The sequence below is a fragment of the Crinia signifera genome, chromosome 7 (assembly GCF_055691185.1).
Source record: "Crinia signifera chromosome 7, ASM5569118v1, whole genome shotgun sequence".
NCBI lineage: Eukaryota > Metazoa > Chordata > Amphibia > Anura > Myobatrachidae > Crinia > Crinia signifera.
The window spans coordinates 177,284,244-177,428,422 of NC_139223.1; the positions used below are offsets into that span (position 1 = coordinate 177,284,244).

At 46.0% G+C, this 144,179-nt stretch overlaps 1 protein-coding gene across 8 annotated transcripts; it reads right to left on the reverse strand.

The window, feature by feature from the left end:
* Nucleotides 1-44,691: 44,691 nt before the first annotated feature.
* IKZF2 (IKAROS family zinc finger 2) lies at nt 44,692-110,375 on the reverse strand. Of its 8 annotated transcripts, none has more exons than XM_083154484.1 (10): nt 109,885-110,374; nt 103,514-103,550; nt 101,511-101,708; nt 101,365-101,413; nt 94,925-95,029; nt 65,535-65,804; nt 56,431-56,598; nt 50,978-51,115; nt 49,419-49,562; nt 44,692-45,537 (listed from the first exon to the last, which is right to left on the reverse strand). In XM_083154484.1, exons 3-10 carry the CDS (start codon nt 101,679-101,681, stop codon nt 44,813-44,815), a joined length of 1,770 nt encoding a protein of 589 aa, XP_083010610.1. In that variant the 5' UTR covers nt 101,682-101,708; nt 103,514-103,550; nt 109,885-110,374; the 3' UTR covers nt 44,692-44,812. The 8 variants fall into 8 exon arrangements, with proteins under 8 accessions (XP_083010610.1, XP_083010607.1, XP_083010609.1 ...); XM_083154481.1 differs by lacking the exon at nt 103,514-103,550 and adding an exon at nt 104,621-104,745; XM_083154483.1 differs by lacking the exon at nt 103,514-103,550 and adding an exon at nt 104,621-104,775.
* Between the last annotated feature and the right edge of the window lie 33,804 nt (nt 110,376-144,179).

Sequence of the window (144,179 nt, forward strand, 5' to 3'; positions counted from 1 at the left end):
CTTTCTACACTTCTCTACATGTAAAGGTTGTTTTAATTTTAGGTAAGATTTATTCTAAGACCTGCTTATATATGTCAAGTTAGTTATTTTATAACCATCTACACCCATTCAGTAAGTGTTTTTGTATACTTTAAAAAGCAGGACACTCAATTCACAGAAGTCGACATGTGTCAACTTTTTCACTGTAACACCAACATAACTTTATTTAAAAGTAAAACCAATGTGGGGACACATAGATAGTGATTAAAATGCAACATAAGAACATAATAAATATACATGTAATGAGGGTTAAAACGTTGTTTTATTAGGGTGGTTATTAAGGTAGACAATTGAGTTAATAGAAAACAATTATTGAATAACAGTTAAAATAATTAATTAATTGTCTTAATTATAGTTGAAAGGGAAGATTTTCGGTGACATATATGTGAAGGGTATGCCACCGTGCACGGACTTACGCTCACTCTCACGATCGGTGACGCACGCTGAGTTTTCCATTGAAAAAAGGCGAGACCCATCCATGCACTGTGGCGTACGCTCAGATATACGGAAGATGTCGGTGTGAAAACGGACGAGACCCGTCCGTATACGGTGGCGTACGCTGTGTTGTATGCCAGCTATCGGTGGCTAAGAGGAGATCCGTCGGTATACAGTGGCGTACGCTCAAGTGTACGCCACTCCCCATTGTCGGTGTTTGTGACCGTCCGTATGCGGCTGTTCTGTGGGCGGACTTACGCTCACCGTCCGCGTACGGGAAACGTACGGTGAAACGGACCATACGTACGTTGCACCGACCTAACCAGAATAAGGCCCTATGTCTTCAACCCATATTGGTGGACTGCAAGTAATAACCCGGTATTTCCTCTGCCTCCGCCATGGCAGCCAACATGAATGGGTCATGCCCAAGCAGTACTGTATTTCATAGGGAGGGTATACTCACGTATAACTTAGGAACCGGCCGCCGGCCATATAATGCTTAACTCAAATAGAACGTTTCTTCACGTTTTAATTTACCGCCGCACTCAGGATCTTCCTCCCAAACTTAGCATCTGCGGAAGACCAGACGTCTATTCTGTAATGCTTCGTAAACGTGTGCGGTGAAGACCATCCTGCGGCCTTGCAAATTTCTGTCAGTGATGCAGATCCTTTCTCTGCCCACGACGACGCCATTGATCGCGTTGAGTGTGCTTTAAACCCTTCTGGTGGCTCCTGTTGTCTTATGACATATGCTTGTCGGACACAACTCTTAATCCACCTTGATAAAGTCTGTTTAGAGGCTCTTTGCCCTTTTCTTTCTCCCTCTGACAATATAAATAAATTGTCGGCTTTACGAAACTCGGCCGTCCTTTGCTTGTAAATGGACAGGGCTCTGACCAAGTCAAGACAGTGCAACCTGCTTTCTTTGCTATTCGTCGGATTTGTGCAGAACGTAGGCAATATAATCTCCTGATTGATATGGAACTCTGACGTCACCTTCGGTACAAACATTGGGTTAGTCCTTAAGACTACTTTATCCGTATAAATTTTGAAGTATGGCTCTTTTATCCACAGTGCTTGGAGTTCTGATACCCTACGCGCTGAGGTCATGGCCACTAGAAATAATACTTTCCATGACATAAACTTCAAGGCCACCTCTTGTAGTGGCTCAAACGGAGATTCTGTAAGTACCCCTAGCACCAGATTCAAGTCCCACGAAGGTATTGGACTTCTTACCCTCGGTTTGATTCGTTTTACTGCTTGCATGAATCTTTGTACATACCTGTTCTTGGCTATGTCCCAATCCAGGATGCATGATATTGCTGAGACCTGCACCTTCAGAGTACTCGGGGAGAGGTTCATTTGCAGCCCTTCCTGTAGGAAGGAAAGTATGGTAACTATACTACGAGGATTCTTCCTATTCTCCTTCGACCAAGACGCATACTTCTTCCAAACTCTATAGTACACCTTCATGGTCACCGGCTTTCTTGCCTTCAGCAAGGTCTCCACTACACCTTCACTGAACCCCTTAGCTTTTAGACTCCCGACTTCAGCAACCAAGCCGTCAGTTTCCACGATTCCGGCTGCTCCTTGTATACTTCTCCTTGTACAAGCAGATCCTTGGTTGAAGGTAGTGTCCACGGATCGTCTATTGCCAACTTCTGATCCGTATTGAACCATGCCCTGCGAGGCCAATATGGCAGGATCACTATTACTTCGATCCTCTCCCTCTGCAGTTTCTTCAGTAGCTTCTGGATCATCGGTATTGGGGGAAAAACATAAGCCCTCTCTATGTCCCATGGCACCGACAGGGCATCTACTTGTTCTGCCATCGGCTCCCAGAACCTGGCAAAAAATCTGGGTACTTTTTTGACTCTTGCCGTTGCCATAAGGTCTACCTGTGGACGTCCCCATCTTTGCACCAGCTTCTCGAATACCTTTTGGTTGAGGCCCCATTCTCCTGGCAGGCATTCTACCCTGCTTAATTGGTCTGCCACCACATTTTCTTTCCCTGCTAGGTAAACTGCCGTGATGCTCAGAACCCAGGCTTCCGCCCACTCGAACAGTTTGGTGGCCACATCCATCAATGCTCTGCTTCGTGTGCCCCCCTGTCGATTCACATAGGCCACTACCACCTGGTTGTCGGTCCTCACGATCAGTTCTGTCCCTTGTAATTGGTTCTGAAACCACCTGCAGGCTCTGACCACCGCCTCCATTTCCCGCAGATTGGAGTGAGCTTCCTTCCAGTCTTGTTGCCATTTTCCTTGGGCCACCTGATAATTGCAGGTTGCTCCCCAGCCTGTTTCGCTGGCGTCCGTGGTCAGCATAACCTGAGGTTTTGTGCCAAAATATCTTCCTGCTGTCAGCCTGTTTTCTACTGCCCACCAGTCTAAGTCTTGTTTGGCCCTTGTGGACAGGATTATTTTTTGGGACAGGTCCTTTGAATTTTTGTTCCACTGTAGGAGGAAACAGCCCTGCAGCTTCCTTGTATGAAATCTTGCCCAAGGAACTACCTCTATCGCCGATGCCATCAGGCCTAGTACCTCCATGCAACCTCGTGAGGATGCAACACGTCTTCCTCTCAGGTTTTTTACTTGGTGGATTAACTTTTTCCTTCTGACTTCTGTTAAGGAAATTTTTTTTGCTCCTTTGTATTGACTACTACCCCTAGGTACGTTATCTCCTGAGCCGGAACAAGCTGGCTCTTTTTGTAGTTCACCAGCCAGCCGTGTTCCAAGAGGCACTGCACCACCCTGTCTGTGTGCTCTTGGGCCTTCTCCTCGGAGTCTGCGACTATTAGAATGTCGTCGAGGTAAGGAAAAAGTCTTATCCCGCTCTGTCTTAATGCGGCTACCAACACGACCAGCACTTTGGAGAATGTTCTCGGGGATGTCGCCAACCCAAATGGTAGGGCGTTGAACTGATAACTTTTGCCCATCAGTCTGAACCTTAGATATCTTCGATGGCTTATGCAAATTGGGACGTGCAAGTAGGCGTCTTTGAGATCTATTGACGCCATGAAGTCCTTTTGACTTAAGTCCAGTATCACTGATTTGATGCTGTCCATCTTGAAGGATTTTACCTCTATGAACTGATTGAGTCGTCTCAGATCTAGGCCCTTATTCTGATTGACGCGGACTTTACCGCATACTTTCGGATCGCGTGTTTACGGCGTCTGCGCATGCGTGGAGAACGCAACGCGCATGTGCCACGCCTTGACTCGGTACCAGTTCGGCCAGATCCCGTCCAGAACTGTTCACCGCTATCATTCGGGAAATAGGGGCGTATTATGGGCGTCATGCGGAATGACACATGGGCGTAGTTTCAAAGTGGGCAAAACGGGGCGGAAACATGGGCGGACACGGGGGAGTACACTTATGTTGGGGGGCGTACATTCGGAAACCACTCCGAATGCACGCGATCAAAAAGGCCAGAAATGTGCGGTGTCCACAAGTGTACTATTGCTTTGCGGACACCACTCGTTCATGCGCTAGGCGAACGTACGCCTAATGACTACAACCATTAACACCTGAACCCAATAGAATCTACTCCTTTACTCATTACTCACTAATAGGACGCTTGTCAGTGCTTTAATTGAAACCATTGCACTTCAATTGCTGTAAGGGTTAATGTGTGCAATGCATGTGTTAGGCATGCTTGTAAGGATATATTGGCATCTAATTGATTCCAATTCAAAATAAGAAGTTTTTTATGAGGATAGGTAATTGAATAAGTGGGTCATGTGATGTATAGCAGAAGATACTTCATAGTGGGTTGTTTGGCGTAAATACTCCGCTTACGTGCGGTAGCACCGCTTGGCTCCCGTTCGGATGCGGTATTCCCGAGCATACTCTGTAATACTCTGTAATACCGTGCCGAATCGGAGTGTTTCTCCCGCACACGCATGCTTTGTATGTCGTCCGTAAACACGCCCTGTTCTTAAAGAGTGAGTCCGTCCGAATGCGGAGGACACGTGGGCGTTTCTACGGACGATGGCCGCACGCGGCAAAACACCGTGGCGTGCGGACCGCACCGTAAGAATGCGGGAATATCCGCACCGATCAGAATAAGGGCCCTAGTATGGTACGATATCCTCCTGTTGCTTTTTTTACTAAAAAGAAACGGGAAAAACATCCCCGAAATTCCTGAGCTTCTGGCACAACGCTGATTACCTCCTGTTCCAGCATTTCTTGCAAACTTGCTACCAAGGCATTTCTCTCCTCCCTGTTTTTGGGGATTGGAGACTGAACAAAAAACTCTCCGGGGACTTTGTTGAACTCCACCTTGTACCCGGAGGATACCACCTCCTGGACCCACTTGTCTCCAGTGGTCCTGGACCAGACGCTTGCAAATTTCAGCAGCCTGGCCCCTACCGTTTGTGACCTGACGTCACTGTGCCTCCTTTTTGGAGGAGAATTTATCTCTGTTTCTTTGGGCCCGAAAATTGCCCCTTGATACCCAGGACCCCCTCCTATAGGGTCTCCCTGGTCTATAAGCCCGTGACTCTCTGTAGTCCTGGGGCTGAAATCTCCCGAACTTGGCTGGAGGTACTCGTCTGCCTCCCTTATCTTGAGGAAGCCAGACCGACTTCCCCCCAGATATCTTGGCTACAAGCTCGTCTAATTGTTTGCCAAACAAATAGTCCCCTTGGAATGGCATGGACAAGAGTTTATTTTTGGACTGAACGTCCGCCGCCCATGGCTTTAACCATAGCGCCCTTCTTGTTGCGGCTGCCGCTGCCCCTGCCCTGGCCGACAGCCTCACCGCATCCATAGAGGCCTCACAAATAAATTCTACTGCCAGCTGCACATCCTGTACAACTTTTAACAGTTCCGAACTTGCAAGGTCGTCCAGAATATCACCCTCTAGCTGCTGACACCAGCCTCTTACTATTCTGGAAGTCACAGCCATTGCTGACGATGCTTTCAGGGAAGCACCCGAAATTAGATGCTGTTTCCTTAGGCCCAGCTCGATCTTACGGTCCATTGGATCTTTAAAGGCATTGGCCTCTTCTAGTGGCAGAGTCGTTTTCTTCGACAGCCTCGCCACCGCCGCATCTACTTTCGGTGCTTCCTCCCAAGAGAGTACCTGTGCCTTATCAAAGGGGTACATCTTGTTAACCTTCCCCGGAATAGCCACTCTTTTATCTGGCTGTTTCCATTCCTCCGTTATTATGTCCCTTAGGGTTTGAGACAGGGGAAACGTTTTGGTTTTCTGTTTCTTATCTTTAAAAAGCATCTCCTGCAAGCTCACATCCTCCTGCTTGTCCTCAATATTTAATGATTTATAAATCCGGACCAAAAGATTGTCGACCATGTCGGCATTAAAGTCCGAGTCCGACCTATCCTGACCTGGATCTTCCTCGTCATAATCTTCTAGGTCGCCTCCCAGCCCACTAGGACCGGCCAACTGACACGCTGTGTCCTCTGTATCCTCATTCAGCACATAGCTTTTCCGTTTGACGGGCGTTTTGCCTGTATCCTCCTTAGGTGCAAACGTATCAGCCAAGGCTGTTTTCAACATTTGTACTAGGCTCGCCATTTGAGCCGGGGGAAACAACTGAGACCCCTTACAGCCTTCACATGTATTCCCTATATGCTTGTCCGGCAGCGTTTTGTCACATGTTGAGCATTTGCTGTGCACCACTTTCTTCTGCTTGCTCTTCCCTTTATCTTTGCTAGACTCCGACCTAAAATAATATCACCAGTCACTACAACTACTCACAACACCAACACTATGTGGACACCCTACACCACACATTGCTCACCCCGTTCTTGTACTAGACTGTCTGTCTTCCTCCATCATGAGTAGTGCGCCTCTCTAGAACAACACATCACGTCTATTAACCACCGTTAAACCTAGCCCGACTTCATTACAAACATAGCCAGCCATAACTCACCTCCGCGTCCCACGCCTGATCCGCTACCAGAAACCAGAGCTCAGCTCCCGTTATAGACAGGACACTGCCCGCTATGCTTCCAGACCTCAGATCAGCGTGACTCTGACAAACCGCAGCTATGTTCTGACGCGTACCGGAAGTCGCGTCCTAATGACGCGCTCCCTCTGAGTACACGCTGGGCGCACTACCCGGCGCCCGCCCTTAGCACAGAGCTAGGGCAGGGGAGCGTGTGCCGGCAACCTGCGTGCTCTGGCTCAGTACCTGTCTCCCCTGGACGCCGCCGTACAGCTACCCCATGGGGCCCGCATTCGGCATCAAGAGCTAATGCTCTCCCTCTCCACTGCATGAAGCCAAGGCAGCTGCAGGGAGCGACAGTCTCCATTAAGGTGAGCAGGTGTCCACATGCATGCACTACCCGGAAAGGAAAAAAAGACACTGGTGTTCGGAGGAGGAGCCTTCTTATAGGATCCAGAGGTCTTTTTTTCCTTTCCAAAAGCACTACCCAGCAGGGAGAAACCCATTCATGTTGGCTGCCATGGCGGAGGCAGAGGAAATGACTATTCCTGCAGTTTTATACAGCGGAGACACATGTGTAACTTGTGCAATTAGACTTAAAGGGATAACCTTTCCGGGATCACAAAGTCTGCACGGCTAATTTGCCGACACTGTATTTAGGTGCATCATATTTACTAAGCCACCAATAAGCTACATACTGTCATTGTTTATGGTGCTGAACAGATACATGCTTTTTGCTGATTGGCTGCTGTGATTCTGGAAGAATCTAAAGACTGCAACCTGTATTGGGCCTGATTCAGAGATGGGGGCAAAAGCCTTCATGGCTGCGCGGCCGCCGGGATTTGTGTTGAGGTGCCCACTGGAGGCGTCAGATCTGTCGCTGGTGAGACTGACAGACCGAGCTGAGATTAGATCATCCCTAGATGGGTTCTATTGACTGTAGATTCAATGCGGCCTGGCCATTGACATGGAATCTGCAGAAGAGGCCCTACAAAAATTGCCGCCACCTTGGAGGAGACAGGTGCTAGAGGTCCTTCTATGTACATTGCTACAAAGAAGAGCTGGATTCCTGGAGAGCTGGCTTGCTGTAAACATCTACCCCCTAGCAACGAGCATGTAACCAGGGGTGTAACTTCCAGAGGCAATGGAGGCTCCATCCTCCAGGCTCCAAGCTCTGGAGGGACACCAGGATGTCAAGCAGCCATGTGGGGCACACCTGTAGTTAATTGGCTCTATACCAGGAGCCCTGCTAACATCTGCAGTAGGGGACAGAGTGGCTACGGTCTGGTAACACCCAGCCTGCGCTGCAGCAAGCAATGCTGCTGGACTCTGAGGTGAATGTTGACATACAACATATTTGAGGTGTTGGTCACCAAACTCCAACTTGCCTTCAGGTGACTGAGATGAACTTACGCATCTGCATGTAACCCCCTTGCAACAAGCAAGAAACTACTGGCAATGAGCATGTAACCCCACTGACAACAAGCATGTAACCCCTAGCAGTGAGCATGAAACTCCTGGCAATGAGCATGTAATCCCTGGCAACGAGCAAGAAACCCCTGGCAATAAGCATGTAACCTGTGGCAACAACCCGGAAACTCCTGGCAATGAGCACTAAACCCATGGCAACGAGCATGTAACCCCTGGCAATGAGCAATAAACCCCTGGCAATGAGCATGTACCCATGGCAATGATCAAGAAACCCTTGGTAATTAGCATGTAACCCATGGAATCGAGCAAGAAACCCTTGACAACGAGTAAGAAACCCCTGGCAATGAGCATGTAACCCATCGCAATGAGCAAGAAACCCCTGGAAATGAGCAAGAAGCCCCAGGCAACGAGCATAAAAATGCTGCCAGCTCTGAATTAGACTCATTGCCCCCAGTTTTGTGGGCACACAGCATCGCCTAATATGCTGGGATACTACAGCACCAATCTGCCTATATCCACAGCACCACACTCTAGGACTTGCATGCTTGAATAATATGGACATAAATAAATATGGAATACATAATAAAATGCCGGTATTGTCATTTAAGGAGGATTTTATTGTCAAATACAACTTTGACACCTGAATTTCTCACCCTGGATTTACTGTGTCCATCAGCACCCCTGAAACCTGGAATGGAAGGAGGGGAAATCCTCTCCGCATTCACTCCCACAAAAGAAAACAGAAACCGGTTCATATTTGTTTAAGAAGGAACTATTAAGACAACAAGGCCGGAGCTGTGTCAGTGCGAGCGAGGAGGAAATAAGGGAGGATTAGGCTGGTTTGTATGGAGTAAGAGGAGGGGTAGGTTTGGGAGTTACCATGGAAAGCTGGAATCCTGTATAACAGGTGTACTGCAGGAATCTGCACACGGTGACCAGCTCACTTATAAACACACTGACGCTTACACTGAACCAGGGGAAAAGTCAGCTGTAGGGAGATTCAGACGAGGGAGGAACAATTAATCCAGTGCGGAATCGGTGGGCAGCAAACTTATAAAGAGCCATAACAGAGGTGGGCAGCAAACCTACAGTATAAAGAACCATAACCAGTGGGCAGCAAAGGTATAAAGAACCATAACGGGTGGGCAGCAAATCTATAAAGAACCATAACGGGTGGGCAGCAAACCTATAAAGAGCCATACCGGGTGGGCAGCAAACCTATAAAGAGCCATAACAGGGGGTCAACAAACCCATAAAGAGCCATAACAGGGGGGCAGCAAATCTATAAAGAACCATACCGGGTGGGCAGCAAACCTATAAAGAGCCATAACAGGGGGTCAGCAAACCCATAAAGAGCCATAACGGGTGGGCAGCAAACCTATAAAGAGCCATAACGGGTGGGCAACAAACCTATAAAGAGCCATAACGAGTGGGCAGCAAACCTATAAATAGCCATAACGAGTGGGCAGCAAACCTATAAAGAGCCATAACTGGTTGGCAGCAAACCCATAAAGAGCCATAACGGGTGGGCAGCAAACCTATAAAGAGCCATAACGAGTGGGCAGCAAACCTATAAAGAGCCATAACGAGTGGGCAGCAAACCTATAGAGAACCATAATCAATGGGCACCAAACCTATAAAGAGCCATAACAAGTGGGCAGCAAACCTATAAAGAGCCATAACAAGTGGGCAGCAAACCTATAAAGAGCCATAGTGGGTGGGCAGCAAACATATAAAGAACCACAACGGTTGGGCAGCAAACATTTAAAAAAAAACATAACGGGTGGGCAGCAAACCTATAAAGAGCCATAACTGGTTGTCAGCAAACCTATAAAAAAACATAACTGGTTGGCAGCAAACCTATAAAGAGCCATAACGGGTGGGCAGCAAACCTATAAAGAGCCATAACTGGTTGGCAGCAAACCTATAAAGAGCCATAACGAGTGGGCAGCAAACCTATAGAGAACCATAATCAATGGGCACCAAACCTATAAAGAGCCATAACAAGTGGGCAGCAAACCTATAAAGAGCCATAACAAGTGGGCAGCAAACCTATAAAGAGCCATAGCGGGTGGGCAGCAAACATATAAAGAACCACAACGGTTGGGCAGCAAACATTTAAAAAAAACATAACGGGTGGGCAGCAAACCTATAAAGAGCCATAACTGGTTGGCAGCAAACCTATAAAGAACCATAACTGGTTGGCAGCAAACCTATAAAGAGCCATAACTGGTGGGCAGCAAACCTATAAAGAGCCATAACTGGTTGGCAGCAAACCTATAAAGAGCCATAAAGAGTGGGCAGCAAACCTATAAAGAACCACAACGGTTGGGCAGCAAACATTTAAAAAAAAAAATAACGAGTGGGCAGCAAACCTATAAAGAACCATAACCAGTGGGCAGCAATGTATAAAGCATCATAACAGATGGGCAGCAAACCTATAAAGAGCCATAGCGGGTGGGCAGCAAACCTATAAAGAGCCATAACAAGTGGGCAGCAAACCTATAAAGAGCCATAGCGGGTGGGCAGCAAACATATAAAGAACCACAATGGTTGGGCAGCAAACATTTAAAAAAAAAACATAATGGGTGGGCAGCAAACCTATAAAGAGCCATAACTGGTTGGCAGCAAACCTATAAAGAACCATAACTGGTTGGCAGCAAACCTATAAAGAGCCATAACGGGTGGGCAGCAAACCTATAAAGAGCCATAACTGGTTGGCAGCAAACCTATAAAGAGCCATAACGAGTGGGCAGCAAACCTATAGAGAACCATAATCAATGGGCACCAAACCTATAAAGAGCCATAACAAGTGGGCAGCAAACCTATAAAGAGCCATAACAAGTGGGCAGCAAACCTATAAAGAGCCATAGCGGGTGGGCAGCAAACATATAAAGAACCACAACGGTTGGGCAGCAAACATTTAAAAAAAACATAACGGGTGGGCAGCAAACCTATAAAGAGCCATAACTGGTTGGCAGCAAACCTATAAAAAACCATAACTGGTTGGCAGCAAACCTATAAAGAGCCATAACTGGTGGGCAGCAAACCTATAAAGAGCCATAACTGGTTGGCAGCAAACCTATAAAGAGCCATAAAGAGTGGGCAGCAAACCTATAAAGAACCACAACGGTTGGGCAGCAAACATTTAAAAAAAACATAACGAGTGGGCAGCAAACCTATAACGAACCATAACCAGTGGGCAGCAATGTATAAAGCATCATAACAGATGGGCAGCAAACCTATAAAGAGCCATAGCAGGTGGGCAGCAAACCTATAAAGGGCCATAACTGTTGGGCAGCAAAACTATGAAGAGCTATATCGGGTGGGCAGCAAATCTATAAAAGAGCCAGAAGGGGTGGTTAAAAAAACCTATTCAGAATCTGAAGACTCTGGGAGATTTGAAGTGAATGCAGGGCAGCAGGAGAATTATGACTGAAAAGGGAGCCTACTGTTGGATGCAGGAGCGTAGGCAAATATGCTCTTATCTGGAGTATCTAAATCTGCTGTAAACACATTTACTCATAAGGAGCCATAGATCCCTGGGCAGAAATGTAATGTATGCGCAGTACAGTATATAAAATTATATTTGCGAGGATTCACAAAACTACAAATTGCGGCAGTAAGCACAGGACATAGCTGCCCCGCTACACTGAAAAATGCTCCCTGGCTACGCAGCTAGTCACAAGGCAGCCATTTTTTGGGTTGCAGCAGCTGTGTGCGACATCACACAGCCACCGTGCCCCCCTCCCCCCAAAAACAGTTGCCTTAGATCACAGTTTAAGGAGCACTAAGTCCATGTGCGCAAATAACAATTTTTGCATATATGCGGAGCTAGTTGATTTAACCCCACTGTGTGTAATGGGTGTGGTTTTTTTGGGTCGAAAATGTCTTGGTTGACCCCAAAAGTTCGACACGGAAAAGGTCGGCAAGCGTTTTCACTTTTTTTGGTGTCAGTGTTGACATATGAGCATGTGAACCCCAATTAGTGTACTGCGCCGTTCACAATAGGAGCGAATGGTCGAATATTTAAAAGTTTTTTTTTAAAAATCCAAAAAGAAAATCACAAAAAATTTCATGTTGACCTTTTCATTCATCGATAATAGCCGTGCCGACATTTCGCTTGTGTTGACCTTTTTATCATGCCTGCCAAACATATGTTGATCATATGTTGTTGACCTATTGACTGTCAACCTAATTGTCTATCAGCCATCTTGATACCACGTTTAACATGTATGAAAAATGGGTACTTGTTTCCTAGCACGGCGCCCACGATTTTAATCTTATGGCATCGTATTGATCGCATCGCATGCAACCCGATCGCATACGATGCGATCCGATGCAATCTGATCGCATGCGATGCGATCCGATTTTTAATTGTACAGCCACCCTGATGGGTGATTACTATGTTAAATGCCCTCCATTGTTAACGCCACCCCCACTATCAACGCCAACCCGAATTGTGGCGAGCGCAATGAGCCCGCGTGGGGCGGCGGTACACATCCTCCGACCTTTTCAGAACCCTACTATCCACGTCGGCGTGGAGTTGATTTTAGATAGTGTGGCAAGCGCAGCGAGCCCTGCGACGGGCCGTGGATTACTTCACATGTATTCCGCGTCCCCTCGCGGGGCTCGCTGCGCTCGCCACGCTTTGCTCACCACGCTTTGGGTTGGCGTTGATAGTGGGGGTGGCGTTAACAATGGGGGTGCATTTAACATAGTAATCACCCATCAGGGTGCTTGTACAGTGCGGGTGTTTAGACCCGAAAATCGGGTCTCATCACATCCCATTGCATACCTTAATTAGTGGTATGCGATGGGATACGATGGGCGCCGTGCTAGGAAACAAGTACCGAAAAATGTTACAACAAGGTTTATGCATAATGTACTTTAACAATTAAACGAGATGGTCAATATAAAGGGGCTAATTCAGATTTAATCGCAGGGCTGCAAATTCCCAGCCTGGTGGTTATCAGAGGACCGCGCACCAGCAATCAGGTATGAATTAGCCCCTAAGTGTGCTGGGTGCAACCAGAAGAGTGGTAATGATGGAATAACGCCATTTATATTGCATATGTAATCCTACATAAGCTGAAAGTGATGCGGCGGTGGGACGTGTCGACTCGGCCGGTGGCTACTGTGATCACATGGTCCTGAGATGGTTAAGCGTCTCTCTCGCTGCAGACACATTTCTGTAGGACAAAGGGATTTTTCTCTCCTTCTGTGTGCTGTGACCGCAGGCACCGAGGAGGTGCACATTTTCGGCTCCTGTTTTAATTATAGTAAACAAGGAGAAGGGTCACTGCTGACACTCACATCCATTGTGCTGGCGTGTTCTGACTAGCACGAAGGCCTGCAGATCCATTTGCCGGCGGTGATACTGTCCAGTCATGGAGTATGATTGCATTTCAGCAGTCCCAAGGTCAACTAAACAGCTCCTCGGAGATATCTTGCATCTGTTATCGCGTCCAAGGTCAGCTGTAGGTTCAAATGCAGTCAATGCAAAACAAGCCTGATTTGGCAGTTATTTTAATTGTCCTTTTAAATTCAGCGATCAAAGTCCCCATATTCAGTGGCTTTCAAAACCAGCGGGAAACTGTGATAAAGGCTTTTTTTGAAGTTGTCCGGAATTTGTATAGAGATTGCCCTATATTTAAAGCGGCAATCATTTACAACCAACCTACTTTTGCCCTGTAAATGATTGCCGCTTTAAAAATACGGGCAATCTCGGACCGAAATCCAGGACCTCTGCAAACTTGGACCCTAGTACATTTCGGGTGTGGTACCGGGGTCTGACAGTCAGGATCCCGACAGTCATTAGACCGACGTCGGGATCCCGACTGGCCGGACCCAGACAACATGGTGAGCGCAACTAAGCCCCTTGCGGGCTCTCTGCGCTCGCCACGCTACGTGAGCCACCTATTCTATTCTCCCTCTGTGGGGGTCATGACTCCAAACCAAGTCGTAGTTCTGTTCTTCCCATGGTTCGGAATTCAAATTTTTAAATCAGAATTTCGGTTTTCAGATTCATTATGGCGGATTGTAAAGATTAAAGGATTTTTGTTATTTTTAACTATTTTTTTTTTTTTTAATCCAGATCCTAAACCAAAACACACAGGGGGGCTCCAACCAAAATGTGGGGATGAAAACAGATCAAAAAAACAAAACACGCACATCCCTAACCTGGGCTAGATGTATCAAGCTTCAAAAAGTGATAAATTGGAGAGTGATTAAAAAAAAACAGCCAATCAGCTCCTAACTGCCATGAAACAGGCTGGGTTTGAAAAAAAAAGGCAGCAAGGAGCTGATTGGCTGGTTGTTTATCACTCTCTACTTTTTCACTTTTTGAAGCTTGATAAATCTGGCCTTAAATGAATCAGTTACAGTACCACAAATGTGTTATATAAATAATATACACACAGGACTACATGTCGACTTTCATTCCCACTCCTCTGGGAGAGGGCAGCAAGGCCAGTGTTAGGGGGTGTGGCTGGCAGGAAAATGGTTTGGTTGGGTGGTATGGTCACATGGCCGCATCATGTGGGTCTGCGTCCCACTACAAAAGCAGGCACTTGATAGTGAGGAAATAGTTAACACTCAGAAGTGTTCAGAGGGTTAATCCTCCAGCACTAGTGATACATATGCCAGCCTGGGACAGACGCATCAGGAAAAGGCTTCATTGCACTTGACTGTAAGTGCAGCAAGAGACAAACAAGGAAACATTCTATTGAACAAGAAGCCGTGCGAGGGTGGGACAGGTGCATTGAAGCTATCAAGTCAAGGTGTGCCTGGTGGGGATTAGCTAAAAGTAGCTGTGCAGGTTTATCTGTTGCTCTGAATCTCACCATGGTAATTTCAGATAAGCCGATCCCCACTCTTTTCCTTCACCTTGATTCCTCCCAGAAGTAGTCATTATCGCGGCCACTCGTTGTGCTTGGCTCCTACTGAGAACCATTGTAATTCCAGTGTCCCATTCATTTGTCACTGTACCCTGTAATTATCCAAATGTCATGTAACGCTGATAATTATAAGGAAGCCTATTCACCCAAACACCGTGTGGATGTACAGACAGCGCTAGGAGCGAGGGTTACTATATGTTCTTGTAGGTTAGTAGCTAGCTGCTACTCAGCTGGTGTTAAGGAACAGGCAAGTGCGGGACTGTTTAAGCAAGGGTTTCAGATGACCCAGGTTTGGGAAAGCTGACCAAGATAGTCACATTTATAGTTGTAAACAGTGGTGGTTTTTCCTACCTAGCAGCCCCATGACAGTTTGGGAGGTGTTCCCTCCTTCCGGGACTGCTAGCCTGGGCTGCGATAGGCAGGGAGCTGGCTTCCTGTAGGAAGCGGCTCCCTGCCTTGCTGTGCAGCTCTAGCCTGCATTTATGGACTGCAGCCGACGCAGCCCATAGAAGCCAGGCTTTTGCACATGCACAGTACTGCGGCTGCCGCTTGTGTGCAGCCCCCATCCTACTCACAGGTAGGAGCCACTGTTGGTTCTAAATATACAGAACCAACGGGTACATACACTGGGTACAATATTACCCAGTGTATTGTAGCACAGGACACTAATAAAAGCTATACTTTCTCAGTTGGGCCAAATAGGCTGTGATTGTGATCATTTATTTATATGGCTCTACAAAGTGCTTCTGTGTGATTGTATTGCCAAGTTCCCTCCCTGAAACCCCCAATGTCACAGAAGGATAGATCAGGCTTAGAATCTGTCCCAATATCCTCTCGCCTCTGCTGGACTGTAAGATCAGACTCACCAGTGAACGCTAATTGTGCATGCTGCAGACAGCTGAATCTTGCGAGTCTGACCCCGAGCACAACAGGAAAATTACTTTTTGAAAAAACGCATGTTATGCGGTGGGGGCCTCCTGGAATATGAAGACCCATCTGCACCACAAACACAGCACCCAATATAGTTACGCCAGTGGTGCAGATACATAATTAGGCAATTTTGTTTGTTTTTTAAAAGTGATTAAATGGAGAGTGATAAACAGCCAGCCAATCAGCTCCTGTCTGACGTTTTTCAAACACAGTCTGTGACATGGCAGGTAGGAGCTGATTGGCTGGCTGTTTTTCACTCTCCATTTTATCACTTTTGAAGCTCAGAGAATCTGTCCCATTAACTGTAGTGAGGGCACTGCAGAGCTCCATTTGTAGAGCAGTGGTCACACTTGGATACTACTGTGATGCTGTACATGCAGGAACAACTTCAGGGCTTGCACCCCAGAGGCAGGGGGATGTGGTCATTTGGTCTACAGCATTATGGTCGACATGGGAAAAGGTCGACATGTGTCTAGATCGACATGATAAAAGGTTGACATGGTTCAAGGTCGAAAGGTCATTAGTTCCACAGGTCATTAGTTCGACACTGTCTAGGTCAACAGTCAAAAGGTCGACATGGAATTTTTCACTGTTTTTTGAGCCAACATGTGCCAACAGGCGGTATTTCATGCCCTGTGGTCGGAGAAAAATAGTGCCCGACGCATAGCGAGCGATGCGTGGGGATGCGGTGCACTTTAAACTGTGTCCGTGACGACTGTGTTGACATTCAGGTAAAAAAACAGTGAAAAACCCCATGTCGACCTTTTGATTGTCGACCTAGACAATGTCAAACTAATGGCCTGTCGAACTAATGACCTTTCAACCTAGAACGATGTCGACCTTTTTCCATGTCGACATATACTCATGTCGACCTTTTCCCATGTCGACCTAATGACTATCGTCCATAATGCTGTAGACCAAATGATCCCAACCCGAGGCAGGCATCTCCAGTGCCCTTGGAAATTACGCCCCTACCTTACACACACACACAGCGATTCCGATGTCAGTCCACTGGTTTTGCAAGTGTTCACTGCAAGAATGGCAGGGCAGGAACACAATGGGTGCTAATAGCTTTTGGCATAGCAGACTTTAAAATGATATTCAGTCCAGTGACTGGGTAACTCTGTAAGTCTAATTCATGATAATGAGGGTCTCTCTGAATAACCAGAAATGTGATCGATTCCTATTAAACGCTACCAGTCCCATCTAGTTTTCACACACAGAGGCTGCGAACACGAACTGAAGAAGGAGCATTGATGTCTCCCTTATTATTAGACCACAGCGTTCGTCTGAGAATTCAGGAATTCTGATGATGATAAATAATGACTAAGCTCCCCCTTGCTACACACGTGAGCTGACAGCCGGTTACTATAAGTAGCAGTTACCGGGATATAACAGTATCTCAGATGTTGACGGCTTATCACCTATACAGAATACAGTTGTGTAATTATACTGGTGTAATGTATTCCACAATTCTATATAAATCGATCCTTGTGCGGTGAGCAACTGTCGAAGAATGTTGTGACGATTAGTTTCACCTTACCCATCGCTAGTAAAGGTCATCCATTCACTAAGGTCAACTGTGATATCTCCAGGAGAAACGGCGGGTTTGCAAACTTCTTTCAAACTTAGCCAGTAAGTCATTTAATTTCACTTTAACATGCTCTTAAAATCTATAATTGAATATCAATTAAAATCATTACACAAATAGTTATCTAATATTAATGGAGATATCAGTATAGTCTACATTTTATTGTATCGTTGACAACTGATTGTCACTTATACCTTAATAAACAATCCGTGAATTACATCCATTGACGTCACAATGGGTAAGGCTTTGGAGGGATCCGCAAGGCCGCTGGAAATGAAAGAGTCGGCCTATTATAGCACTTCTCTGTTAGCTAAATCCACCAACAGTAGATTATGACGTTACAAAACAGGATTTTCAAGAATATTTATTTATAATATACATACAAAATATATATATATAGAGAGAGAGAGAGACAGACAGACAGCATACCAAATATAGAGGAAGGGATGCAGTTTAAATCCCGGCGGTCGGGATCCCGGCGTTCAAAATCCCGACGCCGGAATCCAGAACGCCAAAATCCCGACACTTTCTCCCCCCGTGGGTGTCCACGACACCCTCGGAGGCAGAATAAATTAGTGTGCCGAGCGTAGCGAGGCACGCGGGCCCACAGCGAGCCCGCAAGGGGGGGGCGATCCACGTCCCCCCCCTTGTCGGGATTTCGGCGTTCGGGATTCCGGCGTCGGGATTTTGAACGCCGGGATCCCGACCGCCGGCTTTTCATGCCGAATCCATAGAGGACATTCAGCGGCCCTCAGTAGCAGAAAGAAACACAAGGAACGCCAATAGACGCCAACGTTTCAATGTTTATCACATTTTCGTCAGGGCAGAGCCCATCCCCAATTCAGCAGATAGCGGGCATCTGAAAAAGTATAGACTTACTTTTCAGAGCGAAGACGGGAGAAACCAATCGATGGTGAGCGACCATCAAAGGACTATTTCCTCCGTGCTGCCACATGTGAGAGGATGTGTAAGGGTACACGTCCGTTCGCATGCTAGTGCGGGGATTCGGGTAGCGGGGGCCTTGGTTACCTGCTGGCTACGCAGCGAATATACCCTAGCAAACAGGTCTGAACCGGGCCCTTAGTCGAAAAAAATAGTTTTGACATTTTGTGACAATAAAAAAAAAACAATGCGTTATTTCTGTGCATTAAGGTTTTTTTTTTTTTGCAATTTTGGTGCAAATTTGTGTCAATTTGCTAAAATTATTCTTATATGAAATTTACTTTGATATCAATGGTAATGCAATGGTTTTTACGACACTGGGGATTTGCCACAATTTGGAGTACAATGTCACATTTGACATGCGACTTCCATGTGAATTGATTCCATTTAAAAAAAAAACAGCAAATCGGCCAATGTCAACCTTTAGTAAATTTCCGTCCAGCAGTTAGTGAAGGCATCGTTTAGCAGGCCCCATCCATTTTACTGGAAGTGGCAAGGCAGAGATACGGGTATTTAACTAAATGTAAGACATTTTTGGTAACCAAGTCATCAGTATCAGTGCAGTACCCCTAGGGGTGTTGTGGAGTGTCAGTGTGGGCCTTACCTTCTCTTCAGGATCTCCACACCACAGCAGAGAGACAGGAAACTCCTCTTGTTCCCAAATACAATGATACAACAAATGGGTGAAGTGATGTCTTATTGATTGTGACTACTCCGTCGCTGTTTCAAGTAAAGTCAGAACAACTTAGTCTTAGAACATGTAACGGGGTGCGATTATGGCGGCCATGCCAGAGGCCGGACGAACTCGTAGATTTTTTTAAAGGGGCAATAGTTTACAAGTCATGGGTTTACATCTTTTCCACTGCTAAAAAAACCTGGGTAATTTCTAGAGATGTGCACCGGCCACTTTTTCGGGTTTTGGGTTTTGGGTTCTGATTACCTTGAGGTTTTGGGTTCTAATGGGTTTTGGCAAAACACCTCCTAAGTGTTTGGATTTTTTGGGGTTTTGGGTTCTGATTTTTTTGTTAAAAATGCATAAAAACAGCTAAAATCGCAGAATTTGGTGGTTTTTTTTGCTCCTACGCTATATTGACCTCAATAACATTCATTTACAATCATTTCCAGGGTATTCTGAACACCTGACACCTCACAATATTGTTTTTATTGCCAAAGTTTGCACTGAGGTAGCTGGATAACTATGCTAAGCCACACAAGTGTGCGGCACAAACACGTGGCTCATGTAAGAGTGGCACTGCAGCGGCAGACATGATGGCAGTTTAAAAAAATAGGCCCATAAAAGATACCTATCTGGCTTGATCATGCACTGTTTACCATGTGCAGCCAAGGAGCGGTGGGCATTTTGTGCAGCACAGAGTTTGTCTGCAAGTGTGTAACTGTTTTGATCACTTTAACATCCAACAAGACCCCTATCTGGCTTGATTGTGTGATAATGTAATCTGATTGTTTAATTTTGTGATTATTATTCATTTATTATTACCAGTCGTCTCTTAAATCATTGCCTAATGGGTGTAGGGGAGTGGGCTAATCAATTTTAAGGTGGCAGATGGAAGATGTAATGTAATGTAAACCATCACTAGCATTGGTTGCAGCAGTGGCAGTAACTGATGGACCCGGCTGTGCAGATAAGGAGGATGCTGACAGCGATGATGTCAAAGGGAGAGCCAGCGAACTGTTGCTCCATGCAGCGCTGGAAAACTTCGCTGCCCGTGGTGATGCCATAGGGCATGCGTAACCATCACTAGCATTGGTTGCAGCAGTGGCAGTAACTGATGGTCCCGGCTGTGCAGATAAGGAGGATGCTGACAGCGATGATGTCAAAGGGAGAGCCAGCGAACTGTTGCTCCATGCAGCGCTGGAAAACTTCGCTGCCCGTGGTGATGCCATAGGGCATGCGTAACCATCATTAGCATTGGTTGAAGCAGTGGCAGTAACTGATGGACCCGGCTGTGCAGATAAGGAGGATGCTGACAGCGATGATGTCAAAGGGAGAGCCAGCGAACTGTTGCTCCATGCAGCGCTGGAAAACTTTGCTGCCCGTGGTGATGCCATAGGGCATGCGTAGGAAGACGTCGCAACCAATAGAGGTCATGAAGGCAGTAAGCATGGAAGAGGCTCTGTCCAGAGGGATCTGCCAAAACCCACACTTGGCATTCAGGGTGCTAAAGACCGTTGCACCTGGCATGTCAGTGATCACCTGCTCGATGGTGCAGAGTGTGTATCTGTTTTGGTCAGTTTAATATTTCATAAGACCCCTATCTGTCTTGATTGTGATTATGATTATTTATAATTAATTTCATCTGATTTTTAATTTGGTGATTAGTAATATTATTCATTTATTATTTATTATTACCATTCGTCTCGTCAATCATTGGCTAATGGGTGGAGGGGAGGGGGATAATCAATGACTAGGTGGCAGCTGGAAGAGTTCTATCTGGCTGCGACTTCTGTAACTCTATTGATCGCTAGGGTGGATTCAGGTGATCTGGCTCGCTAGGCGGGTGTTCCCTTTGCTCACTGCTTCACATGCGTCCTTCGTGAAGCTGCGCGCTCTGTCGAGGAGGATGTCCTTTGCCGGTAGAGAAGTACTGATCTTCTCTCAAGGTGTTACGACTCGTAGCTGCACTCCCCTGCTACAACCTCAAAACAAGCACCAAGACCCCTATCTGGCTTGATTGTGCACTGTTTACACAGTGCAGCCGAGGAGCAGTGGGCGATTGGTGCAGCAATCAGTGGAATGCAAAGTGTTATATGCATTTCAAAGACAAGTCCCTCATACAAATGACTCTCAGCAGTGGGCACCAGACCAGACAGGTAAAAAAAAATTTAGCCGCCCAAAAAGAAGTGTAATTGCAGCCGTCCCCAAAGAAGTTTAATTGCAGCCGCCCTCAAAAAAGTTTAGCCGCCCCCAAAGAAGTTTAATTGCAGCCGCCCCCAAAGAAGTTTAATTGCAGCCGCCCAAAAAGAAGTGTAATTGCAGCCGTCCCAAAATAAGTTTAATTGCAGCCGCCCTCAAAAAAGTTTAGCCGCCCCCAAAGAAGTTTAATTGCAGCCGCACAAAAAGAATTTTCATTGCAGCCTCCCTCAAAAAAGTTTAGCCGCCCCCAAAGAAGTTTAATTGCAGCCGCCCCCAAAGAAGTTTAATTGCAGCCGCCCAAAAAGAAGTGTAATTGCAGCTGTCCCCAAAGAAGTTTAATTGCAGTCGCCCTCAAAAAAGTTTAGCCGCCCCCAAAGAAGTTTAATTGCAGCCGCACAAAAAGAAGTTTAATTGCAGCCGCCCTCAAAAAAGTTTAGCCGCCCAAAAAGAAGTGTAATTGCAGCCTTCCTGCACCAGCCCTGACTCCCCCAGGTCAGGGAGATCACATTCTCACCCATGAAGATGGTGATGGTGAAACAAATCCAAAAGAGGACAGAGAACAATCTCTTGCACACGAGACCACTGTGCTGGATACAAGACAGACCAGAGTCCACGTAAAGGTGTCGGCTAGTACAGCATCCCTAAAAGTTTCAAGGCTCCAAAGAAAAAGACTGCAGTGGCAGACTCCCAAATTAATGCAGGGTGAGAGCTGCAACCAGCAGTGGGCGATTGGTGCAGCAATCAAGTGGAATGCAAACAGTTGTATGCATTTAAAAGACAAGTCCCTCATACGAATGACTCCCAGCAGTGGGCATCAGACCAGACAGGTAGATGAGGCAGTACTAGTTGTGTGTGTATCTGTTTTGGTCAGTTTAATATTTAACAAGACCCCTATCTGGCTTGATTCTGGTTATGATTGATTATTAATTAATTTTATGATGTGATTGATTCATGGTCGAAACCCCGTTTAACAACCTGGCTGATCCTGACCCTGATGTGCAGTTGGTCTCTGTGATAAAAGATCCCAATCTCAAATGGCAGGCTGAACAATCTGTGGATAGCCATATTTAAAAAAATGTGTGGCAGCCCACTACAGGATACCCCCTGTGCCCCTGGAGTGCCCCTGTGCCCCCAAAGAAGTGTAATTGCAGCCGCCCCCAAAGAAGTGTAATCGCAGCCGCCCAAAAAGAAGTGTAATTGCAGCTGCCCCCAAAGAAGTGTAATTGCAGTCACCCAAAAAGAAGTGTAATTGCAGCCGCCCTCAAAAAAGTTTAGCCACCCCCAAAGAAGTGTAATTGCAGCCGCCCAAAAAGAAGTGTAATTGCAGCCGCCCTCAAAAAAGTTTAGCCGCCCCCAAAGAAGTGTAATTGCAGCCGCCCCCAAAGAAGTGTAATTGCAGCCGCCCAAAAAGAAGTGTAATTGCAGCCGCCCAAAAAGAAGTGTAATTGCAGCCGCCCCCAAAGAAGTGTAATTGCAGCCGCCCCCAAAGAAGTGTAATTGCAGCCGCCCGCAAAGAAGTGTAATTGCAGCCGCCCACAAAAAAGTTTAGCCGCCCAAAAAAAGAAGTGTAATTGAGCCTTCCTGCCCCAGCCCTGACTCCCCCAGGTCAGGGAGATCACATTCTCACCCATGAAGGTGCAGCAATCAGTGGAATGCAAAGAGTTGTATGCATTTCAAGACAAGTCCCTCATTAAAATGACACTCAGCAGTGGGCACCAGACCAGACAGGTATATGAGGCAGTACTAGTTGTGTGTGTATCTGTTTTGGTCAGTTTAATATTTAACAAGACCCCTATCTGGCTTGATTCTGGTTATGATTGATTGATTGATTATTAATTAATTTTATGATGTGATTGATTCATGGTCGAAACCCCGTTTAACAACCTGGCTGATCCTGACCCTGATGTGCAGTTGGTCTCTGTGATAAAAGATCCCAATCTCAAATGGCAGGCTGAACAATCTGTGGATAGCCATATTTAAAAAAATGTGTGGCAGCCCAATACAGGATACCCCCTGTGCCCCTGGAGTGCCCCTGTGCCCCCAAAGAAGTGTAATTGCAGCCACCCCCAAAGAAGTGTAATTGCAGCCGCCCAAAAAGAAGTGTAATTGCAGCCGCCCAAAAAGAAGTGTAATTGCAGCCGCCCGCAAAGAAGTGTAATTGCAGCCGCCCTCAAAAAAGTTTAGCCACCCCCAAAGAAGTGTAATTGCAGCCGCCCAAAAAGAAGTGTAATTGCAGCCGCCCAAAAAGAAGTGTAATTGCAGCCGCCCAAAAAGAAGTGCAATTGCAGCCGCCCCCAAAGAAGTGTAATTGCAGTCGCCCAAAAAGAAGTGTAATTGTAGCCGCCCAAAAAGAAGTGTAATTGCAGCCGCCCTCAAAAAAGTTTAGCCGCCCCCAAAGAAGTGTAATTGCAGCCGCCCCCAAAGAAGTGTAATTGCAGCCGCCCAAAAAGAAGTGTAATTGCAGCCGCCCCCAAAGAAGTGTAATTGCAGCAGCCCCCAAAGAAGTGTAATTGCAGCCGCCCGCAAAGAAGTGTAATTGCAGCCGCCCACAAAAAAGTTTAGCCGCCCAAAAAAAGAAGTGTAATTGAGCCTTCCTGCCCCAGCCCTGACTCCCCCAGGTCAGGGAGATCACATTCTCACCCATGAAGGTGCAGCAATCAGTGGAATGCAAAGAGTTGTATGCATTTCAAGACAAGTCCCTCATTAAAATGACTCTCAGCAGTGGGCACCAGACCAGACAGGTAGATGAGGCAGTACTAGTTGTGTGTGTATCTGTTTTGGTCAGTTTAATATTTAACAAGACCCCTATCTGGCTTGATTCTGGTTATGATTGATTGATTGATTATTAATTAATTTTATGATGTGAGTGATTCATGGTCGAAACCCCGTTTAACAACCTGGCTGATCCTGACCCTGATGTGCAGTTGGTCTCTGTGATAAAAGATCCCAATCTCAAATGGCAGGCTGAACAATCTGTGGATAGCCATATTTAAAAAAATGTGTGGCAGCCCAATACAGGATACCCCCTGTGCCCCTGGAGTGCCCCTGTGCCCCCAAAGAAGTGTAATTGCAGCCGCCCCCAAAGAAGTGTAATTGCAGCCGCCCAAAAAGAAGTGTAATTGCAGCCGCCCAAAAAGAAGTGTAATTGCAGCCGCCCGCAAAGAAGTGTAATTGCAGCCGCCCTCAAAAAAGTTTAGCCACCCCCAAAGAAGTGTAATTGCAGCCGCCCAAAAAGAAGTGTAATTGCAGCCGCCCAAAAAGAAGTGTAATTGCAGCCGCCCAAAAAGAAGTGTAATTGCAGCCGCCCACAAAAAAGTTTAGCAGCCCAAAAAAAGAAGTGTAATTGAGCCTTCCGGCCCCAGCCCTGACTCCCCCAGGTCAGGGAGATCACATTCTCACCCATGAAGGTGCAGCAATCAGTGGAATGCAAAGAGTTATATGCATTTCAAGACAAGTCCCTCATTAAAAAATGAGTCTCAGCAGTGGGCACCAGACCAGACAGGTAAAAAAAAGTTTAGCCGCCCAAAAAAAGAAGTGTAATTGAGCCTTCCTGCCCCAGCCCTGACTCCCCCAGGTCAGGGAGATCACATTCTCACCCATGAAGGTGCAGCAATCAAGTGGAATGCAAACAGTTGTATGCATTAAAAAGACAAGTCCCACATATGAATGACTCTCAGCAGTAGGAATAATGAATAGTGATGCAAGATGGAATTGTCCTTGGGCCCTCCCACCCACCCTTATGTTGCGAAAATAGGACATGCACATTTTAACAAACCAAACATTTCAGCGACAGGGCCTAAAAAACTGTGGCTGAAATGATTGGTTTGTTTGGGCCCCCACAAAAAATAAACCAATTCATAATATCTCCCTGTATAAACTGGCTCTACAGCAACAAGATGTCATAGTCACTCATCATCATCCTCCTCCTCCTCCTCCTCTGATTCCTCCCCCCCCCTTCAGTGTGTACTTCCTCATTCTCAGAGATTATCAATTCGTCCCTGCTGGACTCCACAATCACAGGTCCAGTTATAATCTCTGGAGGCAATTCCTGGTCTTCATTGAATAAGTGATAATTCATTTTTATAAACATCATTTTCTCAACATTTTTCGGGAGCAACCTCCTTCGCCGCTCACTGACCAGGTTCCCCGCTGCACTGAATACTCTTTCGGAGTACACACTGGAGGGGGGACAACTCAGGTAAAATAGAGCAAGTTTGTACAGGGGTTTCCAAACTGCCTTTTTTTCCTGCCAGTACAGGTAAGGACTGTCTGACATGTCTACTTGGATGCTGTCACCAAAGTAATCATCCACCATTTTTTCAATGTTGACAGCATCCAATGCACCGACAGTAGACATGTCAGCAATCGTTGGCAGGTCCTTGAGTCCGGACCAGATGTCCAAACTCCCTCCTGCCTGCCCTGCATCCCCGCCAGCGGGTTGTGTGGGAAATCGCAGCTGTTTCCTCACAGGCACAGGTGTGGGAGAAAATGAAGGAGGAGCTGGGGCCGTGTCACGGTCCCCTTCAGATGACAATCGCCTGACCAGCAGGTCTTTGCACCTTTGTAGACTTGTGTCTGCCGGAAACAGAGACACAACATACGCTTTAAACCGAGGATCGAGCACTGTGGCCAAAATTTATTCCTCTGACTTTAACAGACTGACCACCCTCGTATCCTGGCAAAGCGTATGGAGGGCTTCATCCACAATAGCGACATGCTTTACGGAATCGCTCCGCTTTAGCTCCTCCTTCACTTTCTCCAGCTGCTTTTGTAACAGCCTGATCAGGGGAATCACCTGACTAATGCAGGCAGTGTCGGAACTGACTTCACGTGTGGCTACTTCAAACGGCTGGAGAACCTTGCACAACACGGAAATCAGCCTCCACTGCGCTTGAGTCAGGTGCAGCCCCGCTCCTCTGCCTATGTCATAGGTGGCTGTGTAGGCTTGAATGGCCTTTTGCTGCTCCTCCATCCTCTGCAGCATGTAGAGGGTGGAGTTTCAGCGCGTCACCACCTCTTGTTTCAGCTGATGGCAGAGCAGGTTGCAGAGTTTTTGCTCCCGCTCAAGCCTTCGGCAGGCTGTGGCAGAATGCCGAAAGTTTCCGCAAATTTTGCGTGCCACCGCAAGCATCTCCTGCACACTCCTGTCATTTTTTATGAAATGCTGCACCACCAAATTTATTGTGTGGGCAAAACATGGCACGTGCTGGAAATTGCCCATGTTTAATGCCCGCACAATGTTACTGGCATTGTCCGACACCACAAATCCCCAGGAGAGTCTAAGGGGGGTAAGCCACAGGGAGATGATTTCCCTCAGTTTCTCTAAGAGGTTGTCGGCGTTGTGCCTCTTCTTGAAACCGGTGATACACAGCGTAGCCTGCCTAAGAAGGAGCTGGCATGCAGGAGATGCTGCTGCTGCGGAAGGCGATGCATCTACCCAGTGGGCTGTCACAGTCATATAGTCCTTAGTTTGCCCTGATCCACTTGTCCACATGTCTGTAGTTAAGTGTACAGTGGGTACAGCCGCATTTTTCAGGGCACTGAGGACACTTTTTCTGACCTCCCTGTACATCGCGGGTATCGCCTGCCTAGTGAAGTGGAATCTAGACGGGATTTGGTACCGGGGACACAATACCTGCATCAACCGTTTAAATCCCACTCCATTGATGGCGGACACCGGACGCACGTCTAACACCAACATAGCTGTCAAGGCCGCAGTTATCCGCTTTGCCATAGGATGACTGCTGTCGTATTTCATCCTCATGGAAAATGACTGTTGGACGGTCAATTGCTTAGTGAATGACGTAGTGGTCTTACGACTTCCCCTCTGGGATGAGACTGACTTCCCCTCTGGGATGATGACTGACTTCCAGGAGCAGCAGCAGCAGCAGCGGCAGTAGTAGTAGTAGGCGTAGTGCTGCAGGATCCTTCGGAGGAATCTATGGAGTCATTCATGCAGGTGAGATGGACTGCTGGACTCCCCCCTATCCGGATCGAGGAGGAATTTGTCGAGGAGGGAGTTGGTGGTGTGCTTTTCAGGCATTTAGCTCCAAAAGGAGGACCAAGTGATTTAGGTGTCGCTGGACTGCTAGCCACACTTTCTGGACTAAACACTGAACCATGACGCGTCTTTAGGTGACGTTGAAGGGAGGTTGTCCCTAGGTGGGCAAGATCCTTACCCCTGCTTATTGGAGTTTTACATAAGCTACAAATGGCAATACTTTTGTTGTCCGGATGCGGATAAAAAAAAATCCAGACCGCAGAGGTGGATTTATTGGTCCTTTGTCCAGGCATGACGATGGGCTTTTCCGGCATCACAACCACCGCCACCCTCGGACTCTCCGTGGGGATTTGGGATATGTATTTAGAAGGATGAGTTTTTTCCAGATTTATTTTCTGAATTTTTTTCTGTTTTTTTTTCTGAAATTTTTTCAGACTTTTCTGAGTCGGTGTCAGCCTAACTCTCTTTAATTTCCTATTGGGCGGGGAGAGAGGAGGAGGAGGACTTTCCTCGTCATCTGAAGCTGCACCACTAGTCATGAAGTTAGGCCATGGACTTAGCCGTTCCTTGCCACTCCGTGTCGTAAATGGCATATTGCCAAGTTTAAGTTTCTCTTCCAACGATTTACATTTCATATTTTTATTCCTTTTACGGAAGTTTGGTTTCAATTGTACATGCCCTCTGCTTTCACACTGGGCATCGGCCGTGGCAGACGACGTTGTTGGCATTTCATCGTCTATGTCATGACTAGTGGCAGCAGCTTCAGAACTATGAGGAAGTGCATCTTCATCTTTCCTTTGTTTGTTAACCTCCATATTTTGGATCTCCATTATTATTGTGGAGTTATGTCACAGAACAGCGCCACTGGAGTGCAATTATATATGTCAGTGAGTATGCACCAGCAGGCAGTTATACAGATACAGCAGTATTAGGCAGTGAGCCACACACCAGACAGGTACGGCAGTATTAGGCAGAGAGCCCCAGACCAGACAGGTAGATAATGATATACGGCAGTATTTAGGCAGTGAGCCCCAGACCAGAGGGTAGTTACGGCAGTATTGGGCAGTAAGCCACAGACCAGACAGGTACGGCAGTATTAGGCAGAGAGCCCCAGACCAGACAGGTACGGCAGTATTAGGCAGTGAGCCCCAGACCACAAAGGTAGAGATTTACGGCAGTATTTATTTATTAGGCAGTGAGCCCCAGACCAGACGGTACATACGGCAGTATAGCCAGTGAGCCCCAGACCACAAAGGTAGAGATATACGGCAGTATTTAATTATTTATTAGCCAGTGAGCCCCAGACCACAAAGGTAGAGATATACGGCAGTATTTAATTATTTATTAGCCAGTGAGCCCCAGACCAGACGGTACATACGGCAGTATAGCCAGTGAGCCCCAGACCACAAAGGTAGAGATATACGGCAGTATTTAATTATTTATTAGGCAGGCAGTATTTAATTATTTATTAGCCAGTGAGCCCCAGACCAGACGGTACATACGGCAGTATAGCCAGTGAGCCCCAGGCCACAAAGGTAGAGATATACGGCAGTATTTAATTATTTATTAGCCAGTGAGCCCCAGACCAGACGGTACATACGGCAGTATAGCCAGTGAGCCCCAGACCCCAAAGGTAGAGATATACGGCAGTATTTAATTATTTATTAGCCAGTGAGCCCCAGACCAGATGGTACATACGGCAGTATAGCCAGTGAGCCCCAGACCACAAAGGTAGAGATATACGGCAGTATTTAATTATTTATTAGGCAGGCAGAATTTAATATATTTATTAGCCAGTGAGCCCCAGACCAGACGGTACATACGGCAGTATAGCCAGTGAGCCCCAGACCACAAAGGTAGAGATATACGGCAGTATTTAATTATTTATTAGGCAGGCAGTATTTAATTATTTATTAGCCAGTGAGCCCCAGACCAGACGGTACATACGGCAGTATAGCCAGTGAGCCCCAGACCACAAAGGTAGAGATATACGGCAGTATTTAATTATTTATTAGCCAGTGAGCCCCAGACCAGACGGTACATACGGCAGTATAGCCAGTGAGCCCCAGACCACAAAGGTAGAGATATACGGCAGTATTTAATTATTTATTAGGCAGTGAGCCCCAGACCACAAAGGTAGAGATATACGGCAGTATTTAATTATTTATTAGCCAGTGAGCCCCAGACCAGACGGTACATACGGCAGTATAGCCAGTGAGCCCCAGACCACAAAGGTAGAGATATACGGCAGTATTTAATTATTTATTAGCCAGTGAGCCCCAGACCAGATGGTACATACGGCAGTATAGCCAGTGAGCCCCAGACCACAAAGGTAGAGATATACGGCAGTATTTAATTATTTATTAGGCAGGCAGTATTTAATTATTTATTAGCCAGTGAGCCCCAGACCAGACGGTACATACGGCAGTATAGCCAGTGAGCCCCAGACCACAAAGGTAGAGATATACGGCAGTATTTAATTATTTATTAGGCAGACAGTATTTATTTATTAGCCAGTGAGCCCCAGACCACAAAGGTAGAGATATACGGCAGTATTTAATTATTTATTAGGCAGGCAGTATTTAATTATTTATTAGCCAGTGAGCCCCAGACCACACAGGTAACTAGATAAGATATACGGCATTAATATTTATTAGGCTGTGAGCCCCAGACCACAGACCGCCAGACTGGCAGATTCAGTGCAGGCAGCAGTGCAGCACCAGTGGACTATATATATTTATTTAATATAATTAATTAATTATTAATATATATAATAAATGGCACAGCACAGCACCAGAGGTATGCCCCAGCACAGAGGAGACAGTAGTACTACAGGCAGGTACACAGTTAGATTGTTCTCCTAAGCAGAGGAGAACAGAGTACACAGCAGCACTGAGGGAGACAGCCCCAGCAAATAAAATAATCAATTACAGGCAGCACAGCACACCAGAGGTAGACCGCACAGAGGAGACAGTAGTACTACAAGTACACAGTTAGACTACTACACAGCAGCACTGAGAGACAGCACCAGCGATTGCAAAAGCTCAAGGTCAAGCTCAAGTTTAAGCCCCAGCAGCAGCACCAACACACCCTCTCCCAACCCACTACTTGACTGGAGTGAAGATGGCGGGCGCGGCAGCCGCTTATAAAGCCTCGCGAAATCCGACGCCGGGAGATGACGTTCTAATCACGCGGACGGACCGAGTCAGGCGGGAATCTCCGAGCGCTGCTCGGAATCGGGCTCGGAATGATGACGTCCGTGGGGGCTCGGATCTCTGAAATCCGAGCCCGCACATCTCTAGTAATTTCCAGGTATAGCAGGGAATCGGCTAAGTGAAAACGGCTACAATAGTATATCCTATATAGGCTGCAATAGTTAGTCCATAGGTGGGGGAGCAGAGTATTAGCCCACACACCCCTTAGGAAGCCCCAAACTAAATATCCACTGACTGTAGCGTTATTGGCAGACACTGTTCATCTGGAGCGCAGACACATAGGCAATGATGTTGCCAATTAAACCAATCCCCTGTCATGAGCCAGCCCCTAGGGAGCGGTCAGTTGTCCTTATTGGAAGGCGATTCTAATTAGCGCATAGCTATGCCATGCAAATATCTTTAAAAGCAATGTTAACCAATGGGGCCAAACTCCTAAAAGCAAAGCTTTTCATAGTTTGGGGTACCGGGCCGGACCACCGTCTTCATTGATATTACACAATTCTAGATGCAGGTTGGGGGAGAGTTATCAAAACTAGGAGATACAGTTCCAACCAATCAGCTCATTTTACAGGCTGTGTTTCAGTGGTACGGTGGGCTGGATGTAATGCAATGAGAGTCAAGGATGTCTAGGCAACCCTGTCTAAGATGCAATAAAGAAATGATAGAATCTGGTTGGTTGCTACGGGCAACGTCACCTCTATGTCATTTTTAGAATGACCCCATAAATGAGCGCAGGGATGATTTCGCTCAGTGTTGGTGTCCATGTGCTAGCTGGGAGCAGACGTACAGACCCAGAGGGAAGTAAAAGGGTTAATTCAGGCGTACGCTGATAGACATCTCATCTCTAGCACTTTGCTGATCCTTCCAAAGCAGTGATAACAAACTGCAATGTCTTCCCTCAGATAAGTGCTCGCCCCAATTCTGCCTAAAATGTCACACAAACCACAGACACAACCGTTCCATCAGTCAACTGAAAGAGGAACAGGCTCCTGATGTTATCTGTGAGTGAGGTTACCCTATCAGCCCATGTCCTCGTCACCTCGCAGGCTACTGTCCCAATCGCTGCACATCCCCACCTCCGGCTATACGCACACAGCCCGATTCTGCGTCTGAGGATGAGGTTCCCGGCTTATCAGGGGTGTGCATCTTTCAGTTCGGCCATATCTGGCACATCTTAGATATCATGGAGACACATAAGTCTGTTGTGACCTGGGAGACATTTAGTTATTGTGACGTTATATAGGAATAGGGGTATTAAATCAGACACAAGAATTATTTTATACCATGATTTTAAGGGCTGATATCAAATGTCGACAGTGGTCATGTCGACAGGAGAATGTCGATGGGGTCATGAATGCAGGACTGAGAACTCGCACAGCGGCCGATGATTAGTACACTGCGCATGCAGTCCTGCAACTTTTTCTATACGAACGCAGTTGCCAAGGTCATTGACAGGTAGTAGGTTTATGGGGGTGGGAAGCGGTCGGTTAGTGGCTGCGCTGAGAAAAACGCAGGCGTGCCTAGGAAAACTCTGGGAGTGTCCCGGAAAACGCAGGCGTGTGTAGGAAAATGCAGGCGTGTCTAGGAAAACGCTGGGAGTGTCCAGGAAAACGCAGGCATGTCTAGGAAAATGCAGGCGTGTCTAGGAAAAAGCTGGGAGTGTCCAGGAAAATGCAGGCGTGCCTAGGAAAATGCTGGGTGTGTCCAGGAAAACGCAGGTGCGCCTAGGAAAACGCTGGGTGTGTCCAGGAAAATGCAGGTTAGCCTAGGAAAACGCTGGGTGTGTCCAGGAAAACGCAGACGTGCCTAGGAAAATGCAGGTGTGTATAGGAAAACGCTGGGAGTGTTCAGGAAACAAATAACATAACTGTTGACATTATGAATGTCGAGATTGTTATTGCTGAACGTTTGACTAATTCCCGAATTGAACACCCCACCAGCTCTACTAATTTATACTGACTGGGGCCTTGTATCATCATATACGGGCATTACTTGTTTTTCAACAATTTACCAAATGCTGAATTCATGAGTTATCAAATATAGGGCCTTATTCTGGTTCACTCTTTCTGACAAAATCCTTCTTAGATGGACAAAACCATGTGCGCTGCAGGTGGGGCAGATGTAACATGTGCAGAGAGAGTTAGATTTGGGTGGGGTTTTACTTCAAAGTGAGATCTATATTGCAGTGTAAAAATAAAGCAGCCAGTATTTACCCTGCACAGAAACAAAATAACTCACCCAAATCTAATTCTCTCTGCACATGTTACATCTGTCCCCCTGCAGTGCACATGGTTTTGTCCATCTAAGAAGGATTTTGTTAGAAAGAGTGAACTAGAATAAGGCCCACAGTTCCGGCTTTCAGCTAAACAACACACAGGATCCCACAATCCCCATTTCTTCTCCAGTTGATCAAGTTTGGAAAAACAAGCATTTTGAAACTTGATACAATGAAACAGAAGCACCTCTCTTTGTCATCGTCCCATACCCTCCTTGGAGTGCCCTCCCATACCCACTATACTGCACCTTGGGGGCGGTAACTGATCTCAATGTCATCAAGCCCCACCCTCAGTACAGTAAATACTGCGATTCCTGGGTCTGCAAGGAGGGGCAGGGCTAAAATGTCACAACTGGCGTCTTTTTAGCCCCTCCCTGAAGAGCCACGAATCGCTGTATATGAGTAGCCAGTGGGGGAGATAGGGTGAGTCTGGGGCATGCGGGAAGCTTGCCCACTTTTCTGGGAGGGGTGCCCGTTTTTTTGGGAAACCCTGGCCATTCCTGGAGGGTAGGCTGCAGCTACTGCCAGCAGCAAAATCTATCCAGTTATGACAAAGGTCCAGTGTAAAGGCCTGTGTGCTGGCCAGGGTCCGGTTAAGGGAGAGGTGACAGGGGCAACCATCCTGGGCACCCCACACATTAGGGGCCCCCAAACACTGCAGTTTGAACTGGCATAGTCCACCCCTGGCAGATCAGCGAAGTCCCAGGCAGGGGTAGAGACTAGATCCCCTTCAGTTTTGATTACAGGATGTGATGTTCAGTGAGGGCGGAATTTGTTAGATGCCCTCACAACGTTTTTTATTTTATCTGTAATTCACGTAGGTGTCGGTTATTTTGTTTTATTTTAGCTGCATTGTACCTTCGCGGGCTCGCTACGCTCGCATGCTTCTGGCACAGGATTTATATTCCCCCTCCAGGTATACATGGACCCAGGGCATGATGGGAAAATTGTCAAAACTGAAGGGGATCTAGACACTACCATCCTTTTTGGGACCAGGAGCTGCTGCTGCTCTGTGACATCCAGATAATATATGTATGTATGTATGTATGTATGTATGTATGTATGTATGTATGTACTGTATGTGTATTTGTGCGTGTTTTAATGGTTGTGCACACAAGGAGGGGGCGGGAGCTCTTGAGTGATTGGCTGCAATTTTATTAGTGGGGACCCCCCTCAACTTTGTTGCCCTTAACAGCCTTAAGCCAGCCCTGGTGCTGGTGCCATTGCTATAAAGTTGGCACCGCCGGTGGAAGAGAGGGGCCCAAATTGATGGCAGATTAACACACACCTGGATATTAGTGTATAAATATTTTGAAGACTCTTAGAAGACCATGCAAAGGAAATGTCCTGATATGGGACACTTATGTAGACAAAGATCACATGAAGTCGCAGTTCAAACGGAAAAATGAGAAGTGTGTAAACCCTGGGAGAGAAGAGAATGTCTCAGATAAGAGGCCGGCAGTTCAAATATGAGTTATCTTAAAGAGAAAGACAGTTGTTGTGCTTGAAATCAGATTGGACAGCTCTGGGCAATCAGGAAGTTGGAGAGAACGTACAGGGCAACAAATAATTGTTACACAGATTGAATTTCCCTTTCTGATAATTATACAGGTTCTTACATAATTATCTAAAGTCACTGATGCAGTACGTTAGTATTGGCTTGGAAATCATTCATGGTCTTTGATCAATGGTAACAACTTTCACCATTGATAGTGCCAAGTTCTCCGAATGCCTCACGCCCATCTCAGCCTGGATGACTCAATGCATCCTGAAACTAAACATGGCTAAAACTGAACTTCTAATCTTCCATCCCCCGAACATCCCCTCTTCTCCCCACTATCTCCATCAGCATTGGTGAAACCGAGATCACCTCCACCGACGAAACGCGCTGCCTCGGTGTCATCATTGACTCCTCCCTCTCTTTCACCCCCCAAATTCGTGCTCTCTCACAGTCTTGCCGCTTTCACCTCCGCAACATCTCGCGCATCAGACCATTCCTCTCCACTGACGCAGCCAAAATTCTCATTCAGTCTCTTGTCATCTCCCGCCTTGACTACTGCAACATCCTTCTCTCCGGGCTTCCTCTCACCCCTCTCCAATCCATTCTTAATGCCGTTGCTAGGCTCATCTTCCTCTCCCGCCGCTCTACCTCCACCTCCCCCTCTGTCTATCTCTTCACTGGCTCCCCATTCCTTTCAGAGTTCTCTTTAAACTCATCACCTCCACCTACAAGGCTCTCTCCTCCTCCACCGCTCCTTACCTCTCTTCACTGATCTCTATCCACACTCCCTCCCGTCCTCTTCGCTCCGCCGCCAATCGCCGCCTGACCACTCACCTAATCACCTCGTCCCACTCCTGTGTCCAAGACTTCTCTCGCGCTGCCCCCCTGCACTGGAACAACCTCCCGCCACCCATCAGGCTTTCTGATTCCCTTACCTCCTTCAAGCGCTCCCTGAAAACCCACTTCTTCTGACTAGCCTATCCCTCCTCCTCCTAACCTCTTTCGCTCCTCCTATCCTGCCTACCCTACCCCTCCATCCGTTCCTACTTATCCTATTGTTTTTCGTTCGTCCACCCACCTCCTTTTAGTCCGTTAACTCTTATGAGTAGGGCCCTCCTTCCTCATGTACTCACCCTACCTCTTTACCTCACCAGTGCTCCTGTCCTGTTCTTCCCTTCCTCTACTTCATCTTCAGTCTCGACAATTTCGACACCTACTTCAGAACTGATGCTGATTTTAGTTCTACCAGCTATACCCCTATTTATGCTGTATTTTATCAACAAACCCTTGTTATTTGTTTTTTTTGTTTGCTATGTACGGCGCTGAGGACAATTTGTGGCGCCTTATAAATAAACAAACTACTACTTCTACATAGCGGAGAACCAATTTTTTTCTCCGTCACCGATGATACGGAGCTACTGATTTCAGTTTTTTTCCGTCTCGTATCGGGAAACGAAGTCCAGCTCAGTCCCCGGCGTCAATCAGCTCCTAACTGCCATGGTACAGCCTGTGCTTGAAAAACAGCAGCAAAGAGCTGATTGGTTGTACTTTATGTTATACTTTCTTCACGTTATATCTCTCTTGAAGACATGGGGGGGTATTCAATGTTGGGTCACAGCTGTCAGGCTGGCCTGACAGCCATGACCCTGTCCTATTCTCGGTCTGCTCACCCAAGAATTTGCAGGTGGGATTCAATGTCCCGCCTGCCACAGAACGAAAAGGGGGCATGGCCGCGATCTGCGGCCGGGAGCTCGTCAATTCCCGGTCGTTCTCGGCAGAACGAGCCCGACTGCTTGTGCAGTCGGGCTCATTCTGCCCGAGATCCCGTTCAATGCTGTCGGGGAAAACAGCATTGAATAGGGCCCCGCAGCCATCTCCCCATCGGGAATGGCTGCGGGAGGATTGAACACCCCCATAGACCCCAAAATATCAGCCAATCAGCTCCAGTCATTTTTCAAACACAATTCCCCCAAAAATGGAAAACTGGACAAAATCGTGAAATCCCTACGTTGACCTTTTCTTGTGTCGATGATAGAAGCACCAATTATATTTCAAGCTTGTGGCACTACAAATGCCAGCATGGATGTACTTCCTTAATTAATAGGATTTTAATGGCCAAATATGGGATTTCCATCATATTTTAACCCTTTGAGTGCCAACAGTGCTGTGAGGGATGTGAAAAATATCCGCTAAAATGCCGGGGTCGGAGTCGAGGAATATGAATCACTTTAGTTATTGCCGGCAGATGATCTGAAGTCAATTAATTGAAGCTTAGTTAAATATTGTGCACCCCCCTCAAAAAACAAAAACAAACAGTTGCTGTGAGCGACGCTGGCATTTTTGCCAGATATTTTGCACATCTCTCACAGCAACTGGGGCAACCAAAAGGGTTAAAACACAATCAAAAAATATTTTTTGGGGGGACAGATACAGCAGCATCCACTGCGTACAAGTTGAGTTTGCATCCGGCGAGTTGAGAAGTTGCCGGCTGTCATATCTGATGACTTATATGATTAACAATCCAAAAAATAGAACTGCAACTTGTATCCAGGGGGAGAAAGATTCTGGCGGAATTTTGGCAATGTCGCCTCTATTCTCTATTAAAGGCGGTGAACTGGCCGGATAATCGGGTGTTTTTAAAAGTCGGAGTCTTTTACATTCCCTCCATGGGCTGCTTCTGTCATTTTCCAGGTTACTGTGCAAGGCAGTCAATTGCACTGTACTCACTGCTGTGCCTGCTTGCATCCATAGCATTACACATGTTACAGATGAATGGTTTTACAGTAAGTGACCGATATAGTGAGCCGATATACAGTAACAAGGGAAGTAAAGATCTTTGTATACAGATATAAATCATTTTGAAGTATACTTAAACATACTATGGCAAACTGTTGTTGCAGCTGTAACAATGGGACATTTATATAAACGGCTGCACAGGAAAAATGTACAAAAACAACGCAACAGAGAGCACGGCCAGATGTGGTGAAGTGATAGAGTGGTTGCACCAAAACATCTTATAGAATGTATAAAATGACCTTCGGGCTGCGTGTATAAGGTGTTACTGTAGGTAACTGGTGCATTATGGAACCTTCCATGGCAGCAGGAGAGTGGTCCAAGAGAAGAAGTCATTTGATTCTTCTCTTTCCGCCGTTCCCCATACATTTGTGGAATGCTGATCATCGGAGATGAAGCGTGAATAGAAAGTTGAGCGCTGGCGGTACCTTTGCCACAAAATTTATTTGAAAGATATTAGGTTCATTTTTGACTAATTGTAATTGGTTGGTGGCTTTGACCAATTAGAAGCTGGGCCAATGTACCCAAGGGCACATCTGGTGACAGTGTTCAATGAATTGCCATGGCGTTGGAACTGTTAGGGACAACCGGCTGGGTCGGGAAGAAGAAGAGTCGGGAGGTTTTGGTTTATAAGGTCAACAGTGACAAGGTCTAATGTGTCTAGGTCCACCCTGAAAGATCGACGTGGAAAAGGGTCGACACAAGCAGAAGTTCATCATGGAAATGGCTGAAAAGGTCTTGCGTTTATTAGGTTTTTGGGGAGTCAAATTTTGTATCTTGTAGCACATAGACCACTAAGTAGCGCACCGCTTTACTCGCCATGCTTCCAGCAGATTACTGCTCCTAATTATAGACCCTGTGGATGGTAAAGTAAGTATTTTTAAAAAAAAAAAGCTGTGTCGATCGTTGTCCCGTTGACCAATAGCGATCAACGTATTAGCAGTCAACCTTATTGCGGTCACAACCTAAAGTCGGGATACCGTGTCAGGGTAAGTGCTTGTGTGCGATTACAATGCATTATCTACATAACATTACTGGTTACCAATTCCATTGTTGGCATTCTCTACACCAGCGGTATTGAACATGGAGCCCACCAGCCGCTGTTCAACTTCACATATCAGCATGTTTCTTCGTGTATGTTCTCTTGCTGTTACAAGGCAGTGCCTTATGACGGGTTCATATAACCAAAGGAAGAATAAAGGAGACAACAACAGAAGTACATTGGTTCCTGAGATTCTCTAGAAAAGTTTATTCCAGTAGTTGTGCAATCAAATATTACAACTCTCAATTTGATAAAAGTCCCCACAGTTTCATATTTTAAAAGGGCTCCCCCCCCCCAATGCATACACAAGCACATTCACTCAAAAGGGCAGCAAAAATCCCAGATAAGTGGGTACAATATAAAATAAGAACGTCTTCCACCCGGGGCTGGGCGCCAGCCCTTCCCGTAGGACATGCACATAGAAAATCACATGATCTGCTTTCCAGTTCTATACCCCTAAAAGTGCATGAAGTGAGGGCAAGCAGGCATGTGTGCCTCAACATTTACCTTTTAAATTGGGAACAGGGAATGCAATCTGTTGGCTTGATTAAAGGGAACACGCATCAAGCAACATCCTACAAGCAAAAGGCGTCCGCGCCATTTGCAAATGACTGTAAAATAGAGGTAGCTTGTGATGTTGTTGAATTACCACCCCCAGCGCGCTGCGCTAAACCCCCAGAGAGGGATGGAAACAAAAATTCTGTTTATACTGTAGGTGACAAACAGAAACATCTTTAAGTGCCAGATTTTTTAATTAAATGGTTTGGTAAGCAGGTCCACAGAGAGCAGCCAGGGGCCTGGGTACTGAAAGAGGCGTAGCCAAATCCAGAGAGGTGTGGGCACGCCCCTATGAAAAAGAAAACAACAGTGTTCAACAAGGGGTGTCAGCAGCCACACCCTTAGCAGCTGACCCAGGCCAGACCCCTGCTGGGCCTCTCCAATGTGCCCGGGTCTTGGTATTTACTTGTACCTGTCCACTCTCGACTGCCCTGTTTGCAAGTACAAATTTGAAAATAACCAGAAATCATTTTTTTTTTTAAAGTGATTTTAGATTTTGTTCCCATGTTAAGAGGTAAATGTTCAGTTCCATAAAATAAAAAAAACAGAGAATAAAACAGATTCTGAGAGATTCCCCATAAACTCTTGGAATGTGACCATAAATTTATATATATATTTGTGTATTTATATTTAAAGCATAGTTCTTCCCCACAGGGAAAAAAAAAACTGTATAAGAACATTTACAACTTTACAATTTTAAATTGTTTTCCCTAAATATATGAATTAAAAGCTTCCAGGTATTTCGTACAAAGATAAGCATTTTAGAACAAAAAACAAAACAAAATGTACAACCAGAATTTAAAATTGAGAACAAAAAAAAAGGCAATTATACAGTTTATACAATGAGATTGTTACCAGATTATCTAGTTAATGCATTACAGTATGTACCATATGTATTTTCGGACTTAGATGATCTACACATTTTGTTTTCCAGTTTTCCAGGACTTTTCTTCGTTTTAAATACAAAACTACATTTCATTACAAAAATATGTAAACAGACTGTACAAGCAGGGACCAAACAGTAGCGGGTATGCGGACCACTGTTGATTTCAGAGTTCGTGACAATGGTAAAACCATCCAAAGGCAAGTGACCTGTTCGAAATATCTCCTTCAGCCCCTTTGCGTCAGTAAGCCCGATGGGATATGTGGTTGGGCTTTATTATTTATTTCAACATTTCAGATTATTTACTAACATAGCATTTACAGGAAGTGCAAATGTGCAATAAACCGGCCAATGAACAGTTAGCATTTATCCGTTCAGGGCAATGTACTTAATAATCCTCACTGTGGATCCTTTATTAACTATGAATAGTGCGCATGTGCATCCAGTGTGCGCAATTCATGTTGCATGCCAATTATGGGCACTTCAATATTTCACCCCACTACAACGGTCGTATGGGAAGAAGAGCTTATGACATCATGCAAAAGCAGCCAGTATTTACCCTGCACAGAAACAATATAAATATATCTGCTCTCCTTGTGTGGCAACATGGTTTGTTCCAGATACAAAATTGCTAAACTCTGCAGTATCCTTTTCACTTTTGAATAGGTCTTGTGCACTGTTCGCCTGATGATATATATATATGCATTACTGCACAGAATGGAAAAACACAAATGCATTCAGTAAACATAGTAGGGGAATGTTAGAGACGATGAACTAATTTATAAATCATGTGGTGGCAATGGTTTAAACCACTCCAAAAAATATATATACAAAACAATACGCTTAAGTTGCGGTACACACCTAGTAGTTATACACCGGTTTGGAAATGTTGCTACATGAAATTGTGGCTGTAGTAGTTTACTACAGTCCCAGCAGTGGTGACCCGGAGTTCTATTGTTGATCACAGTATAAGAAAAGATACACAAAGTCCACGCTCTGATACCTTGCGTAGAACGCGATGACAGCGATGTCAGACACCGGTTGAGTGCATAGCAAAAGGGACAAAGTGAGGCAACCTCTTCAGACACTCCGCAGTGTCACTTGAGGTAAGTTTGGGGTTTAGTGACCCACGTCCAGGCGAAGTGCATTATGAAAATCCCCAGGTCTGTCCACACAGCTATCACAGCTCAAGTAATAGAAAGGTTGGGGGAAGTCTAGGTGACCGTCAGGGAAATAAAGAGTATATCCCGTTCACATTTAGGAAACATACAGTATCAGATATAGTAACATGCTAAACACCCATGTTCATATGCCCTGCAATACCACTGTAACAAAGACCTCAGCTCTCACATTGTAGCCAACGCAACATCCGAAAGCTCCAGTGAAAACGTGCAGGGAATACATTTATGCTGCTTACCGAACCAACCTGAATCACCCCCAAAATGACATAAGTACAACAGAGAAGTATTGTAAAACAAGAAATCAGTAGCTCAGATACACAACATCTTACAGCGTCTGCAGGAGGGAAGCGCGCCTAGCGGATCCGCACTCTCCCAGAAATACAAGTGACTGCTCACTAGGACCGGCATGCTAGGAAATACAAGTGCAACAATTCTACAGTTGCTAGCAATGGCTGTATGAGGCAATGACAATATCCAGTGCCTCACTGACATTGTCTAAGTAGACAATCAATAGGCCAACGCCAACTGGTTGACATTGCCGAAAGGTGGATGCGACAGTGGTCAACACTGAACACTGAAAAGTGGACTGCAATTGGGAAGAGCAAAGGGTTCCAACGCAGAGAGGACCTCGGCCAAAGTGAAGCAAGCCATGTACGGCGATGCACTACACAAACTAGTTCCAGGTACTCATTTGTCAACATTGACAACAAAAAGACCCTGAAAAATCACATCGCACATTGATCTGTTCATGGGTCGACCTTTTGGTGTTAACCAGTTGACTGTCTACCTAACGTTGTCAGATAATCCACACCCGGCGATGGCATCCTCATTGGAGTCTACCAAGAGTTTCATCTACGTCAATAACCGAAATGTCTTGTGTTACAATACAGTGGCTCAAGCTGCAAAATATTGATTTGTGTTGATGCGAATCTAGGCCACCGGACAGAAGCATAGGTTTCATTCACAATATAGGTTGACCAACGAACTCTGACAAATAATGGTCCATCCCCTTTAGTTGGAGGACCTGCCTCACTCACGAAGGTTTGATGAGCACTGAGAAGATGGGAATGGCTGAATCACTACTTATTATGAAAGTCAATGAAGTGGGGAGAGTTCTTCAATGGCTATTATAACTACTACCGGAAAGTCCGTAAACAGGGTGGGATTGAGGTCCGCACAGACCTGGGGTTGAAAATGATCAATTGCACAAGCAGAGGAAGTGTGGCCAGTGCTGTGTGGGAGTGACCATTTGGGTGTGAGCAGTGTCATGTGGGCGTGGCCAGTGATATGTAGGTGTGGCCAGTATTGTATGGGTGTGATCAGTGCAGTGGGGGCATGTCCATTTTTATGCTATGAGCCCCTAAATATGTACAAAAAGAAAATTTGCTTAATTTTGGGAGGAATATAGGAATACAATTTTAATATTTATAACTCTTGGCAGATTGTATGTCCAGGTGATTGGAGGTCATCACCATGCTGTCTTGTTGGCAGGCTTATATTTATGTGTGGGCCTGCGGATGTAAGTATACTGTATCTATCTGCCTATCGGTCTGGCCCTGAACGGAGACATGGGGCTACAGTGGGTGTAAATGAATGTCACAGGGTAAGGCTATCTCGCACCCCGGGTCCCTCCCCGCAATGCATTCACAGGTACAGGGCCACCACCTTTTAAGTTGCAGCGGCTGCATGTGATGTCACACAGCCGCCGCCTCCGCCCCACCTCCGAACACGCTTGACACTGAGGCGACGCCTACAAAACGCTGGGACACCCTTCCTGACATTGCCCACCCCCTGCTGCTTAGACTGCAGTCACATTTTTTGTAATGAGACCGCCGTTTAAGGGTTCCTGTGTGCGCCCGCAGAGATTGGCAAAAATCTAACCAACCTGAATTAAGCCCTTGAGTGTCAATTACAGTAATAAATATATCGCTCTTTTTCGTGACACCGCAAAAAATAACAATAAATCATTACCTAGACATTAAATGTAAACATATAGCAACATGCCTGTGCAAAAAACCCCCAAAAAACATCATAATCAAATGCCATCTTATTTTTTTGGAAATGTTTTTGAAACCTCTAACCAGATTCTTCTTTACTTTTTAATAGACGATAGAGGCTGTGACAAACCGGTATGACCAACAGTGCTGCCTCTTAACAATAAGATCCAACAACGGGAAAAGCAATACAGGATATCACAAAACGCACAACTCATGGAAAAACCAACTTAAAGTTATTTGGATTACTTGGGATGGTTTAAATGAAAAGGTTTTTTTAGCATCTCAATACACATGCAACATGGAAATTTCATTTCTTCATCAGAAAAACTAAATAAAAAAGTTTTATAATAAAAGTTAAGTTTTTGCCCAATACCTTATTCATCAATGTAAATTAGTAATGGATATGCCAATAAACGTAGTTACAATGGAAATTCTGGTGTCTAATAGGAATACTCTAAACTGCTTCATCAGGAAGACCAGAGAATATTTTATTTTATTACAAGGGCTCTTATGCTTTTGTAAGGTGCAAGCCCCTTGTGGCTCCATATAAATAAAGGATAAAATACTAATTACACTTTACAATGTCCTAAGACCAGCAATTAAAGACTTACTCCTAGTACACCACTTCGTTTTTTTCCTCTCCACGAATAACTGACAATCCACACACTGTATACACACTGGTTGTATATACAACAAAAGACATGGGGCGGTCTTCTATCTACAGCACATTTGCAAAGTCAACATTTATCAAATCTTGGAGAGAGAGAGATAAATGCAGAAGTTGCTTCTGATTGGGTTGTATAAGCAACTTCTTCAATTCAGTTTCAAGATTTGATAAATCTCCCTCTATGTATTTTCTTAATTATTTCTGTGACAGGGTTTGAGCATCTGTTGAACTACAATCTGGAACAGTTTCATGTTCATTGAGGTTTTTTTTAAAGGGGCAGTCAGAACACATGTGAGAGACTCAGAAGTAAATGTACTAAGATCCCTCAGGACTTTAAAGGGCTACAAATAGTAAATACAAAAAAATGAGAAGTATTTTGTATTTGGTATTATTGTCCCCTTACATCTTACAAGTGTCCAAAAACTTTGCAGTAATGGGCTGCTCAGGATATCTACCCTTCAGAGGTGTCCTCAAGCTAATTGGATTAGGTCTTTCCTGGTATATAAAGTAACAAATTCAAATTAGTCATAAGAAATCCTGAAAACAGTATAAAAAAACCCAGATGGGATCCAAGGGTGTAACTAACATAGGTGCGGGAGGTGCAGCTGCTATGGGGCCTGGAGCTGGGAGGGGCCACTTTCCATGTCACAGTTACATGTGTTTCATACAGGGGTGTAACTACCATAGGTGCAGGGAGTGCAGCTGCTATGGGGCCCAGAGCTGTGAGGGGCCACCTTCCCTGTCACAGTTACATGTGTTACACACAGGTGTGTAGCTACCATAGGTGCAGGGGGGGCAAAAAGAGTGCCAAACTCAAATCAATGCCCACCAACAAGGTAGCTCACAATCTCACGTAAGCAGTTTCCACAACCTTTAGAAAACAAGAGTCCGTGGTTAAGAATTCCCAAGTATCTAAACAACCTTAAAATACACAGATATAAAATGCAGGGGACAGTATGTGCACATATACAGTCATTTAAAGCATTAAATTCATACAGTATGTGGAGTTTCTTAGCTGCAATGGATAGCACACAGCATACATACTGTATGTAGGCTGTAACAGTTCTGTTGGTCTTCCAGCTGCCCTGGTCACTCACCCAAAATCAATCCCGGATGATACAAATGTAACACACTACGATTCAGTAACAAGAAAACTGATGCACAAAGGGAGAACTAGAGACATACTGTATGTCACGTGCCACCTTCTGGTGACCACGGAGGTTCTAGCCTGGTAAGCCGTGGCCTGAGGGGCAGGTTTCATCCTCCGGATCGCCAACCAGCGCCCGAAAAGGATTAGCGCTAAATGAAAAATTAAAGAAATGTTTTACGATGCCTGACCTCAACTAGAAGGTCACATGGATGTAATAGCACAGCTATTTCAGAACTCACTCACCACAAACTCCAGCAATGCAACAGTTCAATAGGCAATACCAGCGACGTATGGTAGCGTTCTCGAGTGGAGTGAAACATTTTTCTCAGGGTTTACTTTGGAGAAAGGATATTAGCGATTTAAAAAAAAAAAAAAAAGCATCTAGCTTAAATAGTTTTAGGCTACCTAAAGTCTGAAGGAAGGTGGGTGAGTAAGTGCAGTATTCTTCATGTACAGTCCTTCTTCATAGAGAAGCACCTCTCCAGATCTGCAGCTATTGGAACGGATGCTCTCCCCGGACTATGTGCGATGAGAATTCGTAGCGGTCCTGACTCCTGTGGCCACAAATGTTACATTCTAACGGGTCCCGATAACCATGGCAGCCCATATGGATGGTATACATGACATGGTCAAGGAAGAGCACACGACAGTGCTCGCATTTGAAGGCTTTGATCTGCTCCCCGTCGCTGTTGAAGACTCGATAGATATCTTTGGAAGATCCCAAATTAGCCTTGGTGGCGTTCAGGGCTTTGCCCTCTTCCTTGGGATAAACAGGACTCTGCTTCCTCTTGGAATTTAAGGCGTGGTTCCCTTGGTACGACTGGCGATCCTCGTGGCTGCTTTCAGAATCGGTGCTGTCCAGGCAACTGTTGCTCGGGGACGGCTCCCTCTCTTGAAGGTGACTCTTTGGTCTGATGAGGGATAGTGGGCCGTCCATGTTATTGTCATTGCTGTCTGAGGTCTCCCTGCTGATAGGCCTCTCCACTCTGCTTGGGTGGTAGACCTGAGAGTAAACGGAACTTATAACAGGGGCCACCTCTGAGATGGTGCCGGTAGGGTGATGTATGAGGGGCCTCAATGCGTCCGCTCCCAAATACGTGATGGCGTTATTGATGGCCTGGTCCATCATTTGTGACTGCATCAACTCTGCTTCCTTCTCGTAGGCCATGTTCATGTCAAATTGGAATTCCGGATAACCGAACCTCATTAGCTTTTCACCTGCGGACAATAAACCTCATTTAATAACATATTGGACATAACACACGTATCTGCTTGGTGTCTGATACATATACAAAGTTGGAGATCGGAAATGCAATACATCCTCTGTGTACGTTGCCTTCTGAATAACAATCTAATATTTCATGATCTCTGCCCAGAGTGTCCGGTTTAAGGGGGGGAGAATAAGCCGGGCTTAATCGTATTACTTTTTATTATCCGCCAGGAAGCTTGGCAGCGGCAGAGGGTACCGTGCTGAAGGGGGTGTCATATGAATGTGAATAAATCAGCCGACACCCCCTTACACTCAATGCCAACTTGGGCGCAGGCGCACTCTACTGCTGGGTTACTCATCCAAGTACAATAATAATACTAGTCAGATGGGGGTATGAATTCTTATACAGCACCTCGTATAACCATTGGCTTCAAGCAACTCCATGGGTCAAATGTAATAAATAGGGTGCGAGAATCAGAAAGTGGGGGATTTGGGGGGTTTTCCCTTTTTTTTTTTTAAAGCGGCAATCATTTACACTGAAAAAGTGATTTTTGCCATGTATTTAATTTGAAAAAAATAAATAAAAATTGGAATTTTTAAAAAAAAATTCTCCCGCTTTCCGATTCTTACTCTCTATTACATTTGGCCCCCTTAAATCGATTCGACAACATGTGCAGTAGTTATTACTAAGCACTGCATTTCCAATAAAACATCTGCAAAAGTGACATCACAATTTGCAAACTTTGACATGCAGAGTCCTAGCAGCCTGTCTGGAGAAATGTTGGGTAAAGGCGAGATACAACCTGCAATATCAAAGGACGACTGGACATCCTAGGAGATGTAGTTAAATGACAAGACTGGCCTACCTACTGTTATATATTCTGTGTACTGTATAAGGCTCCATGCGCTAGCATTTGTAGGTAAGTGTAAGGTCCCCCTATAGACTTCAACAGTAACTAATTGGTTATCAACTCACTGAACCAGATGCATTACCAACCAATCAGCTCTTGTCTTTTTTTTCTCTAACCCAGCCTGTAACATGGCAGTTATGAGCTGATTTGCTGATACTTTATCACTTTTCAATGCTTAGTAAATCTCACCCATTAGGAGCAATTTGACCTTATCTAGCGGAAGGACGTTTGCTGGGTAAATGGGATCAGGCGCTGTCTCAGCATTAGGTAAAGCTGGGTTATTTAAGTTAAATGCTTATGGGTAAATTTACTAAAGTGCTGCTCTATAGGTGGAGATGATACCCAATCAGATTCTAGCAATTATCTTGTAGAAAGTGCTAACTGATGAGCAGAATCTCTCCACTTATATAAACCTTATACAAACCTCAGGACCTCCCCCCAACAGCGCACGTTTTCCAGGCCACCCGGCAGGTGCACTCATTATTCCGTGACACATTGTAAAAGATCACAGGTGGAGCTAATTATTTCACTTGTGGAGACCTGGAAGACGTGCACTGTTGGGGGGTCCTGAGGAACTGAGGTTGAGAACCACTGCCTTAGAAAAGGTTCTACTTGTGTTAACATACATTTCTATATGCATGACTGCTGGTTTCGACATGAGAAATACTCGCTCCTCCCTATTAGTGATCCACTGGAATCTCATGACCTACTCAGTGGCATGCACCTCCCCCTCAGTGAGCTCGTAGAGTCACATGACCTATTTGCTCCTCCCTATCAGTGATCCACCGGAATCTCATGACCTACTCACTGGCATGCCCCTCCCCCTCGGTGAGCTCCCGGAATCACATGACATACTCGCTCCTTCCCCTCAGCGTACCCCCAGAATAACCAAAAATACTACTTCAAGGTGCAAACACGGTACATATTTTGCAATTGGTTGAGAGGCAATAATGATTACACAGGGAGATCTATCACACCAGGTAGGAACTGTTTCATACGTATATAGGGAGGAGTCTCTGTCACATTTTCTAAAAAGGAAATGCAACATTGCCCATAGCAACCAATCAAATGCTAGCTAACAGAGTGCTCTAGATAAATAATAGCTCAAATTTGATTGGTTGCTTCAGGGAACACCACCTCCCTGTCCTCAGCTCCTGTAATGCTACAGGCTGGGTTTTGAAAATGACAGGAGGTGATTGGCTGCTGCATTATCTCCTTTTACTTTATCACTTCCCCAGGCTTAATACATCTACCCCTGGGTCTGAATATCCCCACTGATACATTCCACGGGGCCCACATTGCCTTATGAAGGAGTAACTCCACTTTTTGGGTTATGTAAGAGTTATACAAACACCATTCGCTAACTAGGGTGTACTGCAGGAGTCACGCACGGCACACACCACAGAGAGGTGTATAATACATGTGTGCGACTGAGCCATCTAAACCCGACACCCAGGGACTTTCCCGTCATCTAGCGTTTAAATGGATGTCATTTCCCCTCATAGGAAACCGTGGTTTGCTCGCACAGAATATTCTTACTATAGAATTCTTAAAGGGGAATACAATATTACCTCTGTGTATGTAGAATGAGGTTAATTGCACATACAATTATATGCCTTGGTGGCAGGTGAGCCCAAAAGTGGTTGCGTCCTTTAGTGTAGTGGCTATAACAATGCATGCTCATTGACGGAAGATCCGTGTGGAGCTGGCTCTGTTGTTCTGTAAAATTTACCTAATGTTGTTCTGTTATTTATCATATCTACAAATTTCCGGTACTTGATTATTGTACTATTTAATTGTTGTGGTATACAATATAACCATGGCCATCAACTGGTCGATCGCAAGCTACTGGTAGATCACCACAGTGATCTGGGTAGTTCAAACACTCCGCACCTCCTCAGTCCCTCTCCTCCACCCACTGTTTTCCACCACACTGCTCTGCCTTGGAGGAGACAGACGCTAGAGGTCATATTTGACCTCTAGTGTCTGAAAGGGAGCACATCGCTGCAGCTTTACCCGGAAGCACGTAGCGCTGATGACACATGAAGAAAGATGCAGCTTTTGGCAAAGCTGTATCTTCTACCATGTAACTGCCTTGGCAATGAGCAGTGACCCCAGACAACGAGCAGTGACCCCAGGCAACGAGCATTGACCCTTTGCAACAAACATTAACCCCTGGCAAAAAGCATTAAACCCCTGGCAACAAGCATTGCACCCCTGGCAATGAGCATTGACCTTGGGCAATGAGCATTAACCCCTGGCAACAAGCATTGACCACTGGCAAAGAACGTTGACCCTTGGCAATAAGCAGTGCACCCCTAGTAATGAACATTAACCCCTGGCAATGAGCAGGTAATTTAAAATTAATTAGTGTGGGACATAATTTGTGGCATATTGTGTCAGGGGCATTGTGGTGTGTGGCATATTGAGTTGGGGGCATTGCGGTGTGTGGCATAATGTGTCAGGGGAATTGGGGTGTGTGGCATATTGAGTCAGGGGCATTGTGTTGTGTGGTATATTGAGTGGCATGGCGGTGTGTAATATAATGTGTAATAAGCATTACGGTGTGTGGTATAATGTGTAATAAGCATTATGGTGTGTGGCAGAATGTGTAAGGGTAATTTTTCGGATATTAGGCAGATTTTATTTCTCTTTTAAAAAATGTAGGCGCTCTTCAGGAGGTTTATTTTATCTCGAGGAGCTCACTCCCCAATTAAGGTTGGAGATCACTGCAATATAACGTATAACCAACATATATGGTTCCACAGCATACTACACTCCAGGCCACTATTTGCTAACAGTGCTAAAAGTGACCTCTCACAACTCCCAAGCGGTTTCCTAGGTAACAGGATTGAAGAGGAATCTGCTACCTTCACCGTTCAGTCATCAGTTATAGGGGGCAATTGTCTCTTCAGGTTAAAGCTAACTGCACAATTTATGCATGAAGGTAATCTATGGAAAAGAAAGCAAATGCTTACCCACAAACTTCTGTGGGGTGGAGCTCTTACGCTTGCCCATGTTGCTGGCAAGTCTCTCTATGATAGCCGGTCTCTCAAAGGGCATCAGAGACATGTTGTTCCCCATCAGGATCTCTGGATTCTTACACTCATCCATAGGAGATGCTACACAGAACCAAAATGTCACATCAGAATCACTAGCCAGAATGCCACATCCAAGCAATATACTATTACTGTACAGCAAAGCTAGCCTAGAATTGTTCTCCAGATCCTTGCTGGCTACTAGAACTCTGCATATAGTCAGAAGTTAATGGAGTTTGAAGACCATGATAAATAAGCGTCAGTGTATGCATCCAATACATTATGAATTCAGGTGCGGCACAAAGGCCTCTGGGAAACCAGGTTTTATCTGCAGGGACCATGATGTAACTTAAACAAGACTAAATTACAACACATGTTTGTCATAGAGTACTTTGCACAGACACAAATACTTATATACTTACCTATTGCCCAGACAAAAACAACTCCGGCGTAACGCTATTTTATTTGAAGAGAGGCTAGAATCGTCTGGCTCTTTTCAAAAATGATGTTTACGTGATTGGGCGGTATGCGTTCGGGTTGACAGGCCATAAATCAAAAGGTCGACACAAGCAATAGAAAAGGACGATATGGAAAAAGTTGACATGAGTTTTTCAAAAAATCTTTCCAGAACAGAGGAAGGATATAATACCCGAAGCAAGGCGAGTGAACGCGGTACGCTCATACGGTGTCCATATCGTCCTACTGCCTCTGTTGACCTTTTGCCCGTGTCAACCAATAGTGGTCAACCTATTGAGTGTCAACCTTAATTGGGTTGACCCTATTACCCATTGGACACGGAACAGTTGGCGATATAAGTGTCCGTGAGGTGCCAGCACCACCGTGGTCAGTTAAATGCGGCAGCACATTTGGTGTAATGGTCAGCATTATAGCCTCACAGCACTTGGGTTTGAGTCCGACCAAGGTCTTGGGTTTGAGTCCTACCAAGGCTTTAACTGTGTGGAGTTTGTAGGTTTTCTCAATGTTTGCGTAGGTTTCCTCCCACAACGTAAAAATATATCAGTAGGAAAATTGGCTATTGACAAAAACCTAACCACAGTGTGTATGTGTGTGTGCATTAGCGCACACAGAGAAAGCAAGGATGATATTACAAAGTGGAAAACCCCCCTCCAAAAAAAAACAAAAATCAGCGATAAGAGTGAAGTGGGCCAAGATAGAAATGTGCTGTGGCAGCCAATCAGCTCCTACGTAAAATTTTACAGCATGCACTTGATAAATGCTACTTCAAATCTGATTGGTTGTCATGGAAAATGTTCTCACTGGCTCTCACCTCCACTCTTATTACTGCGTAATGCATCTACCGCATAGCTTGTAACCTCCACTGGGGGAAGAACTAATGTGATTGGTCAATAGTCCCTGCAAAGTGCAGTGGAACATGTGTGCGCGTATAAACAAATACTACTAATAACAAAATATAAATGGCAGCATTATAAAGGCCGCTGCATCTGTCAGTGTACAGATAACGAGTGAGCAGTACTTACCACCGTGGCGCTCTGCTCCCTGGCCACTCTCCATCCCCACGTTCTGCAGGTAGTTGTGACATCGCTCTTTGTGTTCCTCGAGGGAGCTGCGCTGCTTGTAGCTGCGGCCGCAGTAGTTGCACTTGTGAGGTTTGCCTACTGCAGAGTGACAGGAGAACCGGTTAATACAATCTGTGCCTAGGGGGAAACACTACTTAGCATTGTGATAAATTCTCTTGCAACACAAGTAATAGTATCTGACATACAGATGGGAGCACGCTCCATCTTTGCAGGGGGTGGTGAGACGCTCGCGCACCCTGTGGAGACAGAGCTCCGCGCCACCATTCTCTGCCTTTACCAGTCCCCACTGCTGCCCGAACCCCCCCCCCCACCCCCCACCCTAACCCAGCCTGTCTCTATGAAGCGGAGACAGGCAGGGTCCCGCTGCCGAGAGACTGGGACGCGCGTGCGCATGAGACGCACATGCGTCCCAGTCTGATGGAGTCTCTCTCTTTCCCTGGCTCTAGCCAGCGGGGACGGTCTGGCAAGAGCCGGGCAAAGAAGAGAGGGGATCCATCTGTATATCACATATTAAGATTATCCTGCACTTGTAGATGAAAACCTCAGTTTGCCTTTTAACCCTTTGAATGCGAACAGAAATCTGAGAGATGCGCATAATATTCCCTAAAAATGCCAGTGTTGCTCAAAAAAAAAATTCTTGCTAAAAACGTACTGGGGACATTTGTAACAGCACTACTGGGGGCATGATATGTAATCGGAAATAAATATGTACAAGAAAAGGATTGCTTGGCATTTAGGGCCTTATTCAGATCTGAGCTCAGTACAAATTTGTTTGGAAAATGGGCAAAGCCATGTGCACTGCAGGTGGGGCAGATGTAACCTGTGCAGAGAGAGAGAGAGAGAGTTCAATTTGGGTGGGGTGTGCTGAAACTGAAATCTAAATTGCAGTGTAAAAATAATGCAGCCAGTATTTACTCTGCACAGAAACAAAATAACTCGCACAAATCTAACTTTCTCTGCACATGTTACATCTGCCCCACCTGCAGTGCACATGGTTTTGCCCATTTTCCTAACAAATTTGTGCTGAGCTCAGACCTGAATAAGGCCCATAATGTCAGTATCTGAGATAGTACACAAACTTTGTTTCATGTTTTGAAACCTTGTTTTATGCACATATAATATATATATATATATATATATATATATATATATATGTAGAAAAAAAACAGAAAAGCGCACAAGTGAGCTAGTATGAAAGTACAAAATTTACTATAATAACAGGCTCACATACATGTAAGTAAGAGTATGCAGTAGTATAAAAACCAGCACGGCAGAAGTCCACAATCAATGAACGGCATGGCGGCTCGGCTTCAGCGGCTGTAAGCGGAGGACCCAGAGACGTCACAGCGTCAGCAGCTTGTCAACCAACGTCAACCATCTCTGGTCGCTGATGAACAGGAGAAACTGAGCAATATATTGCTCAGCCATATATTGCTAGCAATATATCTCCCCCGTTTGTACAGGGCTTTACAGATCAATTAGCAACAATTAGCAGGCACTTTATCACTTCTCCTCCCTTATCGCTGCTTCTTAAATCTACCCCAAAGGGTCTTATTCAGACCCGGTTGCTGGGCTGCCAATTCTCAGCCCGAGGTACTATTGAAGGGCCACCTGCGATCAAAGCCGCCATTCGCAAGGTGATTGACAGCTTGCAGCTATTTGGGCTGCGTTTTTGACAACAAAAAATGTGCATTGTAGGGTTATGGCGGCAAGTATTTATTTTCATGTTTCTTCCCTGAACCAAACAATTGTAAACACCTGTGAGTTTTCCCCTTGTGAGGTATCATGTTTGGGGTGGGTCTGCTCCCCCGGTATTTTCCCCAGAGGCCTCAGTCTCATTACAGGAACCCTGGTGTAATCGGCAGACTGATTGCAGGGTGTGGAATCCCCAGCTCACTCCTGGAATGTTGCTGGACCAAACCTCCCACTCAGGCTGGATTTTGTCCCTCCTCCATGGGTTGTAATCCCTCAGGGATATTTCTTAAATACTTTTTTTTCTCCCTTTCACTGGGTGAGAGTTGGTAAATAACACACTAGAAAATATGGTATACGCAGACGTATGTTTTATTTACCTGCAGGGACAGGTAGCCCGCCCTTGTGCTGTGTTCTGCCGGGGGCCGGGCGGCTCTGCGCATGTGTAATCAGCCAGACCACACATACACAGCAGGCATTTCTGGCCGGGGTTCTGGGGGAACCCTCTGCCCAGCCGGCAACACGATCTGCAGCCCTCAGGCTACAATGGGCTACTGACATTTTCAAATGCTCAACAGCATTAACGATGCCCGCTCCCAGGGCTGCAAATAGAGGGGTGCTGTGGGTACAGCTGTCTGGGGCCCCAGCAGCTCATTTTGCCCAACGCAACCCCCCACACCCACTACTGCCTCTGCTGCGCTCAGTGCGCTGAACAAAGCAGGTCCCAGAGCGCAGGCTTATTTAACCCAGGATGCCGGTGGCCAATTAAAATGCTGCACTGACTTATGATTGGCTGCCAGTATGTGAGCCCTGATTGGCTCACCAGCCGGTGCTGCATTTTGAGTTGAAGAAGCTTGCTCCCCTGGGACCTGCGAGCTGCAGCTCAGCAGAAGAGGAGATGGGGGAGCAGAAGCCGGGTTACAGTTAATCTAGTGAGGAGGGGGGCCCAGACTGGAAATGAGTCCCGGGCCCCAAAATTCCTGATGGCAGCCCTGCCCGCTCCTGCGCACCATTAACAACCCCCGGCATCGGTATGTATGCTCAATGTTAACCATATCGTCAACCAGGCACCAGGCATGGTCGTTAAGTGGTTCCAGAAAACACAGGGAACACCCCTGCGGTTTCCCTGACACTCCCACAAAACGGGCGATTACCACCCCCAAACGCCGGCTTCCTGTCAATCAACTTACCTACGGCCAGCAATAAAAAAATTTTGGATTTTGTATGTGTACTGCGAGCTGTAATCATGTGCAGTCGTTTAATTATCACCCGGCCTACGAATTCACAGTCATGCATACAGGTCTGAATAACCCTCTTTACCCCCCTCTATACGTTAGGTGAAATCTCTCGTTTTCCCACAAACTACCTGTTCATTCGGTGCATAATGAGATGCGGCACCAACCCCCTTTATTTCTGTAAAAAGGAATTATTACTGCTTCGGGTAGGGGGTTCTCAAACTCCGTTCTCAAACCCAGCACAGTTCACGTTGTCCAGGTCAGCCGGCTGGTGCACAGGTGCATTCATTACTCATTGACCCATTTTAAAAGATCCACAGGTGGGGCTAATTATTTCATGTGAATAATGATTCTGTGAGGAGACCGGCAAAACATGCACTGAGTAAGGACCGAGTTTGAGAACCTGCGGGCTAAGGTAGGACGTTGCGTCACGTACTGGGGAAAATGTGAATTATTTCTCCTGAGCTTCCTTGATGAATAAGCGGAATAGCAGGCAGCCACACCGCAATGGAAACGTCAGGCAATGTCACTTCCAGACAGCGCCACGCCCTTACCTTCTAGTAAAGGTTTATCTACAGGGAAATAAACCGCTGATGGCAGTAAGGACGTGCTCAAGGCTTATCTCTAACATAGATCATAATTCTTTACTAGGGGATACTACAGTGTCCTGTTCAATGTAAAGATGCCTTTTTAATAAGTATTTTAATGTACGCTGAATACTTCCCCACCGTAATGCACCTGCCAGGAACAGGGAACCATTAAAATTGCTTCCCGGAATAAGCGTTTGCAGACACAGCAGTCAGCACTGCGCAAAGGTTATTGCTATTACTGCAGCCACAGTTTCATCTGGCTCCTATAGGAAATCCCAATTATTTGCCGTTTATATAGCGCAGCTAATTCCGTAGCGCTTTACGATATCAAACAGTGATAGGACAAACTGGGTAGTAACAAGCGGACATAGAGGTAGGAGGGCCCTGCTCGCAAGCTTACCATCAAAGCTGAAGGGTAGGGGGGTCTCCAGTAATATTTTACAGACAATTTTTATTTGATGCAGTAATATCTGGACCGCAACACAGTAAGGAATGTGGCAGCTCTGATTCGCATACAAAGAAAACACAACAATGCAACAATGCGCACAAGTGTAAATATTACAAAGATTTACAAAGCGCTGCAGCGAAATACAGTGAAAAATGCTACTCTATTTATGGTACATTTTAGTTAATTCTTTAAGAATATTATTTTACACAGCACACATTCAGAATTGATTTATATTGTGTATAATTACAGTCATTTTCCCCTCTAAGCCAGTGTTTTTCAACCCCTGTTCCGTGGCACACTCCTGTGCCTCAAGTGTGCCCCCAGATCTAGAGATGCCCAAACCAGTTTGCAGCCACCACTAGTTCAACTGTTATTTACTGGTCTCCTCTTTCCATGTAAAGGGGGGGGCAATTTTAAAGTCTTATTTACTGTGCCACAACGTAAGGTTGAAAATCACTGCTCTAAGACTACAGTATAAACACTGTATATATATCATTGACCCGGGTCAGCGGTGGTGTAAAAGGGGTCCATTTACAGGGGACTTCTACCCAGGTCCTGACCAGGGTGGAACACGGGCAGGACCTGGGTAGTGGGTAGTGCAAACTGGTATGCAGGGTCGTTCGACCTGCCTCAGGACCACAGCATCTGCAGGTAGGGGCGAGGGGCACACACACAGCCTCCGCTGCTGTCTGCTGTACTGGGACTGTGTACCGGAACCATGTTCCAAATACCGGGTCGGATCCGGGATTTTGGTGTAAAAGGGGTATCCGTATTCCTGCAGTACTTACAGAGATCAGTTGTAATGAATTATTGCAAGAAACAATTCCAACGGGCCAGAACGTATAGGGTGTGAGAATCAGTGGGAGATTTTGGGAGGGTTTTCTCCTTTAAAAAAAAAAAAAAGCAGCAATCATTTAGACTGCAAAACAGGTTGATTTGCATTGTAAATGATTGCCACTTTAAAAAAAAAAAAAAAGCTCTCACTTTCTGATTCCCACATCCTATTACACTGGGCCCCATATCTTTCACACAACATACTTCATCCTCTTCACGATGACAGGGAACACACAGCATATGTGAATACAACAATATACACATACAATAAACAATATGTTGATATAGGGGAGAACATTTTTCCTTTCTGGTTTCTGCTCTTTTTGCTCAAACTTTACATCGTCTGGCAGACTAGTCTGTTGCCTTGCCCTTGGATATGATGTATAGCTGCTCTCTCCAGACAATGTATGGAGAACAGGGAGACTGTGTTGTACCCGCGGCCAATACATATACACTAATCTACTTGAATGTAGAAGGTATACAGAAAGATAAAGCAATATCATTGGTAGACGCTGCAGCAGGGCTGAACAAGTCAATATATTAAAGTCATGTGACGGTGGAAAACTATATTAATGAGGAGTAAAGTGGACTGACCTGAGTGAGTCCTGAGGTGCCCCGTAAGGGCATCTCTCCGCCGGCAGGCGTAGCTGCAGAATGGACACTTGAAGGGCTTTTCCCCGGAGTGCAGCTTAATGTGGCGCAGGAGGTTGCCCTTCTGGGTGAATGATGCTCCGCACTGGTTGCAGTGGAAAGGACGTTCCCCTAAACAAAGACACAATCGAGCCCATTTAATGGAAGCCACAGTGTTACAAATTTTCTAGTATATTCCTTTTTGTCATCAATAAAAACTGTCCAATAAGGAGAGAGTATAGATCCAGGACGAGTTACAGATGTATCATCATCAGCGTTATTATAGAGCTGGTACTATAGGTGAGCCGACCTGTGGAAGTTCTAATTGAGGGTATGGGTCCTTGTGTTGTCCGTGTCTAGGTCGACCCCTATTGGTTGACAGTCAAAAGGTCAACACATCAAAAAGATCGACATGGTCAAAAGATCGGCACAAGCAGAAGGTCGACATGGAAAAAAAAAGTCAGCATGGGTTTCTCAGTTTTTGTCTGTGTTGAAACCGTATACGTGTACCACGTCCATGGGCATGATTATATTCTCTGTAGGGATGCCAATACCGGGCATTTTTTCAATCCCGGGATCCCAGGATTGGCATCACTAGTTTGCAGGCGTGTGACCTATACCCACCCCCACACACCGGCCGACCCGCACATTTACTTATATTGGCAGGCAGGCAGCGGGAAATGGAGTGGGTTCGGAGGTGCACGGTGCCTCCGGGCGCGTGCACCCTCTTCAGCAGCCGGAGAAGAAGCAGGCAGGCGCAGGTGGGTGCAGGTGAAGGGGCGGGCGGGCAGGAGAAGAGGTGGGAGGCGAGCGGCCAGGAGAAGGGGTGACAGCAGAGTGGCACGCCGGGGTCAGTAGGCTGCACGCCAGGGTGAGTGAGTGCTGGGCCACTGCCTGGCATAAAACTGCGCATGCGCAGTCTAATCACGAAATCCCGGACTTTTTAGGGCCAAATCCCGCCGATCCCGATCCCAGGATTGGCCTCCCTAATTCTCTGTCTATGCCCACTGGGATGGTAAAGTATGAACTTGTCCGTTAAAAAAAAACTCATGAAAAACTCATGTCGACCTTTTTCAATGTGAACTCTTTGCTTGTGTCGACCCTTTTTTTAAATAGTGGTCAACCTTTTGACTGTTGTTCCGTCTACCCTTAGAACACCAGGATATGCATCATCGCAACAGACTATTGCACAATTATCTCTCTTCTTGTTACAGAATGTGCACAATGCCCCTTAGGCTTAGCCGCAAGAAGTAAAATTAGGCGGAAAAACCTATGAATGTATGTATGTATTTTATATAGTCACGTGCAGGGCCCAAATGAGGATCTATAGGGCCCCATTACGTGTGGTGTCACTTGCAGTAGTATACTTCTGTACAATGTTGCCTTCGAGGCAGTGGGATACAGAACTGCCCGGGGTGGTCTATAAGGTTGACAATAATTAGGTAGACCCCGACAGGCCACCAGGCACAAGTTGGACACAAGCAGAAGGCCAACACAGAACTGGTCAACAAAATGGGTGTTCCATGGTTTTTTGGTGTCGATTTGTAGATTTGAACACATGGACCCTTTGGCTACGTTGACCATGTCAATGCCATGTGACTTACTATTATTGACATCTGGATCCCATAACTGCCCATATGCAGAGAAGACCCCACACAGAAGTCCTACGTCTGCTAACTGCTTCCTCGTCCTAGGCTGTAGAGCACCAAACTTTAAAATTAAATTAACGAGCAAACAATGATGTTCAAATTGAAGATGACGCGGTATCATGGCTGATTCAAACAAAACAGCATCGGTTATACCCTTTTCTGACAGATTTGTCTGTAAATCCCGGCGTTGACACGGTCATTTTGTCGGTGCTAAACTGACCACCTTTCACACGAAAAAGCTAATTCTACCCGGTAATTTGCTGATTAACAAAAGTGAAAGGGTGTGAAAGGGTCAACCCAGGTCAAACATCTCAGGTCCTCGAGCCTGGAAACTTGGTAGAATTCGACCTGGATTGACCCTTTCACACAAGAAAAAAGGCTGGTGTTGAACGGCAAATTACCAGGTAGAAATATTTAACCCGGTAATTTGCTTTTCTGTGTGAAAGGGGTATTAGTAACCTTTGGAACCAATCACAGCAGGAGCAGAAAGTTTTGGGAGCTACAGTATTACATCATTTTCCCAAACATAGACATAATGGGGCCCCACGGCGTTCTGTGACCATATAAGTGGCCCAGTGCTTCTTCACGGTCGCTTCGAGAACTCTTTTGTTTATTTTGGAACACGAGTCCATACAACACAAATAAGTGTTCTTACACAATATATAAGATAAGTTTCCTGGTGAAACGATGCAATAAGATTGTTTCAGGTGGTCTGAGAATTCTGTGACCATACAGGAAGCTCAACGACAAGCCACAGGAGCCCAGCGTCATCTCTATGACCGCAATTATTACAGATGATAAAATATGTTCGTATTGCCGGTGAGAGGCGATGGGGAAGCGCTGATGCTGTGCGCCTCTATCATAAGCGTGATGCTGAGGTGCGATCAGTGTGAGGGAGAGAAGATGTCATTATCTCCTAACACAGTGTGCGAACAAACGTGAAGTGTATCATTTGTGTCACCCTGGGACACCGCTGGGGAAAGTCCTAACATGCCCACAGCTAGAATAGACATTATGAACACCGTCTTTATCGGCAAATATAAGGATAACTACCACAGATGGATTCAAATGAGTCATGTTATATAGTTATACTATATTTGACAGGTGTGACATCAATTCCCAAATAAATAAATCTGTAGCCAGGTTCAGAAAAGCAACAACAACAAAAAATAAAAAAGTAATTTTGTGTTTGGAAACCAAAACCATGTTGCAAGGTGGATAAAACCACTTATACTGCTTTCACATTGCAGAAATGGGTAATGACACGGTATTCTTAAATGGGACTTTAAAACGGGTCTGAGCCTTGAGACCTTTCACATTGCAGGTAAAAACCGTTTTAAAAATCAATTAATACCATTCAAACATTCAACCCGTTTAACCCCCAAGGGACACGTTTCAAGCCATTGAAATAGAGCTGTTCAAACTGCCAAAAAAACGGCTTTAAAACGTGTAGGACTCTTCTTTTTAACCGTGTTGAAATACCGGTTAACTTTAACCGGTAAATCAACTCTGGCACTTTCACATTGCAGCCTTAAACGTTTTAAAATGGAAAAAAAACGGCAATATACCGTTTTAAAAGTGCGATGTGAAAGGGGTATCATATTGTTTCTGTGCAGGGTAAATACTGGCTGCTTTTGCATGTAGTCCACAGATAGGCAGCTTTAGTTTTAATCTGTAAATTAGATTTCAGTTCAGTTTTGCACATGTTACATCTGCCCCACCTACAGTGTGAAGTGGTTTTGCCCATTTTGAGCACTTTTTTGCTTTGCTAACAAAGCTAAATCAGAACCCAAGGTCGTACTGTAGAAGCTATGCATGCAGATGCCAGAAACTACACATCTGATGATATATAAATGTAAGAGACAGACCACTCTTGGGGGTGCGGACGCATTAATATATGCGCACACCTTTGGGAGAGTATATCAGACCACACACCCAATAGTGGTACAGATGTGCCGTCCTACGTCTAGAGTCAATACCCCATGCAGCGCAAGTTGCTTGGTGTGAGAGAGAGAGGCCTGGTCCATCTCAACTCTACTAACGTTGGGTGTGTTTTTTATGCCAGTACGGAATCTAATACCCCTTTCACACTAGAAGCAAATTTCCCGGTTAAAGCTTTTAAACACGGGAATTTCCTGAAAAAAAAAATGTTTTTTCTTTGGTGTGAAAGGGACAACCTGGTTCTTAAATTCCAGGTCGCCAACCCTGCTCTTGACCAGGGTTGATGATTTAAGAACCGAGATGACCCTTTCACACCAAAGAAAAACCCTGATTTTTCAGCAAATTCCCAGATTGAAAAGCTTTAACCTGGTAATTTGCTGAATGACTCGGCGCTCAAAAATGCTGGGTAATTGCCAAGTGGGCAGTGTGAAAGGGGTATTATGCGATTGGCCGCACGAAGAGATGGTGCTGATTAATGTGATTATAAGACACCTGTCTATTGTGTTTGACCCAGTCTATGGTTCACTTGCAAAAGCAAATTCACTCTGTAATGGACAAAACCATGTGTAGTGCAGGTGGGGCAGATGGAACATGTGCAGAGAGTTAGATTTGGGTGTTATTTATTTCTGTGCAGGGTAACTACTGGCTGCTTTATTTTTACACTGCAATATAGATATCAGTTTGATGTACAAACCCCACCCAAATCTAACTCTCTTTGCACATGTTACCCACCTGCAGTGCACATGGTTTTGTCCATTAGAATGTGAATTTGCTTTTGCAAGTGAACCAGAATCAGGCCCCAAATACAGAAAATTACAGTATTGGAAAAAAGCTACAGATGCTACAATGTAGCGCTTTGTGTACAGATCAGAGAACCAGTCGCACACAGAGATACAAGTGTCATATACGAAACAACTCTGCACAGTCGAATGTGTCCTAGCTGTATTAACCCTTTGAGTGGCAAAATCTTTGTGAGCGGTGGGCAAAATATGCGCTAAAAAAATGGCAGCGTCGCTCACATTTGTTATATACATTAAAATAAAAAAAATATGTAAAAAAAGACATTTCCTATATAAAGGTAAATATTACAGGTCATTATGAGGAATAAAAAATGTTTGCTTGACAACTTTCATACCTATTTTGACAAATTCACTTGGCACTCAAAGGGTAAAAAAAAAAGAAGTACATATCTGTGTATAGGTGCCCATACACGCACCGATTCTGCTGTGTGTTTTGTGCTAAAATAGCATTGCATCGCATTGCATGCGTTGTGCATGCGATGCGATAAAAAGACAGTACAAAAAGTATGTGCAGCACTTTTTGTACTGTGCGATGAGATGCCGCGGGAGCGCGCATCTCATAGCACAGATCGCATCGGCAGAATCTGTGCGTGTATGGGCACCTTATCTGTTACATACAGTATACATAGGTCATATCCCAATGTTGCCATTCAGAGACAACTGCCCACTATAGTAAGCTGGTATAGAGATGGCACGCCTTACAAATATGTTTCCCAACTCCAGTCCTCAGTGGGTCAATGAGTAATGCACTAACTAGGAGATCAGGAAAACATGGACTGTTAGGTGCTGGAGTTAGGAAACACTAATAACAACATATCGGTATGTATCTCAGTACATCCAGGTGTGACAAGTTGTATGGATTTATGCAGTTCTTCAAGGATGTAATTTCACCCAAAAATAAAATGGTTTATGTTAAGTTGCCTGGAAAGTAATAAAAGGATTTTATTTGGCCGCTGCTGGTCACTTACAATAAAGATTAAAGAGGAAGGGTAGGTAAGTGCGTTGGCTGCTCCACTGGAGAACACCTGAAGGATCAGAATGTAATATTACCTGAGCTATTGCAAGCACACATATGATATACAGTATAATTGCGTCACCGATTCATAACGCGCAAAGGAAGGCAAAAGACCCGGACTAGCACTCCAGCTACATCTCCCATCGTACTCAGCCAGCTGAATGATGTACCCGCGGGTCACATCGTTACATGGAAACTTTCAATCTTAATAACATCTCTCCGTCGGTATAAACTGATACCTTACACCTGACAAAAATTGTAATTAACCAATGGTATGGATGTGTCATGTATCACTCCTCAATGAACGGATTTTGTTTTAGTTATGAGGTTCTAGCCCACTGTTCCGGGCAGAGTGGAATGTGAGTAAGCTCTCCGTCGTAAACAGTACGAGGTAACTAGAAATTCCGCTTGTTATGCTTTTTAGATAAAGGGCCCCATACAGAATTGATCGCTGCCTTGCGAATGCACAATCCAGCGACATCACGACCACACCAAAGACTGGTTCATATCACAAAATTACGATATTTTACGTGTGTGACAGGTACACTAAGTGTGACAACATCAAAATGGTTCCGTTAAATGTCCCCTCACCTTTATCACAGATTCTGAGTCAATGCATATAGTATGTGATATAGTAATTGTATGGATTGTACCCAAAAGTCCATTTAACTTCCATGATTATCCCATACACTTAGGGGGTCATTCAGTAATGTATATATTCGGAGCCTAGCGAGAAAGTTAACGCTGCCATGCCAAACGAATCTCTTTAGCTACGCTGCGGATGGTTCTGTGCGCTGACACCTGGCTGTCAATCAGTGCGAGAGCGCCTTGGTGAGTAAAAATCCCGCCGAAGGCATGATATTTACGGTGGACTGCGCATGCTCAGACCACCACCATGGACAGAGGGGCCGAATTTGCTGCTCTTCCAGCAGGGCTGAATCATTCCATTAATGCAGGCATTAACAAACACGCCTAATAAATACAATCAAAATAATCGTTCTACCACAAACTGTTCCTGTAAGTATTTATTGCATGATGATGAAGTAAATGGTGCAGGAGAAGAAGGGATATAACCCGTAGCAACCAAATAGAATCATTTGTTAGTTCAGTCTGATTGGTTGCTAGGGGTTACAGCACTTTTTCCGAAAGCACCGATTTTCATTAAAAATGTCCCAGTGTTTTTGATATCCCTCTTCTTTAACCTCTCCCACGTCTTTTATGCTAGTTATGCAGGCACATCAAGTAACCATGTATACTAACACACCACTAATAACAAAGGGCGCTTTATACTTAGGGAACTGGTCAAGATAATAAAAGTGTTTTTTATTAGTAAATAAGGGCATACAGCGGTTCTGGCATCTACCCAGTACATGCCCAGTGGCGCACAGCACTCAGACAGTGCATATCCACAACGGTTGTTGCCAACGTTGGGAAACTGTACTTTCAGGTGTGGATTGAAAGTTCAGTCCTCGAGATCTACCAATGGTCCAGGTTTTCCAGATCACCTAGCTGGTGCACAGCTGTAGTCATCACTAACTGTCACATTTCCCAGATCACCTAGCTGGAGCACAACTGTAGTCATTACTAACTGTCACATTTCCCAGATCACCTAGCTGGTGCAAAGCTGTAGTCATTACTAACTGTCACATGTCTCAGACCATCTAGCTGGTGCACAGCTGTAGTCATTATTAACGGTCACATTTCCCAGACTCCATAGCTGGTGCACAGCTGTAGTCATTACTAACTGTTACATTTCTCAGGCCACCTAGCTGGTGCACAGCTGTAGTAATTACTAACTGTCACATTCCCCAGATCCCCTAGCTGGTGCACAGCTGTAGTAATTACTAACTGTCACATTCCCCAGATCCCCTAGCTGGTGCACAGCTGTAGTCATTACTAACCGTCACATGTCCCAGATCACCTATCTGGTGCACAGCTGTAGTCATTACTAACTGTCACATTCCCCAGATCACCTAGCTGGTGCACAGCTGTAGTCATTACTAACTGTCACATTCCTTAGATCACCTAGCTGGTGCACAGCTGTAGTCATTACTAACTGTCACATTCCCCAGATCACCTAGCTCAGTGGTCAGGGAACTTCGTCCTCATTACCCCACGCAGTACATGTTTTGCAGGTCTCCTCACAGAATCACAAGTGAAATAATTAACTCCACCTGCGGACCTTATAAAATGTGTCTGTGACTAATTAGTACACCTGTGCACCTGCTGGGTTACCAGCAAAACATGCACTGTGTGGGGTAATGAGGACCGAGTTCCCTGACCACTGACCTAGCTGGTGCAAAGCTGTAGTCATTACTAACTGTCACATTTCCCAGACTACCTACCTGGTGCACAGCTGTAGTCATTACTAACTGTCACATTCCCCAGATCACCTAGCTGGTGCACAGCTGTAGTCATTACTAACTGTCACATCCCTCAGATCACCTAGCTGGTGCACAGCTATAGTCATTACTAACTGTCACATCCCCCAGATCACCTAGCTGGTGCACAGCTATAGTCATTACTAACTGTCACATTTCCCAGATCACCTAGCGGGTGCACAGCTGTAGTCATTACTAACTGTCACATTTTCAAACCTGCTGCATTTGTTCCTACTATAGATCCACAAGTGCCAGAACACATGGACTGCCGGCAGATATTAAGGACAGTCAATAGGCCGACATCAAAAGGACGACATGCAAAATGCTGACAGAGACAAAATGTTGACATGAACTCAGTAAGCACAAATAAAAGGTCAACATGGTAAAAAGTCGACATGGAAAATGTTGACACATGAAAAAAGGTTGCATTGGGGTTTTTGCCCTTTTTTGGAGTGTCTGTGTCAACACTTGTTGACATGGACCCCCAATTAGTGCAGTGCATACCCTTACATGGCTCACTTCACCCGCCATGCCTCAGGCCTGGTGCCATGCCCAGCTGGCGCTTCGCGCAGCACACTTTATAGTCCACGTGGATGGTAAAAATATGAAAGAAGTCCAAAATATGGAAAAAATTGTGGAAAACTCATGCTGACCTTTTCATGCGTCAACTATCCTCATGTCCACCTTTTACTTGTGTCCACATTTTGTCAATATCGGCCTATTACACGTCGACCTTTTTTCAATGTTGTGTGTGTGTGTGTCGACCTTTTGACTGTCTACTTAAACAATATAGACCGATTTCTGTCCTCCTGAGATTCTGGGGGGGGGGGGGGGGGAGTCACAGGGGTAACTGCATGAAGAGTGGTGCCATGATTTGCATCATCACAATGCCACAATTTGCGGCATTGTGCTGCACAGGACATGACGAAGCGTTTCACAGCGAAGCGCGTCATCATACCCAGAAATGAAGGGATGCAGGAGGATTATCTACTCTCACCGGATCCTGCTGGATGCACTATAGAAGTCAATGGATATAACTGCTTGAGAAGGTGAAAATCTCCTGTCACAGGGAGGAGACCACACAGTCTATGTGTGCCAATAGGGAGACCAAGCAGAGAGCTTTAAATACCAGCCCCGAGTGCTGCATTTATTAATATTGCGGTGGCACACAGAGGATGAACGGGTAAGACCCTGCCTCTGAGTATCAGCAAGCAATGACAGGCAATAGTATCAGGTAATATTAACATCAGATGCTACAGGCAGAAGGCTTCTGGCTGCTTACCCGTATGACTCCTCTTATGGACCATTAGCACATTGGGGCCAATGCAAACCATGCCACAGACGTCACATTTCAGTTTACCATTCGGAAGCCGGATGCTGCCGTCCAGAGACAACTCCTGGCTCATGCGGGTGTCGGAGGTGCCGTTGGTATCAGCTATTGGCTCCTCCAGTCCGCTCTCCTCGTCCTGCGACTGGAGCGGCGTTGCGTCTCGGCGGAGGGACTTCCGGTCCCCTTCCTCATCGCTGTGCCTCTCCAGCTTCACCGAGTTTGCTGCAAAACAGGAATGCAAATCTTCAAGTTTCATACATTACTTCTACCTTATCTAATAATAAATGATACACAAACATATAGACATAGACAGTGTACTAGTTAAAAAATCAAGTCAAAATGACGGCCTCTGCAATGTACTTTCACTTTGAGCTGTGACGGTTTTTACTTTCACTTTGAGCTGTGATATCTGTCTTCACAGCTCCCTCTCTCCATGTCCAGCAAGTTTGAAACTAATCAGTGTCCCTGCAACAATTGCTTTTAATTTCTGTCATTACACAGACACTACACTACATACAGTACACTACATACACTACATAGAACTTCAGATTGTTCGAGAACAACTGTTGATATAAGAAGTGACATAGAGTTCAACCACATGAACAAGCTCTATCAACTCTCCGAATGTACAGTACCATTTACAGGGCCCTATGTACTATTAGGCAGCTGCTTAGGGGCTGCAGAATCTGGGGGGGGGGGAGGGCACCCCTGACGATCACCCAATTAAGGATGACTGAGAGGCACCTCCTTGTTGAATGCAAGTGGCAGGTGTTTAACTTCTAGGACGCCACCTCCAGACTTTCACTTGACGTTCTGGAGAGTATTGGTGTGTGGCCTGTTCCGGCCCTGACCATTTAATGCATAATAAAAGGTTACAGTATAAATGGTAGACAGTGTCTAGGTCAAAAGTCACAAGGTCGACCAAGTTAACACCTCGAAATGGTTGACATACCCAAGGTTGATATTGAGAAAAGGTTGACACAGGCTTATGGTCCACATAGACATGGTCAACATGAGTTTTTGGTGTCTATGTTGACATATGTCGACATGGACACCGTATAAGCATACCGCGTCCGGTCGCCATGCTTCAGGCGCGGTGTCTGGTTGCACCCGGCACACTATTATTTCCCATTACTGTCATTGTTGACCTTGAGTATGTTGACCATTTCAAGGTGTCGACCTAGTCACAGTGGACCATAAGTGGTCTACCCAGGGACCGCATACCAAATAGATCTTTATTGCAGAAGGCACCTACAGCCGCTGGGACGCATGCTTACGCAAATCCTCAGAATCTTAAGATCGCTGACAAGATAACTTTTATAGCGGCCTTTGACCCTCTTTGCTTCTGTCTACAGCAGTGGTTCTCAGTTTCGGTCCTCGGGACCACACACAGTGCACGTTTTCCAGGTCACCCGGCAGGTGCACTCATTACTCACTGACACATTTTCAAAGATCCACAGGTGGAGCTAATTATTTCACCTATGATTCTGTGAGGAGACCTGCAAATCATGCACCGTTTGGGGTCCTGAGGACCAACTTTGAGAACCTGTGGTCTAGTGTACTACAGGTAGTTGGGGAAGAGGTGATAAGTAAATATGAAAACATTGGGAGAAAAGCATGAAGCCGTAAATCTATAAAAGATCCAATACTGACACTACGGGTAGGAAATGTAGCAGCAAACCAGCTAAACAGAATAGCACTAAAAAGTACGACACAAGCTAGTAATAAAGCAAAGAGAAATGAATGAAGGAGGCCGAGCATTCTGGCAGCCAGAGCTGACAGTTTTCTACCCTTCTAACTTCTCACCATATGGTTTCATCTTGCTGCTTTCTGGCTGGTTTCCAGCAGGACCAAACAGCTGTCAGGTGCGTGCTGCAAGCTGTTTGCCCCTCTCCTTGTGGTCGCTGTGTAAGCCCACAAACAAGGTTGCACAGCTACCACCCCCCCCCCCCCCCCCCTGTGCAGGAGGGAGTGGAGCCTGACCTCACGCAGCCCTGATCTCCTGTTCAACACATCTCCATCCTTCCACTTAAAAGATCCTGCCGTCAACACTTGTTGTGCGCCTGTATCCGCTCCCACAGGGATGGATCAGCGAACAGCACGTCTCCACAGAGAATAAAGGCAGCAAGAGGGATCTCCTCGCAGCTATAGAGAACCTCACGGTGTAATAATAATATTGCTGTCACACCACGCTGTTGTTGTGAGCGGAACAACCACAGCCGCTATAGCGAAGTGCTTCTGGCTGTATAGGCGTATGAGTAATGACAATCTGGAATTGGTCTGGGTTTCACTTTAAATCAGGGATTTGGCCCTCCAGCTGTTGTTGCACTGCAGATCTCAGCATGTCCTGCAACGGTTTTAGCATCGCAATAGCAAGACTGTAGCAGGGTATGCTGGGATGTGTACTCAACAACAGCTGGAGGGCCGAGGCTCCCCATGCCTGGTTTAAATGATCAGATCTCTCAGCAACGACGAATGCTAAAAGCGCCCGCACCGGGCGGGTAACGCCGCCAATCTTTTATTTCTAGCCAGATTAATCCAATGAATCCAAAGTGCCCTGAACGCAGCGGTAGCGGAGAGAGGCGCCAGGTCCGAAGAATGGCAGACAAAGCGAGCCGTGCCAGTGTACACGGTGCACTACCTGGGGGTCCATGTGGTCAACGCTACAAATTGGAACACAAAAGAAACGTGAAAAACTCACGTCGACCTTTTCATGTGCCGACACTGTGCATGTCGACCTGGTGCAGGTCACCCTAGACTCTGCTTAATTACTACTGACCCAATGATCCATACCCTGGTTGCAGCAATCTATTCATTTCCCAGCACAGTGCCCACCAGGCTACCCCTAACTGCCATTTAAGTCCTTTTGGCAACCTAGGACCTCTTAGGCAGGCATTAGTATCAGCAAATTCTCTTGGTTGACCCTATTTAGGTTGACATGCATTGGGGCGACCCCCGAAGGTCGACATGGCTTAGGCCGCCAGCTGAAGTCGACATGGCTAAGGTTGTGACAGGGTTGGAAGGTCGACAAAAGCATTAGGTTGACAATGACAAGGTCTACAATTAAAAGGTCAACATGTTTTTATTGAGCCGACATGTGCCGACAGGTGGTATTTCATGGCCTACCATCTACTACTATGTCGACATTGCGAACAAAATTGTGAAAAAGGCATGTCAACATTGTGACTGCCGACAGGTGTCGACCTTCCAACCCTATCGACCTATTTCAGGTGTCGAACTAAGCTCTGTCGACCTTCAGTGGTCGACACAATGTATGCTGACATAAATTGGGTGGACCCAATGACCAGTACCAAGCTATATATTGTTTCTACAGCCGTCTCTTGCTTTACATCCGTTTCAGTTCTACGTTACAAGCGTTAATGCTGGACACATACACTAGGACAATACGTTGCCACGTACTGGTCATATAGTTACACTTGAAGCAGCAAATCCAAGGTGCAAATGGCAGCAGACCATAGGGAACATCAGTACAACAGCGGAACCTCAGAGGGTTCAACTGTCAACCACAAATGAGCGAATGAAATGAAACTCATTTCAACTGATCCCTAAAGTGGACCATATTGTTTTGATGGAGACCCTGTGCTTTGGCTTACTAGCCCCCCCCCCCCCCCATCTCTTACACCAGGGGTGTCAAACTCAAATTCATCGGGGGCCGCAACCGCATCAGCAGTTTGGTCACTCTCAAAGGGCCGGTTGTATCTGTAGGTCCCCCTGTATAATTATAATGCCATGACACCACAGGCTGCTCCCCCTGTATAATAATAATGCCATGACACCACAGACTGCTCCCCCTGTATAATATAATAAAAGTAATGCCATGACACATAAATGATTATACAGGAGGAGCAGCCTGTGGTGTCATGGCATTATTATTATTATTATACACGGGGACACCTCAGGAAACAGCAGATATATATATATTTTTTTATTGTGAGTGTGATCCTCATCCTCACTTACTGTTTCTCCGTCTGTCCTGCAGCTGCTGCGGCTTCCAGCTTTTCTTCACTGCTTGCTGCGGCCACACTGTCCCCGACTCCCGGTCCCCACCCAGTGTCTGTCACTGCCGGGCATGAGAGGGAACAGGCGGCCGGGCCCTCCTCCACGTAGCCGTGGAGGCCGGCGGCCATGTTTCTGTAGCCGCATACATATGTGCCTACAGGAACAAGGCCGCCGACAGTGGAGGAACAGGTAAGGCGGCCGCGGACGTGGCCCGCAGTACTCCTGTTTTAGACACACTGCCCCTGCGTGCTATCTCCTCGCGCGGGCCACATGACAAGGTCTGGCGGGCCGGATTTGGCCCGCGGGCCTTGTGTTTGACACCCGTGTCTTACACTATAAAGTTCTTACTTTTGCATGTTCCCAAAAAACAAAAAATTTAGTGAAACCCAGGTTTGGCCAGTGATTCCTGCTAGAACACGATGGACCTTATTCTAGTTTCTGCGCACCTTTGCGAATTTGCAACGGTGAGTGATGTTTCCTAACTGCGCATGTGCTGTGTGTGAGCGGCCACAGCGAAAAGAGTGTTCACTGGGCACAGGCACGGGGGACGGCAGCGGGTACTCAAGCCCATGGGAATACCCAGCATTTCATGGGTGTTCCCATGAAAACGCTAGGCGTTCTCATGGCAATGACCCAGTGACGCGGGTGCCGAGGTCGGGCAGCTGACATTACCATGTGTCAGCTACCCGCCATGTTCCCCACTAGAACACACGCAAACCTAATACACCTGATAGTTTTGCGTGTACCTTCCATATCATTCGATATGTTGGTTGGTGACCATCGAATGATGTGGGTTTGGTCCCGTAGGCTGCAAACAGATGTTTATGCAAAACATCCATTTGCAGTGGTGCGGGCCAATTCCCCCTGCGAAGGGGGGTGGGGGCGACGGCCCGTGGGAGCGGCGGGCTTAATAAGACACACAACACTGCTAACTTCGCAGAGCCGCGTGTCAACTAGTATAACCTCCTATGCCCAGACATTGGTCAGACGTGCAGTTGCGTTGTACAGCTTGTAGCTGTAGTGCCGGAACACTACAATGCTCATCGTCCCTCAGCGAGAGAACAGTCAGCCTGCTTATAGGCATTGTCATTTTGGGTTTCACAAGCTCTTGTTCTCAGCCTTTGATAAGGGAATGTGACAACCATCTCATCATTATGAAAGCCTCCGATATCTATCTTCCCTTCGCTGCTTTAGCAACATTCTCGGTAACTGCCTCTTCCTGCGCGCACATGACATTTTTAGAAAAGAAGTTGCCTCATGACGGGGATTATCTGCTCTTATCAAAAGAAAACATCTTAGAAAATAAAAGAGAGAACAGTGTAAAAAAAGTTATTTCTCCTTTATTTGTTCTGTTGCAATCCGACGTGTTCCGCAAACGCCGGTTATCATTCTGGATAAACTGAAAATCTGCAGGAATCGAGGTCTAGCGGCGTCAAAGAACCGGGCTGTGATACTTTCATAAAAAGTTGTTAATCAGCATTTTTAAATATATTGACTGACTACTGGTATTTTTACTGACACATAAATACAGCTGTCCAGTCCAGTCAGTAAATACGGATTTAGAAATGTCAAAAGCACATTACAGAACACAACGTCAAGATCATTGTTGCTGCATTTTACTATATTAAATTGTCGGGTTTATGGTGTTATTCGAGTACTACCATTTGCTTACTGACTCGTGTAAATCTGGCTATGTTATTACTGAAATTTAATTTACTTACAGTTGGCAATAGTGCACAGAAAAAGTTGTCAGCTCAGGTTTTCAGAATATTATTAAAGGCCCATACCGATCCCCATTCCCCCCCCCAGCTGCACCAGCCCTAAATGGTCACTGTTGCAGGGGCATTTCCTTCCATTATGGCTAAAAAACGCTGGTCGCTGGTGGAAACGGTGCACTGAGCGATTTGGTCGCTGGGCGATATTAAGCCGAAATCGCTGAGCGACCATATTTGCACCATACAGTATGTACACACCTTAAGTCATCAGATCCCAAGCAACTCTTATAGGACGCACTAGGAGACTGTGCTGATTAATTTGGTATGTTGCGTGTCACTGAGAAACACAGATATACAGATATATACACAGATATACAAGTGTTGCATATCACATTAATCAGCGGCATAGTCCCCTGGTGCATCTTTGGAGTAAAAAAAAAGATGCAAAACATACGCCGACGCTAGCAGAGTCTCCCGGGAACTGGTGCGACTGGAGCAATGATGTAAATGTGTATTTTGTAACCAACTACAGTTTGGGAATTGTACCGCTGCTAACTGCTAATGTTTTCTCTTCAATAAAAGACTGCACTTAAAGTCAAGTTTTAACAGTGGAATTTTGGTCAAATGCGTTTGCCTTGCGATTCGATCCCGATCGGATCGGGATGGCATAGCAAAGCATTCGCACCGTGTGTACACCCCTAAAACTGAGAAAAAGAATTAAAGAGAAAAAAAAGAAGAAAGAAAAAAATTCAAAAAGAGAAATTAAATAAAAAAGGAAAGAAAGAAAGAAAGAAAGAAAGAAAGAAAGAAAGAAAGAAGGAAATAAATAAAAAAAGAAGGAAAAAAAAAGAAAGAAAGAAAGAAAGAAAGAAAAAGAAAGAGGAAAGAAAAAAAGAAAAAGAGAGAAAGAAAAAGAGAAAGAAAGAAAGAAAGAAAGGAGAACCGAAAGAAAGAAAGAAAAAAAGAAAGAGAGAAATAAAAAGAAAGAAAGAAGAAAGAAAGAGAGAGAGAAATAAAAAGAAAGAAAGAAAGGAGAACCGAAAGAAAGAAAGAAAGAAAGAAAGAAGAAAGAAAGAGAGAAATAAAAAGAAAGAAAGAAAGAAAGAAGAAAGAAAGAAAGAGAGAAATAAAAAGAATGAAAGAAAGAAAGAAAGGAGAACCGAAAGAAGGAAAGAAAGAAATAAAGTAAGTAAGTAAGAAAGAAAGAAAGAAAGAAGAAAAAGAAAGAAAGACAAAAAGAAAGAGAAAGAAAGAAGGAAAGAAAGAAAGAGAAAGGGTACTTATGTAGTATCTGGGCTGCCGATTTTTTGATTGTATGCCTTAAGTTAAGGCATACAATCAGATGCGATGCGATGCGATATCGCATCGCATCGCATACGATGCGATGCGATGCGATGACCCGATTTTTCCATAGGATTCAATGTTAAAATGGACTGAGTCCATTTTAACATGGAATTGAATGGGAAAAAGGGGTCCTTTTCATACCCCTACTATCCAAGTGGGCATGGAGTTGGATATAAACCTGTGGCGAGCGTAGCGAGCCACCGAGCCCGAAGCGTGGCGAGCGAAGCGAGCCCCGCGAGGGGACGGTATTCTGTGTCCCCTCGCGGGGCTCGCTACGCTCGCCACGCTTCGGGCTCGGTGGCTCGCTACGCTCGCCACAGGTTTATATCCAACTCCATGCCCACTTGGATAGTAGGGGTATGAAAAGGACCCCTTTTTCCCATTCAATTCCATGTTAAAATGGACTCAGTCCATTTTAACATTGAATCCTATGGAAAAATCGGGTCCATCGCATCGCATCGCATCGCATCGCATGCGATTTGGTCGGGTGCGATGCGATGCGATGGACCCGATTTCAAAATCGGCAGCCCAGTTACTACATAAGTACCAGAGAAAGAAAGAAACAAAAAATAAAATTATTGCAACGGTTTCGTTTGCCAATGAAACTTACACAAACAAGTTATTCTTAGGGTGCATACACACTGTACAATTTTTTTGACCAATTTGGTTGAAAGACATTTCCATTGAACCCAGTGTCCAAGATGTTGACGAAAGATATTGACGACAGACGAAAGAAGAAAGATCTAGTTACAGTGTATAGGCTCGTTTTAAAAGATATCCAAATTGAGCTGCATGCACAGTTGACGAACAATCTTGATGAACAACTGGCGGGTATGCGCATCATCATTCATCGTTTGTTTGTTGACAATATCTTTTGTCAACATCTTCTGTCCAGGACACTGGGTTCAATGGAAATGTCTTTCAACCAAATTGGTCAAAAAAATTGTACAGTGTGTATGCACCTTAAGAGCTGTCGGTGTGAAGGAAGGACAACTTGTGGAAAGGGACTTTAAATCCCCCTAATAGTACATCTTACAGTAAATAAACATGCTCCTATAGTATGGATCCCAAAGCAGCAGACAGAGGTAACTGTGGCCCTCATTCTGAATGACCCGCAAAGCCTAAACCTGAGGGAAGAGGTGAAACCCCAGAGTAATGGCTGCCATGGAGAGTGAGGAAGACATTATTTTGCATATACAGTACACCCATTCGCAGCTTGCGTCCGGAGCAGAAATCATTCATATGACTTCTCTAGCGCTCACAGATCTAACACACTCTCTGGGGTCTGATATCTGCGTGCTCCCTGTACGGGAAGAGGGCGGGCAGCTGACACCCACTGACGTCAGCTGCCCGCCCTCCGCACCCAGCGTTTTCATTTGGACGCCTATGAAACGCTGGGCGTTCCCATGGGTGCTACCCCTTGCCCGCCACCCACACTGCTCCGTGCGAATGGGCCGGCGAATAATCAACTCACTGCGCCTGCTTGCACAAAGCGGCTGCACGTGCGCATCAAAGTGCAGATGCGCAGTTACTAAACATCGGTCCCCCCCCCCGTGGGAATGCGGAGGGGAGGAAAGCGATCAGAACGAGGGGCCTGTGTGAGTAGACACCTGCTCAGTTCTACAGTAGGAGCCAAGCACACATGGAACTGTATGACGGAATGACACAAACCGGATTTACCAGTGGTTCTCCTCACTGCAGTCTGACATTGAGAAGTACCAAAAAGTATATTTCCTATTGCGTGGACAGTCCCAGAATCAGTGGGATACGGTCGTATTGTCGACCCAACTTAGGTCGACAGTCATTAGGTCGACACCATTGGGTCAACAGGCAACAAGGTCGACATGGTTTTAGGTCGACATGGGTTAGGTTGACAGGTCGCGAGGTCGACATGGGTTAGGTCGACAGGTCGCGAGGTCGACATGGGTTTTTTCACTGTTTTTTGAGCCGACATGTGCCGACAGGCGGTATTTCATGCCCTACCATCCACTAGGGCATGGCGGGAGAATAAAATAGTGTAAGCGATGTGAGGGGCTGCGGTTGACATACAACTTTGTCCATGTCGACTGCGTCGACATTCGGGTAAAAAAAAAACGGTACTCTTTACCTAGCACGGCGCCCACGATTTTGATCGTGGGCATCGCAGGTAAAAAAATCGCGGCCATCGCGGGCATTGAATGCACTAAAAATCGGGTGCGATGCAACCGACGCGATGCCCGCGATTTCCCATAGGGAACAATGTTAAATGTCTCAATTGACCCGATTTTCCTGTTCAATGCCTCAATTGACCCGATTTTCCATAGGAAACAATGTTAAATGGCCCACAGAGGCAAAATAGCCACCCTGAAGTGTGAAATGGCCCCCACAATTGTTAACGCCACCCCACGATCAACGTGAACCCGAAGCGTGGCGAGCGCAGCGAGCCCGCGAGGGGGCGGCAGTACGCGTCCTACGACCTTTTCATACCCCCACTATCCACGTTGGCGTGGAGTTGAGAACAGAATAGTGTGGCGAGCGCAGCGAGCCACCGAGCCCGAAGCGTGGCGAGCCCCGCGAGGGGACGCAGATACCTTCACAGGTAAACGCGTCCCTTCGCGGGCTTCACAGGTAAACGCGTCGGGCTCGGTGGCTCGCTGCGCTCGCCACACTATTCTATTCTCAACTCCACGCCGACGTGGATAGTGGAGGGAATGTTGTTTCCTATGGAATAATCGGGTCAATTGATGCATTGAACAGGAAAATCGGGTCAATTGAGACATTTAACATTGTTCCCTATGGGAAATCGCGGGCATCGCGTCGGTCGCATCGCACCCGATTTTTTAGTGCATTCAATGCCCGCGATGGCCGCCGTTCTAGGTAAAGAGTACCAAAAAAACAGTGAAAAAAACCATGTCGGCCTCGTGACCTGTCGACCTAGACACCTGAACCCATGTCGACCTTGTCCCATGTCGACCTAGCCACCTGTTGACCTTCACCCATGTAGATCTAGAATCCTGTCAACCTTGCTGCCTGTCGACCCAACAGTGTCGACGTAATGACTGTCGACCTGAGTCGGGTCGACAATACGCTCCACACCCGAATCAGTAGGGGGTTGGGGATACGGTCTTCCAGCCATTTCCCCTACACTTTCAAAAACATGTTATGCTGGTCTAACTAATTCCTCTAATTCAGACAAGCCTGGGGAGCAGGTAAGCCCCACCCAGAGGCACAATGGGGTCACTGCTGAGCATGTTATATTATCCCCCCATGATAACCCCACAACCTGATAAATATGGGAGTTTACACAACTCAAGTTTTAGGTTTAAAGCAAAAAGAAAAACTTTGTTCAGCTCATTAAATACATATTTTTTCAAGCAGAAGTTCCCATATATGGAATAAGCACAGTACCGATTGTAAATAATCCCTGGTTACAACAACATGTATTTCATATTAAGTACACTACAGAGAAGTCAATAGTACAACACATGTATTGTTCTAGGCTGCAATGTATCCCATACTGACAATGACGCTGGGCTGCTTTGGATCATTCCTGGGAAAAGTGTCACTCTGCTGCTGTTGTGGAACTACAAGCTCCAGCAAACACAGCCACTGGGACTGGGAAAGGCCAGTTATTGAGTGTGATTACAGTTCACAGGTCACAATGAAAACAATTCAGTGTGGAACCCGACAGTGGTTGCAGGATCTGACCAGGAGGAGACGGAGCAATCAGAAAACATGGCCTGTTGTAGGTAACTAATGCTGGCCACACATCAGACAAACTTTCCTCCAACCATCCAACTAGTTGGTTGGTTGGACTTAAAATCTGGTACTGTACGGAGGCAAATGTCAATTTAATAAATAAATAAATAAATAAATAAGCAATTTGGTCACAAACTCAGGAGAAAGGACAAAAACATTCAGTGAAATTGTTTAAATCCAATAGGTCCAAGTACAGTACATTGGCCCTTATTCAGATCTCATCGCAGTACGAATTTGTTCTCAAAATGGGCAAAACCATGTGCACTGCAGGTGGGGCAGAGGTAACATGTGCAGAGAGAGTTACATTCAGGTGATTTATTATGTTTCTGTGCAGAGTAAATACTGGCTGCATTATTTTTACACTGCAATTTAGATTTCAGTTTCAACACACCAAATTTAGCTCTCTCTGCACATGTTACATCTGCCCCACATGTAGTGCACATGGTATTGCCCATTTTTAGAACAAATTTGTACTGCGTTCAGGTCTGAATAATGGCCATTGTCTGAGTGACAGTTGTTGTCCATTTTCCGATTTGGGAAACAAATGACGTTTGCTCTCATCCAGTACCAGGTTTCTATTCCATCCAACCAACTAGTTGGATGGTTGGAGGAAAGTTGGTCTGATGTGTGGCCAGCTTGAGAACCCCCAATCCAGGTATTTGCCACGCCCTATCACCCCTTCCATGAAATATCTCACGGTGGCCCCGAGTAGTGAGTACCACACTGTTTGGAATCGCAAAGCTTGCACTAGTGGGATTTAACTCTGGAGGGACGTCGAACAACAGATCGCAGGGCTACAAAAAGTAGCAGCCCAGTGATCACGTCCGAATCCAGCCCTACGTGCCTTGTTCGTTCCACACAGGAAATCACGCAATAGGCTTTACTCACGCACGGAACATGCAATCATTCCTACGCTCGTAGCCTAAAGCTGAAAGTGCCGATTACCAGAGTGCTCCTCAGGAATGCTGCTGGATTTCGGAGAGCCGTACACTTTGCATGCTTTGAAGCAAAAACAAAAAAGTGGTCTCTACATTTTTGTTCTGTTTGTGGTTGAAAAAATAAAAAATCAAGAACAAAACCCCAATCTAGAAGCTTTTGTTTCTGCAAATGTCACTAACACAGCTGGCAGGTGAGTCACTGCTTTACCACTGGAAATTCAAAACATGATACGAGAAGGAGCGGAGACACAATCCCACATACGGACGTTTGGGGTTTCTATTGAAACTCAAGGTGTTGGCGCTAATTTCCCCAAGTGCATGTGCTAGAGGCTCTCTGCAAAAGCATAGAGACTTATCGCCAGTATTCACCTCTAGTTTTGCTGCCCTGGGGCATTTCACACTCTGATAATCCGGTCTACTGATGGTCTGCGTTAATCCCATTAGTGTCATTTTCAATTTTAGGGGTCTATTTATCAAGAAGTGATAAAACGCATTGCTTATGATAAATGGCGCACCGGCCAATCACTCCCAACTGTCATTTTTCAAACCCATGACAGATAGGAGATGATTGGTTGGAGAAGCATTTATTACACACAATGGGGAAAATGGACTTATACCCCGTTCTCACTGCCGCAAAAACTCGGGTTTTTGCCAGGGCAAGCAGTAATTTCCCGTGTCCTGTCTCAGTGTGAAAGGGTCTTTGTGAAATTTCCGGGTGTTATGCCCTGGGAATTACACACAGGTTTTTTTGCAGGGTTTTTCCTGGGTAATACACGGGTGTACGGCAGTGTGAACAAAACAGACCCGGGTTTTTCCCACATGATGCCAAAAAACAAGCTCATTGGGGGCAGGGCTGGCTCTACCATTAGGCAGCTTTAGACAGCTGCCTAGGGTGCCAGGATCTAGGGGGGCACCGCGAAGTCTGCCTATCAAAAAATTAAGAATGTCTCTGAGGATCCTTGTTGGACTTAATGCAGATGGCTGCTTTGGAACTTCTAAGACCTCACCCCAATAGCTTCCCTTGAGGCATACTTTCCTACTTTCCTCATTGTACTCTTTTGTGGGTGGTAAAGAAGAGGGTGCGGGGGGCCTCCAGAAAGCAGGGCACTGGGAGGACCTCACAATTTTGTAGCCTCCCTGCCATTCCGGAATGTTAGGAAGGTATGCCTTAAGGGGGGCAGTTGGTTAAAGTTTTGCCTAGGGTGCTGAGAAGCCTTACACCGGCCCTGATTGGGGGATGTAATCATGTGATATGTGACAGCCAGCCAATAAAAGCTGGTTTTTAAAAAGCCAATCACAGCAATTTGTATACATTTCCCAACACCCAGTCAAATTCCACACACTTGTTGGAAGGCAGACCATGGAAAGCAGTGTGAAAGAGGCAGACATGGGAAATTCCCGGGTCTGAGGTGCAGTATGAAGGGGGTCTGTTGAGCTGAGAAACTCTGTGCCCCGCCAAAAATCCAGCAAGATAAATATGGAATTTTGCAGGGGCGGCAATGAGAACGCAGCAAAAGATAGGAGTTCTTTCACATGGGACCATGTGCAACCAATCAGAATCTACTTTTTATTTATTTAGCACCTGTTTGAAGATAAAAAATAGTATCTGATTGGTTGCCCTTAGCAACATCCCATGTGAAAGAGAACTCCCATCTTTTTAAATTTCCCCAATAAGTTATCACTCGTTATTAAATGATCCTCTTATTTCTCTATGTTTTTAAGCTGATGATCACTTAGTAACTGCCACTGACAGGTATGGACACATCGGTCTATCTCAGAGCTGGTCCTCAAGGTCTACCAACAGGTCTCGTTTTCCAGACCACCTAGCTGGTGTCCATAGCAACAAGATTTTAGCTGTTTTCTTCTAGAAGGAGATAGATAGATAAACGATAAGAAGAATCTTAGTGGTTGCAATCAGCTTTGAATGAACATTTATCAAGCTCCATGAATCAGAGGAAGGATTTCTCTATTTTAACAGGAAATCTAGGATTTATGTTACACGCCGGTGCACAGAAAGGCACATACATACATACATTACACGTAGTGTGGCGTACCAGCATCCGGAACGCTGAATCATTTATGGTGATGATATATTCTCGGAGGACTGTGCCCTTCTAGGAAATAATTATATGAATATGATTACGGGACAGTGTATATGGGATCCCCCAAACAGACACACCCTGCTCTGCTTTGGCAGCACCAAGTCTAGCTCACAGCCATGAAACCGGTTCCATCTCAGCTTCCTTAGAAAGTACAAAGCAATGAATGAATTCACCCCCTGGGTGACCCAGCTGAGTGTTGCACAACACAGGAGTCTTCTGCAATTCACGCCTGTACTGTAGTTACTGTTTGCACTGTACGGCAGTTACTGTACTTGTGGTTCCTACTGTATGTTGTCTGTGAGGTCACTTGCTGCTAACCATGGACTGCAGGAAATAGGACCCGCGCACCCCTTTCCACCGCCGATTTTGTTAACTGCATATCAAAACATACCAGAAAGACAGACCCAATTAGAGGGGACTGTCCTGTCATCCTGTGATCTACGTATTGGGGGTGGGGAGAGTTGGGGGTGTCCTACTGGCATGGGTAGCAGGTGCGTTCTTCAGATAGCAGGTGCATTTTGTTGTTTGTTTGTTTTCTGCTCATCCGTGTATAGCCAGGCGCTGCGGAACCCGTATAGAACAATTTTGAATTTGCTTGGCCAAGATTTCTTTTACACACAGAGAACAATACGCAGTTCTCACAAACTGGCCAGTAACATGGAGCAAACAAGCAAGCACTTGGGTGAAAGTATGCAGCAGATGTAACAGGTGCAGAGAGAGTTAGATTTAGATGGGGCGTGTCCAAACTGAAATCTAAATTGCAGTGTAAAAATAAAGCATGCTTAATTACTTTCTGCTGCCCCTTGCGGGTGGGTGCATAATAGAGGGTTTGGTCTCAGTATGAGGGGGCGTGGACATGTGATGACATCATTGTAGCCCTGCACCCACTATTCAATGCGAAATGCCCAGAATATAGGTATCGAATAGCAGGCGGCAGAACTACGATGAGACAATTCGACAAAAATCACGCCAACAGGGAAGGGGGGGGGGGGGGGGGGGGAATCTGGGAAACTTGTATGACATTCCTGGGGGCTGGGAGCACCAACAGATGATGTGTTTCTGTTCCAGATACAAAGTTTTCCCTAAAGGCCCATATCACTGCTGTTTCCAATAGCAAAGCTCAGAGGAATTTACTGCGCTATATAAGACACTTTTATTATTATTATTAAGAATAATAATATATATATTATTATTTGCATTATATTATTATTAATAATAATAATAATAATACTTTTTTTTTGCTTTACTTCCAAATGAGGTCCATGGTCTTTTGCTACACATTTGCCATTCCAATTGGTTTTCTCAATTTCTTCATGCATGACAAGCAACCAATACAAGTGTATTGGAGACAATGGCATGTGTTTGTTGTTGCCTATAACTATAATACAAAATACAATAATACACTACTTTGTTGGAGCTACGGGGATTATTTATCAAAGTTTGGAGAGAGATAAAGTACTAATCACCGCCTGTCCTTTTTCAAACACAGCCTGTAAGGTGGCAACACGGAGCGGATTGGTTGGTTCTTGATCTCTCTTCAAGCTCTGATAAATCTGCTTTTAAAATATCAACCAATCAGTCTCTACCTGTCAAATTGTCTACCCTACTGGAACCTGCCGGGAGGCTCCCCAAATTCTTGTGGCACTCCTTGCCCCCCCTGGACAGGAGGACAAGTAGCCTGCCCACATCTGTTATGACTAAGGTCCATTATTGTCAGTTAGTTCCGAGGTTCACAGGGGCAGATTTATTAAGCTTGGAGAAGAGATAAACTGGGGATAAAGCGGAGAAAAGGTAAAAGGAGATAAAGCACCAGCCAATCAGCTGTGTTTGAAAAAGACAGTTGGGAGTTGATTGGCTGATGCATTATCTCCTTTTACTTTTTCTCCGCTTTATCTCCAGTTTATCTCTTCTCCAAGCTCAGAGCAACTAGCGGCTGCGAAATCCCTACTCTGTCAGTGCTACAATATAACTGAATCTGCCCCCTTGGGTTCAGTGTTTAGCTAGATACTGACCATTCCCCAGTGTCACACTGCGGTATGCAGTATAGTCTGTACACAGGTAGTTGTCAGATCAGAACTGTAAGGAGCATATCAGTCTCCCTGCCGTTACCACAACACAACCTTGGCCTGCAGCAAGCTGTAATGTGTCTCTTGTAAAAGCGCATTTGGCTGCAATCTGTGCATTTTTATGTGCGCTAACATCCAACAAACTTTATAATAAATAGTATGGGAATATTGCAGCCACTAAAGTAGTAGTAAAGGTTAATAATTCAGCTGGTTGTGGAGCAGAAGGGCTGATGCTCAGCTGCAGATCAGTAAACAATCGCGCGCACATGTCACCTCTCTTCTGGGAGTGATCACCACTGGGAGACACCAGAAACTCCAAGGAAGGTTTCAAAAGTTAAGGGACTAGGGGAGGGAAGGCGACAACATCGGTGTACACTCAGCAGTGTTGCTTCTAAGGGTGGATGTAATGGGTCTGTATTGGGAACACATTATCCGTAGTGTTGAAAGGGTGAAATAAACAGGTGTGGAACTTAGTCCCTGAAGTATCCCAATGCTCATCTACAAACCAGGTACTGATTCAGACCTGGGCTCTGAACACTCGCAGCACTTCCCTTTAACATACCCTGAAATGCGTTTCGCCATGGAGACATGCGTTTCACCGCAGTTTTGTTTCAAATATGGCGTGTCCTCATACGTCCGGCGCGAGATTCCTGAGTCGAGTGAGTCAATAGGTCCCTTGAACTGTACTAGTGCCGTGCGTCTGTTTGCATCTTATTCGCACTATGATAAACTAGGGCGCAACAGGGGACTCTGCCGATTCATTTGATATGAGACACATATCTGTGTGCGTCTGCGTCTGTATATGGGGCAGTATATATTCAGAGACTGAGTTGGACACAGATACACAGGTGTCCTATCAAACTATTCTTCATTATTCAATTGGACCGGGAATTTGCCGGAGCAAGCCGGCTTAACCCTAGTCCTTTCTCTGTTTAAAAGAGTCAACCCAGATCCAACGTCCCGGCATTTTTTGACCCAGATGGACCCTTTCAACTCAGGTTGAGACAAATTACCAGGTCAAAATCTCTGTGTGAAATAGAAAACTACGGTTGTTCAGTGCACACTACCATACAGCAGCCCTGCTCACTTTAATCTTGAAGTGGGAAAATCAGTAAAAGAAGGGGGAAAAATGGATTGAATTGCAAAGATACGGAACAAGTGCATGCAATTCAGCATCAGCTCATTATGTGACATCACAATAAATGATATAAGTAGCCCCTATTTATCATCGCCGGACTACCAGCAAGAAGACTGGTAAAAGAAAAAAAAAAATCATACACTACTAAATCCACCCGGATATGACCTTGGAATTGTTTGAGATGAAATGTGGAAAGACCAGAAACCTGTTCTGTGGGAAGAAAAGACAGGTGGGAGGGAATTTTTGTTAAAAAAAAATAAATAAAAAAAATAAAAAAAGCCTTTTATATGACAGGTTCTGGCCAGAAGCCAGAGTAACCTGGAGTAGCTGGGAAGGTGCGGAGGGGACTGGCGAAAGGTTTGTTAAGGAATGGGGTGGATGGGATGGGTAGTGTGATTTCAACTGTAACACAAACACAAGCGTATGATTAACCCTCGCTTCTCTGCACTGCACAAGGCTGCACAATACAGGACTTATCAGCCAATAAAACAGCCTGGACGTTCCCGGGCTATACTGACATATACGGTGCTGCGCTGTGAAAGGTAAATTGCAGAATCACAGCAGCACATGACTGCCAGTAACGAGCAGGTTAGACTGAGCCGTGTCTGGTCTCCTCTAATGACCTATGAATGTCTGAGTGCACATTACTAGATAGGACTGCAGCAAAAACGTCGGCTTGCCAGCTGCCCTAGCCACGGCTATGGGCCATAGGGTTAACACTATGACGGTCGACATGCATACGGTCGACCGGTAAAGGTCGACACATGAAATACGTCAACATGGTTACGGTGGACAGGGTCGGAAGGTCGACAAAAGCATTAGGTTGACAATGGGAATGTCGACGGTCAAAATGTCGACATGCTTTTTTTTTTGTGAATTTCGACGAAGTCGGCATGGACATGGTATCAGTGTACCGTGTCCCCTCGCATTGCTCGCTGCGCTTGGCACCCTGTTATATTGTCCCCCCAGGCCCTAGTGGATGGTAGGGTATGACATACCGCCTGTCGGCACATGTCGGCTAAAATAAAACGTGAAGAACTCATGTGGACTTTTTGACTGTTGACGTAATGCTTGTAATAGTGGTATGTTGGTCTGCCTGTGTGGGCATGCATGGACTGGCAGGAAGGCAAGAGAGGGGTTAAAAAGCAACAGAGGCTTAGATTGCACATTCACACAGTCCTAGTATACATTGGTCAACTCATACGCTGGGTACACACTGGGTCAGATGTACTAAGCCCCAGAAAGTGATCAAGTGGCAAGTGATAAAGAACCAGCCAATCAGTTCATAACTAGCACGCTACAGGACGTGTTTGAAAAATGACAGTTAGAAGCTGGTCAGTTGGTGCTTCATCACTCTCCACTTTATCACTTTTCACGGGTTAGTACCTCTGACTAGGGATGGCCATCGACCATCGATGATTCAAAATCATTGATGGTTCATGGCCGATGTTGAATACTTTTGCCATCGATGGGGGAGAACCATCAATTGCTTTTTTTTTTTAAGTGTCGGGACACGGAGCATAGCTCCGCCCCCCCGACACCCACGAAGCCCCGTCCCCTGTGTTTTGATTGCCCCACAGGCCAAGCAATCAAATACAATGGATGACCATCGATATGTAAAAATATCAATGGTCATCCATTGCATAGTTATGCACTATCGATGGGCAGTTGCAGAATTGCCATCGATGGCAACCATTGATGGCAATGGCAACGATAGCAATCCCTACATCTGACCCACTGAGCGATATGCCATCCAGTTGAGCGGATTTGACCCAGCTATACAGGTAAATGTCTATTGCCACTGTGGCGTATAAGATGAAAAAGAAAAATCCATAGCAACCCCGAAGTCACGAAAATACAAAGACACCCCCCATTGTGCAGATATAGGCTACTGGGGGAATACCCACAATGCAGTTTATAAGGCTCCTGGTCTGCACTAAATAAAGAATAGATCCATAAGAAATCCCATCATGCAGAATCTGGACCACAAATAAGCATGTATGACATCGCTGCATCCAGTCAATAACGTCAAAGATTAGTTGCAGAAACATTGAAAGGAATTAGCAGATGCACCAGAACAATACTCCAAAACAATGAGTTAGATATTCATTGTGTTCCACGCTGCCTTCTCGTTCCCCCAGCAACAACGAACAACGTGGGGGGCATTGTTCTTTGCAAACAATACTGGCCAACCTTTACGGGTGCAGCTAACGAAAATAATGGCTTCTAGTAATAGGAGAGATGAGGCTTTTGGGGAAGCCTGGAGGCCACTAATTGCCATTACCAGGACGTGGAGAAATCTCAATTAGAAATTAGAATGCTAGATCAGTAGTAAAAGGAACCCGGGTCACCTCGGGTGTGGATCAAAGGGTGGACAGTGTCAATGCCAAAAGGTTGGTGCCTTGCTCCGCGCTACAGCTGCACTAGCCCAGCGCACTTTGCCGTTCACAATCATAGACCACATGGATCATAACACATAAAAAATTCCAACAGAACAAAAAAAATTTGAAAACCTCCTGTCAACCTTTTCATGTGTTCACAATTGCCACGGTAACCTTTTGGCTTGTGCCAATCTTTTGTCAATGACGACCAAGTGCAAGTTAATCTCATTAGTCAACCTATCAACCGGATACCGGTCACCTCAGTGTCTGCCTGATGCTCCGCCCACCCTCCACCCTCCGTTTCACCGCTACTGCTAGGTATATCTCATCTCAGTAGCTGTGGGCCGGCAGCACAGTCCAAAATTCAAATAGGGGAGCCACTCCAACTGTCAGTGAGTCAGTTTGGAACGGCAGTTGGTGGCAGTGGGTGTGGCTCCCCTATTTGAATTATGAACTGTGTTCCAGCCCCCACCCCTGGAGCCACCACTGCTTATGAGTAAACTGGGTTCTAAATAAATCTTCGGAGGTTAAGCGCGGTTGTGTGTTAGGGAATTTAGACTGCAAGCTCCAATGGTGCAGGGACCGATGTGATTGACGAATATCATTTGTACAGCACTGAGCAAATTGCTGGCACTTTATAAACAAGAAGAATAGTTATGTTGACAGTAGCGATTTGAGAGACCGCCTGCAACACGGTTCATTTTGCCTTTGCGTTCAATGAATATTTTTTTTTATTTCAGTAAAAAAATATTCAGTCAATAAACTGAGTGAGCCTCAAAATTCCAGTGTGTGGCTGCACCTTAGCTGCTATCTTGCAGATCTCGCCTGAGCTGTCCATCAATGCGTATAAATGTTTTAAGGGAGTGGGAGAAGTTGTGTTTCCCAGACTCCTGGCAAGAGTGTCAGCTTTCCTCTCCTTAGCATCTCAGTTTCTGCCTTCGGCACCCCGAGACTTCTTCTCCACACTGCCACACCCAGCGACAATTGGAGAAAGGGGCAAACCACCTCTGCAGGTCAAGAAGAGTGAAAGAGGGACACCTGATAAGGTTCTCACTGCTAGCACCTCGCTCAATGAACCCCTTTATAGAAAACTGAAATAGGACGCACCAAGAAATGAGGGTTGCATCTGCAGAATTATGACACACAGGACAAACCATCCAAAAAATGCCTTTAAAATGTACAGATTATCCAAATTAAAACAATAGGTTGATAGGACAAGCCGATAAAGACTGCACTGCTGTCAGATGCTCCAGCACTTAACGAAAGCCATTTACTTCTGCTTCAGACTGGTCAGAATTCTATTAGGTTTTATTTGATCACCGACAAAGATCCAAATATCTGTACATTATATTCTGTCGGCAGTTACCTGGAAAGACAGATGTGCCGGGCTAGACAGATCGATGGTTTACAAGGAGTCATTAGAATTGCAAAACAGAACTAGGAACGTCAACCGTAAAGGACTGATTAGCTGGAGGGGGTTGGAGGAAAAATACCTCAAATAGGGTGGAATTTGACATGGGTTGTTTAGACGGTAAATCATAACTGGATCTTCCTGATTCCCTTCCCACCACCCGAAACCCCAACCTTTGTCCCAGCGAAGACTCGCGTATATGGCAACTGTATAAGGTGATAGGTAGCGGCCAACTGAATTACTCTTTCCAGTGTGCGTCTAGCGTATGCAAAACACTGAAGTCTTGTGACAACACTATGATTAGGATATCGGTAGCAGATTTATTCCAGACTACTGATGGTTTAATACAAAGGGCCTGATTCAGACCTGACCATTAAGCTGCAAATCGTCAGAGCCCAGGTAAACTCTGTCAGAATCGATCCCTGCCCCTGCAGCAATTGGCGCAGTGAGCACAGCAGTTCATCTTTAGACCGACTACTGTGCTAAATTATGCTAATGAGGTAGGAGGAGTCTTATGTTAATAAGATACCTCCTGCATGAACTTTGACCATGACTAGACTGCTCGGGCTTCTGGGGCTGGTAAATCTATGATGGAAGATGCAGGCACTACCCTCAGCACTGGTGATGTCACAATTTTCACAATGGTGCCTAGCACCTACTCGGACTGCGGCTTGGGGAGGACTGCGCCTGACGACTCAGGAACTCATTCAGCATGTGCTGAAAGGCTGAAAATATTTACGATACCCCACAGTCCACATCATTGACCAATTGGATTATGCCAAAAGTATAGTAATAAGAAGAAAAAGACGGCAAGACAGGTGGAATTTGATTACTCCTTAATCAGGCATTAGTAACCCACAGAGCATAAAGTGATAAAACTTTAACACAACAGTAGCGCTGACAAACCATCGCCAGACTCATGTACACAGATGGACGGACATCAGGCAGATGTTCAGCGTAATACTTATACCCAATACGAGAATTTGTAATAGGAATTTGCAGAGTTAGATCGTCCAACTTCAAATGATATTTGCAGCCAATATATCGATGGTGCAAATGCCGCCGCTCACAAAATCATTTACCGACACAGCAGCAATCCCGACGCGCTGATGATATTTGTAAAAAAAAAACGCAAAAACTCAACAGTGCACAAAACTCGACAACACACAATACCGACAGTGTATGTATACAGACAATTACAGAATACCAACTACAACAATGACTACACAATTAGAATCCCGACACATATTATACAGACATTAACGTTACCGAAACAATTGCAATCCCGTCAGGTCCCGCACGGTCTCTATATTCTGTAATTGTCGTATATATACACTGTCGGTATTATAGATAATCTAGGCTTTAATCATGTCGGCATAATAATATGTCAGTCTCCAAGGGCCGTATGTAATGCCCTGTGTGGGATGCCGACCGAACTCAGACGTTTTTATTAAAGGGGAATCATTTACGAGGCACGGTTTTTGCCTTGCAAGTGAGTGCCCCTTTAAAAGCAGCTTCCAGCAACGGGCATTACATCCGGCCCCTAATATTCATATTTCATACAGATTATGGCCCTGTCGGTACATACATTGTCTGGGTATTAATTGCAGGTATATTGGGCCCTATTCAGACCTGCTCGCTGGGCCGCAAGCATTTGAAACCCAGCGAGCAGGTAAGCGCCGCCCTGCCGAGCTCCCGCCCCAGGCCGCAGCTGACGTCAGTTCCCCCACGCCCAACGGCCGGGGAACAGCTGCATTTCCGGGGACACTCCTGGAAAATTCCAGGGTTACACCCCCCAAATACCCAGCGACTGTCAATCACCATGCGAGTGGCCAGCGAAGACTAATTTCTGCATGGTCCGTTCGCTAGACCCTGCGCATGCACACAGCGTTCCGTGTGCATACACGGCCTTTCGATAGTCTGCAGCGCAGTATTTTTTTAAACATCGGTAAAATCAACATGTTTAGTATTTATACTGCCGGTATATTATATGTATCCCATGCATATATTAGGAAATGATATACACTGTACAGTATATCGACTATAATTATACTTTATTACTGTGGCAAATTCCCTGGGACGGTAAAAAATACCCGTTACCATTAACAAGCTAAACTCCGCCCACAATCCTACACGCCGCCTTTGAAACATGGGGAGACATGTAATAAAAAGTAAAAAAACCATCATAAAATTGTATGCAAATTGTACTTGGCAGCGAATGCGACGTTTACCGGGGTTCACAGCAACATACAGTACTGTACGTAGTAATTAGACACATTCCAGCTACATCTTCTGCGTACACTGTACTGTACCTCTGGGCAAGTTTAACATGAGTCATTCAAAAAGGGATTTTGGATTCTTACTGCTCCTCACTATCGAATGATTTCTCCTGCCTTCGCTAAGAAATGTCAGCCCGGATTAACTATTCTAGCGCCCCCTCCCCCCCTCCTGGAGCGAACGGCATGGCGAGTGTGAAAGTTTGCAGCCCCCCCCATCAACCGCATCAATATGGTCATCCTGTAGCATTTGGGGACCACAACCAGCACCCTCCTTCAAAAATAAAAAGGGTGTGTCAACCCCGTTTTGTAATCGCGATTGCAAGCTCTTCAGACCATATACAGTACTCCACCCAAATTGGATCCTTCATCGGGGCACTTTAGGCATTAATATATGTTCAGTGTGGACCCTAGCTACTCGCTATTGAGAATCTGTCAGCAACATGCGCATCTGACCACCGGACTCACATACTGCTGCATTCAGCGCCACGCTCCTGAGTTTTCCTGCAATACCGTGATATATGGAGGAAACCTTTGCCTTAGTTTGCACAGAGACTAACTCCTGAGAAGTGTTTGCCTGTGTCTTATGTATATAAAACATGCGGCTCCTCGGGATCATTGCTCTCGTCCCCTCAAACAACTTGTTTTTCAACTTGTCATTGTCACAGGCTGACGCTGAGAAAATGCAGCTAGGTAGGGTTGTTTCTAAAGCAGACGCTGTATCCCGTCTGCCCAGCTATTGTCTATGGATTTGTCAGAGAATGAAGTCTGCAGGAAGGAGAACAGGGCCTGGATACCACAAACACACAGAGACACAGCGCGGGGCAAAGGAGGAGAATGAAAGACTTCCGCCAACTTAACGACAAAGATATAAACTGGAGTCTTCTCCAGCGCAGCCACCAAGGTGACCTCGGAACCAAGCGGTTTATGAATCAGTCTCTCCGGTGACCACTAAAAGCTCTTCCACACAGTAACATCCAATCGCAGCCTTGGGGGATTCTCATGTGGACGCTCGGGAGGAAGTGGCTGGACAGCTGACATCTGCCCCCCCCCCCCCCCCTGACGTCATGTCCGCCCCCAAGCAAGTATCGCCATGCCATCTTCTACAGGGGAAAGGCCAGTGTTTTTATGGGCCCTTCCTCCCCACAGCGAAAGCCATTCACTGCTGGGGTTGACACATGTGCAGAAATTCTCATGCGCAAACCCCGACCGTTGGGCCTGGGTCTGAATTCGGATGACAATGAGTGATACTGAATCGGCCCCTTTGTATGCAGATAGAGATGTTTTCACACACTGGATATAGGCATGTTGCATATCATTTTAATCAGCAGAAGATGCTTGTGAGTCCTATTCGCTCCGGTTTATCAGGAGGTATTTAATAGAAAAAGTGGCAAAACAGAACCCCCAGCGCTACCTATCACCAATAGAAGGATCTACTACCACTAGAAGGGCTGATCAATGAAAAAGGAGGCCCCTGTACACCATAGGGGCAATTACAGTATAGTGATTACTGCCACTGAATACAAGGATGGTCAACCAAAATCTTTTTTATACAGAACCCATTACATTTTGGGGCCGAACATGTTTGTTTGTTTTTACATAGAAAATATAAACAAAAATGACACAACCTAGTGCTGAATACAACCAGTGCAAGCGCTCCGGTACAGGGGAGGCCAAACCGGTACTCGAGATCTACCAACAGGTCATGTTTTCCAGGCCACCTAGCTGATGCCCGTGTGCAGTCATTACTAACTGTCACATTTTCAAATGTGCTACATTCTTTCCTAAACAACATATTCCACAGATGGTCTGGAAAACATGACCTGTTGGTAGATCTCGAGGACCGGTTTGGCCAGCCCTGCTCTAGAACAACAAGAAAAGAAAACCTGGACAGCATTATATAGACAGAAGATAGAAGTTTAGTTACTAGGCTTATTATTATTATTATTTTTATTACACGGCATGGATACAATATTTAGTGCAATAGGTCAAATATGTGATGGTCACATGACCAGGGCACCTTCAAATCTACACGTTGGCCACACACGGCCCTTAGGCTACTGTCACCCCCCCCCCCCCCCCATAAATATGATTTAACCAACAAGTAACTTCAGTATGTGTTTTAAGTATCCGAAGTGAAGCAACGCAAGTGCCACAAATCCCTTAAAGTCATTTAATAAACTTTCATCCGTTTACAGTGATCCCATGAAAACGATGTGACGTGCATTCTTTTGTAACCAGCGATAGGTAACAGCTTGTAAAATGGTAAATCCCTTCATAAAACTGTCACTTGGTGGATAGCGTTAATTTGACTGACATAAAAATCTACCAGCATGCCAGCAATGTGCAGCAGCAGCAGCATCTGTGTCCTGTTATCTAACGCTTGGATCCCTGGAGAAACTAACACCGCTGTTTCAGGAGACGAGGTGTACGGTTCTCTGGAGACAGGTATATAATTGACCAGGTTTGCTGAGGCAGAGGTTACCCTCAGATGCATTCAAGGCATAGTTCGATGGCGCAGCCTTTATGGAACGTTCTAACGCCTTGATATATTGACATGTGCCGTGAAGAATTAGCCATTACTGCAGACTCTCTCATCTTGCACAACTATGTAAATGACCGCGGCAATGCTGACCCCAGCGAGACCGTTACTCACTTTTGTGGCGCGTTTTATCGGACAGCCCTGGAACATTAGTCTTTTCTGTAGGAGCTGGAGAGGCCTCATTAGAATTTTCAGAAATTGAAAGCGTGTAAAACTGTAAAATTTAATGCTTCCTGCAAAGTGGAGCCATCAATACCGTGGGTCCGTCGCAGTAAAAATAATTACCCAGCACACTTTTCATTTAAGTATTGAAGGCACATGGAAATAATTATCTGACCGAAACCTAATGGAGCAATGGATATTTTAACTGATATTTAACACTAAATCGGAATTCATGATTATTTAATGCACTGATTGTTACGTATGCTGAAGTCACTTGAAAGAATGTGGAATATATAACCACTTTGGGGTTCTCCGTTCGACGTTTCTTCAGTCGCTTAGACTTTTATCAAGAACTTTGGGCATACACGTGTATGCCCAAAGTTCTTGATAAAAGTCTAAGGGGGGTATTCAATCTTCGGGTCACGGCAGACGAGCTTGCTCGCCCGCCGTGACCCAGTCCCGTTCTCGGTCAGCTCGACCGAGAATATGCAGACGGGATTCAATGTCCCGCCTGCAGCGGGACGAGAAGGGGGCGTGGCCGCGAGTTGCGGCCGGGAAGTGACGAGATGCAGCCGGCAGCTCGTCACTTCCCGGCTGTTCTCGGCAGAACGAGCCCGACAGCTAGAGATGTCGGGTTCGTTCTGCCAGGAAACCCTGTTCAATGCTGTCGGGGAAGACAGCATTGAATAGGGCCCGTCGAGCATCTCCCCCACGGGAGATGCTCGACGGCGATTGAATATCCCCCTAAGCGACTGAAACGTCGAACGGAGAACCCCAAAGTGGTCTGACTTTTTTTTCATTCTTCAAGTCCTGGTGAGTGCCGCCCTATTGCCCCATATACAGTTTGGTCTTGTACCCTGGAAGGCACCCAGGCAAGTATTATCTCCTTTGAAAGGTGGAGTGCCAGCCTGCTGAGATTATATATATATATATATATATATATATATATATATATATATATATGCGCTATATAAGTGTGTGTGTGAAAAGTTGCAAAAAAACATACTCCAGAGTCACCCAGAGCTCACGCCGTATTTTGTATAACGGGACACATATCCCATTGGAGGATCAATGTAAGTGGACACATTTGACTGTCCGGAGTATCAGAGCGTCCTCTGCTTCCACTGTAAGAATTGGGGTTCCCATAGAGAGAAACACGTATCACCTTCCATGACCTTAAAAATAATTTCACCATGGCCGAGGCTTATTTTCTGGGGCAAACAGCCTTACACATTAAGGGCCAGATTCTGCCCCGTTACAATGATGGGGGGGGGGGGATGCGCACGTGAGTTACAAGTGCAGATGCCTTCGGCGAGTATCACACTCTGTGGCATTTGCACGGGTAGGGAGGGGGATGGGCAGGGTTTTAGGAGCATATGCATGAAAACGATGGGGGTTCACCTGGGAGCGCAGGCGTGCTGATCCTTACCCGGGACGGGCGGCTGGCGTCAGCGCCCAATCCGTCTTCAGCGAACTCCGATGGAAATAAGCCAGTTCTGATTGATCTTTATTACCGAAGGGGAGAAAAATCATTTCATAGTCAGCGACCATCGAATGAGTTCTCTCCCTGCGGCCCGCATGTGAGGGGAGGTGTTCCAGTACACATCCCCTTGCATGCTTGTGAGGGGGTTTGGACAGCACTTTCCCGCTCAATAAGCAGCGAGCGGATCTGAATCAGGCCCTAAGTTAAACGATCGTTAACCTGCAGAGTTGCAGATGGGTGCGAGTAGATAGCCGCCGCCCACACAGAGAGAAGACCCGCCCCTTGTGAAATTTGCATTTGAATCACGATTGGAAGCCAACCGCCATCCACTCGCGGACCCATGCGCAATTCACGAACCACCGGTCTGTGCAGATGTGAGTAGCTCTGATCCTTCCCATAATCTGCGACAGAGACGGGCTGAACGAGGCCGGCGCTGATGTCACAGACCCTTCTTTAAAATGGGCGCACCCGATTTCAGTCAAATTGTGAGGGGATCACGTTTATGATCCTTTCGCTATTAGGCCTCTTTCATGCGCGATGCGTACGGTACACATGCGTAGTGTTCATTCTAGCACCCGCCAACTTTGAAACCCAATGCAGTTCCTCTTCCCTGCCTGGGGTGTCGCTGTCTGCTGTGGTGTTTCTGGCACAGGTCTGGTTTGCATATCAGTGCTGATATACAGACCACACTGTGCTAGAAGCACTACAGCAGAGAGTGACACCCCAGGCAGGGAAGAGGAACTGCATGGGGTTTTCAAAGTTGGCGGGTGTTAGATTATTTAGCGATCAACTCTGAATCAGGCCCATTGTCAGCAATTGAATACCCCCCTTCTTGTCTCTTACGGAGCATTCATGTGACTTTTTATTGATTTGCATTACTGATTACATAAATACATGACTGAAAATCAAAGAGGTAAGCAAAAAAAAAAAAAAAGCAATGTAATTAGTACAAGTTGCATGAATCGTCACGCATAAACCAATAAACAAAACGCTCTATTACCGTGCCATAAATGTGCCTTTCTTACATTACTGGAAGAGCGAAACTGCTGCTGTCTGCTTATGTAATATTGCAATACGCTTTCTAGGAATGTCATTTAAATCAGACAATTGCTCTGTCTGAGGCTAAAGAAAGATTGTAATTCATGTATTGCTAAATACTGGTTTGAATAATAATTATATGGCCAAGACGAGGCAATATGTGCATAAATTAGAAAAGCTGCCCAACATCATTTACAGCAACGGTTCCCCTTTATCCAATAAGTGACTAGTGGAAATGACCACCACCATCGGGAACAGGGACGAATTCAAACCTGTCTGTACGAACAGGTCTGTATTGGCTCCATTTGGGTGCAAGTTCTTTTTATATATTTTTTTATGTGCATGGTAAATACTGGCTGCTTCTGCATGTAGCCCACAGATGTTAGACAGAATTATTTTTACATTGCAATTTATAATTTGGGGTCGGACAATCATCCAAATCTAACTATCTGCACATTACATCTGCCCCATCTGCAGTGCAGCATGGTTTTTACCCAGTTGCCTGATTTTTTAATTTACTTACAAACACGAACTAGGACCATGGTGCAGTGTAATATACTAAAAAAAAAAACAGCTGATGCGTCTGGTTTCAACCAGGCAAAGATTTGCTGGGTGAAACATTGTACCCCCTTTAACCCCCTTAGGATTAGAATTTCAAAAAAATCCTGCTAAGTGGGTAGCTGCAATAAACTGTCACAGTTTCCAGATGACCCAGCAGATCACATGATCCAGGTCCCCAAGCAGGTGCACCGGAAGAACTCACCAACTGTCACATTTTCCAGACCACCCAGCAGATCACATGATCCAAGTCCCCAAGCAGGTGCACCGGAAGAACTCACCAACCACCATTTTCCAGAGCACAATGGTGATGCATTGTAAATGGAAGGCGGATGCTTTGCCACATAACACCAAAATGTAGAAACCATCAGTCATAAAAGTCATCCTACTGCTAATAATACATATTTATAGATACTGAAGGGTGACTTACTGCTTGCCATGTGGTTAGGAGAGGAATGCTGTCCATTGGGGGCGCAGGAGGTCAGGTCTATGGCCATGTTTGAGTGCTCCCTCTCGGGCACAAGCTCATTATCACCTGGTAAAAATAAAGAACAGACCTGTTAGGAGTCTTCTGCCTGTAGGGCGAGACCTTCGCCGACCCTAGGAATGCAAAATCCAAGAGGCTACAATTTTTTTGTCAGCTCAGGAAGAAATCTTAATGCGATGTTTGTGTAAAAGAATATTGTAGAGAACCTTTTTATCTTTGTTTGCATGGTAGTTTTGTTTTCTAAGTACATTTCTTTTGGAGGCATTAAGGGGGTGATTCGGGGTTCGCCCACAAAGCACATTCGGTTTGCTAAAAACCATGCTGCACTGCAGGTGGGGCAGGTGAAGCATGTGCAGAGAGAGTTAGATTTGGTTGGTTTTTTTTGTTTCTGTGCAGGGTAAATACTGGCTGCTTTATTCTTACACTGCAATATAGATATCAGTTTGAAGTCCACCCAAATATAACTCTCTCTGCACATGTTACATCTGCCCCACCTGCAGTGCAGCATTTTTTTGTCCATTAGCAAACCAAATATGCTTTGCGGGTGAATCCGAATCCCCCCCTAAGACTTTGAAAGCTAGCTCCCAGCACTAGTAGACGATGGGTACAACTTGTATAAATAAGATGGTGCTTAGAGATAGTGTTGTCTGCTCGGGAAGGGACAAGGGAGTAACTATGTGTAATCTATTGTAAAGGCTCATTCCACAAAAGTAGTATTTCGGCAATTTAACTGCACTTACGCGTTTTACAGAGAAATATCGATCCCGGTGCATGATCTCATAGCTGGATTTCTAGCATTAAGCTGCGCAGTGCTATAATAGGTGCTGTCTGCACAATGCAGATAGTTAGGCGTTGGAAACAATGTGACCACTTATAGTACTTGCCTGGTACAAATCAATACAGCCGTATAATCCTCTACCAGGGCTACAGACTGCAACATGCATACGCGTGATCCTGTTCTGCCTGGCTACTGTCCCCTTCTGGGCATCTGGTATGTGGGCTTATATATATATAAACACTTCACATGACACCTACGGTGTGCATCTTCCTTTGAATTCCCTTTAACCCCCCCACCTTGTGGATGTCTGCGATATTCAGTGCTTTGTTATGGTTCAAATAATAAAATAAGATTTGGTGATTTGTGTCTGAAACTCGCCCAAGTTGGGTGAATCTGATGAGAAATGCCAGCAAAAAGGGTGTCATTTGTTTTATATAGCACTTTCTAACTTTATAGCAAGTATTCATGCAATAAACATTTGTAGCACCGATGGAATTACCCCGAAGTCACTGATGGCTTGATTGGAATGCTCCAAAAGATAGAGGGAATTCCCACACACCCTTGGAAGAAGGCGATTATGTCTCAGCATGACATAGATGCATACTGTATGAGGTTTAACAAAGATTTTCCTATTTCAGTATGCGTTTATATGTTTGTCTATAAATGTTTAGATAAATGTTTTTGTTTTTCTATTCTTGCATCATAGACATCAGTCATTGTCAGTCTGTGCTTACGAACAGTCCTCAAGTCACTGAATTCACTACAGCTCGCAGTTCAAAACTTAAATAAAAAATCGACCAAAGGTTTAGAGCAGGTGTACAACTAATGGCTGGATAAGGTCTGAGAAGGTACGGATGTGCATCAGATCTAGGAAAACCAATTAAGTCGCACTTAAAGTCGATACGGCTAAATCTTGTGCCTGTGCTATTTCCTCTGCGATAAGGACGGCTGCATCCTACAAAAATGATGGATAGATTTTGAGTCCCTAGAAGCCGGCTACACAAAAGTGATCGGGCAGCCCAAGGCTGAGCCAATCCTGACACATAGGGAGGTATTCAATACTCGTCTATTCAATGCTGTCGTTAACAATGGCTACCAGATTTGACTTATCTGTTTTGTCAGAACTAGCCGCGTGTTGTCCAATCCACAGACTTACCGACACTCGACAGCCGGAACATTGAATTCCGACTGTCTATGTGCTGTCAGACCGGACTGAAATGACCCAGAATTCCGACCGTCGGGATGTTCCGACAGTCGGAATCTCATATTGAATACCGCCCATAGTGGGAATACCCCCCCCCCCCCATAGTGGGAAATGTAATAAAGCTTCTAAAACTGGAAAGAGGCAATGCTGTCCGCAGCAACCAATCAAATTATGTCTATCATTTTTTAGGACGCAACAGAGAAATGATAGACAGAAACTGGTGGGTTGCTAGAAACTTTATTAAATTTACCCCAAGAACCCTGGTTTACGTGGCCGATGTCCACATCTATCCTAGACTATACTAGTTTCACGATACTTGGAATGTGAAGCTCAGCAATCTCATCTCAGGCACGGATGTCCCTAGCGCCTTCCTGAACTAACTCCTGAGGAATATCAGATCGTTGCAACAGAATCCCTCGTCTCTTCTTCACAGAATGTTTTCTCCCAGAGTCTTAACATGTCCTTTCCTGTGGATGCGATTCCCAGCTAGAAGGGCATTCCATTGCTTCGGGATTTTTATGACTTCTCTCAGCTAAGAATTATTATCGGCTAGAACCTTTAAAGCAACCATTTTTTAAAAGTAGAAACAAACAAATTCTTTGGGTGACTCACCAATAGTGATTTCAATGAATCCAATAAAACATCTCATTTTTTTTTTTAATTTTATTTTAATCTACATTAAGCATTACTGTCTCACAAGCGCTGAGGTCCTGGGTTCGATTCACACCATGGCCCTAACTGTGTGGAGTTTGTATGTTCTCTCCGTGCATGTGTGGGTTTCCAGCGGGTACTCCGGTTTCCTTCCACAATCCAAAAATATACTGGTAGGCTAATTGGCTCCCACAAAAAGTAACAGTATAATGTGTGTGCGTGTACATGTGGTGGGAAACATAGATTGTAAGCTCCACTGGGGCAGGAACTGATGTGAATGTTCAAATATTATCTGTACAACACTGCGGAATATTTGACCACTCACATCAGTCCCTGCCCCAGTGGAGCTTACAATCTATATTTCCTACCACATGTACATGTGCACAGACATTCTAGGGTTAATATATATATTAATGTTAGTAATAATAATAAATGCAGCCTAACCGGAGGACTGAGATGAGCCAGCCAAGAGCCAGGGTGCTGTGCCTCCTAAACAAGGGTATCTTATGGGTGGTCTACCTAGTTATCACTTCTCTGACGTCTGATAGACTCCAACCAGACTACTCTCATCTTTTATATATTTATTTTATTAACAGAATAAACTCTGGATCTACATAACCTGTAAGTGTAACCACCTTGGAACTGGTCAGCAATGCTTGTAAAGTGCCTATTCACTACCGTATACACACATGCGATTTTTTGCAATGCACTGTGCGATCTGCCAGTTTATTTAGCCCAGCCCTCATTCCATCGCCCAATTTCAGGTCGCTAGGTGCATGCCATTTCTCGCACGATTGTATGCACATCGAATGCTTAAAAAAAAAAAACTTGAGATGCGATTGATCGCACATGGAGCTTCAAGGGAAATCGCAGTGTCGTTAACAAATCGCACAAGTGTATGAGCACCATTACTTTCTTGATTGTATTTAGATTAGTGCAGTTTTGTGCGTATAGGTATTTCGGACGTTTCACCCATGTTCAGTGTTATGCGCCTTTATAACGATAATCTAGAACAGTATAAAAGAGCAGGTGCTGAGCACAGTAGTGGTAATGGTCATTAACTGGGAAGGAGAGGGTTCCCTAATTATATAGTTACATAACTGGTGACTCCACCAGTGGCTGCAAGTGTTTGTCTATCATACAATAGTGTGTAATACAGTATAATAGTATGCCCTTCTAATGTAGGAAAAGTGTGAACATTGCAAGTCATCTAGGACTTCACTGGCCTTATATATGCCTGTATGATGTCACAATCGCTGTACGCTGTTATAATACCATAGTGCATTCAGCCTTTAACATGTGGATAACTTGAGCAGCTAAAATTGACAGTAGGTTATACAGTATCCTTTGTCTATTATATAATTCTGTAAGTTGTTCTACCTCCGTCATGCACAATGAGAGCAGGAGCATGTAATAATACTGCTCGCAGTCCCCTAGGTAACGGTTCCCACTTCTGAGGCTAAAGAATAAGGGGGCAACAGATGGGATGTAAAAAAACAACAAACCCCAGATCCTGCAAATGACCATCCCAAAATACTATATTATATCACACAATAAATATACTTAGCAGGGACAATTATTAAGTTGACATCTTTGGAACTTGTTTCCAAAAAATATGCAAACTATCATTAGGAAAGTGTATACAGGGCAAGTGTATACAGTCAACTGGTTCCAGATCAGATCACAGGGCCTATGTAATAGGTTCCGGAGGTGCTGGATGTTGCCTATCTCAGAAGTTTTTTAAACCGGCAATCATTTTGCAAGGCAAAATAAGGTTTTTCTGATGGTTAGTGACATCCAATGGACACAAAGTTCCACCTGTCCAGTGTTAGAATGCCACATAGGCGTTTATTTTAATACAAATCCTAATACAATAAACACTATAAACCAAAAACATATTGTTAAACATGATAAATTGCACCTCTTTGTGACCTGGATTGTAATTTTGTTGTTCTTTTACAATGACAAATATTTTCTTATCTCATTTTATTGTGGTTTTCTTAAATGTAACATTTGAAACTCGAACACAAAACAGTCGCAACACAAAACAATGTTTTAACAAATTTTTTTAGAAAAGCAGAAAAGTCAAAAGTCCTAGACCAGCAGAGAGAATGAGTGTCACATATCAGGCAGGCGATGCGGTGCCTAAAGATGGGCTATTAGTACTGGGAGTACCTACATTTAATTGAATAATAAGGCTGGCATTTTCGTCAAAACAAAACTTGCCAAAATATGAAATACCTGCTGCAAAAATGCATAAACAGCTTAGATCGCAAACTTGAAAAGATAACATTTAAAAAATGACTCATGTTTGTAAAATGCAGTTATGATGTTTTAGATTGAGAGATATTACATCTAATATACGTGGTAGTAAATATAAGCAATGTGTGTATTATAACCCCAGTTTATAGGGAAAGGCATTAGCATTATCAGACAGCTAACAGCATTCCCTAATTCCCTATATTATTTGTAAACGTGATTATTTCAAATTGGCTATAAGTTGTGTATCATTATTGTAGATTTTTTTAACAATTTTTAAAATGTTTACAGGAAACAATGTACCCTGCTGTAGTGAGTTAAGGGGTGTTCACACGGTGCGATTTTGCTTGCGATTGGATCTCCATTCGATTGGGATCAAATTGAACGGCAAGCAAAACGCATTCGAATTGGACTATATAGTACAGATCAGTCTTGCCTGCAGAGTCTATTGCTATTCGATTGCGATGCTGGCATTGAATGTGGCTGAAAACCGTTTGATGTCCATTCGATTATGATTCAATTTTGCTTATATAAGAAAAATCAAATCGAAAATAGACCAAATCTAACTGTATGTACGAGGCATTACAATAGCAGGTTGTACAAACAAACAGGTGCATGACAAAACACAGTTTGCACTTAAGAGATAGTCAACACAATAGAATTCAGAATTTATAAACCAATTAGACATTATAAGAAGCCAAGAATGATGGGCGCACCAATGCAATATAGGTAAATGAGCCCCAAATTCTAGGCACCATGCGCTATATTAGCATGACCAAAAGATCAATAGAGTAAGCAATCATCCAAGTCTGTTTAAAACTTTGTGGTCATCAAATTAATACTGTAAGAGATTATATAGCTATTTTTATTTTATTTTTTTTATAAATTCTATTTATTTATTTGAACTACTTTCTGCAGGTTAATCTGGTACAAAATGACAAAAACTTAAAGTTTTAAACAGTTAACTCAGTGGTTTTCAAACGCTGTGCCTGGTCCAGGACCAAATTATTTATTATCAAAGTGATAGGCAAAACCAGTGCTAGTGGCTGGCAATTCTCAAACATGAGGAAACAGAAGCCCAGCTGCTCACCACCCCATAACTGACCCTACGGATGACAGGTAGGCTCAATTTACTTAACCCGTTGAGTGCCAAGCGAATTTGTCAAAATAAGTGTGAAAATTGACAAGCAAACTTTTTTTTTTTCATCATTCATCGTAAAAACAGACAGACCTGGAGGTAGGAGGGCCCTGCTGCAAGCTTACAATCTATCTTTGTGACAGTAAAAGCTTCTATAATATTTGTTTATGACGTTCCTACCCTACCAGCTACCGTGTTGTTTTGGAGACCCATAGGTCCCAATAAGCACTTCTGCAATATGTCCTCATATATTAACTACATGATATAAACAGAATTGGAACAAGAAGTAATAACACAAAAGGTAGACAGCAGTAGTAGTTGCTACAAAACTTTGGAATAAAACAGCCACTTACTAGTCACATATCCATCTGGTCTCTCTGTTTCCATAGTAAAAAAGCCGTGCTGAAATATAAAAAAAAAAGGGACATTTTTTAAAAAAATCTAGAAGACTTTCCACAATCAATAGATTTGTATTTTGATTTTTTTGCAAAGTATTTACATTTTTCTGTTGCCTTTGCTGCACTGAGCATATATCTGGGCGGCCTGCAGTCATCCATGACTTTCTCTTCCTAGGATGTAGAACTCCAGAGGAGTCCGTCTGCTTTAAGATTTTGGGCAACTGACACTCCCTCTCATAAGCTTTGCTGTCGTTCGTCTCCATGAACTGCATAGCATGGCTTTGTTAATTAAGCAGATACTGAAATTAAATAAGTTGTGTAAATAAAATAACTTAAAAACAAATGAACAGAATACTGTGGTCATTAGATTAACTTTCTAAAAAAAAAATAAAAAAAAAAGAAATTGACTTAAAAAAAGGGGGGGGGGGGCACTGTCAAACAGCTTTGTCTAAAAGGGTATCAGGCCTCTCAAGAAGTGTCAGACTGATACGACAGGTGCTTTAAAATCAGAAGATAAAAGCTAAAAAAGTTTAGAGAAGTAAAAAAAAGACAGAACAAAAGCATAACAAAAAAAAAAAAAAAAACAATAAACGTTGATGCGCAAATGGGCTTCCAACAATAGCACAGCACACATGTACCTATGTCCCACTGTCAGCCGCCTAATGTGACAAGCCAGAGTCTTCGTGTGTTATGTGACTTAACCCCTCTGTAACCAGCAAGAAGTTGCAACTCCGCACAAAACTCCCTCTCATCAAAAGACTTATTACATCACACAGTTAACCTCCTGTTTACCAATATATAATGGTTCAGATTCACAATCACTTCAGGTTGCTGCGGAGGAATAAGAGGGATCTCAATGTTCATTTTTTGGAATTAAGTCTACGTTTGTCAGATGTTCTAGAGCACAGGTCAAAATTCGAAGCATCAATGTACAAAACAGCCCCGGTTACATTGACTGTGTTCCGAAAATACTATTTTCTTGTAGGTGATGTGATGTCAAGTTTTAGCAACTGACAAACTATGTCCAAACTTAGTTCTTTCTTACATGAATCTAAAACCAGAAACAAGTGTCTTACCGGATACCGCTCGCCCAAAAGGATGCGCTACCGTCTGCCTCGCACTTTTGTGCAAACATACAGAGTGCGTAAGCTGGTTTTCCCTACAACGCTGTGAAGGCTATGTTTGATGGGCATTGAAATGGTGTGGCAGGTTAAATAATGTATGGGTTACATAGCCGAGTATAAACCCACTGGGCCCAGAATATAGAACCAAATCACTATGTGGTCAGCCAGCTATTATTTCCTGTGCGCTCGGTCATTACATTAAACAAAACATTTATAGGAAAGTAATGACCGCCTTAACCCTTGCCAAGCGGAATTCAGAGATGGTATCGTTCACATTGAGATCATACAACGTAGCAACTTGACAGTCCTATTTATAAACATCTTTCCTTTTTATTTTCAAATATGTTTCCATGTTCTGTGGCTAACGATCACGAAAAACGTGTGCAAAAAGCAGTTTAGAAAAGTTGTCTAAGGACTTTTACAACAGAATTAAAAAGTTATCCCCAGGACAATATAACTATCTAGTGTCCGTTGGTGTGCCTCCTAAACGCTGCCATCTATTGGCAGCGAGTGAAACTACATCTCTTTCTCTCACACGTGCACAAACACAGAGACAATCACAAGGTAGCAGACTAGCTTTCGAAGCATTTGCTTTGGGCAGGCTTATTAGTTTATGCATATTTAGGCGCAGCAGAACCCTTGAAGCACCATCTATATAATCAATATTAATAACTATAAGGATCTACCGTAGAACACAGAAGTTGGGCTTCAACTGTCACATAAACCTGTTGCATTTAACGTCACACTCCTCCGCTAAGTAGCATAAATACTGTCACAAAAAAAAAAGGCAGAAAACTAGTCCGGAGCTCAAACCCAAATTGTAAGGCAGGAGGAGGAATTTTCTTATCACCTCTTCCCTGTTTGCTTTTAGCATCCAAACTGTTCCAGCGCTGCCAGCTAAATAATTCACAAGCAGCCATTTCTGTATTGATCCACCAAGTATATTTAGCCACTGCTCCTGGAATTTCTTCATTACTTACTGGAAAGAAGGCTGCTTCGAGTCTCGTCTCCAAATCACTTCCCAAAAAAGTAAAGAAAAAAAAAAAGTATGCAGATAATTCTAACTGCTGCAGATACTGCATAAGCACTTTTACCCCTCTCTCATCTGTCCTTTTCCCTGTCAGACGGATCAAATTGCTGTCACCAGCAACAGAAAACCCATTGGTTTGAACACACTGCAGGCCGAGCATGAGAAAAGTATGGAAAAACTTCTGAACGTACAAAATACACAGCAGCGTTTTAGGTTCAGTTACTCATGACTTGTCACTTAAATGCCTAGGAACAGGCAGTGATAAAATCAGGAAGCGACGCTAGATAAAATGGGGGTAAGAGATAAGGGGAAGGAATCGCCCAATCAAACAGCAGGTTTCACCACCTAATCTAACTGTCCAGAACAAGATAACAAGTGACCACCACACTGTAGATAGGAATGGCCCGTTGGTGAGGTCAATTGTGGATTCATTATTGGCACAACTTTCAGACTAGCTACACATCTCGAAAACGATCATCACAATGAAATGACATTAACCGTCAGACTTCCAAAACTAGATAGGTGCATACAAATGTACATCATGTATTCTAACACACACACATATATGATATATATATATATATATATATATATATATATATATATATATATATATATATATATATATATATATATATATATATATATAGAAGGAAGAAAGGACTGGCACTCCTGGGATTTGTGAAAAGTTTCTTGTATTTCAAAAAATAACGACCAACGTTTCGGGGCAGATGCCCCTTTGTCAAGGTGTAGGTGATGCATCTGCCCCGAAACGTTGGTCGTTATTTTTTGAAATACAAGAAACTTTTCACAAATCCCAGGAGTGCCAGTCCTTTCTTCCTTCTATCGTCCATCTATTTGAACGGGCACCCGGGTAACTGAACAGGAGGGGTGAGTGCCGGGCTGCAACCCAGATATATATATATGTATATATATATATATCTCGCGTGATGATGCTTGAGCAGGTATATTGGTCTGACTTTATTTGGGCGCGTGAGTCTGACAAGAGTGGATACGTGGGTTGGGAGTAAAGAATACATATTGAAGATGTAACTACCTCACGTGTAGAACTGTCCCATTGGTTTCTGTTAGCAGGTGAAGATGAAGAGGTGCAGGGTGGCGGCCGTGGATGACAGCAGTGTTGATGAGTCCCGGGGTGGGTGGATATCAGTAAGGCAGCGGCTGAGGAGATGAGTGCAGTGCAGGGTAGAGCTGTTAGGCAGACTAGTGAACAAAGTTAGGAATGTCACGTACTTTCAGGAAAGCAAGAAGGAGAGGGAGGTCATCGCACCAGCAATGAGATTAACAAGAAACAAAACTGGATCCACCGGTTATTTCTGAAGCAGCTGAGAAAAATCAGGAGAAGAAAAGGAGAGGAAAGGGGAGGAGGTAGGGGTGAGAAGAATACAGGGAGGGAAGCAGGAAAAGACCAGCTCCAAATTCAAGGTAAGGTGAGTGAGGGACCTAGGGAGCCAGACCATCAGGGGATGACTGTAGTGTAGGGATGGATGAAGAGCGCCTAGGAAGTACATGGATTCTAATGCCAGCTGATAGGTGCCCTTAACGGCACATTAATAATAATATTATATTGCTAGAAAAGGGGGATAACCCCCCCTCCCGCCTATTTTGCGAATTATATCACAGTTCAGTACCTGGATCATTTACATTACACAGCATCAGTAATTACAGGGTGCACTCAGAGACAAGCAATCAGTTCTCCTCCACCTGTAGCATGTGTCTGCTGGAGCGGTCTCATCTCACAATGATCAGACTACTTCTGTTGTCAAACACATGTACTGTGGTACACTATCAACAACAGAACACTGCCCCAATTATCCCATCAGCAGCAGTGTCATACCATTCCTGATATTACACTGTTACCAGCATTAGTGTTCATTCTAGCATCCGCTATCTTTGAAACCCCATGCAGTTCCTGTTCCTTGCCTGGGGTGTCGCGGTCTGCTGTGGTGTTTCTAGCACAGGTCTGGTTTGCATATCAGTGGTTATATACAGACCACACTGTGCTAGAAACACCACAGCAGACAGCGAAACCCCAGGCAGGGAAGAGGAACTGCATAGGGTTTCAAAGATTGCGGGTGCTAGAATGAACACTACAGAATCCCACCACTCCCACTGTCACATCATCAGTCATACATGTCACATACTGTGCCGCATCATCAGTCATACATGTCACATACTGTGCCGCATCATCAGTCATACATGTCACATACTGCGCCGCATGATCAGTCATACATGTCACATACTGTGCCGCATGATCAGTCATACATGTCACATACTGTGCCACATCATCAGTCATACATGTCACATACTGTGCCGCATCATCAGTCATACATGTCACATACTGTGCCGCATCATCAGTCATACATGTCACATACTGTGCCGCATCATCAGTCATACATGTCACATACTGTGCCGCATCATCAGTCATACATGTCACATACTGTGCCGCATGATCAGTCATACATGTCACATACTGTGCCGCATCATCAGTCATACATGTCACATACTGTGCCACATCATCAGTCATACATGTCACATACTGTGCCACATCATCAGTCATACATGTCACATACTGTGCCGCATGATCAGTCATACATGTCACATACTGTGCCGCATCATCAGTCATACATGTCACATACTGTGCCGCATCATCAGTCATACATGTCACATACTGTGCCGCATCATCAGTCATACATGTCACATACTGTGCCGCATCATCAGTCATACATGTCACATACTGCGCCGCATGATCAGTCATACATGTCACATACTGTGCCACATCATCAGTCATACATGTCACATACTGTGCCACATCATCAGTCATACATATCACATACTGTGCCGCATGATCAGTCATACATGTCACATACTGTGCCACATCATCAGTCATACATGTAACATACTGTATTTCCTTATATTAGCCTAGATATAGTATCACTACTACTGTACACTGTAACAATGACAATGACATCACACTGTAACACACTGACATCACACTGTCACGCCATTCCTAGTCACCAGTTCCACAATGCTACCACTATTAGGGGTACATTTACTAAAGATGCCAACAATCAAAAGAGGTGATGTAGCAACCAATCAAATTCTGTCAATCATGTCTCTATTGGTTGCTATGCGGAACATCACTTCTTTTCATTTTAAGAATCTTTAGTAAATGTACACCTTAGTGTAAGATGGGGGTTCTATTGAAGATGGGGTCAATTTGCTAAGGCTTCTAAATGTGATGTTGCCCCTAGCAACCAATCAGATTCTTGCTATTATCTTGTAGAATGTGGTAAATAAATAAGTAGGATCTGATTGGTTTCTATGGGCAACGTCCCATCTTCAATATAACTCTAATCTTAGTAAATTAGTGTCTAGTGTCACACTGTCCCCAATACTACACTGTCACCAGTGTCACACTGTCCCCAATACTACACTGTCACCAGTGTCACACTGTCCCCAATACTACACTGTCACCAGTGTCACACTGTCCCCAATACTACACTGTCACCAGTGTCACACTGTCCCCAATACTACACTGTCACACTGTCCCCAATACTACACTGTCACCACTGTCCCCAGTACTACACTGTCCCGAGTGTCACACTGTCCCCAATACTATACTGTCCCCAGTGTCACACTGTCCCCAATACTACACTGTCACCAGTGTCACACTGTCCCCAATACTACACTGTCACACTGTCCCCAATACTACACTGTCACCACTGTCACACTGTCCCCAGTACTACAATGTCCCGAGTGTCAAACTGTCCCCAATACTATACTGTCCCCAGTGTCACACTGTCCCCAATACTACACTGTCACCAGTGTCACACTGTTCCCAATACTACACTGTCACACTGTCCCCAATACTACACTCTCACACTGTTCCCAATACTACACTGTCACCTGTGTCACACTGCCCCCAATACTACACTGTCACCAGTGTCACACTCTCCCGCATTCTACACTGTAACACTGTTCCCCAATACTACACTGTCACCAGTGTCACACTGTCCCCAATACTACACTGTCACCACTGTCACACTGTCCCCAATACTACACTGTCAACAGTGTAACACTGTCCCTAATACTACACTGTCACAATGTCCCCAATACTATCACCAGTGTGAAACTGCCCCAATACTATACTGTCACCAGTGTCTCACTGTCCCCAATACTACACTGTCACCTATGTCACACGTCCCCAATACTTCACTGTCACCAGTGTCACACTACCCCCTATACTACACTGTCACTAGTGTCACACTGTTCCCAATACTACACTGTCACCAATGTCACACTGTCCCCAATGCTAAACTGTCACCAATGTCACACTGTCCCCAATACTTCACTGTCACACTATCCCCAATACTACACTGTCACTAATGACAGTGATGTCATCACTCCAGTGATGGGAGTGTGCCCCGGCGATAAATCGCTGGGTGCGCGCTCCCATTTTCAGCCCCGTTCTAATCGCTGGTCGCAGGAGCTTGCTCCTGCGACCAGCTGATTACCTCTGCGGCACCGCCGGCAGAGGTTCCCTTTCATCAGCGACCATCTCTGGTCGCTGATGAAAAGGAGAAACTGAGCAGGCTGGAGGAAGGTGACAGGTAGAGTGACAGGGAGCGTGACAGGTAGGCTATCTGGGAGTGTGAGACGTAGGAGAAAGGTGACAGGTAGGGTGACAGGGAGCCTGACAGGTAGGGGTAACAGGGAACCTGACAGGTAGGGGTAACAGGGAACCTGACAGGTAGGGGTAACAGGGAACCTGACAGGTAGGGGTAACAGGGAACCTGACAGGTAGGGGTAACAGTGAGCCCGACAGGTAGGAGGAAGATGACAGGTAGAGTAACAGAGAGCGTGACAGGTAGGGTATCTGGGAGTGTGAGAGGCAGGAGGAAGGTGACAGGTAGGGTGACAAGGAGCATGACAGGTAGGGTAACAGGGAGCCTGACAGATGGGGTAACAGAAAGCCTGACAGGTAGGGTATCTGGGAGTGTGAGAGGTAGGAGGGAGGTGACAGGCAGGTAATAGGGAGGGTGACAGGTAGGAAAATTGTCAGGGAGGGTGACAGGAACAGGTGACATGAATGTAACAGGGACAGGTGACACGCATGTAACAGGAGGATGACAGGGACAGGTGACACACATGTAACCGGGAGGGGGACAGGTGACACACATGTAACCGGGAGGGGGACAGGGACAGGTGACAGACATATAACAGGGAGGCTGACAGGGACAGGTGACAGGTATGTAACAGGGAGGCTGACAGGGACAGGTGACACACATGTAACAGGGAGGGTGACAGGTGACAGGTATGTAACAGGGAGGTGGACAGGTGACACACATGTAACAGGGAGGCTGACAGGGACAGGTGACAGGTATGTAACAGGGAGGTGGACATGTGACACACATGTAACAGGGAGGGTGACAAGGACAGGTGACAGGCATGTAACAGGGAGGGTGACAGGGACAGGTATGTAACAGGGAGGGTGACAGGGACAGGTGACACGCATGTAACAGGGAGGGTGACAGGGACAGGTGACACGCATGTAACAGGGAGGGTGACAGGGACAGGTATGTAACAGGGAGGGTGGCAGGTGACACACATGTAACAGGGAGGCTGACAGGGACAGGTGACAGGTATGTAACAGGGAGGCTGACAGGGACAGGTGACACACATGTAACAGGGAGGGTGACAGGTGACAGGTATGTAACAGGGAGGTGGACAGGTGACACACATGTAACAGGGAGGCTGACAGGGACAGGTGACAGGTATGTAACAGGGAGGTGGACATGTGACACACATGTAACAGGGAGGGTGACAAGGACAGGTGACAGGCATGTAACAGGGAGGGTGACAGGGACAGGTATGTAACAGGGAGGGTGACAGGGACAGGTGACACGCATGTAACAGGGAGGGTGACAGGGACAGGTGACACGCATGTAACAGGGAGGGTAACAGGGACAGGTATGTAACAGGGAGGGTGGCAGGTAACACACATGTAACAGGGACGGTGACAGGGACAGGTGACAGGCATGTAACAGGGAGGCTGACAGGGACAGGTGACAGGCATGTAACAGGGAGGCTGACAGGGACAGGTGACAGGCATGTAACAGGGAGGCTGACAGGGACAGGGGACAGGCAGGGTGACACTAGAGCAGCCCCTCCCCCTTCTCCTCTCATCCTGACAGCAACAAGTCCCCGGCAGCGCAGACACCATGCTACATAATAACAAGTTTGTGCCCCCCCCCCCCCCCCCCCTCCTCCCCCCGGGCACCTGCAGGCGGCGCTCACCTCAGCAGTGTATGCGGGGCCACACTGCCATCCCCCTGCGCGGCGGGTCCGGGCCCCGGGGCTACCAGGGTGATAATCCCCCGGCTCTGACTTCCTCCATCAGCAGCAGCAGCAGCAGCAGAGCCAGGCAGCAGGCAGCAGGAGGCGGCAGGGGTTAGCCCGGGACAGCTGGTCAAACCCAGAGAAACGGATCGGGCAGCCGCCAGCCAGCCTTCCCCAGACACACGGCCAGTGCACACAGGCTGGCGCTCGGCAATCGATTACAGGACAGTGCACTTGATCCGCTGCTGCTGAATGTCTCCAGTGATCTCAGCAGCAGCAGCAGCAGCCAGGGGTGGATCCAGGACACAGTATCCCCGGGATCTGGCACAGTGCTCGGCGCTGGCCTCTCCCCCCATGCCCACCGCTAGTTTACACGGGAGATAAAGTTGCCTGTGCCAGGGTGTGCGTGCTGCGCCCTATTCCCGCTGACCGGCGGCGGGCACCTGTCACTCCGCATACATAGCCATCGCCATGGTGGCGGGTTAGGGGGTGGGAAGGGTTAAACGCATCATCTGACAGGGCAGCTTCCCACCCCCTGCAGGGTAACAGGGCAACTTCCCACCCCCTGCTGAGTGACAGGGCAGCTTCAGAACCCCTGCTAGGTAACAGGGCAGTTTCCCACCCCCTGCAGGGCAACAGGGCAGCTCCTACCCCCTGCTGGGTGACCCAAGTGTCTGCTACCCCCTGCTGGGAGACCAAGTATCTGCTACCCCCTGCTGGGTGACCAAGTATCTGCTACCCCCTGCTGGGTGACCCAAGTATCTGCTACCCCCTGCTGGGTGACCCAAGTATCTGCTACCCCCTGCTTTTTAACCCAAGTATCTGCTACCCCCTGCTGGGTGACCAAGTATCTGCTACCCCCTGCTGGGTTACAGGGCAGCTACCACCCCCTGCTGGGTGACCAAGTACTGTATCTTCCACCCCCTCCTGGGTGGAGGGGCAGCTCCCACCCCTTGCTGGGTGACCAAGGATCTGCCACCCCCTGCTGGGTTACAGGGCAGCTACCACCCCCTGCTGGGTGACCAAGTGATGTATCTTCCACCCCCTGCTGGGTGATGGCAGCTCCCACCCCCTGCTGGGTGACCAAGTATCAGGGACCCAGCGGCCAATTATTGTTGAACTGCAGATGTGTATGGGCCGCAATGTGCATGCACAATGCCTGCTAGCAAAGGAATCCTGCTACTTTATTCCTTTGCAGGCGGTTCGCAAGAAGTAGGCGTCTGAGGGTGGTAACCTTCCACTTAGTGGGAGAGTTAAGAAAGACGCAGGCATGGCTAGGAAAATGCAGGCGTACCCAAGCATTTTAGGGGAGGGTGTGTCACATCAGCTCCAGGCCAAATATGCCTGTATTCATTGCAGCCGCTGAGTAAGTCCAGGGCTACGCGGTGCATGCTGTGAGTGGGCATACACATTTATTCACAAGGCGGGATTTCAGTATAGCGGGGCTGCGTCTACCTGGCCGCTGCAAATTTGCTCAGCATCGATCAGGTCTGAATTAGGCCCATCCTCCAGTGTTTACCCTGCCTAGGGCCCCAGGATCTTGGGGGGGAGGGGGGGGTGGTGGCTGTAGGATTTGTAAGATTCCACCTCCACACTTATGGGTGGGGTTGGGGGCAGTAGGTTAAATTTTGCCTAGGGTGGTGAGAAGTCTACACCACTCCTACTCCCATCCTGTGCTGGGTGACTACTTCCCCTCTGCATGGTGTATGGGCAGCTCCCACTATTTGTGATGGAACCACTCCCTATCCTCTCCTTGCTGACAGGGCAGTTCCACTGGTGACCCAGTTGTAATCCGGCAGGTGGCTGGCTCAAGTAGTCATGCTGGGCTGATACAGACAGAAAGCATCACACATAGTGGGCCTGATATAGGGATGGCAATAGTTAATCTGGCCATCGATAGTGGCATTCGATGCAATGGATGGGCATCCCAATGTTTTTGCCTATCGATGGTCATCCATTTTCTTTGATATTGGCCTGTGGGTCAATGAAAACACAGGAGCGGGGCTTAACAGTTGTAAAGGGCGGAGCTATGCTCCTTGCCCCGGCCCCTTGGGGAAAAAGAGAAACAAAACTATCCGTTTATGCTTGACATCGATGGAAGGAAACCATCTGGTTTTCCCCCCTCATTGATGGCAAAACTATTTTACATTGGCCATCGATGATCGAAATATTGGCGGCTAGGTTAAATAAGTACATTTTAAAAATAATTCATCCAGACCAGTCCGGATTTATGCCTGGAAAAGCTACCTGTCTATACGAAAATGATATTGCCACCTTCAAATGCAAACTGAGAGGGATGGACATCCAGTCGTGGTATCACTAGATGCAACCAAAGCGTTTGATGCGGTCGAGTGGCCTTATTTGTGGGCGGTCCTAAAGGCCTTTGGGTTGGGGCCTAATTTGGGCCTGGAAATCGCCGGCATTCCTGCTAGCCAGAGGGACGAAGCAGGGGTGTCCACTATCCCCTGTCTTGTTCGCTCTGGCATTTGAGCCCTTGGCTTGTATTCTAAGATCCCGCTCCAATATTAACCCCTTCCTGACGCAGCATGTTTTTGCCTTCCTGACAGAGCCCTTTTTTTCAAATCTGACATGTATCACTTAAGTGGGGATAACTTTTTTGCTTTTACTTATCCCAGTGATTTTGAAATTGTTTTCTCGTGACACATTGTACTTCAAGTTAGTGGTAAATTTGGGTCGATACAGTCTGTGTTTTTTTGTGAAAAATACCAAAATGTCGTAAAAAAATGGAAAATTTAGCAATTTGCAAAATGTTAAATTTTCTGCTTGTAAGACAAATAATCATACCACTCAAAATAGTTAATAACTAACATAGACCATATGTCTACTTTATGTTTCCATCATTATTTCAGCCTCCTTTTAATTTTTTTGGACACTAGGAGGCTTAAAATATGAATAGCAAATTCTCAAATTTTCAAGAAAATTTCAAACACTGATTTTATTAGGGACCAGTTCAGTTCTGATGTGACTTTGAGGGACTTGTATGTGAGACACCCCCATAAATGATGCCATTTCAAAAACTGCACCCCTCACAGTATTCAAAACAGCATTTTGGAAGTTTGTTAACCCTTTAGGTGTTTCACAGGAATTAAAACAAAGTGTAGGTGAAATTTCAAAATTTCATTTTTTTTGCAGATTTGCAATTTTAATACATTTTTCTAAGGAACACAGTAGATTTTACTAGAGAAATGTGACTAAAAATTGATTCCCCCAATTCTTTTGTTTTCATAAATATCCTATATGTGGCCCTAGTGTGCACGTTGACCAAACCACAGGCTTCATAATAGAAGGAGCACCTACTTGATTTTGGAGCCTCCTTTTTATGAGATTATTTTTTAGGCACCATGTAGGTTTCTAGGCACCATAAGATGCTAAAAGTTAGAAACCCCCCCACAAGTGACCCCATTTTGCAAACTACACCCCTCAGGGAATTCATCTAGGGGTATAGTGTACATTTCAAACCCCCAGGGGTTTCACCAATTGTGGTACAACTGGGCAGTGAAAATGAAAAATTAATTTTTTTACACAAAAATGCAGTTCTGGCTCCAAATTTTTCATTTTCACAAGGAATGAAGGAGACAAAGCACCCCAAAATCTGTGCCCCAATTTCTCCCGAGTACGGCAATGCCTCACATGTGACCAAAAAATACCATTTGGGTGCATGGCAGGACTCAGAAGGGAAGGAGTGATTTTTGGATTTTGCAGCTCAGATTCTGGTGGAATGTTGGTGGGTGCTATGTCGCATTAGCAAGACCCCCGAAGCACCAATACAGTGGAACCCCCCCACAAGTGACCCCATTTTGCAAACTACACCCCTCAGGGAATTCATCTAGGGGTATAGTGTAGATTTCAAACCCCCAGGGGTTTCACCAATTTTGATACAACTGGGCTGTGCAAATGAAAAATTACATTTTTTACACAAAAATGCAGTTCTGGCTCCAAATTTTTCATTTTCACAAGGAATGAAGGAGACAAAGCACCCCAAAATATGTGCCCCAATTTCTCCCGAGTACGACAATGCCTCATGTGTGACCAAAAAATGGCAGGACTCAGAAGGGAAGGAGTGATATTTGGATTTTGCAGCACAGATTCTGGTGGAATCTTGGTGGGTGCTATGTCGCATTAGCAAGACCCCCGAAGCACCAATACAGTGGAACCCCCCACAAGTGACCCCATTTTGCAAACTACACCCCTCAGGGAATTCATCTAGGGGTATAGTGTACATTTCAAACCCCCAGGGGTTTTACCAATTTTGATACAACTGGGCTGTGCAAATGAAAAATTACATTTTTTACACAAAAATGCAGTTCTGGCTCCAAATTTTTCATTTTCACAAGGAATGAAGGAGACAAAGCACCCCAAAATCTGTGCCCCAATTTCTCCCGAGTATGGCAATGCCTCATATGTGACCAAAAAATACCAGTTGGGTGCATGGCAGGACTCAAGGAGTGGAGGGAAGGAGTGATTTTTGGATTTTGCAGCTCAGATTCTGGTGGAATGAATGGTGGGTGCTATGTGGCATTAGCAAGACCCCCGAAGCACGGTGAAATGATGAACCTAATAATCCATAGATGTGTGGTATATTTTAAAACACTCCTTTATACATAGGCCGGGTTTGTCGGGGCAAGTTTCACAGTGGAAAATAGTATCCTTTCTTATTCCCTTTTTATAGCAAACTTTGCACCTTTTTTGTGTCCTGCCCTTTCTTGCAGTGGAGGGGATTTCGTTAGGAAAATGCTGCCCTGGTACAATACGGGGGCCAGTACTAGAAGTACTGGGGTCCTCTGCCTGCTGGTTTCCAAATATTAGGCCCTTTATGACTTCCTCTTGAAAGTGCATAAATGTCCCCCTCTGGCTGGTAGAACGGAATAGCACGTAAGCGTTATACAGTGCCATCTGGATGATATACACGGCCAGCTTCTTGTACCAGATTTTTGTTTTCCGCAGGGGACTGTACGGCTTCAGTACCTGATCTGAAAGATCCACTCCGCCCATGTACTTATTGTAATCTAGGATACAATTAGGTTTTGAGGTGTGGGTACTGGTACCTCGTACAGGGATGGAGGTGGTACTGTCTCCATGAATTGTTGTCAGTATAAGGACATCCCTCTTGTCCTTATATTTGACCAACAACATATTTTCGGTGGATTGTGCCCTGCTTTCACCCCTTCTCAGTACTTGGGCAATGTGCGTTTTTGGGAGGCCTCTTTGGTTCTTGCGCACAGTACCGCAAGCTGCTGTACCTCTTGAACCAAGGGCCTTAAACAGGGGGATGCTAGTGTAAAAGTTATCCACATAGAGGTGATAACCTTTATCCAGGAAGGGGTGCACTAAATCCCAGACAATTTTTCCACTAACACCTACGAGGGAGGGGGGGCATTCTGGCGGTTCAATTCTTGAATCCTTCCCTTCATATACCCTAAACCTGTGGGTGTACCCTGAGGTGCTTTCACACAGTTTATACATTTTTATGCCATACCTTGCCCTCTTACTGGGAAGGTACTGGCGGAATTTAACCCTTCCTTTAAAATGTATAAGGGACTCGTCGATACAAATAAATTTTTCAGGGATGTACATCTCTGCAAATTTGGCACTGAAATGATCAATGACCGGCCTGACTTTGAATAGCCGGTCAAAGGTGGGATCATCTCTGGGTGGGCACTGTGCATTATCGGTGTAATGTAAACATTTAAGGATTGTCTCAAAACGAGTCCGAGTCATGGCCATACGGTAAAATGGGGTGCTGTACAGAACATCTGTACTCCAATATTGCCTAATTTCTGCCTTTTTTACTATGCCCATATGTAACACCAGACCCCAAAACGTCATCATCTCTACTGCATCTACAGGGGTCCACCTAGCAAATGATGACGTGGGGTTTTGAGCAATAAACTGCTGGGCATATAAATTACTTTGGTCCACCATTAAATTTATAAAATCATCAGAGAAAAATAATTTGAAAAAGTCAATTTCTCTGAGACCTGTTAAATCAAATTGGATTCCTGGGATGGCCAAAAACTCAGGAACCTGGGGCTCAAAATTGTCTGGTGGTGGGGTCCATACGGGATCAATCATTTGGGGGGGGGTCTCAGCTGCTCTACGGGGGCGTCTTTGAGGGGGTCCCTCATCACTAGAGGAGGAAGAGGAGCTTAAGACGAATCCTTCAAATTCCCCGCTTGCATCACTGGCTGTGTCAGAGTCAGAGGCAAGCATGGCATATGCCTCCTCCGCTGAATACATTCTTCTGGATGACTGGGATGACATTTGGGATGCCATTTTTATTTTTGTGTTTCTGTAAGTGTAATGTTTCAACACGTGTATAGTGTAGGGGGGGTACAAACTTTATTTCAACACGGGGGGTATGTAGTGTGTAGTGTGTATGTAGTGCAGAAAAAAAATACTTTATACAGGAATTTGATCCCAATAAAAAAAATGAAGGGGTTAAAAAAAAAAAAAAAAAAGGTCCTGCGCCAAAAATTGAGCACAGATGTTGGTCAGTAACGTCCGTCACTGAACAGCGCTCAAAGGCAACAGGACACCCACAAAAGCAACGTGGGTGTAAAAACAATTTAAAAAATAAATAAACCACAGCACTCTCCAAAAAAAAAACTGCAGAAAAAAAATTATATCAACCCTGTGCCAAAAATGCTGTTCAGTGATGTACGTCACTGATCAGCGGCCACAGGACACCCACAAAAGCAACGTGGGTGTAATAAACCACAGCACTCTCCAAAAAAAAAAAAATTTAAAAAAACAGCAGAAAAAAAATTATATCAACCCTGTGCCAAAAATGCTGTTCAGTGATGTACGTCACTGATCAGCGGCCACAGGACACCCACAAAAGCAACAAGGGTGTAATAAACCACAGCACTCTCCAAAAAAAATAAAAATAAAAAAACAGCAGAAAAAAAATTATATCAACCCTGTGCCAAAAATGCTGTTCAGTGATGTACGTCACTGATCAGCGGCCACAGGACACCCACAAAAGCACCCACAAAAGCAACGTGGGTGTAAAAACAAAACCCCACTGCAATCCCCCCCCCAAAAAAAAAAACCTGCAGATCAGTGATGCAGTACTGATTAGCAGTGAGGGGCAGCAGGCAGACAACTGTGGGTGCAACCTGACAGGGTATATATAAAAAAAAAAACCCTGGACCCCCAAAAAGTTGCTGATCAGTTAATTAATTTAAACTGATCAGCACAAAAGGGGGGGCAGCAGTCAGTTGCACAGGCAGCACAACCTTTGGTGCAACTGACAGGTATATATATATAAAAAAAAAAAACCCAAAAAGTTGCTGATCAGCACAGATATACTGATCAGCACAAAAGGGGTGCAGCAGACACAAAATATAGCACTCTCTATCACTCTCTATCACTCTCTGTCACTCTCTGTCACTATCTCTCACTATCTCTCACGATCTGTGACTCTATGACACTGCAGCAGCAGGACACAGGAAGTCACAAGATCCAGGAAGCATTCAGCTGCTGGCAGCACGCTACCAGCGGTGATCAGCGGTGATCAGGTAAGTATCAGGCAAGGTTCAGGTATGTATAGCACGACAGAGTGGCCGGTGACCGCTCTGCACGCAATTCCAGACCGGAATGGCGTCTGCAGCGCAGTCACCGTTAGTTTAAATGACGCGCCTTGGCTGTGATTGGTCCGTCGGTCCGACAGACCAATCACAGCCTTGGGGGCAGGTGGGGTGAGGTGGGGTGAGGTGTGGTCATCACCGGTGACCCCCTCATGCCCCCTCACACCCGGCGGTGATTGACACCTGTGTTACCGAGCGTCTGATTCGCCGGTAACACAGGAAAACGCTGCGACTGGCTGTTCACATTGAACAGCCAATCACAGCGATCGCCGACGGGGGGGAGGCATCGCCACCCCCCCTGGGCATGCAGGGACATGTCTGCTGTCAGGGACAGCAGACATGTTTAAACTGTCACCGCGTCTATAGACGCGGGGACAGTTTAAAGTCATGACGTATATATACGTCATGTGTCGGGAAGTACATCCCGGCCATGACGTATATATACGTCAAATGTCGGGAAGGGGTTAAGGGATTTGAAGTAGAGGCTGGTAGAGATATAGTAACCCTATTTGCTGATGATCTCTTAATATATTTATCTGACTATGAGAGATCACTACCTTTAGTCCTAAAAATAATAGAGGAATTCGGCGATTATTCGGGGGTGAGAATAAATTGGAAAAAATCTCATAGTCTTTCGATCAATTACACTGGGAGCCCTCCTTCTCTCCATCCAGTCCCCCTAGAGTGGGTTGGGAGATTTAAATATCTGGGGATTTGGATCTCTAAAAACCCAAAGGAGTTTATTCCACCCTCGGATGGAGTACCTGGATAAAAAACGAGGCGTAAGTTACCACTAACAGCGACAGGTCGCATAAACCTACTGAAAATGGTCATACTTCCAAAATTTTTAGGTACTTGTTTCCTAGAACGGCGCCCATCGCGGGCATCGCATGTACATCGCATGCACTTATAATGGCATGCGATGCCCGCGATTTTACATAGAAATGCATGGTAAAATGTAAATCGCATCGGTCGCATCGCATGCGGCCAAAAAATCGCATGCGATGCGACCGACGCGATTACCGATTTTACATAGGGAACAATGTTAAATGGCCCAATTGACCCGATTTCACATAGGGAACAATGTTAAATGGCCCACAGACCCCAAATAGCCACCCTGAAGTGTGAAATGGCCCCCCCAATTGTTAACGCCACCCCACGATCAATGTCAACCCGAAGCGTGGCGAGCGGCGGCGGTACGCGTCCTCCGACCTTTTCATACCCCCACTATCCACGTCGGCGTGGAGTTGAGAATAAAAAGTGTGGCGAGCCCGAAGCGTGGCGAGCCCCGCGAGGGGACGCGGATACCTGTGAAGCCCGCGAGGGGACGCATATAGCTGTGAAGGTATCCGCGTCCCCTCGCGGGGCTCGCCACGCTTCGGGCTCGGTGGCTCGCTGCGCTCGCCACACTTTTTATTCTCAACTCCACGCTGACGTGGATAGTGGGGGTATGAAAAGGTCGGAGGACGCGTACCGCCGCCCCTCGCGGCCTCGCTGCGCTCGCCACGCTTCGGGTTGATCGTGGGGTGGCGTTAACAATTGGGGGGCCATTTTACACTTCAGGGTGGCTATTTGGGGTCTGTGGGCCATTTAACATTGTTCCCTATGTGAAATCGGGTCAATTGGGCCATTTAACATTGTTCCCTATGTAAAATCGCGGTAATCGCGTCGGTTGCATCGCATGCAATTTTTTGGCCGCATGCGATGCGACCGACGCAATTTTTTTCTTTGTGATGCCTAAGATCAATATCGTGGGCGCCGTTCTAGGAAACAAGTACCAATTTTTATATGTAATCCAGCAATCTCCAATTTATCTCCCCAATTCACTTTTTAGGAAAATCAATAGTGTCCTATCATCTTTCATCTGGAACAATGCACAACCTAAGGTCCAGTTAAAAGCCCTGATGCAGGAGAGGGAAGATGGGGTCTGGGGATGCCCGACTTCAGAGAGTATTATATCTCAACACAACTAGCACAGTTGAGGGCCTGGATGGTTGAGGACCAGGGAAGCGATTTAATAATGGCCCTGGTAAATACGTCAACCCCGGGGTAAAAACCTTTGCATAGAATTGTTCAGGGACATACAATAGCTCGGGTCCCCCCTGGTCACACAGGCTATTAAAATTTGGAGAGAAGCCAATAAAATAACTACACATGAGAGGACAGACCCACAGCACCCGATAGAGGATAGATGGTTGTTGGGGGGAGATAAAAGGAATACAGTTGAGAGAGGTAGACATGGAAGGCGGACTCAAGTCGTTCCTTCGAATTTGAACTGCCACAGTCATATTTTTTTCGTTATGTCCAACTGAGACGTGCCCTTGATAAGCGGTTTCACAGCTCCCCGCGAAGATTCGCTGAATCCCAGATCAAAAAATGTATAAAAATGGGTAATAAGAGAAGACTAACCTCCAAGATATGAAGAACGGGATGCAGTTAAAATCCCGGCGGTCGGGATCCCGGCGTTCAGAATCCCGTCGCCGGAATCCCGACCGCTGAAATCCCGACACATTCTCCCTCCTGGGGTGTCCACGACACCCCTGGAAGGAGAACAAATTAGTGTGCCGAGCGTAGCGAGGCACCGGGCCCGCTGCGTGGCGAGCGTAGCGAGCCCGCAAGGGAGGACGATCCACGTCCCCCCCTTGTCGGGATTTTGGCTGTCGGGATTCCGGCGTCGGGATTCTGAACGCCGGGATCCCGACCGCCGGGATTCAGTACTGAATCCTGAAGAACTATTGGGAGTGCTAAACCTAGTGATCATTTAAGGAAATTAAAGGCAAGGTGGGAGGAGGACGTGGGGACCCTAAGTGAGGAGGAATGGCATATCATCAGGGGCCAAGGCTGTAAATGCTATATGAGTACAGCAAGTACAACTTTTTATTCTCCGTCGAGCGTATCTTACAACAAATAGGATGGTAACATTTAGGGGCTTGGCCTCATCACTTTGCCCAAAGTGTAAAAAATATCCAGGCACTTTTTTGCATCTGCTCTGGGAATGTAAATCTGTGGCCGAATTTTTGGGAAAAAATATGCGAATTATACTCACCGATAATTCCTTTTCTTCCTAGAGATCCCATGGCAGCCATGACAGTGGGATATTCCCCTCCTCCTACCAGATTAGACAGGACTTTTTTCAGGGACCGCCCACCTTGGGTATAATAGCTCACACCTCCCTTCCCTCTGTGTCTTTCGAGTGTCTCCGCACCAACGTCCCTGAAAAAAATTCTAACACAAAGGGTGGGAAATAAGTGGCTGCCATGGGATCTCTAGGAAGAAAAGGAATTATCGGTGAGTATAATTCGCATATTTCTTCTACGATCCCCATGGCAGCCATGACAGTGGGACATACCCAAGCTGTATAAAAAACGGGAGGGAGCCAATATGAATGCAATAGTAATTTATTCAAGAGACTTATCTTATGGACAAGGCCTCTTCGATTACATGATTCCCAAAGTGGGCTGTAGACACATTCAAGGCATAATGGTTAGTAAAGGTATGAACGGAAGACCATGTAGCGGCTTGACAGATCTCCGACACTGACGCCTTGGCCCTTCTAGCCCATGACGTGGCGACTGCCCTGGTTGAATGTGCCTTGATGATTGGAGGTGGTCTCTTATCTTCATTTTTGTAGGCGAATACGATAACTTCTCGTATCCATCTTGAAATGGTTTGTTTTGTGGCCCTCGAGCCCTTCCTCGGACCCTCAGGAATAATGAACAAGTGATCAGACTTTCTCAACTCCTTTGTACGGTCCAGATACACTGAAACTGCTCTCACCAGATCCAGCGTATGATAGGCCTTCTGTTCCTCATTTATCAGATCAGGGAAAAACCTTGGCAAGGATATTTCCTGATTTAAGTGGAACGCTGATATGACTTTCGGCATGAAGTCTGGGTGAGTTCTCAGCACAACCCTGTCAGGGAAGATCACTAAGTACGGTTCTTTGATCCAGAGGGCCTGAATCTCACTCACCCTCCTCGCTGATGTTATAGCTATCAGGAACAGTACCTTCCATGTTAGGTACTTTACCGAAGTATCTTCCAAAGGTTCAAACGGTTGTAGCATTAGTGCCTTTAGCACCAAATTCAGATCCCAGGGGGCCACTAAAGATTTTCTTGGAGGCCGTATCCCCTTGATTGCTCTGCAGAACTTCTTTACTAGCTTCTCTTCAGCTAATCTTCTGTCCAACAGTACACTGAGAGCAGAAATTTGTGACTTAATAATGGCTACTGCCAGCCCCAATTCGAACCCTTCATACAGGAATTGCAAGACTTTGGCCGTAGAGATATCGGCAAACTGGCCCTCGAACTTCCCCCATGAAATGAACATATTCCAGGTTTTGTAATATATAAGCGAGGAACCTTCTTTTCTTGCTTTCAACAACAATTCGGTCACTTGTTCAGACAAGTTATGATGCTTCAAAGTCGCCCGCTCAATCGCCATGCCCTTAGCGAGAAGCTCTCTGGCTCTGGATGACGTATTGGTCCCTGTTTTAACAGGTCTGGTATCACCGGCAACACCCAAGGTGGTTGCACCGCCATTCTTATCACTGAAGTAAACCAGGCTCTTCTCGGCCAAAATGGAAGAACTATCAGTACTTCCACTTGGTCTTCTCTGATCTTCTTGAGAACTCTGTTGATCATGGGAAATGGCGGGAAGACATATCCCAGAGCGAACTCCCACTTTACTGAGAATGTGTCCAGTGCCGTGGCTTGTGGGTGAAAGGATTTCGAGCAGAATTTGTTCACCTTCTTGTTGGAGAACGAAGCCATCAGGTCTATCTCGGGTTCGCCAAATCTGGCGACTATTTGACTGAAAATCTTCGAGTCCAACTCCCATTCTCCTGGCAGAATCCTCTTGCGACTGAGGAAGTCTGCTACCGTATTCTCTGGGCTCAGAATGTACACGGCCGAGATTGATTGCAGATTGCTCACTGCCCACGACATGATCTCCTCCAACACTCTCAGTACAGGTAAACTCCTTGTACCCCCTTGGTGGTTTATATGTGCCACTACTGTCATATTGTCTGACATGATCCTTAGATTGGCATTCCGGACCTTGTCTTGTAGGCAACAGATCGCTTCCCAAACGGCGAGCAATTCTCTGACGTTCGATGACCTTGCACTTTCTTCTGTGGTCCAAGACCCTTGTACCGAGCTTTCCCCGAGGTGAGCGCCCCAACCTTGGAGACTCACATCAGTCGTCATCACCACAAATTCTGGACTCGAGAGACTGGAGCTTCTCGTCCTTAAGCCAGAGCTCCACCACCTTAACTAATTCTTCGTTTTGGTATTCAGAACTATCTGGACCCCCTCGTGGGTTTGACTCTTCATGAATGGGAGCAACTGCCACTGTTGCTTCCTCATGTACCACTGGGCCCATGGGATGATATGTATACATGATGTCATCATCCCTAGAAGCTGTAGCGCCATCTTCAGGGAGCATTTTCCTTCTGTTAATAACAGCTGCGTCAGATTTTGTATTTCAGACAGCGGTCTACCGACAAACTCACTGAAAACTTTACTGTGTTTATAAGAACACCCAGGAACTTGATCGTCTGAGTTGGCTGCAACTGACTCTTTTCTTGGTTGATCACCCAACCATGCTCTTGCAGAAACTCTATCATAGTTTTGACACTCATCTGAACCTCCTTCACCGATCTTCCTGCCAGCAATAGGTCGTCCAGGTACAGCCAGACTTGAATCCCCTGCTTCCTTAGTTCTGCTACCAGTGTCACCAAGACTTTTGTGAACACTCTTGGCGATGTCTTGAGCCCGAAAGGAAGGCAGGTGAACTGATAATGTTGGTCGAGAAGTGAGAATCTGAGAAACTTCTTGTCCTCTAGTGACACCGGAACGTGATAATAAGCGTCTCTTAGGTCTATAGACGCTAACCAATCTTCTTGCCTGAGACCCATAAGGATAGAACTTATAGTTTCCATCTTGAACTTTATTTTCTTGATAAAGAGATTCAATCCTCTCAGGTCCAAGATGGTCCTGAAACCACCTGTACTCTTCTCCACTAAAAAGAGATTCGAATAATACCCCAGACCCACTTGGTCTTTCGGGACATGTTCTATTGCTCCGATTTGTAGAAGCTGTTGAATCTTCAAGGTGAGAGTCTCCTTTTCCAGTTTCTTCACTGGAACTCTTGACTTGACGAATTTGTTCTTCCAAGGCCTCTTTAGGAATTCTATTTGGTAGCCCCTTTCCACAATATTGCTGACCCATCTGTCTGAAATCAATGCCTTCCAGATTTCTGAAAACTGAAGCAACCGGGCTCCTACTCTCACCATTGAACCACCGTCATAACTTGGAACCTCTCCGATATTGCTGCCGAAAGGACTGGCGAGTCATATTCGGATTCCCCCTACAGGAATACTGGCATCCAGGCCGATAGCTTCTTGCCTCTCTGTAGGTTTGCCTGCTAGACGTAGGGATGGGAAACCTATTCCTCCTATCCTGGGGTAGTCTCACGGATTTTCCCCCCGAAATTCTCTGGATCATCGAATCCAATTTCGATCCGGACAAGAACCCGCCTTCAAAGGGTAGCGCAGTTAGACGATTTTTGGAGTTGGCATCCGCACTCCAGGGCTTGAGCCAGAGCGCCCTCCTGGCCGTCACCCCTTGTGCCATCGCTTTAGCCGAGAACGACACCGCGTCTAAAGAGGCCTCACATAGGTATTCAATAGACTTGTATGGTTTGTAAGCTTCTCAACAGATATTGCTTGGAAATCTTCTCACTTATGTCTGTATGGAGCTCTGACAACCATAGCCTCATCGCCCTTGCCACCGATGCGATAGCCACGCTGGATTTAAGTGACAGTGCAGAGGTCTGGTGCAATTTCCTAAGCAAATTTTTAATCTTCCTTTCCATAGCGTCTTTAAACGCCGCCCCATCTTCCAGCGGTATGGTTGTTCTAGACGTCAGCTCTGCCACCGCTGCATCAACCTTGGGCACTAGACACCACTTCAGGAAATCCTCATCCTTGAAAGGATACATCTTATCCACTCTCGCCCATCCAGCCATCCTTTTATTCGTGTTGACCCACTCTTTATTGATCATCTCACGGACTACTTTGTGAACAGGGAATGTTCTTCCTTTCTTAGATCTATCTTCGAAAAGTGGATCCGCTGTGGTGTCTGACACTTCTGGGTAATTCATCGATTTGTAAATGCTTTTCAACACACTTTCCACCAATTCTAGGTTGAAAGATCTCACATCTTCCTCTATTTCTCTTTCCTCAATGTACTCTGCTTCCAATGGTTCTATCTCCTCTGAAGAACCACCCCCTTCTGTCAGCATTCCAGCCTGCTCTCGAGACCTCTTGGGTTTCTGAGACTGCAAGAACTCCTCTTTAGAGACAAACGACTTTTGCATCCAATCCATTAGCTTTTTAAGGACATCTGATTGGTCCAACTTGTCCACCTTAGGCTGTGGAATTTTGTCACAATCTTCACACAGAGTCCTCTTATCGGCACTGGCAAATTCTTTATCACAACTCATGCAGGTGCAGGTAAGGAATTTCTTCTTAGCTGTCCTTTTTTTATGAACAGGTGATTTAGGCACACTGAAAACAAGCAGAAACCTAACTAGTATCATGCAAAATAAAATCAAACTAATGCCCAAAACCAAAGGGCTTACCTCAAAGGGGCAATGTCAGGCTGATGGGAAGAAGGTGTTTGCTGCTGGCTTTCCTCCATGGTTCTGCTGCTGTACAACACCCAGCACCTGTAATCCATGCTCCGTTTATATCAGGTCACAGCTTTAACCCTTCTTCAGCCAGTAGCGCTTCACTATAGCTATTCAGCGCTGAATTCCGCTGTGCGGAACCAAAATATCGGGTCCCCGTTTCCGGGGACACCGTTTAGCCGCACACTTAGTGCACCACGCCGGCGGAAGTGACGTCTACGCGCACTTCCGCCGCACGCGTCCCAGCACCCGGCCGCTTGCAGCGTCGGCTCCCAGCCGGATACCTCCACGCGCTGACGGCCGCCAGACAGTTCTCCCTGCCAGCTCCATCTTCCAGCGTGCTCACCGCTCAACACCCTTAACAGGTACTGCCGCCATACACCCACACTGACCGGGGGTTTAGTATACCATATGCTGCCGGGGTTTCAGTAAGTAACTGGCGCTAAGCACAGTCCTTACTTAGCACAGTTGCTGGAGGCAGGTATCTCAGAGGCCCCACTCCTCCGCAACTCTCCTTCTTCCCGGGAAGCCATCCCAACAGTATTTAAGAGGTAGCCCTGTTTAAAAGTAAAATAACGCCCTGCCTGTCCTATCTAGACGGAGACAGGAGAAAAAGACACAGAGGGAAGGGAGGTGTGAGCTATTATACCCAAGGTGGGCGGTCCCTGAAAAAAGTCCTGTCTAATCTGGTAGGAGGAGGGGAATATCCCACTGTCATGGCTGCCATGGGGATCGTAGAAGAAAATCATTTGTATAATGATCGATACCGGTATACCCGGAGAAATATTCACCCTGAAAAGTTGTATTCTTAATATAGTGAGTGATAGGAGAGTTAAGACGGATGTTAAAATGTATATGGCAGGAATGTGCTCACTGGCCAAGGTCGTAATATCGAGAACCTGGATGGCAAAAACGGGTCGTGATGTCCACTGCTGGTTAGCCATGGTATACGGTTGAGCAGGAGAAATATATACATATAAGTAGAAACACGATAAGTAAGCACGAGGACATTTGGGTGAGGTGGAAAGGATCAAAATATTGGAACCACACAGACACATAAAGGGCTAGTCAATTAACATATAAAAAACCCCACATATATAATAACAACACAAAAAATTAATACCACCCAGCCTTGTGGCTGTATGTAAAAAGTAAATAAATATTATAAAAACGATAAATATTGAGGAAAATAAATAAAATAAATGTAATCAAGTCTATAACACCGTAAATGTTTAAAATAAAATAAAGCACTATAGTCAAGAAAGAAAATGTACATAAATAAAATAAAAAAATTCTCCTTCTCTTCCCCGCTCTCGGACATGGAGCTACTTGGCAGTGGACAGGCCCGCCCAAAAACAGGGTATGCCATCGATAGGAAGGTAAGAATTATTGGGTACCCCATAGGATGTAACCATCCACAGACCGAGCTAAATTGAGTAAAGGGACCGGGGGGGGGGGGAGGGGGGGGCTGCCACTGTACACTCGTTAAATTTAAATGGCTACTGTATATATGTAATTATTTCTGTATTACAACGTGTTGGTAAGCGGAGCGCTGGTCCTTAATGTTTTATTTTTGTATTTACTAAAAAGTATAATAAAGATTAAATTATATAAAAAAAGAAAAACTATTGTCGACCTTTCACTGTCACCCTTCCCTTTGTCGACATGATGCTTGTGTCGACCTTCAGACCATGTTGACCTATTTCATGTGTCGACTTTACCCCTGTCGACCTTTAGTAGTGTTGACCTTGCGACCGTATCCCATTGGAAAGTCATTGATAAACATTAGAGTATCTCTTATGAAGCATCACAATCTGTAGGACCTACCTCTAGTAGTGCTGAAGCTCTGCTGACAGTTTTATCTTCCAGGTATACAGCTTTCACATGCTAATTCTTCAGTCACTGACATTACTGTTGACCATCCCTTTGAGTATTTTTAAACACTAAAATCCAAGGTGAGTAATTGTTCTTTGCCAGAGTACCATAGACTGTGTCACATCCACCATGGCTCTCACCCAAAGCTCCTGTGCTGTGCCCAGCCCTAGGTCCTCTACCAGCATGTCTAACACTATGGCGCTCACCTCCGCTTGTGTCCCTGGTCCAGGTGGGGTACATGTGCCCGCGCTGTCACCGTGTGGTGCTGTGTGCTCCGGTGCCATGCTGGGCATGAGCGGCACGAGACCTGAACCGCCATGTGTGTTTGTGCCTGGTCAGACCTCTGACTGAGGGCCGGCAGCTGCGCACACTCACTGCCGGCTGAATCCTATTGCCCCCTCTGGCGGCCGCCATCTTTTCAGATACCTCAGCCTGTCCTGTGCGGCTCCGCCTCTCCTGTCAATAGGCTAGCCAATAGCCGCACAGCTCACCTGTTAAGTACTGACTGGCCGGGTAAGACCGGCAGTCAGTACAATGATGTCAATACCTAAGCATCATTGCTCCATTCCATTCTTCCAACCAATCATCCAATCTTCCAACCAATCTTCCAACCAATTATCCAATCTTCCAATCAATCATCCAATCTTCCAATCAATCATCCAACCTTCTAATCAACCATCCAATCTTCCAACCAATCATTCAATCTTTAACCAAACATCCAATCCTTCAACCAATTATTCTATTATTCCATCAAACCTCCAATTCTTCAACTCTTCAATCAACTCTCCAATATTCTCTCCAATATCAAGCATCATCATATTCTTCAATAAAGTATTGGACTATTGACTTTTATCATTGCATAATCCACAGTATATTATTTGTGCCACCATTATCAACTTGTATTTCAGTATCTTTATTAAACCAGATTTATTTTATCCTATTGCCTCACTCCCCTCTGTCGTTGATGCAACAACCTTACATTAAAGCGTCCAGCCTCCGTTACACTCCAGCTGGTGCTTTAAAGAACGTGACAGTTTGTACTGACTCCATGGATCCAGCATCTGGTCAGGAGAGAGGCACTGTTCCTGTACAACAACTTGCGGCTCACCTGGATCAACAGGAGGCCGCTCAGGAGCAAGTCATTCATGCCCTCCAGGGCCTGACTAAAAGACTGGACACTCTTCAAACCACGTTGCAAAAAGGCTTAGGGGTCAGTGGTTACATCGGCGCCATCGCCTAGACCCAGGAGTTACTGCTCATCTTCAACTTCCTACTCCAGCTAAATTCGATGGGAACCCCAAAAGCTGTAGGGGCTTCATCAATCAATGTGAAATTCATTTTGAGCTTCAACCCTTATATTTCCCTACCGAAAGGTGTAAAGTAGCTTATGTGATATCTCTCCTCACAGGCTCAGCCATCAATTGGGCGTCTCCCTTGTGGGAAAAATCGGATCCTCTATTAACAGACTATGCTCGGTTTATCTCCACTTTTAAAATCATCTTTGACGAACCAGGGCGTCTCAGCTCCGCTGCTACTGAAATCCTACGTTTGTGCCAAGGGTCCAGGACGGTAGGCCAATACCTGATCCAATTCAAAATCCTAGCGGCTGAGTTGGCGTGGAATGAGGAGGCATTTCTGGCAGCATTTATGAATAGACTCTCAGACAAAATCAAAGATGAATTTGCTGCTAGAGATCTGCTTTCCAGGCTAGAAGATTTAATCTCATTATGCACCAAAATTGATCTGAGACTCAGAGAGAGGAATCAAGAGAGACATCAAACCGACCCTAAACCCATTTTTCTTGCCTCCAAACCCTCTTTATTGCCAACGGAGGAACCTATGCAGGTCAACCGTTCCAAACTAACACCAGCTGAGCGTAAACGTCGTCAAGATGAATGCCTTTGTCTTTATTGTGCTGATCCCCAGCACTCCGTCGATTCCTGTCCTAAGAAGCTGGGAAACGCCAGAACCTAACCTGTAAAAGAGAGGGCAAGTTATTTCCTCTCTAAACAACAAAGACTGTATCCTTCAAGTTTCCTTGCAGGTTAAACATCAGCTCAGACAGTTGCCAGCTCTTCTCGATTCAGGAACAGCAGAAAGCTTCATCACCACTGATGTTGCTAATCGTTGGCACCTACCCACTGTTCCCCTCCACTGCCCTGTATATCTCACTGCAGTAGATGGAAGTCGTATATTGGGAGAGACTGTCACATTAAAAACTCAACCATTAACACTGCAAATTGGTTTACATACAGTTCTTTGTCATCCCCAAATCCTCCTACCCAATCGTCCTGGGTCTACCCTGGTTACGTACCCATAATCCCAGTATCAATTGGGTAACGTCCCAGGTTCAAACTTGGAGTACTAATTGTACCAAATCGTGTTTTAACTCTTTGGCACCTACCCGTCAAGTCTCCCTTCAGATGCCAGAAGGGTTACCTACTCAGTATCAAGATTTCTCTGATGTTTTTTCGAAACAAGCCACTGACAAATTGCCTCCCCATCATTCATGGGACTGTTCTATTGATTTAATACCAGGGAAAAAACCTCCTCGAGGTCGCACTTACCCTTTGTCTTTGCCTGAAACACAAGCCATGTCAGAATACATTGAAGAAAACTTGGCCAAAGGTTTCATACGCCCTTCATCATCACCTGCGGGGGCGGGCTTCTTTTTTGTAAAGAAAAAGGATGGAGGATTGCGTCCCTGTATCGACTATCGAGGCTTAAATGAAATTACTATAAAGAATCGTTATCCACTGCCACTTATCACAGAACTCTTTGACAGAATCAAAGGAGCTACTATCTTTACTAAATTAGATCACCGTGGAGCTTATAATCTCATCCGCATTCGTGAGGGAGATGAGTGGAAAACTGCTTTTAATACAAGAGATGGACACTATGAATATCTTGTCACACCCTGTCCATAAGAGCACACCAACTGTTCTCCTGAGACCCCTCAAGCAGAAGTGGGTTTTGCTTCCACCTGTTTTTTTCGAAACCTTTGTTTATCTTCATTTTATTCCTGTTTGTTGCATGTTTTATCAAGTGGGAATCAAGAGGCTATGACAGACTCTTGGTAAATTTACTAAGATGGGAGGTCTATGGAAGATGAGATGTTGCTCATAGCAACCAATCAGATTCTATCTATATCTTCTAGAACAGAGTTGGTCAAACCAGTCCATGAGATCCACCAACGGTCCACGTTTTCCAAATCACCTAGCTGGTGCACAGTTGTAGTCATTACTAAAGCCCTGTACACACAGGGGAGATATATTGCTCAGCCATATATTGCTAGCAATATATGGCTGAGCAATATATTGCTCAGTTTCTCCTTTTCATCAGCAACCAGAGATGGTCGCTGATGAAAGGGAACCTCTGCCGGGGGAGCCGCAGAGGTAATCAGCTGGTCGCAGGAGCAAGCTCCTGCGACCAGAGATTAGAACGGGCTGAAAACGGGAGTGCGCACCCCTCGATTTATCGCTGGGGCACACTCCAATCACTGGCAATATGGTCGCCAGCGACCATATTTCCAGCTATTTCAGCCCCTATGGCCCCGTGTGTACACAGCATTACTGTTACATTCCCCAGATCACCTAGCTGGTCCACAGCTGTAGTCATTACTAACTGTCACATTCCCCAGATCGTCATTACTAACTCTCACATGTCCCAGATCCCCTAGCTGGTGCGCATCTGTAGTCATTACTAACTCTCACATTTCCCAGATCACCTAGCTGGTGCACAGATGTAGTCATTACTAACTGTCACATTTATCATTGAATAAACCCTTTCTAACTGTCACATTTCCCAGATCACCTAGCTCAGGGGTGTCAAACTCAAATTCATCGGGGGCAGCATCAGCAGTTTGGGCACCCTCAAAGGGCCGCTGTATAATAATAATGCAATGACACCACAGGCTGCTCAAGCTGTATAATAATAATGCAATGACACCACAGGCTGCTCCCGCTGTATAATATAACAATAGTAATGCCATGACACACATTATTATACAGGGGGAGCAGCCTGTGGTGTCATTGCATTATTATTATACAGAGGGAGCAGCCTGTGGTGTCATGGCATTACTTTTATATTATACAGGGGGAGCAGCCTGTGGTGTCATGGCATAATGCCATGACACCACAGGCTGCTCCCCCTGTACAATAATAATGACACCACAGGCTGCTCCCCCTGTATAATATACAAGTTATGCCATGACACCACCACCAGATATATTGTTTTTTTTATGTAACTTACTGTATTTTATCCCTCAGGCTCCTTTACTGCTGCTGTGGCTCCAGTTATTTCAATTCCACTCTCTGCGCCGCGGCCTGTCCTGCTGCGGCCCCCCGATTCGGCCTGCCTTCCTTCCTCTCTGCAGACGCGTGGGTGGGAGGCGTCATCGTCATGAAGTCCCCACCCAGCGTCTGCCACTGCCTCGATAAGAGGGAACAGGCTGCCGGGCCCTCCTCCACGTAGCTGTGGAGGCCGGCGGCCATGTTCCTGTGGCCACAGACATCTTAAAAGACCACAGGAACATGGCTGCCAGCAGTGCAAAAAAAACCTCTCAAAAAAGATCTCAAAAAAGAGAATAAAAGGTGAAGGCTGGCGGCGGCTGCGCGGGCCACATGACGAGGTCTGTCGGGCCGGATTTGGCCCGCGGGCCTTGTGTTTGACACCCGTGACCTAGCTGGTGCTCAGGTGTAGTCATTACTAACTGTCACATTTTCCAGATCACCTAGCTGGTGCATAGCTGTAGTCATTACTAACTATTATATTCCCCAGATCACCTAGCTGGTGCACAGCTGTAGTCATTACTAACCAGGGCCGGTGCAAGGCACCGGAGCGCCCCAGGCGAGTCGGGGTGGGGGCGCCCCGGTGCCGGGGGGGGTGGTGGTACCTGTGTAAAAAAACTTGCGTCCCTGCTGAGTGCTGGTGCGTGCAGGGGTGTTCGTGCCGCCGGGGGAACCTGCGGCGCTGTTATTGTGTATAAGCTGGCCGTGGCCGGCGGGGTCCCTACAGTGAATAGAAAATAAATAGCGCTTCCTGCGCCGCCGCGCGCATAGCAGGGACGCCGGGGACGCAAGTTTTTTTACACAGGTACCACAGTTCGCCCCTCACCCCCAGCATGGAGGGTTAGCGAACTGCCACCCTCCAGGTGCCGGCGCCCTAGGCAAATGCCTAGAGCTGCCTAGTGGTGGCGCCGGCCCTGTTACTAACTGTTACATTCCCCAGATCACCGTCCTAGCTGGTGCTCAGGTGTAGTCATTACAAACTGTCACATTCCCCAGATCGTCATTACTAAAGGTGCGTACACACGGGGGCGATTTAGTGCAAAATCGCGGGAAATATGGTCGCTGAGCGACCATATTGCCCGCAATGGGAGTGTGCACCGGTGATATATCGCCGGGTGCGCGCTCCCGTTTTTGCCCCTGTGGTGATCGCTGGTCGCAGGAACATGCTCCTGCGACCAGCTGATTACCACTGCCGGGCTCCCCCCGGCAGTTTCTTTTTCATCAGCGACCATCTCTGGTCGCTGATGTAAAGTAGAAACTGAGCAATATATTGCTCAGCCATATATTGCTCAGCAATATATGGCTGAGCAATATATCTCCCCCGTGTGTACACAGCATTACTCTCACATGTTTCAGATCCCCTAGCTCAGGCATTCCTAACCACGGTCCTAAAGGCACACCAACAGTGCAGGTTTTAGTGATATCCAGGCTTCAGCACAGATAGTTTAATCAGAATCCCTCAGATACTAATTAAGTCACCTGTGCTCAAGCCTGGATATCTACAAAACCTGCACTGTTGGTGTGCCTTGAGGACCGTGGTTGGAAATGCCTGCCCTAGCTGGTGCACAGCTGTAGTCATTACTAACTGTCACATTTCCCAGATAACCTATCTGGTGCACAGCTGTACTCATTACTGTCACATTTCCCAGATAACCTATCTGGTGCACATCTGTACTCATTACTAACTGTCACATTCCCCAGATCACCTAGCTGGTGCACAGCTGTAGTCATTACTAACTGTCACATTTCCCAGATCACCTATCCGGTGCACAGCTGCAGTCATTACTAACTGTCACATTTCCCAGATAACCTATCTGGTGCACAGCTGTAGTCATTACTAACTGTCACATTTTTATACATGCTGCATACATTCCTACTATGGATCCACAGGTTGCAAAACATGAACTGTTGGTAGATCCTGACAGGTTTGGCCACCCCTGGTCTATAAAGAAGTAGAATCGAATGCTATGGGTAGCATCCCATCTTCAATATATCTTCTATCTTAGTAAATCTACCTCTTAGGAGTAAAGCTGGGTACACATATGTACAATTTCATTTTTCTTGCGACCGTTCGATCGACCGAATACATGTTCGACCGTCCAAAACATACGACCGATCTGCGCGTACACATATGTACAATTTTACTTGCGACGTCCGATGTACTCCCGTCCAAACAATCGCAAGAAAAAGATTGTACCACCGTACACACTCTCCCGATCTGGCTATATACTATATAACTATATCTGTCAGGAATGCACACACAACGATTATTCATTTCAAAAGGAATGCACACACAACGAATATTCTTTAACAGCATGGCGCGGAAAGTACGGGGGAGAAGACTTCCTGTTGTTTACATGCTGCGCTGATGGAGGGATGACGCAGCTAGTCAACACCCACATGGGCGTGCTGCTTTTGGGAGGAATGATCGCAGGAACGGGCTGCATATCGATCGAACGTGCGTACACATGTCACTTTTCTTTCGATATGGAGCCGTCCTGTCGTAAGAATATTAAGCAGCAAAGAACCTGCGACCGACCGACTGTGGACGGCCAAGAGCGTTTTTGGCCGTTTATCGATCGCAACGAAGGGATCGGGACTGCGTACATATATATACAATCGAACGGCCGTTCATCCGCAGAACGGAAGAACGGCCCGACGATTGTACATATGTGTACCCAGCTTAAATGTACCTCTTAAAATTGGAGTTCTATTGAAGATGCGATGTTGCTATGCGCTACAATCAGAATCTATTAATCCTTATTTATTTAGCGCCTTCAAGAAGATAATAGATATTGGGGCAGATTTATTAAGCTTGGAGAAGAGATAAACTGGAGATAAAGCGGAGAAAAGGTAAAAGGAGATAAAGCACCAGCCAATCAGCTGTGTTTGAAAAAGATACTGTAGTTGGGAGTTGATTGGCTGTGCTTTATCTCCTTTTACCTTTTCTCCGCTTTATCTCCAGTTTATCTCTTCTCCAAGCTTAATAAATCTGCCCCTAAGGCCCTTATTCAGATCTGATTGCAGTACAAATTTGTTCTCAAAATGGGAAAAAGAATGTGCACTGCAGGTGGGGCAGATGTAACATAGGGGGTTATTTTGGTTCACTCTTTCTGACAAATTCCTTCTTAGATGGACAAAACCATGTGCACTGCAGGTGGGGCAGATATAACATGTGCAGATAGAATCAGATTTGGGTGGGGTTTTACTTCAAAGTGAGATCGATATATTGCAGTGTAAAAATAAAGCAGTCAGTATTTACCCTGCACAGAAACAAAATAACTCACCCAAATCTAATTCTCTCTGCACATGTTACATCTGCCCCCCTGAAGTGCACATGGTATTGTCCATCTACAGATGGAGCCCCTGCCATCCTTGGCCGGGGCTCGCCAGACCCTCTCAGCTGGCGAACGCCGGCGGCAGGGGCTACACTGAACTGGGACGCACGTGCGTCTCACACGTACGCGCATCCCAGTCTCATGGCAGGGACGCTGCGTGTCCCTGCCTGTCTCCGCTTCAGGGAGACGGGCAGGGTTGGTAGGGTTGTCGGGGTGGCGAGGGGTACCTGTAACGACGGGTGGCGGGGCTGGCGTGATGGCGGGGCTGCAAAGATGAAGCCAGCCCCATCTGTAAGAAGGAATTTGTCAGAAATAGTGAACCAGAATAATCCCCATAGTTACATTTGGGTGGGGTGTGTTGAAACTGAAATCTAAATTGCAGTGTAAAAATAATGCAGCCAGAATTTACCCTGCACAGAAACAAAATAACTCGCACAAGTCTAACTCTCCCCGGGGGAGCTTGATTAGATTGGCACTTGATGTGCCATTTTTTACATGTGATAAATCGTCTCGATTTATCACATGTAAAAAACCCGGGGAGCAGGGGGGGGGGGGGGGGCTAACGAGCGGGGCTGCTGGTGGGAGCAGGGGGGGCTGGGGACGCTGCGGGGGACACAGGCGGCATAGAGCCGGGCAGGGGGAGCCGGCCGGGAGCTGTCAGTAATGAATAAAAAAAAAAAGCCCATACAATGAATGGGCAGCCTGTGATTGGCTGCTGAGCGCTCTCTCAGCCAATTGCTGACTGGCTGAGAGAGCGCTCAGCCAATCACAGGCCGCCCATTCATTGTATGGGCTTTTTTTTTTATTCATTACTGACAGCTCCCGGCCGGCTCCCCCTGCCCGGCTCTATGCCGCCTGTGTCCCCCGCAGTGTCCCCAGCCCCCCCTGCTCCCTCCACCGCCGCGCCGCCCCACTAGGTCCCAAGTCGGGTGGTCGGACGTGCAGCAGGTCCGACCACCCGACGCAGATCCGATGCGCACGGGACCGCGCATCGGATCTGAGGGGACATCAAAACTAGCCGATTTTGGTCCGATTTCGGCCAGATCCGACTGATCTGGCCGAAATCGGACCAAAATCAGCTAGTGTATGGGGGCCTTTACTGTATATGGCAAAACCATGCTTTGTAAATGATTGCCCCTTTAAAAAAAACATCCGGTACTTGTGAGTTATCCGGGCTGCCGATTTTTTCATCGCGCCCGAAAAATCGTGGGCATCGCGTCGGTCACGGCCATTATAAGGGGCCACGACACGACCGACGCGATGCCCACGATTTCCCATAGACAGTAATGTTAAAAGACGCGATGGACCCGATTTTCCATAGACAGCAATGTTAAAATAAAATGACAATGTGAAATTGGCCAATATGGCCATTTCACATTGGATATGTTTTAAAAAAAAAGTTTCATGGCCCCCCACCACCGTTAACGCCACCCCGCTGTTGACGCCAACCCGAAGCGTAGCGAGCGCAGCGAGCCCGTGAGGGGCGGCGGTACGCGTCCTCCGACCTTTTCATACCCCTACTATCCACGTCGGCGTGGAGTTGAGAATAGAATAGTGTGGCGAGCGCAGCGAGCCACCGAGCCCGAAGCGTGGCGAGCCCCGCGAGGGGCCACGGACACCTGTGAAGCCCGCAAGGGGACGCGGATACCTGTGAAGGTATCCGCGTCCCCGCGCGGGGCTCGCTGCGCTCGCCACGCTTCGGGCTCGGTGGCTCGCTGCGCTCGCCACACTATTCTATTCTCAACTCCATGCCGACGTGGATAGTAGGGGTATAAAAAGGTCGGAGGACGCGTACCGCCGCCCCTCGCGGGCTCGCTGCGCTCGCCACGCTTCGGGTTGGCGTCAATAGCGGGGTGGCGTTAACGGTGGTGGGGGGCCATGAAACATTTTTTTTTAAAACATATCCAATGTGAAATGGCCATATTGGCCAATTTCACATTGTCATTTTATTTTAACATTGCTGTCTATGGAAAATCGGGTCCATCGCGTCTTTTAACATTACTGTCTATGGGAAATCGCGGGCATCGCGTCGCGGCCCCTTATAACGGCCACGACCGACGCGATGCCCCCGATTTGGGGGTAAATCACGGGCATCGCGTCGGTTGGGTGTCCTTAAGTTAACTAAACTTAAGGACAAAATCGGCAGCCCGGATAATTCACAAGTACCAAACATCCCTGTTCGGCCAGCCCTTGTGTCACAGTGACCTGTAAGTTAAGCTAAAACTGTGTTGTGAAATATATCAATAATATATAAAAAGTATTTTCTACTTTAATTCCATGGTATTATGGTGCTATTTACACCAGGTTATTTTGGTTAAGCCCTCAACACGGTTTCCCTATGTATTGTTCTTCTGGTTGAAGACATACTTGCCTACTTTTGAAAATTAATTTCAGGGAGATTTAAGGGGGTCATCAGATTTTGCCACGCAAAGCGCTCCGTTAAGGGGGAGTGTCATGTCACCTAGGGGTGTGTGGTAGTGGCAGGTATAAATGAGGGGGTGGGAGGGGGGGGGAAATGTGGGCAGTGTTTCATTCTGCAGCATGGCTCTCTAGCAATATCCCCCATTGTCCTTCGTGTACAGACGATGGAGACGGACATCGCTAACAACCGACAGCAGAGTTCATCATTAACGATATAGTGTGTACACACTTGCAGATGATGGACACGATGGTCGGCAGCAGAATGGAGCGGAGGGCATGCTGCATTCCGAGAATGTATCTTGCTGGCAACATGCTGTCCTGCATGCACAAACGAAGACGATGGAGGATGTCGCCGATGACACGCGCATCATCACTGACAGTGGGCAGAATGCAGAAAGCAACTTGAGATGCTTGCCGCCAGTCTCCGCACACACTATGGCTTTTAATAACGCCGCACACATGAAGAATTGGGCAAAGTATAGGACTTCTGGGTTTGGACCCGGACACACAATCCCCACATGAATATCACCACTTACTGTACGCACAAACATTGCCCCCAAGACTAGCTCCGCCTACACCCCAAGACTAGCACCGCCTATGTCCACATGATGAGCACCACTTCCGCAAACATTGCCCCCAAGACTAGCTCCGCCTACATCCCAAGACTAGCACCGCCTATGTCCACATGATGAGCACCACTTCCGCAAACATTGCCCCCAAGACTAGTGCCGCCTATGCCCCAAGACTAGCACCGCCTATGTCCACATGATGAGCACCACTTCCGCAAACATTGCCCCCAAGACTAGCGCCGGCTCCACCCCAAGACTAGCACTGCCTATGTCCACATGATGAGCACCACTTCCGCAAACATTGCCCCCAAGACTAGTGCCGCCTACACCCCAAGACTAGCACCGCCTATGTCCACATGATGAGCACCACTTCCGCAAACATTGCCCCCAAGACTAGTGCCGCCTATGCCCCAAGACTAGCACCGCCTTTGTCCACATGATGAGCACCACTTCCGCAAACATTGCCCCCAAGACTAGCGCCGGCTCCACCCCAAGACTAGCACCGCCTATGTCCACATGATGAGCACCACTTCCGCAAACATTGTCCCCAAGACTAGCGCCGGCTCCACCCCAAGACTAGCACCGCCTTTGTCCACATGATGAGCACCACTTCCGCAAACATTGCCCCCAAGACTAGCGCCGGCTCCACCCCAAGACTAGCACCGCCTTTGTCCACATGATGAGCACCACTTCCGCAAACATTGCCCCCAAGACTAGTGCCGCCTACGCCCCAAGACTAGCACTGCCTATGTCCACATGACTAGCACCGCTTTCACAAACATTGCCCCCAAGACTAGCTCCGCCTACGCCCCAAGACTAGCACCGCCTATGTCCACATGATGAGCACCACTTCCGCAAACATTGCCCCCAAGACTAGCGCCGCCTACACCCCGAGACCAGCACTGCCTATGTCCACATGATGAGCACCACTTCCGCAAACATTGCCCCCAAGACTAGCGCCGCCTACACCCCAAGACTAGCACTGCCTATGTCTACATGATGAGCACCACTTCCGCAAACATTGCCCCCAAGACTAGCTCCGCCTACACCCCAAGACTAGCACCGCCTATGTCCACATGACTAGCACCGCTTTCACAAACAGTGCCCCCAAGAATAGCACCACCTATACCCACAGGTCTAGCGACACCTACGCACACATTGCCCACATGAATAGCACCGCTACGCACACAATGGCCACAAGACTAGCACCACTACACACAGACACACAATGCCCACAAGACTAGTGCCGTTACACACACACACACACACACACACACACACACACACACTGACAATGCCCATAGGACTAGTGCAGCTTACGCACAAAATGCCCACATGAATAGCACCTCTTACACCCACAATGCCCACATAGATAGCACCACTTACGCCCACAGGACTAGTGACACTATGCACAATGCCCACATACACTAGTTATACCTATTACAACACATAAATATTAGTGCATCTTGCACACATAATGCACACATTAGGAGAAAGGCACAGATAGTGACAAGGACTGGAGAAGGGTGAGGTAAGGAAAACAAGCTTTTTGATAAGGATGGCAAACTGACCTTAACTTACCCATCCTGTGCTCTGGGGGCCGAGATATCGATGGTCATCCATTTTCTTTGATTGATTGGCCTGTGGGCCAATCAAAATGTGGGGACGGGGCTTCGCGGGTGTCAGGGGCTGAGCTAAGCTCCGTGTCCTGGCTCCTTAGTGAAAAAAGCAAAAATGAAACTATTCGTTTAAGCTTGACATCGATGGTGGGAAACCATCTGGTTCTCCCCCATCGATGGCAAAACTATTCGACATCAGCCATGAACCATCGATGATTTCTAATCATCGATGGACGATGGCCATCCCTAGCTTTAACACCGGGAACCTCGATGGTCACTGTCACTGCTGCTCTGCTACTGCCTGTCAGTGTGACAGATGGTGCAGCAGCATTTAGAAGAAGGAGGACGGGAGCCCGCTGCTTCCGTTGGGTGTGGTATAGGTTTCCAATAGTCGGGATCCCGACAGTTATTAGCCCGACATCGGGATCCCGACTGCCCGGACTCAGACAGCATGGTGAGCGCAACAAAGCCCCTTGCAGGCTCGCTACGCTGCGGGCACGGTGGCTCGCTAAGCTCACCACCTATTCTATTCTCCCCCTATGGGGGTCGTGGACCCCCACAAGGGAAAATAGCGGGTGGCGGTCATGCACCTGTCTGTCGGCGTTTTGACAGTCGACGTCGGATAAATGACTGTCGGGATCCCGACTGTCAGGACGGCGTCCGGCACCCCCTCCGTGCTGTACAGAGCTGCCCAGTACATTGAGCAGGCTCTACATGCCTCTCCCAGCACTGTCCTGTACTGCAACAGAACGGCCACCACTGCTCAAAACCCCGCAGCGCACAACGCCATCTTCCGTCATGACGCGTCCCCTATATGCCCCGCCCACCGAAATTTCCAGACTCGCACATGTGCCGTCCGGATTTTCGGTTACTAACCATCAAAAAAACGGGAGGGTAAGCTGGCCTTAGCGGGGCAGTGGGAGGTTCGGGTAAAAACCAGGAGCCTCCCGCTGAATGCGGGAGGGTAGGCAACTCTGGGTAGAAGATATGACAGTGATTTGCAGTGTTTTTGTTTTATTGGCTATATAATAGCATTGTTGCTAGATACTCATTAGCACTATGCTATTTTTAAAATGCATAGAAAAATAGGTACAAAAACAGCTGTAGCTTAAAAATGTGGAATCGTAGGTCTGAAAAAGAGATGTCAGTAAGAGACAAGGCACAACGTCAGGCGATAAGCTGATCATTTTACTATTCTTGTGACATTTTGAATGTAACCACTTCCTGATGTTGGGGGCTTATGTCAGCAGCTGGCTCAGTAGTCAGACAAAGAATTAAAGTAGGGCATACCCAACAACGGAAAGGAAAAATAAGACCGTTTACTGATGTACTTGTTGGATGGTTCCAGGCAGGTTTTATAGCAAAGAAAATTCTATTTAGCACATATTCTAACAGAATATGGATGGCACGGATGGTGTAATGGTTAGCATTACTGCCTCACAGCGCTGAGGTCATGGGTTCTATTCCCACCATGGCCCAAACTGTGCGGAGTTTGTATAGTCTCCCCGTGCTTGCGTGGGTTTCCTCCGGGTACTCCGGTTTCATCCCGCAATCCAAAAATATACTGGGACAGTGTCACGTCTGAGGGGTGACTTTGTACTGGAGTGAAACGGAAGTTGTTGACCCTCGATGGTGGAGGATACATCGGAGAGACACTGCAGGTAAGTATATGGCTCAAGTAGATACCACTAACACAATCACTAAGAGGTCCACCGATGATGACTGCAACCGATGTTGATGCACCGATGGGGGTAATATCAATGTTGACACTCTGAGCAGGTGGGTGGTAAATTAGGTTGTAATGGGGACACGAGCAGGTAGCAATGGAAGTAAGCAGTGAAGGCAGAATGAGTGATGGTGCCTGAGCAGGAACCGATGGCGAAGCAGGGTCTCTGGAAAGAACCAAGGTCTGGACAATGGAGGGAGTCAGGCTGCAGCAAGGTGGTAAGCCACAGATGCTATGGAAAGCAGGAAACACTCAGAGGTAACAGGAGACACTGTTACCCTAAGGCAGCGGTTCTCAAACTGTGGGTCCTGACCCCAAAGTGGGTCCCGACCTTCTCAGCATGGGCCATGGGGTTGCGACTCCATGTTGTTGACCATCATGCTGATGACTTTGTAATCTCAGTCAGTGATTCAAGGATCTGAAAAATTGGTTGAACTGTCTGTTATTTTAGACTCCTCCCACAATGCTGCCATGCATGTGCTGTCGGCTGACTACACACCTGATAATGACCTACTGCAGTAACTTTCTGGGGTCCTGTAATTATTTGTATTGTCGGTACTTGTGGACAATCACGGCTCCCACGATGTGCATCGCATAGCAAAAAATCGCATGCGATCGCATGCGGTTTTTAACAGAAAAGCATCCAAATGCATTGAAATTAGTATCAAACATGTTCAATGGCCCCCAAATGTCATTTTTGAGGCTGTACCACCCCCACTATCAACTCGAACCCGAAGCGTGGCGAGCGGCGGCGGTACGCGTCCTACAACCTTATCCACGTCGGCATGGAGTTGAGAATAGAAAGTGTGGCGAGCGCAGCGGGCCACCGAGCCCGAAGCGTGGCGAGTGCAGCGAGCCCCGCGAGGGGACACGGATACCTTCACAATTATACGCGTCCCCTCACGGGCTTCACAGGTGTCCGCGTCCCCTCGCGGGGCACGCTGCGCTCGCCACGCTTCGGGCTCGGTGGCTTGCTGCGCTCGCCACACTTTCTATTCTCAACTCCACGCCGACGTGGATAGTGTGGGTATGAAAAGGTTGTAGGACGCGCACCGCCGCCGCTCGCCACGCTTCGGGTTCGAGTTGATAGTGGGGGTGGTACAGCCTCAAAAATGACATTTGGGGGCCATTGAACATGTTTGATACTAATTTCAATGCATTTGGATGCTTTTCTGTTAAAAACCGCATGCGATCGCATGCGATTTTTTGCTATGCGATGCACATCGTGGATAGTGGGGGTATGAAAAGGTCGTAGGACGCGTACCGCCGCCCCTCTCGGGCTCGCTGCGCTCGCCACGCTTCGGGTTTGCGTTGATAGTGGGGTTGGTACAGCCTCAAAAATGACATTTGGGGGCCATTGAACATGTTTGATACTAATTTCAATGCATTTGGATGCTTTTCTGTTAAAAAACCGCATGCGATCGCATGCGATTTTGTCAAAAATGGTTAAAAACTGCAAAAATCGCATCCAATCTCATGCCACTATATATGGCATGCGATGGCATGCGATGGGAGCCGTGATACTCCACAAGTACCTTATTGTCTAATGCGGTCCCAGAGCAAAACATTTTAAGGACCCCTGCCCTAATGACATCATTGCAGTGACTGTTTGCTTGGCCCAACTTCAGGATACTTATAGGCAGAGAGTGCTGCAGATTGGTTGTAGTGGAGTGCAGAGCCGAATTTCCCATGAGGCACCGGCCTAGGGGCGGCACATGTTTGGGGGCGGCATTTGGATGCCTGTGATAGTACTGTCAGCCCAAAATGTACCAATAACTGCAAAATATCCACTGTACTGTACTATATTCCATCTTAAATAGAGTGTAAATGGATAGGACATGCAGATACTGCCCCAATAAACTGTCCTACTTAGTAAACATTATTGTTGTGCCTAGTGGCGCCCTCCTCCCTAAATCCGCCCCTGGTGGAGGGATGTCAGAATAGCCAGTCCAGGATTGGCTAAGGCGCTCCTGTGAATCAAACCAATAGGGCCATTCCCATGTTGGAGACAGAAATGATGTTTGGTGTGCATGCGGAAAGGCCTGAGGCCTGTAACGGAGAGAAGGCCCGTTGCTGGGAGTTTGTAAGCAACAAGGCCGCAGACTGTGTTCAGCGGTGCCCGCTGAGATGATATCGTGGGAGACGCTGACCACGTGCACCCAGTGCCAGCCGGACACTGGAACGCCGCAGTGCAGATCTGGATGACAGTCTCTGAGCAAGCCTAGAGAAACACCTGGAATGTAAGTACAGTAAGTGTTTCTCAGACCTTGAATCCTGACATACAGTAGGTAAATTGGCTCCTAACATAAATTGACCCTAGAATATCAGTATAATGAAGATGGGATGTTGCCATAGCAACCAAACAAATTCTACTTTTTGTATTTATTTAGCACCTTCTAGAAGATAATAGACAGAATCTGATGTTGCTATGGCAACATCCCATCTTCAATATACTGTAATTCCCATCTTAGCAAATTTATCCCAAATTCTCCAGTTCACAATAGGACTGATTGTGGAAAGTGTTGACCCGTCCATACATCTCCATGTAAATTTCTCCAGATCTGGGGAAAAAAACAAACAAAATAAAACTAGAATTCATAAAACTCCTTTCGGTAATAATGACATGAGAAGTGTGAATGTGCCCAGGTAGCACTGGGCAGATGTCGTCCCAGATCGGCCTGTGTTGTGTTTTTGGAGAACTTCCAACACGGTGTGCTGGTACGGTTGTAAATGAAGGGTGCAGCCCATTAGCATCCATGGATACTGTAGGGATTGTGGGACTACTGACAAAATAGAGATTTCCTTTAAGGAACGTAATATATTTTGGCTGTTGTTGGCCTCTAACTAGGCATCATGCTGTCTGTGGTTGCTGTTTTGCTAGGCTTGCATTGTGACACATGGAAAATAGGTCACCCCCAAACCACATATTAGTGTCTTTATTTTTGCTGATCCGCAAATGTAGATATTAGTGGATAACAAACCGTTTGTGAAAGTTTAATGGGAGTCCTACTTTTTGAGTGCATATAGCATTGGGCGGCACGGCTGGTGTAATGGTTAGCATTACTGCCTCACAGCTCTGAGGTCATGGGTTCAATCCCCACCGTGGCCCTAACT

What these genes read in the sequence shown, in the direction of transcription:
- IKZF2 (XM_083154482.1), bottom strand. Translation starts at nt 101,681, where the DNA reads ATGCAGTTCATGGAGACGAACGACAGCAAAGCTTATGAGAGGGAGTGT. An exon ending in CCATAAGAGGAGTCATACGG is followed by an intron (nt 56,599 to 65,534) that starts GTAAGCAGCCAG and finishes GTCTTTGTTTAG; the next exon opens with GGGAACGTCCTTTCCACTGC. An exon ending in GGGAGCAGAGCGCCACGGTG is followed by an intron (nt 49,563 to 50,977) that starts GTAAGTACTGCT and finishes GGTTCTGTGTAG; the next exon opens with CATCTCCTATGGATGAGTGT.